Source organism: Cherax quadricarinatus, chromosome 53 (genome assembly GCF_038502225.1).
Source record: "Cherax quadricarinatus isolate ZL_2023a chromosome 53, ASM3850222v1, whole genome shotgun sequence".
Lineage (NCBI taxonomy): Eukaryota > Metazoa > Arthropoda > Malacostraca > Decapoda > Parastacidae > Cherax > Cherax quadricarinatus.
Genome location: NC_091344.1, coordinates 17,516,549 through 17,660,727, shown reverse-complemented (window position 1 = coordinate 17,660,727; position 144,179 = coordinate 17,516,549). Strand labels below are relative to the sequence as shown.

The 144,179-nt window shown below is 40.8% G+C and overlaps 1 protein-coding gene and 1 long non-coding RNA gene across 3 annotated transcripts; both read right to left on the bottom strand.

The window, feature by feature from the left end:
- Window positions 1-39,842: 39,842 nt before the first annotated feature.
- On the bottom strand, window positions 39,843-102,980 carry LOC128692187 (uncharacterized). 2 transcript variants are annotated; one of them, XM_070096366.1, is made up of 2 exons: window positions 102,451-102,965; window positions 39,843-47,895 (listed from the first exon to the last, which is right to left on the bottom strand). In XM_070096366.1, exon 2 carries the CDS (start codon window positions 47,893-47,895, stop codon window positions 45,508-45,510), a length of 2,388 nt encoding a protein of 795 aa, XP_069952467.1. In that variant the 5' UTR covers window positions 102,451-102,965; the 3' UTR covers window positions 39,843-45,507. The 2 variants fall into 2 exon arrangements, with proteins under 2 accessions (XP_069952467.1, XP_053637236.2); XM_053781261.2 differs by lacking the exon at window positions 39,843-47,895 and adding an exon at window positions 74,973-78,543 and having other exon boundaries at window positions 102,451-102,980.
- Window positions 102,981-117,526: 14,546 nt separating this feature from the next.
- Window positions 117,527-118,654, bottom strand: LOC138854261 (uncharacterized). The gene is made up of 2 exons (XR_011393464.1): window positions 117,891-118,654; window positions 117,527-117,741 (listed from the first exon to the last, which is right to left on the bottom strand). It is a non-coding gene; the product is annotated as an uncharacterized lncRNA (long non-coding RNA).
- Window positions 118,655-144,179: the final 25,525 nt, after the last annotated feature.

The following is a 144,179-nucleotide window of genomic DNA, read 5'->3' as shown; positions in this document are numbered from 1 at the left end:
AAATAAGGATATCAAAAAGACTGAACTAAACATAGTACAGTACCAGTGAAATGTCCTATATCAGTTTTGTGCTACATACATGCTCTATAAATAATTATTATAATTGTCTTTGGTCATACACTATCCGGGAGTGGCAAATGTAAAAATGTCAAAAAACAGCAATTATTCGTGTTTTACTCAGTAATACATAACACAAAAGTAATTATGTAATGCTAATCCAAATTATAACAACAATTTACCTCTTCAAGGGGTGCCCCTTGGCGTGGTGAATTATTATTATTATAATCAAGGGGGAAGCGCTAAACCCGGAGGATTATACAGCGCCTGGGGGGGGGGATGTGGAAGGCATTCAGGCTTAATTCGGGGAACTGGAGCACAGATCCAATTCCCTAAATCAAGAGCCCCTCACCAACATCAATGGCGTGGTGAAGAGGCTCTTGGTCTGAGGAATTAGCCCTGTCGGTCTTCTTCCTCAGACCGAACCTAATTACCCCCCATTCTCCCCTCCCCTATCCCATCCTCCCCTTTTTCCATTCCTCCTCCTCCTCCCCACCCCTCCCTTTTGCCCTTCCTCTTTTTGGCCTTTGGGATTTCTCCCACAGGCGCGCTAGTTCCTAGATAGGGGAAAGGACACCGGGGTCCATTCCATTCCGTTGAGGTTCTTGGCGGTGGCGTAGTTTGCCGTGGAATCTGCATTGCCTGGGGATGTCCCGATCCCTCTCCGGTATCCCGGAGTAGCTTTGGGTGTCTTTCGGGCGACGGGTGTATCTCTGGAAGCCACCTTTTGGATTCCGGGGGTGGTGGCCGAAGGAGGTATGCTTTGTGGCAGATATCCGGCCGCCCTCTCTTTTGTCCACCGAGGTAGCTCGGCAGATGTGAGGTTGCTATCCCGGATTGCTGGTTTACTGGCATGAAGGGTAGGGTATGGCACGGGTTCCATGCTGCATCTGCGCTACTAGCGGTGCTGAGGTCCTCTTGGGCGCGGAGGGAGATTTCCGGCCCTTTCATTCCTCCTGGGAACTATTCCTACCCGCTCCCCCCTTTTTTTATTCTTGTTTTTATTTTTATTTTATTTTCTTCTTTCTTTTTTTCTTAAAAACAAAAAGCAAAGGAGTAACCTAACCATGGAGAACCCAATCCATGCACCCATTACCCCCGGGCCCCTTCTTGATACCGCACCCCATTCTGACCCTGCCTTGTGTTTAGACCACTCTTCGGACACTCCTGATGCCCCTGTACCTCTTGCTGGTGCTGTTTCCTCACCCGCTTCAGGTACCGGGGCTTCGACTGACTCCTTCGATTTGTCTGAACTCCGCTCTCCTTTGACTATGCTTCTGGCTTCTCCCTCTACGGTACGGCAATTTTCGAATCGCCCGCCCATTTCACGCCGGACCAACTCCAGTCCTACACCTAAACGCCAACGTCAATCTCCTGATGATGCTCCTTCGTTACCTTCCCATTCTACTCGGAAAAGACCGACACGTCAAGCACTCCCTCTCCACGCTCAGTTTCGGACCACACAATGGACTAAATTCTTTACTTTAAGACCGACTTCTTCTTCTGCCTACCTTTCTGACCATAGTATTGGCAAAGCGCTCCTGTGTCATGTTGGTGGAGATATTTCATTTCATGCTCTCAAGAGCGGTACGCGCATCGTCACTGTCCAGAATGCTACCCAAGCTCATGATCTTTCTCTCCTTTCGAATATCGATACTACTCCTATCACTATTGAAAAACGTCTTTCTCTCAATTCTTGTAGTGGTACTGTCATTCTGCCCCATACCATAGTCCAACAGAATTTCCAGTCATGTGGCAATGACATTTTTGAACAGCTGGAACTCCAGGATCTCCCAATCCTCAAAGTAGACACTTATGTCCTTCCTGCCCAGGGGCGGAGACGTTACCCTTGCCGTTTAACTTTTGACAGCCGAGAACTCCCATCCTCTGTATATGTCGCGGGACATCGGTTACAAGTTCGAAAGGTGATACCTACACCGCAACAATGTAGAAATTACTGGAGTTTTGGTCACCCAGCAAAATATTGCAGATCTATGGCCGAATGCCCAGTCTGTGGTGCCGACGACCATTCTAATACATCTTGCAGTCAACCTCCATCTTGCCTTAATTGTAATGAAGCTCACCCTTCGTACTCCTGCCGTTGCCAGGTCTACTTAAATGAACGTGAAATCCGTTGCCTCAAAGAGGCAGAAGGTCTCCCTTATGCTATGGCAGTTACTCATCTCCGCCTCCAAGGGAGACTACCCCGTGTTTCTTATTCTCGTGTTTCCAAACATCCCCCCACTTCTGGGGTCCCATCTTCTGCAGCCTCCTCTGTTGTTACCCCTCCCATAGCCACTCTGGCATCTAATCCTTTTGCTGTCCTTGGCTCTGACGTCCCGACTACAACTCAGTCTGTTCTCACATTGTAATAAAGTTGGTAGAATTACCGACAATATGTAAAGTAAAAGGACACAAGTGCAACTAATGTGACATTTATTGTGGCAACGTTTCGCTCTCCAGGAGCTTGATAAAGCTCCTGGAGAGCGAAACGTTGCCACAATAAATGTCACATTAGTTGCACTTGTGTCCTTTTACTGTTCTCACATCTTCGCGTCCTTCCTCACAAACCCCAGTATCGACAAGACCTCGTACGACACCTAATACCAATCGCCCCTCTACTTCTCATTAGTCCAAAAAATCCACATTGCTCAAATCTTCTTTGCCCCTTCCTTCCCTTCTTCCACCTCCACACTTTACTTTTCCAGTCTCTGTACCTAGTTCTTCCCCTCTCTGGCTCTATTACAAGTGTGGAGATTCACCCTCCTCCTCGTACTATGCCTTCCACCCCCGTCCCCTCCCAAGTTTCTCCCTCTTCTGCCACCTCCCAGGTTTCTGCCTCTTCTGTCCCCCCCACACTTCATCTCCAGTCCCTTACACTCTTCCCTCAACCTCAACTTTGGTACAGTCCATTACTGTCCCAATCTTTACTCACCCTCCTCCTCCTATCTCCAATATGGTCTCCCATACATCTTTGAATTCAGAAACACTTGAAGCCATTTCAGAATATATTGCAGAGACTAAACCTTCAATGGACACTGATTCACTTCCTGTTCCTTCTCTTCCCTCTCCTCCATCTTCACAACCCCATTCTTCGCAATGCTCCGTTCCTTCGCTACTTGAACGTCTTCCGATGCCACCACACGTTGACTTTTCTAACCCCTCTAGTCCATAGGTGCCTTTACCTAGAGATTCCTGGTATTTTCTTCATCGCCAATCATGGCCTATTTATAGTGGAATATCCGCGGCCTCAGGGGTAATCGGGGTGAGCTTCAGATGTTGCTTTCCAGGTTTTCCCCTGTTGGTGCTTGCTTACAAGAACCAAAATTACACTCGGCTGTCTTCCAACCTATCTCAGGCTATAATTCATTGTATTCTTCGGATCCTTTCTCAGATGGGACCTTTAATGAAAGTGCCCTTCTTCTACGCAATGATATTCCGTACTGTCAACTATTTGTCCATACCTCGCTGCATTACTCTGCAGCCCGTATCCACTTGAATAAGTGGTTTACAATATGTTCTTTATATCTCTCTCCTTCTCGAGCATTTTCTATCCCAGACTTTGCCTTTCTTGTTTCATCCTTACCACCACCACTTCTGTTACTTGGTGATTTTAATGCCCACCATTTCCTCTGGGGGGGGGGTCTCATTGTGACTCACGTGGCATCCAGTTGGAGGCTTTTCTCGCCTCTCACCCCCTCCATGTTTTAAATACGGGTACTCCCACCCATTTTGATCCTCGTACTCATACTCTCTCTTGCATCGATCTATCAGTCTGCTCTTCCTCCACTGCACTAGACTTCACCTGGTCTGTTCTACCGGACTTACATGACAGCGATCATTTTCTGATCATTCTTACTTCTCCTTCCTATTCACCACCTTTCCGTAGCCCTCGCTGGCAATTTGATCGGGCAAATTGGGATCTTTACTCACACCTCACTGCTTTTAGTGAGATTCCTTCTTCATCCTCCATTGATGAGCTCCTACACCTCTTCTCGACGTCAGTTTATACCGCAGCTTCTCATTCTATACCCCAAACCTCAGGCATGCATTCTCAGAAGTGCGTGCCTTGGTGGTCTCCTGCTTGTGCTCGTGCAGTATGTTTGAAACGTGCTGCATGGGGCAGGTACCGGTACAATAGAACCGCTGAGAGACTTCTTGATTTTAAGCAGAAGCGTGCGATCACTCGCCGTGTCATCTGTGAAGCTAAACACACTTGTTGGCGAGACTATGTTTCCACCATCACCTCTGCTTCTTCTATGAGCGCAGTCTGGAAAAAAGTGAGGAAATTGAGTGGTAAATACTCTCCTGACCCGGCTCCTGTTCTACGGGTCGCTGGTGTTGATGTAGCAAACCCTCTCGACGTTGCCATTGAACTTGGCACACATCTGGTCCGTATTTCCCGAGGGCTCCATCTATGCCCCTCGTTTCTTTCCTCAAAGTCTGCCAGAGAGTTAGTACCCTTGGACTTTTCTTCTCTCAGAGAAGAACATTATAATGTGCCTTTTACACTTCAAGAACTGGAGGCAACGCTCTCAGCTTGCCGATCATCGGCAGCTGGACCTGACGACATTCATATTCGTATGTTACAACATTTACATCGGTCAGCCCTTGTAGTCCTCTTACACCTCTTCAATCTTATTTGGGCACAAGTTCTTCCCCAGCTGTGGAAATCTGCCATTGTTCTCCCTTTCCGCAAACCGGGTACTACAGGACATGATGCCTCCCACTATCGTCCCATCGCTCGTACTAGTGCAGTTTGCAAAGTGATGGAACGTCTCGTAAATCGGCGTTTAATGTGGTATTTAGAGACACACAACAGTCTCTCCGCTAGTCAATATGGCTTTCATAAGGGTCGTTCTACCATAGACCCCTTACTACGCTTGGATACGTATGTTCATAATGCCTTTGTGAATAATCACTCAGTTATTGCCATATTTTTTGACCTTGAGAAGGCATATGACACAACTTGGAGGTATAATATTTTGGCCCAGGCCCACTCCTTAGGCCTCCGAGGCAATCTACCATCCTTCCTTAAGAACATTTTAACTGACAGACATTTCCGTGTTCGAGTCAATAATGTTCTTTCCCTGGACTTCGTCCAAGCTGAAGGTGTCCCTCAGGGATGTGTTCTAAGCACAACACTTTTTCTCCTTGCTATAAATGATTTGGCCTCTGTTCTTCCACCCAATATTTGGTCATCACTCTATGTTGATGACTTCGCTATTGCTTGTGCAGGCGCTGACTGTCATCTTACTGCAGTTTCTCTCCAGCATGCGGTCGACCGTGTTTCCACTTGGGCCACTACGCATGGGTTTAAATTTTCAAGTACCAAAACTCACTAAATTACTTTCACTAGACGCTCTGTTATCTCCGATCATCCTTTGTATCTCTATGGCTCCCGTATCCCCGAACGTGATACAGTCAGGTTTCTAGGCCTTCTCTTTGACCGTAGGTTATCCTGGAAACCTCACATTACCTCTCTGAAGGCAACTTGTCACAGCCGGCTAAACCTTCTTAAAACCCTTGCTCATCTTTCCTGGGGAGCTGATCGTCGAACTCTGCTTCGCCTACATTCAGCCCTCGTTTTATCGAAACTCGATTATGGTGACCAGATTTATTCCGCGGCCTCTCCTGCTACTCTCTCTAGCGCCTTGGTGCTTTTCGCTCTTCCCCTGTTGAGAGCCTCTATACAGAAGCGAATGTTCCATCCTTGTCTGATCGCCGTGATGCCCATTGCCTTCGCTACTATGTACGCTCTCACGATCTACACAATCCTTCCATTTATAGAATGGTCACCAATATTAGTAGACATTCTTTATTCGTTCGCCGCCCCTGTTTGCTCCATCCCTTTTCTCTTCGCCTACATTCACTCTTGTCTTCCCTTCAGTTACCACCTTTATATGTTCATGTAGCATCTCACTTTTCCCTACCCCCCTGGGAAGTTCCAGCTGTTCGGGTCTGTTCTTTCTCACTCCCTTGCTCGAAAGCTCAACTGCCTACGGTGGCTTCCCGCTCTCTTTTTCTTGATCACTTCCACTCCCATTCTCATGCCACCGCTGTGTACACAGATGGCTCTAAGTCTTCAGACGGCGTCGGATTTGCAGCAGTGTTTCCGGACAGCGCTGTGCGGGGGCATTTACTATCTTCAGCTAGCATTTTTACTGCTGAACTGTATGCCATTCTTGCAGCACTTATTCGTATCGCATCTATGCCTGTGTCATCATTTGTAGTAGTCTCAGACTCCCTTAGTGCTCTACAGGCTATACGAAAATTTGATACATCTCATCCCCTAGTTCTCCGTATCCAACTTTGGCTACGCCGTATCTCGACCAAACATAAAGGTATTGTTTTTTGTTGGGTCCCTGGTCATGTCGACGTACAGGGCAATGAACAGGCAGACACTGCTGCGCGGTCAGCAGTACATGACCTACCAGTTTCCTATCGAGGTGTTCCATTTCTGGACTATTTTGCTGCAATAGCTACCCACCTTCGCACCCGTTGGCAACAACGTTGGTCAACTCTGCTCGGTAACAAACTTCATTCTATTAAACCGAGCATAGGTTACTGGCCGTCTTCTTGTCATCAGTGCCGAGGTTGGGAGACCACTCTCTCCCGCCTTCGCATTGGCCACACTCGTCTTACTCATGGGTATCTCATGGAGAGGCACCCTGTTCCTCTCTGTGAGCAGTGTCAAGTTCCAGTATCGATTAGTCACATTCTGTTAGACTGCCCTCTCTATCAACGAGCACGCAGAATTTACCTCCAACGTCGTCTTCGTTCTACTACTCTCTCTTTACCTTCCCTTCTTGCTGATGGACCCTCCTTTAATCCTGACTCTCTCATTGACTTCTTGACAATGACTGATTTACTCCACAAATTCTGATGATACTTTTCGCACTCCCCTCAGCCCTTTCTAGTTCAGTCTCTTGCTGCCCTTTACCCTTTCACCATCCACTACCCAGCTGTTATCCGTAACCTATTACTCATCCATCTCCCTTTTGCCACCTGATGCCCTCGCTTCCTTCCTGCCCTGCAGTGCTGTATAGTCCTTGTGGCTTAGCGCTTCTTTTTTTGATTATAATAATAATAACAATTTAGGTAAAATAGAATAAAAATAGTCATGACTCTCATAAGGGTCACACACAAAACAGGGAATAAGAGGAGTGAGGGAAATCAGGTTTGATATAAGAAACGGAAGGATACCTGCAATCCTTTGATCAAGATTCCTTCAGCATCAAGGCCACCCCTGTATTACAAGGGTCTATATTGTACTGTCTTTCCCCAACATCCAATTTTTAACAAAATGGTTCAGTAGTGATAACCACTGTGAGGGAGGCTGGACAGGAGTTATCAACAAGTATGAAGAACAAAAAGGCACAATATTGTGACTGGAATACACAACCCACACATAGGAGAAAGAAGCTTATGACAACATTTCAGTTTGATTTGGACCACTGACTAGTCAAGTATAAACATGATATTTTTTACAAAACTTATTAAATTTCAAGATAAACATAATACAGTGGTACCTCGAGTTATGAACTTAATTTGTTTCAGAAGGCTGTTCGAGTGCCGATATCAAACGAATTTGTTCCCGTGAGGAATAATGTAAATTAGTTTAATCCGTTTCATACCCCCAAAAATACACTTGCAAAAATACTTACATAATTGTTAGAGTTGGGAGCTGTTCGAAACTTGAACAATTATGCGAGTGTATTTTTGTAAGCGCTTTTGTAAGTGTATTTTTGGGGGTCTGAAACAGACTAATCTAATTTACATTATTCCTTATGGGAACAAATTCGTTTGGTATCGGCACTCGAACAGCCTTCTGGAACGAATCTAGTTCATAACTCGAGGTATGCCACTGTACCACTATATCTTTTATTTTCAACTATTCAAAAGTCTCCCAAATAAGAGAAAAGATGTGAAATTTACCAATTGTTAGATGATATTCATGGAAAATGCTAAAGCCCCTCAGGGCCACAGTAGTGTTATAAATACCATATTGCAGAGAAACTGAAGTCACAAATGAAGCAAGGAAGAAATTAGTCTTAAAGATGGGACCATTAGAGAGGACTTTTTTTGATAGGTCTGGTTTATTCAGTAATTCAGTTTATCTTTAGAGTAGCCAGTATGTTGCAGTCCAAACTATCTGCAGCAAATCCTGATTAACAGAGAAGTCTCTCCACTATTAAGGTTGAAAAATTGGGTAATGGGCTCTTATTAGAACAGGTTGCTCAAATCTTGCCACATGTACAAGTGAATTGTATGATATTTTTGAAAGACATTTAGATTATTAAATAACTTTAAATACAGTTCAGCATAGTATTAGTATCATATATTCCTGGCTACAACTCAAAGAGCATAATTTGATCATCAAAAAGCTGACTTTTGACTCCTGCCTGTAGGTCATGCCTGAAATCAATGGGAAGCCATCACTGAAATTTACCAATATTCTAAAATAATTGAATTTTAAGCTTTAGTAATTAAATCTCCAAATACTTGTCATTTTATAATAAAACAACCAAAACAAAATTCCACATGTATGTTATGTAATGTAGCAAGTAAAATGTGACTGCTCCTTTGAGGAAGTCTTCTGACTTTACAAAAAAAACATTTTTGCATGCCAAACATACATGTATGCGAGAAGTGTGTATTGGTCTGTGTACAGTACTTTATATGCTGTGTCTGACAAGTTTCACATGAATGGTATATAATATCAACAAGATAAGAATTAAGACACGTGCAACATGTCTTAAGTACTGCATATGCTCAATGACAGCTTGTTATTACAAAATGCTACATGTATTTAGAGCACCTTGAAATGAGGTGAACAGTGTAATGTTGCTTTAAAATTTATGTAATGAACAATTGTTATGGACAAGTACTTAGCCCTTGTGGCTTAGCGCTTCTTTTTGATTATAATAATAATATGGACAAGTACTGTATGTATGTGTATAAACCATTCTGTCGGTTTTCCATCAAATTTCGTTCTTTTGGTGTTGTTACACTTGGGAAAAGGTTCTCTATCATTTCATGATAATTTTTTTTTTTCAGAAATTTTGTGACACCAGGAGACACCTCAGGATTTGGGGTTGCGATAGTCAAGGGGTTAATAAACCTGTTTCATTTATATTAACCCTTTCAGGGTCCGTCCCGTAGATCTACGGCTTCACGTTGTGTCCAAACCGTAGATCTACACCAAAATTCTAGCACCGTCAAATTTAGCGCGAAAGCGCTCATAGGCCTACATGCAAGAGAACGGGTCTGCGTGGTGGGTGTACGCCATAAACAAAAAATCTAGGCGCCCGCATAGCATTGTGGGAATGCCAGCTCAGTTACCCTTGTTCACCATGCCTCGTCGCAAGTCAGCTCTCACTCCACAGAAAATTGGGACTCTCCTCTTCATATCTGATAGTTCTGACACTGATGGAAGTGGAAATGAAGACAAATTCTATGGCTTTGATAAGTTAGTGACCGAAAGGAATGACCATGATATCGATAATAGTGCAGAAAACCCTGACGATCCTCAACCTTCTGCCTCTGGTGTGGGCACTCGTGACTCACAGTCGGCTGTACCTCAACGCAAGAGAAAATTAATATTTTCACGTGGCCAGGCCTCTGACTTAAGTAATGATGATGATAGTGACGTGGATTGTGATTTTACTGTGCTTGACGATCATTCGAGTAGTGATAGTGAGGAATCATATTCACCAGTGAAGCGTCGGTATGTATGCCACCGCATGCGCTCGGGTAGTGTACCCTATGCTGTGCCCAGGGGACGGAGTACATCCCGTGGCCCTACACCAGGTTTAGATAGTGATAGTGAGGATGATGTGGCTACACTTGGCATGGATAGACCACAGGCATCAGTAGATGGTGGTAGTGGTGATGGTAGTGGCACCGCCATGCGTGACTCACCAGCCCAGGCTGGGACCCACGCTGCTGACTCCTCAGTTCAAGGACAAAGCGGAGCGTCAGCCACCAGCCCACCACAACCACCCACACAACCAGCCTATGATGTCCAGTATCCACCAGCAAACCGTATCTGGGATTGGCAGCAAAATCCCAATTTTGTTCCCAAGCCCCACCACTTTGATGACTCTCAAAGTGGAATTCTACCCACTTGTCCCCTTGGAACCACAGCCAATAAACTGGAATTCTTTGAATTGTTCTTTGGCCAGCCATTGATGGAAACTATTGTCAGGGAAAGTAATAAGTATTTTGAGTACACCATGGCAAATACGATCATATCACCACAGTCAAGACTACACCGGTGGAAAGAGATGACTGTTGCAGAAATGTATTTGCTTTTTGCAACAATAATACTTATGCCTCATGTCTATAAGCATAATATAAAAGCATACTGGTCCACAGATCGGCTAATTTCTACCCAGGTCTTCAGTGAAATCATCCCAGTGAACAGGTTTATCTTACTGTTACGTATGTTGCACTTCTCTGACAAAACCAGGCCTGACAGAAGTGACAGGTTATAGAAGATTAGAAATGTTTTTATGTATCTCAAACAAAAGTTCAGCATATACTTTTATCCATTCAAGAATCTTGTAATTGATGAGTCTTTGATTTTGTTCAAAGGTAGACGCTTCGGTATAAAACTGTTTGTACTCTGTGACTGTGACAGTGGCCTGGTGTTGGATATTGTTGTATACACGGGAAGTAAAACATTGAAAGATACCAAGATGTTATTGGGTATCTCAGGTGACGTAGTGAGAAACGTGATGGCACCTTATCTTGGTAAGGGGCATACATTATATACCGATAACTGGTACACAAGCCCATTACTCAGTGATTTCATGCGAGTGAACAAGACAGATGTGTGTGGCACAGTGCGTTCTAATCGTAAACATATGCCCAGGCTCAACGCAGGTGCTCGTGGTGATGACGTGCAGGTGTTTACTGCCAATGACATCATGGCATTACGGTGGCATGACAAACGAGATGTCACATTGTTGACAACCATTCACCGTAATGAAATGCAAGACAGTGGCAAAGTTGATCGAGTGACTAATGAACGTATTCGAAAACCAGTGACAGTGATTGATTATACACAAAACATGCGCTTGGTTGACAAATGTGACATGCAGATTGGTTTTGTTGATTGTGTTCGTAAGAGTTAAAAGTGGTACATGAAACTTTTCTTCCATCTCATGGACATTTCAATGCTCAATGCATATAATATGTACCAAATAGAGACTGGCAACAGACCACCGTATGGTGAATTTTGTTTGTCTGTTGTCAGACAACTCATAATGAAGTACCAGGTAATAACACCTGCTATACAACAAGGTCCTCGAATTCCTCAGGATATACCCAAGCGTTTGAGGAGGGAAGGTGATCATTTCATAATACAGCTTCCTTCAACTCAGAAGAAATTTGCTCAGAAGAGATGCATCGTCTGTGCACAAACAAAACAACGGCAACAAAGACGCAAAGACACTCGGTTTGTGTGTGAGGAATGTAAGGTGCCTCTGTGTATGGTGCCTTGTTTCAAGGAGTTCCACAAGCTCCAGCAGTTCTAAAACCATGTCCAGTGATTGTAAATATGTAAATATATGATAGAACATTAGTATTATACAAGATTTGTGCATGTTTATTGTAATAAACAACAGTTGTAAACAATAATATGATAATAACTTTAGTGCGGTTATTGTGTTCAATACAGTGAGTTTATATATATACATTATATACAGTATTGGTCTCTCAGGCCCCAAATGTTAGTAGGAAAAGAAAAGAAAAAACTACAAAAACCGCTAAATAAAGAAATGCACGTATGTGGAATTCGTCGATGTTGCCGCCACCACATCATTTTGGACAAACTTCTTGACACTGTATCTCGGTAAGTACTGATCAGAAAAAACAAATTTTGTCTTATTACCTTCACAAAAATATGCTCTTTAACCCTTTCAGGGTCCAAGGCCAAAATCTGAAGTGGTGCCCCAGTGTCCAAGAATTTTCAAAAAAAAAAAATTGTTTTTTTTTCTTATGAAATGGTAGATAATCTTTTTGTGAATGTAATAAAACAAAAAGTACGAAATTTGATGGAAAATTGACGAAATTATGCTCTCGTGAATTTTGATGTGTCAGCGATATTTACGAATCTGCGATTTTGCCGACTTTGACTCCCATTTTAGGCCAATTAAAATATTCCAGTCGACCGAATTCTCGGCTATTTCACTAGTATTACTTCTATTCTATCGATTGAGCACAAGAAATCGCCAAGTCAACTGTTTCAACTACAAAATAAAGTGACCGGAAATTGGTAATTTGGCCAATTTAACACAAAGTTCAAAATATTCCAATTTCAAAATAGGGTCCAGAATAAACAATGTAGGTATTCCTGGCACTAAACTAACATTTCCTCTGTTCATTAGCTATGTTTTGAGGCTTTACAAATAAATTCCATTTTGATTTTTTATTCACATAATGAATTTTTATTCACACCAAAAAATAGAAGATTTACTGTTATGCAATATTGTAATAATTGTATAAATATCATCACCACATTTGTGAATGTATATTAGACCCACCAGCTGGCGTGTATTAGACGTGTGAGGTCGTTTGTTTACTCTTGAACATCGGCAAAAATTTAACATTTCCGCCACTTTGAGCTCAATTTCAAGCCATTTCCAGTGCTAACACCAATCAAAATTATCTCTATTTCTGTAATATGTCTTCCGTTCTATCAAATGAGACCAAGAAATCACAAATACAACTATAAAAAACATACGAAAAAACACTGCAAAGTCGCTGTTTTAATCGAAAATCATGGTCTCAGTTTTTTTTCTCTCATTATACACAGTGTGCTGCAGGATTTGTTTTATGTGGTGCACACATACCACATAGATGTATTCTCTCATATCTAGGCCCAAATTTACCACTCACAGTTTATCAGAGTGAGCTGAGCTCATGACGTAGATCTACGGTTTGGACCCTGAACGTAAAACCATAGTTCTACGGGACGGACCCTGAAAAGGTTAATTCTGTAAGAAAAAAATAATTTTTTTTTTTTCAAAATTTCTTGGGACACTGGGGCACCACTTCAGATTTTGGCCTTGGACCCTGAAGGGGTTAATGTTCAAGTTTCCAGCAGTCCATGATGGGTCAGAGGTGTATTGTTGAATTATGTGATTGAGGTCACATAATTCAATACAGTGGACCCTCGACCAGCGATGGCATCGATTAACGATAAATCTGACTAGCGATACATTTTATCGCAAAAATTTTGCCTCGATTAGCGCTAAAAAACTCGACCAACACTATTCCTTCCGTCTGAAACGCGTCCACTTCTGGCCAGTGTTTACAAGCCAGCCAGCCACCGCGGTCGCTTCCAAGCACACAATCAGAACATTTCATATTATCACAGCCTTTTTAGTGATTGCACCTGCATAATAAGTCACCATGGGCCCCAAGAAAGCTTCTAGTGCCAACCCTACAGCAAAAAGGGTGAGAATTACTATGGATATGAAGAAAGAGATCATTGCTAAGTATGAAAGTGGAGTGCATGTCTCCGAGCTGGCCAGGCTGTACACAAAACCCCAGTCAACCATCGCTACTATTGTGGCCAAGAAATCAGCAATCAAGGAAGCTGTTCTTGCCAAAGATGCAACTATGTTTTCGAAACTGAGATCGCAAGTGATAGATGTTGAGAGACTGTTATTGGTATGGATAAATGAAAAACAGATAGCAGGAGATAGCATCTCTCAAGCGATCATATGTGAAAAGGCTAGGAAGTTGCATGACGATTTAATTAGAAAAATGCCAGCAACTAGTGGTGATGTGAGTGAATTTAAGGCCAGAAAAGGTTGGTTTGAGAGATTTAAGAATTGTAGTGGCATACATAGTGTGATAAGGCATGGTGAGGCTGCCAGTTTGGACCAAAAAGCAGCTGAAAAATATGTGCAGAAATTCAAGGAGTACATAGACAGTGAAGGACTGAAACCTGAACAAGTGTTTAATGGTGACACTGACAATGTTGTGAAACACTTTAGGAATGTCATAAAGGAACAGGAGGTACAGGCCTCTATGGGCAGATATGTTGTGCGACAGAGGTCCAGTGACTCTCAAGCTGGTCCTAGTGGCATTAAAAGAAGAAGGGAAGTAACCCCGAAAAAGGACTTGCCACCTCAAGTCCTAATGGAAGGGGATTCCCCTTCTAAACACTAAGACCATCAACACACTCCCCTCTTCCCATCCCATCAATCATCACCAGATCTTCAATAAAGGTAAGTGTCATGTAACTGTGCATGTCTTCTTCAGTTTGTGTGTATTAAAATTAATATTTCATGTGTTAAAATTTTTTTTTTCAATACTTTTGGGTGTCTTGCACGGATTAATTTGATTTCCATTATTTCTTATGGGGAAAATTACCTTGACTAACGATGAGCTCTCAGGAACGGATTAATAGCGTTAGTCGAGGGTCCACTGTAATTGGCAAGCCCTAGGAACCAAGGGTGCCATAAAATCCTTATTGTACATGTCTACATCAAGGGCATAATCTCAGGAACTCGACCTATCAACAAAGGGGTACCTCAGGGCAGTGTTCTAGTCTCTGTGTTTCTTCACATTCATCAGTGACCTTCCCAATGCATCTCAATTACTTAAACCTGTTCTGTTTGTAGATGACACAATTTTTGTCATCTCCCATTCAAATCTGAATTCTCAATAACACTGTTAATGAGGAACTCATAGACATCTACTTGGATGACTACAACAAACTCGCTCTTAATCCCTTAACTGTCCAAACATAGATCTATGTTCTTACCGCTAGCGCTCCAAACGTAGATCGTTTTATTTTTCCTGCCTCTAAATTTGGCACAATTGGCCTAAGATGCCTGGTCAACATAGAATGGGTCTTAACCCTCGGTGTGTGCTGTATTAAAAAATCTGGGATCATTTAGTACCTTGTGGGTGACTGATGGGATGGGAGGAGGGGAGTGTGTGGAAGTTATTGTTTAGAAGGGGAATTCCCTTCCATTAGGACTTGAGGTATCAAGTCCTTTTTCAGGGTTACTTCCCTTCTTCTTTTAATGCCACTAGGGCCAGCTTGAGTCACTGGACCTCTGTCACACAACAAATCTGTCCATAGAGCTCTGTACCTCCCTTTCCTTTAAGACTTTACTAAAATGGGCCATAACACTGTCATTGTAATAGTCACCAGCACGACTTGCAGTAGCTGTGTGAGGGTGATTTTCATCCGCAAAGGTTTGCAGTTCAACCCACTTTGCACACATTTCCTTAATCTTTGAAGTAGGCAACTTCCTCAATTTCTCTCTCCCCTCATCTGAAGCAGTTTCCTCAGGTCTGGCCTCTTGCTGTTGAAGATGATCTTGCAGCTCTTCAGTGGTTAGTTCTTCATTGTCCTCCTCCACCAACTTTTCCACATCCTCCCCACTAACCTCCAAACCCAAGGACTTCTCCAGTGCCACAATGGATTCCTCAACTGGCATACGCTTCTCAGGGTTAGCCTCAAACCCTTCAAAATCCCTCTCTTCTACACATTCTGCCCACAGTTTCTTCCAAGCAGAGTTCAAGGTCCTCTTAGTCACTCCCTCCCAAGCCTTACCTATAAGGTTTACACAACTGAGGATGCTAAAGTGATCTTTCCAAAACTCTCTTAGTCAATTGAGTGTCTGAGGTCACTTCAAAGCACTTTTGAAACAGCTTTTGTGTAGAGTTTTTTTGAAGTTTGAAATGACCTGCTGGTCCATGGGCTGCAGGAGAGGAGTGGTATTAGGAGGCAAAAACTTGACCTTAATGAAGCTCATGTCCCTAGAAAGTCGCTCTGCCAAGTCTGAAGGATGACCAGGAGCATTGTCTAATACCAGGAGGTACTTAAGGTCCAATTTTTTTTCCATTAGGTAATTCTTCACAGTGGGGGCAAATGCATGGTGTAACCAGTCATAGAAAAAGTCCCTAGTGACCCATGCCTTACTGTTTGCCCTCCACAGCACACACATATTAGCCTTGAGGATATTGTTTTGCCTGAATGCTCTGGGAGTTTGAGTGATACACCAATAAAGGCTTCACTTTGCAACCACCACTAGCATTAGCACACATCAGAAGTGTAAGCCTGTCTTTCATAGGCTTATGTCCTGGGAGTGCCTTTTCCTCCTGAGTAATGTAGGTCCTGCTTGGCATTTTCTTCTAAAACAGGCCTGTTTCGTCACAATTAAACACTTGTTCAGGTTGCAATTCTTCACTATGTACTCCTTGAATTCCTTCACATATTTTTCAGCCACTTTTTGGTCCAAACTGGCAGCCTCACCATGCCTTATCACACTATGTATGCCACTACGATTTTTAAATCTCTCAAACCAACCTTTGCTGGCCTTAAATTCACTCACATCACCATTAGTTGCAGGCATTTTTCTAATTAAATCGTCATGCAACTTCCTAGCCTTTTCACATATGATCGCTTGAGAGGTGCTATCTCTTATCTGTTTTTCGTTTATCCACACCAATAACAGTCTCTCAACATCTTTTATCACTTGCGATCTCTGTTTCGAAAACAAACTTGCACCTTTTGCAAGAACAGCTTCCTTGATTGCCATTTTGTTGGCCAAGATAGTAGCGATGGTTGATTGGGATTTGGTATACAACCTGGCCAGCTCTGAGACACGCACTCCACTTTCGTACTTAGCTATTGTCTCTTTCATTTCCATAGTAATTTTCATCCTTTTTACTACAGGGTTGACACTAGAAGCTTTCTTGGGGCCCATGGTGACTTATTTTGCAGCTACAAGCACTAAAAACACTGATAATATGAAATGTACCGAATGTATGCTTAGATGCGACCGCACTGGCTGGCTTGTAAACACTGGCATGCACGGGGCAGCTGAGGCCACGAGGGACACGTCCCAGACGAATCACGTGAGGCGAAGCAAAAGTTTTGCGTTCAAATGCTTCGTATGGCGGATTTAATGTAACGCGGCTGTATAGCCCTTGTGGCTTAGCGCTTCTTTTTTATTATAATAATAAAATTAATGTAACGCGATGCGTTCGTAAGGCAGTGGTCCACTGTACTGTGCTTGTAGATAGTAATCGTGTGTAAAAACCAGATGGTTCATGAGCAGCTCTGAGACAGATACAGATAGACAAGCAGACAGATTGACAGACATGTTTATGTGTAAGAGTGAAAACAAATAAAGCAAAGGCTCATCAAATGTCACCACTGTCATTAGCGGAGATAAGATTAGATAAGATGACGCTTATCATTGTCAGCAGTGAAGAGATAAGTGACACACACTGGCTTCAAGGGAAATTATTATTACTTATAATTATTATATACACCAGTGTATGCAAAACATTGCTGGGACCTAAAAATACTATGTATATTGACTAAAGTAGGTAAAAATGTTCACCTGTCACTGTGTCTCTGTCTATCTGAGCACTATTTCAGTACCTAATATTAACATCAGAACAAAGATTAACTATGAAATAAGAACTACTACAAATTGTCATTATCAGAACATAAAAGTTATATGTACAAATTAAAAAATGAGATAAAAAGGTATATCGGTAACACATCTGCAAGTGGCAGCGCTTCATATTGCTGTCAGATGAGTGACAAGTGCCGACTTTGTGGCCTTATATCTCTGTAAGTACTGACTTTTTTTTTTTTTTTTTACATTATGTAAAAAAAAGTCGTCTTCATTTAAAAAACAAACAAATTTTTTTATTTTTCAAAATATTCGGAGCGCTGGGTGAGAGAACGTAGATCTACGTTTGAACAGTTAAGGGGTTAATATTAACAAGACATTCTACATGTTTGGGAACACAGCTTTAACTGTCCAACTAAATATAATTATTAATGTTTCTCACATTGTATGACAAAATGGGGAAAAATTGTTAGGTTTTTATCCTGACAGCGACTCGAAATTTAACCCTTTGACTGTTTCAGGCCCCCCTCTGAAACTGTCATTCTATGTCGCCAAATATTCGAAAAAAAAAACAAAAATTATTTTTTCTTATGAAAATGTTAGGAATATTTTTAGTAGTGTTTTAAGCCTAAAAAAAAATTTTTGCCATCAGTACTTACCGAGATAGAGCCGCAAAGTTTGCAGAAAGTGATGTGCGTACGGCAACAGCGGCGACCGCCGCCCACCCGGTATTCTTTTATTTACTCTAATTCAAAGGTTTCTTGCATTTTTCAATATTTTTCTGTTCCAGGTAACTTATGTGGCCTGTGAGACCAATGTAAGGTGCATTGTTCAAATATACACTCATTGTTTACAGTGTAACATACGTAACAGTATCAGGAAACGATTGACACCTATGTCACTAAAACCTGGAGTTGAAATCAGGCGTTCTGTTGCCCAGTATGTGGTGACAGTGTGCTTATACACATGTGGCATAAGCATTATTGTGGCAAAAAACAGGTACATCTCTGCCACAGTTGTCTCCTTCCACTTGTGTAGCCGTGATTTTGGTGAGAGAATTGTATTTGCCATGGTATAATCACAGTATGTGTTTGTTTCCCTGACAATGATGTCCATCAGTGGTTCATCGAAGAATAACTCAAAGCAGTCCAGTTCACTGGCATTGTTCCCAAGTGGACAAGATGGCTTTATTCCACTTTGTGTTTCATCAAAGTCATGGGGACTGGGAACAAACTCGTCACCGTCCTGCCAATCCCAGATGCGGTCTGCTGGTGGGGTCTGGATATTGTACCGTGGTTGTGGTTGTGCAGGTGGTGGTGGTGCAGGTTGTGGGAGTGTGGGGTAGGGTGAGGCTGGTTGTTGTGCTGCGTCAGCAGCGTGGGTAGTAGCGTGGCCCGCTGATGGTGCCACATGGGCTGTGCCACCCTCACTATCACCACCACTGCCTCCTCCCTCACTGTCACCATTCATACCCATCGTTACAATATCATCATCTTCACTATCAGGTCGTGGTGTAGGGCCACGGGATGTGCTCCCAGAGTTTCTCCTTCCCCTTGGAACAACGTATGAAACACTACCAGACCGCATGCTACGTCGTACATACTGCCGCTTCACTGGGGAATATTCACTCTCACTGTCACTAGAACTGCTTTCAATGACCTTGAAATCACTATCACTATCACTGCTATCATCTGGGTGTTGTACACGACCAAATAGTTTCCTCTTTCGTCCTGGTACAGGCAAACGTGAACGTGAACAAGCTGGCACAGCACCAGAGGTGGAAGGTTGTGGGTCATCTGGGTTTTCATCACTAATTACGTTATCCTGGGCACTTTTTCCGGTAACACTCACTTCAAAACCCTTGAATTCACTGTCACTGACATTTTCATCGCTGTTAGAGCTATCACTTGGGAACAAAAGACCTCCAATCCGCCGAGGAGTGAGGAACTTCTTACCGAGAGGCATGGTGAAAATGGACTAACAACATGGCGTTCCCACAATGCACTGCTGGGTCCCAGATTTTTTTCACAGGGTGCACACCGACCACTGAGACCCATTCTCTCTCGTGTAGGCCTACCAGGCCTTTGGCACTTGATTTGAAGCCGCTAGAATTTGTGCGTATAAATACGTCAGAAACATTGGCTCGTAAGACGTATTTATACGTCGGAAACAGTCAAAAGGTTAATACTCACATCCAGCACAACAAAAGTCTCCGAAACAGTAGACATCCTTTCTAAGATATATTACTGTGCACTTCAAACAGCATTACATGTACTTACTTTGAACTCTAATCTATCCTCACCTCACATACATTATCTGTGTCTGTGTGATCTACCACATCAAATCAGCTAAAGCCAATACTTAACAAAAAGCGGACGTATGAACAATCAAACTAGTGCTAAACAAATGCCCCCACTCTTCAAAGTTTAAACATACTATGTATATATATATTTTTTTTCAATAAACTGGCCGTATCCCACCAAGGCAGGGTGGCCCAAAAAGAAAAACTAAAGTTTCTCTTTTTAAATTTAGTAATTTATACAGAAGGGTTTACTAGCCCCTTGCTCCCAGCATTTTAGTTGCCTCTTACAACATGCATGGCTTACTGAGGAAGAATTCTTTTCCAATTCCCCATGGAGATAAGAGGAAATAAACAACAGCAACTAGAAAGAAAATAGAAGAAAAAACAGAGGGATTTTACATGATGGCAGGATTGCTGGTGTCTTTTGTCTGTCTCATAAACAGGTAAGATTTCAGGTATGTCTTGCTACTTCTACTTACACTTAGGTCACACTACATATACAAGTACTAGCATATACAGTCAACCCTCAACTAACGCGGCGCTTTTTGCCGTAGAAAAAATGCTTTAACCAACGGCGAAAAACTTGTCAACACATTCTGGACAAACGTTGGTTGTGCCCGGAGCACGGCCTGAGCGGGCCCAGACACTCCAAGAGTCAGTGTGCCGTTGTTTACAAGCTGTTGTGGTCGGTCAGCGCTGTATAGCCCTTGTGGCTTAGCGCTTCCTTTTGATAATAATGTTGTGGTCGGTTTCCACGTGTGCCTCCCATATATTTTGGATTATTCCATTATTTTTAGTGCTTGTAACTGCTAAATAAGCCACCATGGGTCCCAAGAAAGCTTCTAGTTCCAACCCTTGTGGCTTAGCGCTTCCTTTTGATTATAATAATTCTAGTGCCAAGCCTGTGTTAAAAAGGGTGAGAATTACGATGGAAATGAAGGAAATCATTGAAAAATACGAGTGGAGTGCGTATGGCTGAGTTGGAAAGGCAATACAACAAATCACATTCAATCATCAGTACTATCTTGGCAAACAGACAGGCAATCAAGGAGGCTGTTGTGTGAAAGGTTCAAGTAAGTTTTCAAAACGGACCACAAATAGTTGAAGAGGTAGAGAGACTGTTATTGGTATGGATAAATGAAAAACAATTATCAGGTGATAGTGTTCCTCAGTCTATAATCTGTGAAAAGGCAAGGAAGCTGCATGATCATCTCATTAACCCTTTGACTGTTTCCGACGTATAAATACGTCTTACGAGCCAATGTTTCTGACGTATTTATACGCACAAATTCTAGCGGCTTCAAATCGAGCGCCAAAGGCCTGGTAGGCCTACACGGGAGAGAATGGGTCTCAGTGGTCGGTGTGCACCCTGTGAAAAAAATCTGGGACCCAGCGGTGCATTGTGGGAACACCATGTTGTCAGTCCATTTTCACCATGCCTCTCGGTAAGAAGTTCCTCACTCCTCGGCGGATTGGAGGTCTTTTGTTCCCAAGTGATAGCTCTAACAGCAATGAAAATGTCAGTGACAGTGAATTCAAGGGTTTTGAAGTGAGTGTTACCGAAAAAAGTGCCCAGGATAACGTAAATAGTGACGAAAACCCAGATGACCCACAACCTTCGACCTCTGGTGCTGTGCCGGCTTGTTCACGTTCACGTTTGCCTGTACCAGGACGAAAGAGGAAACTATTTGGTCGAGTACAACACCCTGATGATAGCAGTGATAGTGATAGTGATTTCAAGGTCACTGAAAGCAGTTCTAGTGACAGTGAGAGTGAATATTCCCCAGTGAAGCGCCAGTATGTACGACGTAGTATGCGGTCTGGTAGTGTTTCATATGTTGTTCCAAGGGGAAGGAGAAACTCTGGGAGCACATCCCGTGGCCCTACACCATGACCTGATAGTGAAGATGACGATATTGTAATGATGGGTATGAATGGTGACAGTGAGGGAGGAGGCAGTGGTGGTGATAGTGAGGGTGGCACGGCCCATGTGGCACCATCACCGGGCCACGCTACTACCCACGCGGCTGACTCAGCAGAACAACCAGCCTCACCCTACCCCACACTGCCACAACCTGCATCACCACAACCTGCACAGCCACCAGACCCCACCAGCAGACCGCATCTGGGATTGGCAGGACGGTGACGAGTTTGTTCCCAGTCCCCATGACTTTGATGAAACACAAAGTGGAATAAAGCCATCTTGTCCACTTGGGAACAATGCCAGTGAACTGGACTGCTTTGAGTTATTTTTCGATGAACCCCTGATGGACATCATTGTCAGGGAAACAAATACATACTGTGATTACACCATGGCAAATACAATTCTCTCACCAAAATCACGGCTACACAAGTGGAAGGAGACAACTGTGGCAGAGATGTACCTGTTTTTTGCCACAATAATGCTTATGCCACATGTGTATAAGCACACTGTCACTACATACTGGACAACAGATCGCCTGATTTCAACTCCAGGTTTTAGTGACATTATAGGTGTCAATCGTTTCCTGATACTGTTACGTATGTTACACTTTTCAGACAAAACCAGGCCTGACAGAAGCGACAGGTTATATAAGATAAGAAATGTGTTTATGTACCTGAAACAAAAGTGCTGCATGTATTTTTATCCCTTCAGGAAGCTTGTTATTGATGAGTCCTTGATTTTATTCAAAGGAAGACTCTCATTCAAGCAATATATACCAAGCAAGAGGAAACGCTTTGGTATAAAGCTATTTGTACTGTGTGATTGCAGAAGTGGTCTTGTTTTAGATATTATTGTGTACACTGGCAGTAATACTTTGAGAGATACCATGAAGTTATTGGGTATCTCTGGTGATGTGGTTCGAACAATGATGGAACCATATCTTGGTAAGGGGCATATGTTATTTACTGATAACTGGTACACAAGCCCCTTACTCAGTGATTTCTTGCGAGTGAACTTGACAGACGTGTGTGGCACAGTGCGTGGTAATCGCAAACATATGCCAAGGTTCGACACTGGCACTCGCAGAGGTGAGGTGCAAGCCTTTGCTGCCAATGACATCATGGCATTTCGGTGGCATGACAAACGTGATGTCACATTGTTGACATCAGTTCACACAAACGAAATGGTACCCAGTGGCAGGGACAACAGAGAGACCAATGAACCCATTCTAAAGCCTGCAGCTGTCATGGACTACAACCTCAATATGCGCTTAGTGGACAAATGTGACATGCAGATTGGGTTTGCAGACTGTGTACGCAAGAGTTATAAGTGGTATATCAAACTTGTTGATATCTCTATGCTAAATGCTTATAACATATACAAGTTGAAGACCAACAAAACACCAAAATATGGTGAATTTTGCCTGTCAGTAATCAGACAAATAATTGCAAAGTACCAAGGAGCAACTCCTGCAATAGACCAGCGCCCACAGACGTCATCTCGTATGAGGCCTGGTGATCACTACCCCATACAACTGCCTCCTACTACTGCCAAGAAAAATGCTCAGAAGAGGTGTTATGTATGTATGCATACCACAAAACGCCCACAAACACACAGAGACACTCGTTTTATGTGTGAGGAGTGTGAAGTGCCCCTCTGCATATACCCATGTTTCAAAGAGTTCCACAAGCTGCAGCAGTTCTAGGAACGTGGTTAGTGACTGTACATATGTATATATATTATGGAACAATAGTAATAAACATTGTTTTGTATTGTTTGTTTGCGTAAACAAAGTGTATACACAAACTAATAGTGATAAAGTTTGTTCTGTTATTGTGTTGTAAATAATGAGTGTATATTTGAACAATGCACCTTACATTGGTCTCACAGGCCACATAAGTTACCTGGAAAAGAAAAATATTGAAAAATGCAAGAAACCTTTGAATTAGAGTAAATAAAAGAATACCGGGTGGGCAGCAGTCGCCGCTGTTGCCGTACGCACGTCAATTTCTGCAAACTTTGCGGCTCTATATCTCGGTAAGTACTGATGGCAAAAATTTTTTTTAGGCTTAAAACACTAGTAAAAATATTCCTAACATTTTCATAAGAAAAAATAATTTTTTTTTTTCGAATATTTGGCGACATAGAATGACAGTTTCAGAGAGGGGCCTGAAACAGTCAAAGGGTTAAGGAATACAGACTGAAAACCTAAAACCTGAACAAGTGTTTGTGACAAAACCGGACTGTTTTGGAAAAAAATGCCAAACAGGACCTACATTACTCAGGAGGAAAAGGCACTCCCAGGACATAAGCCTATGAAAGATAGGCTGACATTAATGTTGTGTAGTAATGCTAGTGGTGATTTCAAAGTGAAGCCTTTATTGGTGTATCACTCTGAAACTCCCAGTGTGTTTAGGGAAAACAATATCAAGGGTAATTTGTGTGTGCTGTGGAGATCAAACAGTAAGGCATGGGTCACTAAGGTGTTTTTCTTGGACTGGTTTTATGGTGTGTTGGGCCCAACTGTGACAAAATACCTCCAGGAAAAGAAATTGCCACTCAAGTGCCTCCTGGTAATGGACAATGCTCCTGCTCATCCTCACAACTTGCAAGAGGAAATTGCAGGGGAGTTTGGTTTCGTTAAGGTGAAGTTTTTGCCTCCCAATACAACTCTCCTCCAGCCCATAGACCAGCAGGTCATTTCAAACTTCAAAAAACTCTACACAAAAGCAGTGTTTCAAAAGTGCTTTGAAGTGATCTCAGACACCGAATTGACCCTAAGAGAGTTTTGGAAACATCACTTCAATATCCTCAGTTGTGTAAACCTTTAGGTAAGGCTTGGGAGGGAGTGACTAAGAAGACCTTGAACTCTGCTTGGAGGAAACTGTGGGCAGAATGTGTAGAACAAGAGGGATGCTGAAGGGTTTGGGGCTAACCCTCAGGAGGCTATGCCAGTAGTGGAAGTTATTGTGTCATTGGGGAAGTCCTTGAGGTTGGAGGTTTGTGACAAGGATGTGGAAGAATTGGTGCAGAACGACGAGGAAGAACTAACCACTGCAGACCTGCAAGAGGTTCAGGAGCAACAGCAACAGACCACATCTCAGGAATGTTCTTCAGAGCAGGATGAAGAGAGACAGAGGAAGATGACTTCTTCAAGGATTAGGGAAATGTGTTCAGTGTTTACAGAGGTGCAAGCATTTATCGGCAACATGTACAATGACACTCTAAGGGCACGTGAGAAAAAGCTCTCTGGACATTATTATTATAATAAAAAACCGCTAACCCACAAGGGCTATACAGCTCTGCAGGGCAGGGAAGGAAGCGAGGGTATCGGGCAGCAGAAGGGGAGAGGGATGATTACTAGGTTACAGAAAACAGCAGGGCATGGGATAGTGCAGGGGTAGAGGGTAGCACGAGATTAAAGTAGAAAGGGCTGAGGGGAGCGCTAAAGGTATCATCAGAGTTTGTGGAGTAAGTCAGTTGTCAAAAAGTCAATGAAAGAGTCCGGATGAAAGGGGGGACCATCAGCAAGAAGGGAAGGTAAAGAGAGAGCAGCAGAGCGAAGACGACTTTGGAGGTAAGCTCTCTGGACAGCAATTTTGTGCGACATGGGTCCAGTGGCTCTCAAGCTGGTCCTAGTGGCATTAAAAAACCATGGAGGGAAATAGCCCCACCAAAGGACTTGGTACCTGAAGTCCTTCTGGAAGGGGATTCTCCTTCCAAGCAATACACAATTCTGAATTTTCCCTGCTGCTGGCACATCACTCATCAACAACTCCACAATAAAGGCAAGTGGCATTTAATTATTGTTTATTTTGCATGTCCTATTCCTTTCCATATAAGGAAATGTATATTTCATGTAATTTTTTTTTTTCCAGACTTTGGGGTGTCAGGAATGGATTAATTCTATTTCCATTATTTCTTATGGGGAAAATTAACTCGACCAACAGCAAGCCCTCTGGAATGGATTAATGCCGTTGGTTGAGGGTCCACTGTATATACAATGTATATATAATACTCAAATTATTGTGCCTTTTATAAATACTACAGCACAATCAATCAAAGCATAAACCCTGCTACAAAACTTTTCCTTGATTACTGCAACAGAACTCGTAGATACATTACAAGACACAAAAATTTCTTTGATATTCCCCAGGTTCAACTCAATCTTTGTAAAAACTTAATGCATGTAAAAGGCTCTAAAATATGGAAACAATGGATGTTAAAAGCCCTCAAATCTGGAACTCTCTGCCTTAAGATTCCAAAGGTTCTCTATGTGCCAACTGCTTCTAAGCTGTTAAAAATCACCTCTACCTAAATGTGATCTTGACAGCAATATACTATGATAAACAAAGCTTGAAACTGCTGTTTTCATCTCCCTGCTCTTGTTTCAACTTTCTTTCTACTCCCATACTCAGCATATTTTATATTACAATTTAAGTAACTAGTACCACTCACCCTGCTATACTAGACTATTATTTTCTTAGTGATTTTTTATAAATTAACCTGTAACTTTTATCTATTTTTAAGTTTCTAATAATAGTGTGTATTTAACCCTTGCAGGAAATAAAATGAAAAATAAATAAAAAATAAAACTGAGTAAATTTATAGTACTATAGTACAGTCTTAAGTTTTTCTCGAGATGCTATGCAATTTATGGGCCTTCAGATTATTGTATGTCCTGTGCATCTGTATTGACCAACATTTGTAATAACCACTACAAATGTTATAACATTGTTTTAAAAAAATTCCAACAAACTGTTTTACAAAAAAATTCAACTACATATATTATAATCATATACTATGTACATACTAAAGTCTTAATGCCAAAAACTGTCACCTTTAGCATTTTTGCAAACCAACTTGATTATTCATCCAGTAATTATAAGTTCATTTTAAAACTGCCCAAAATGCTCTGCATAACCAGGGTCTTTCTATAAAATGTCAGTAATGCCAACCATTCCTGAATCAATGGCAGATTGTACTTTTTAGAAATATAGTTTATCATTTATCATGCCACTCTTTCCTCCTTCAATCTACCCATAGTCCCAACTTTGTCACTGCAACCCATCTGAGCATGTGAACAAATGTCATCAGGTCTATTTGGTGTTAGCTGACAGTTGGATGACATCGCGAAAGTTTGCAGTGTGTGAAGAGGAACATTCTTGTATGGCTCCTCTTTGTCAGACTAAATCTAGTGTAGTGGACTTCCACTTGGGATTGGACTGTAGTATAAGAGAGGGGGGATAGCTGAAACCCTTGAAAAATACAGACAAGGTGGTACCCAACTGGTTTGGCAACTTCTACACTGTCTAAAACTTTACCCATAACAAGGAGAGGGGAAGGGGCCAGGGGTCTGCAGAGTACTTTTATAACGTACCCAAATGGAAATAAGTCATTTTGCCTGACTTCTTTGGGTTATCCATGGTAATTTACACTATGTATGATAATTGTACTTATGTGTACCTTTGCCTAAATAAACATACCCAAGATCTGGGGGATTGCAAGTGTGGCTCTAGAGAGAAAAGAGGTGAAGATTTGTAATAACTCACTCACAGATGAAGCAAAGGAAGGCCAAGAAAACTAATATGGCATTTATAAAGTGCCCAATTTGCATATTTAATTGCCACTGGGATCAATAAGGTTGGGTGTAAGACTGGGTAGTATGAGAATAGGAAAAATAATCTGTTAGAGACAAGAATCCACTCAAATTCAAGAGCTATGTAACAATAGCAGACAATAGAAATCAATACAGGAGAATATGAGTGTGAGGATCGGGACCGCGTTTGAATACTGGGATGAGAAGAGACTAGTGAAACCCTCCCCAAAACAAATGAAAATTAGAATTGCCCAATATAAGGAACGGTGTTGATAATGAGATCAGAGATTGCATTTTAAAGCCAAGTAGCATAAAGAAAATACACATTTGTCTAAACAGACATGGGTTTTAGTATAGCAAAGTGGGGAATGAAGAGAATTTTGAGAATGAGGAACAGCACTGAGCATGAGAAGTGCACTTCTGCTGTATGTTTCACTGGAAAACAGGACTGAATGACTGTTAAAGCACATAGCCAGAGATAGGAATTCTATTTTATGTGGCTTAGGTTCTTGTAAACAAATGCATACGGGGAAAACCGAGAGATCAACATTTAGAGCTCGCCCTGATTTCCCCTATATTCTGATATTCCAATGTAATATCACCATTATTAGTTAAAACAGCAGTATCAGAGCAGGTGACAGCTATGCATTAGGGTGGTTGGTAAAGTCAATAAGTGGTAGCGGTAGTAAATTAAGAACAGGGAAGCTTCATGTGTAGAGGGCTGTGTCTTTAGGTTTGAATAACAAACCTGTTTGTTCCTCACTGAAGCTGGGGTAAATGCTGATATGACCTCAATCATTTCTGTAATCACAAGAGTGAAAGGTAGTGCTGCAAGAGGTGGATGAAGAATATGAATTAGAGAGGGTAAAGACATTGACAGCTATTAATATAGAAGGCTGCAAAGTTAGTTGTCACCTGAGATGAAGGATCTGTGGAGGAACAGATGTGGGAATCAATGGCTGGGGTAAGCAGTTAGAAAAGTGTGTGTGATGTGACAATAATAGATTGGTATGGATTTTTTTGAGATGGACTTACTTTTTGGTGGATGAATTTGGTAGGGTGTGCAAAAGAAGAAAATTAAAGGTGAATACAGGAAAGAGTAAGGTTATGAGGATAACAAAAAGATTAGGTGATGAAAGGATTGAATATCAGATTGGAGGGAGAGAGTATGGAGGAGGTGAATGTATTCAGATATTTGGGAGTGGACGTGTCAGCGGATGGGTCTATGAAAGATGAGGTGAATCATAGAATTGATGAGGGGAAAAGAGTGAGTGGTGCACTTAGGAGTCTGTGGAGACAAAGAACTTTGTCCTTGGAGGCAAAGAGGGGAATGTATGAGAGTATAGTTTTACCAATGCTCTTATATGGGTGTGAGGCATGGGTGATGAATGTTGCAGCGAGGAGAAAGCTGGAGGCAGTGGAGATGTCATGTCTGAGGGCAATGTGTGGTGTGAATATAATGCAGAGAATTCGTAGTTTGGAAGTTAGGAGGAGGTGCGGGATTACCAAAACTGTTGTCCAGAGGGCTGAGGAAGGGTTGTTGAGGTGGTTCGGACATGTAGAGAGAATGGAGCGAAACAGAATGACTTCAAGAGTGTATCAGTCTGTAGTGGAAGGAAGGCGGGGTAGGGGTCGGCCTAGGAAAGGTTGGAGAGAGGGGGTAAAGGAGGTTTTGTGTGCGAGGGGCTTGGACTTCCAGCAGGCATGCGTGAGCGTGTTTGATAGGAGTGAATGGAGACAAATGGTTTTTAATACTTGACGTGCTGTTGGAGTGTGAGCAAAGTAACATTTATGAAGGGGTTCAGGGAAACCGGCAGGCCGGACTTGAGTCCTGGAGATGGGAAGTACAGTGCCTGCACTCTGAAGGAGGGGTGTTAATGTTGCAGTTTAAAAACTGTAGTGTAAAGCACCCTTCTGGCAAGACAGTGATGGAGTGAATGATGGTGAAAGTTTTTCTTTTTCGGGCCACCCTGCCCTGGTGGGAATCGGCCAGTGTGATAATGTGTGATAATTTTTTGAATGTCTCTGAGGTTATGGTGAAAGAGTTCAAGGAACAGCTGAAGAATGTGTGGGCTGAGAGGTAGTGAAGGCCTCAGAGGACAAAGAGACAGGAACATCAGAGGTAAGGACTTCACTGGGGTGACCATTTTAGAGGTTTCTACTATACTAGGTGTCTTTCCTTGAAAACAAAGTCAGGTCACTGCCATGTATAACAGACCCCTTCATATTTTTCTTTTAACAGTTCCCTGGAAACCACCTCTTACCCTACCTGGTACCTAGCACCAAAAGGGCACATCCAAAACTGACTTAGGCTGATAATAGTACTACAATCAAGTACCAATAATAGTATTATAATCAAGTACTAAACATAACCCTGTGTAGACTAAAACAATTAACTGTGCAACCACCTTTCAGTTAATAATGGTGGCAGGAGAGTCGAAAAGAATATCAGGAGTCTTACTTTCAGCTGCCAGCACATGACACGATTTGATATTAACCCTTTCGGGGTTTCAGCCGTACTAGTACGCATAAATTCCAGCGCCCTCAAATTTAGCAAGAGAAAGCTGGTAGGCTTACATATGAAAGAATGGGTCTATGTGGTCGGTGTGCGCAGCAAAAAAAAAAAAAAAAAAAAAACTTTGACCGCGTTTCTGGTTTAAAACCGACTTTGCACTGTATTTTCGTATGGTATATATGGTTGTATTCTAGTTTTCCTGGTCTTATTTTATAGAATGGAAGACATATTACAGAAATTGAGATGATTTTGATTGGTTTCACAATGAAAAGTACCTTGAAATTAAGCTCAAAGCAGCAGAAATGTTCAATTTTTACAAAAGTTCAAAAGTAAACAAATCATGCCACGCGTCCAATACACGTCAACTGGTGAATCTAATATTCTTTCACAAGTGCACTGGTATTATTTATACCATTTCTACACTAATACAGTAGTCTGCATAACAGTAAATCTTCTATTTTTTGTGAGAATAAAAATTCAAAGTGGAAAGCAAAAGAAATATAAGAGGGGCGTGGGGATGTGACTAATGAACAGAGGAAATGTTATTTTAGTGCCAGGAATGTCTTTCTTGTATTTTCTGGACCCTATTACATCGTTGAGACCACTAACTTCGCGAGAGCATAATTCCCTAAGTTTTCCATCAAATTTCATACTTTTGGTGTCATTATGATCGGGAAAAGATTCTCTATCTTTTCATAAGAAAAAAATTTTTTTTTTTTTAAATTTTGGCGACCCTGAGAACAAGTCTGAGAGGGCCTGGCGACCCTCAAAGGGTTAAGTGTCGATTGTCTCAGACATAATGCTTGACAATAATTAATGTAATATTTTCACTAATATTTAATTGTGCATGGGATATATGTATCGTATTGTAAACTAATGCCCGAGTTCTGCCAAGCTGTCTGTAGCTTTAGTCTTACAAAAATAAAAATGATAATGTTGTTTTTCTTGCTTTAGACTACAAATGCAACAGAAATATTATTTACCTTAAATTGTGGTTGCTGGTATATGTTAGTCATTGCGAAGAGAATGGAGATGCATGGTGTGGCCCTACTGGGCTGAGATGGATGGTTGAGGTACTGATACCAAAGCTGATGGTTGTATTAGTGTGCATAAATTCTGTAATGGATCTCTTGCTTCTTTTACCCTGCAGTACATAATACATTACTCCAGAAGCTTGGTACTGCCAGGTTGGAGTCAGAGTCCATTGATGCAACTAGTTTTTTCATCACTTTTCTTGTGTAGTTACACTTGAATGACCTAAAAACTCCACGATCCAGCGGTTGTATTAAAGATGATGTATTTGGAAGTAAAAATACAATTTTTACATGTGGGGTCACATCCAGCAAAGCTTCTGGATGAGTACGGGAATTATCAGGAATGAAAAGAGCCTTGAATGCAAGGTTCTTGCTGTGCAGGTAAAACTTGACTTCAGAAATAAAGTGATGCTTAAACCAGTCAATAAATATTTCCTCTGTCATCTATGCTGATTGGTTTGACCTTCAAATTACTGGTAAGGTGTTTTTATCTACACCTTTCAAAGCACATGGATTCTTAGAGCAGTAAATAACCATGGGCTTGCACATGAAATTGCCTAATGCATTACTGCAAAGAAGCAAGGTGAAGTGATCCTTTGCTGCCTTGAAGCCCAGTGCAGCCCTGCAGAGACAGTGATCTCGCCCACAGCTAGATGGCAGCCTGAGCTATGGAAATATCCAGCCGGCAATGCTCCACATTTTCTTCCCTCCTGCAACCATGTTAAGTTAATTTTACAGTGTTGTATAAAATTATGCCACAATATTTCAATAGTGTAATACAGTAACAAAATGTGCGAAATAAATGTGTAATATGAGGTCTATTGTACATACAGTGGACCCCCGCATAACGATCACCTCCGAATGCGACCAATTATGTAAGTGTATTTATGTAAGTGCGTTTGTACGTGTATGTTTGGGGGTCTGAAATGGACTAATCTACTTCACAATATTCCTTATGGGAACAAATTCGGTCAGTACTGGCACCTGAACATACTTCTGGAGTGAAAAAATATCGTTAACCGGGGGTCCACTGTACATCTAAATACTGTGTTTTAAAACTTTATGCAGAACATTTAAATGAAATGTTATGATGAAGACCTATCCATATACAGGAGGGCCCCATTTGTACAGCTCTTAGGTTCCTGACCCCCAACAATAAACAAAAATTGCCGGTGGGTGGAAAAAGAGCAGTTTCTCATTATTGAATGTATCTAAAATGCCTGATAACATATTAACACTATCATACAGGAGGGCCCCACTTATACGGCTGGTTAGGTTCCAGGCTACCGCCGTAAAGTGGAAACCGCCGTAAAGTGGAACACCCTTTTTTTCCACTTACAAATGCATACAAACACTAGATAACAAGTTTACACTAACATATATTAAGTTAGCAATAGAACCAGGCATCAAAAAACAATAAAAAAGTACAATACACACATAGTGCACTCATTACTTACCTTAAAATATTTATAGTCTTAATCTAGGGTGAGACAAGTAGTATTTATTGTAAGAAATCAAGTGTGGTATGTATGGTGTCAGCCAGGCTACCATACCAGGCCACCCCACCCACACATACTATTCTATGATATTTAAGCATCCCAGAGCGATAAAATGTATATACAGTTCACTCATTACCTACCTTAAAATATAGGGTGAGATGAGTAGTATTTATTGTAAAAAATCAAGTTTGGTATGTATGGTAGTCAGCCGGGCTACCATACCAGGCCAACCCACCTACACGTAATATTCTATTACATTTAAGCATCCCAGAGCGATAAAATGTATATACAGTTCACTCATTACTTACCTTAAAATATTTGTAGTCTTAATGTAGGGTCAGGAGTAAGTAAATGAGATAAAACGAATAAATGAGAGAGAGAAAGAATGAGTGCATGAGAGAGTACAGGCGCAGAGTTATGTAAACAAACCAGGCGAAGGTAAGTTTTGTAAACAAAGTGTACACGTCTGGTTTGTGTACAAGTTACATTGTGTACAGGTTGTCTCTACATTGATACGGTAGAATAAATAAAGAACACTCCCATTCTCATGTAACATCATTTTGAGAAGAAATGATGCTCTGAGTGAAGGCAATGGAAATAAGTCACTCTGACTTTTTTGGGTTATCCTAGGTTCTCTACACATGTGTTGTTATGTATGATAATCTATGTAACTGTATTTGTGTATACCTGAATAAACTTACTTACATACATACGAAAGGAATAATTTTCTACAGTTACCCCCAGTAACACATTTTCTCTTATGTTAGATTAGAGAAAATGTTATTCTTGGCATCACTTGTACAAGTTATCTGGCTACCACATCTCATATTTATGTTTATTTATTCTATTGTGGGGTGTATTTATCATCTTTTTATGTTATGTATCGTGTTTATTATATAATTTTGAAAAAAAATATAATGGATGGATTAATGAAAATGTGTATATTTACGTAATATACAACATTTAATGAGACTCGGTGATTATTATTATTATTATCATTTCTATATGGCGTCACTTGTGCAAGTCGTCTGCTACCACATCTCATATTTATGTTTATTTATTCTATTGTGGGGTGTATTTATCATCTTTTTATGTTATGTATCGTGTTTATTATATAATTTTGAAAAAATATCATAGATGGATTAATGAAAATGTGTATTTAACGTAATATACGACATTTAAATGAGACTCGATGATTATTATAATCATTACTAATATGACGTCTGGAGACATAAGAGACACTTACTGATTTTAATGTGTACCTGCATGCCAGCACAGTATGTAAGTTTATTTAAGTACAGGTATACATAAGTATAATTATCAGAGTATATATAAAATATGAAATAACTTTTAAAAACATTTGAAATTTTGGAGTTTCCAGACAAAATGGAGAGACTTAGTGCTTACTGAGCTCACGAAGAATGTAAACAAACAGGGTGGGGCGCGGTGACCGTATTAGAAAGTCAGCTGGGGGGAGCCGTATAGCGAGTTTTGGTCATAATTTGAAATGACCGTATTAGCGGAACGCCGCAAAGTGAAACGCCATAAAGCGGGGGCCCTCCTGTATACACGTATTAAGTGCTCAATACAGCTAGGCACAAAACAAAAGTAAAATAAATACACAGTGAACACAATACTTACCTTAAAATACACAGCCAGTTACCCTTCCTTTACAAAATTGTGTGAAAATGGTGGAAAAACGGTAAAAGTGTTGAACATAATGAACAAAAACTCAACCTGTCAGTATTGTACACCATTTTGATATTCACTCTGTCAGACACTGTAACACAATGGCATCTTGGTACAGAAAACACCTTGGACAAATTTTTCAAACGAGAATGGTTGAATCTGAGAGGGCATGACCTCTCGGTGATTACATTCTTTTTTCTACTACTCTACACCTCTCCTTCCGACAGTATAGTTTAAGTCTCCACACTGTCGCTTGAACTTCACATTGTTTCAGACTATGGAACAGAACTCTTCTCCAGGCTGAGGGATTGACAACCTCAAATCTGTCTTCAAGGGTGATGGGCTGATTACATCATCTTTACATCTCTACTGCTCCTGCCTTCTTTCTATACTCGACTGAATAAGCTTACTGTGTAGACAAAATGTGTCAGAATAATGATGACTAACTGTTGTCTGTGTGTCTTACTTACCATCAAGTGAAAGCCAATGAAAACATGGAACACTGAAAAGAGGGTGCTAAATAAGTGGGGCCCTCTTGTACTAGTGCCTCTAAGTACAGCACTGACCAAATTAATTCAAAGCATTAGAAATCTTCTGTATGAAGAAAGATTGAAGTCCCTTAAATTACATTCACTGTTACTTGATTTAAAGAGTTTTAACTGTACTTCATTAACACAGTTGCTATTTAATATTAGAGTCATATAAAATATATAATCTTACAGGTTCAGGCTAAATGCTACTACACCACTATGGTTTAATACTGTAATGTTACAATGAATTGTAAAGAATATTCATACAAGTATGCAAAATAAATTATGCAGGCTGTTTAACATTTGGAAATAGATCATTTACAATATACCAATAGACACCACATACCAAATTTAAAAAATTGAGTCTAGCATATATTGATACTGTCAATGACACTGATATTTCACATCAGATTTCCAATACACAGAGTCAAGAACACAGCATCATACATCTATTACAGTACATTGACAGAACTACAGTGATTTTGGTGGGCCAGTAATTCAATTAAAACTACCTTGATGTAAAGTTTAAAGTTTAATCAGTTTTGGGAGAAATGGCAGGACATTTTCCACCTATTTAAATTTAAATGACAAGTTGTGATGATTTATTTAAAGAAAATGTTTAGTGGACATGCCAGAAAGAAAACAAATTTTGATAAAAACTAAATCATTTGTATAGCTTGTATTCATATAGAGCACATACTGCCATAGTGGACTAGTGCAGTGTTGACTCCTTCCATATTAGTTGCCAGTGACTAAAGCATATAAACACTTACATACTCTGAATTTTGGGCTACAGTATAGATCATTGTATGTATATAATCAACATATTTTTGCCTGGGTCAAGTAGAGAATTTGTAACAAAACACTTCAACCATGAAGACCTCTCCCAAAAGTAGGTCTGCTATTTCTTTTCATCACAATAAATGCAGAGTGGCAGGCAAGTGCATTGTTTGCATGAATAATAATTCACAATAAATTAAATAAAAAATATATTAAGTAACCAACTTGAACACAGAGTGGAAGCATACATTTATCTTCTTTAAATCTTAAATATACAACACATGACCATTCCATAGAATGATTATCTCCAACATCAACATTCTATATCATAACAGACAACCAGAAGAATTTTGTATCTTTTTCTAAATTTAGTCAATTAGTTAATATGTCAAGAAAGTTGGTAACATATAAAACATACATGTTTACTACATGGGGTTAAATATCAAAAAAATATTGGTGCCGTCATCTGAAAGACAAAGAAAAAAATGGTCTTGACTGAATAACCCTTGATGCATAAACACAAATGTCTACAGTATTTTAGTGTCCCTATGGGTATGGTCATTAGGACAGAAATACAGTAATTTTAACCCTTTGACTGTCGCGGCCGTATATATACGTCTTACGAGGTACCGTGTTTGACGTATATATACTCATAAATTCTAGCGGCTTCAAATCAAGCAGGAGAAAGCTGGTAGGCCCACATGTGAGAGAATGGGTCTGTGTGGTCAGTGTGCACCATATAAAAAAAAAATCCTGGAGCACGCAGTGCATAATGAGAAAAAAAAAACTCCGACCATTTTTTTAATTAAAATGCCGACTTTGTGGTCTATTTTCGTATAGTATTTATGGTTGTATTCTCGTTTTCTTGGTCTCATTTGATAGAATGGAAAACATATTATAGAAATAGAGGTGATTTTGACTGATTTTACTATAAAAAGAACCTAGAAATGGAGCTCAAAGTACGGGAAATGTTTGATTTTTGCCAATGTTCAAAAGTAAACAAATGATGCCACTGTCCAATAAATGTCCAACTAGCCATTCTAATATGCAGTCATGAATGGGTTGATGTTATTTATACAATTATTACAGTATTGCAGTAGTCTGCATAATAGTAAGTCTTCTATTTTTTGTTTGAATAAAAATTCAAAATAGAAAGCAAGAGTAATATTAAGAGGGGCCTGGAGACATGACTGATGAGCAAAGAAAATGTTATTTTAGAGCCAAGAATGTCTGCATTGTTCATTCTGGACCTTATTTTGAAATTGTCATATTTTTTAGTTTTCGTGAAATTGGCCAAATTGCAAATTTCTGACCACATTATTAGGTAGTTGAAATCAGTAAATGGGCAGTTTCGTGTACTCAATCGATAGAAAAAATGGAGTTCAAAAGAAATAGCTATGAGTTTGGGCGACTGGAATAATGGAATTTGCTGAAAATAGGGCTCAAAGTGGGCGAAATCGCCGATTTGTAAACAGCGCCGAGGTCGCTAACTTCGCGAGAGCATAATTCCGTCAGTTTTCCATCAAATTTCGTTTTTTTTGGTGTCATTACAATCGGGAAAAGATTCTCTATCATTTCATAAGAAAAAATAATTTTTTTTTTTTTTAAATTTTGTGACACCAGGAGACACCTCAGGATTGGGGGTTGCGACAGTCAAAGGGTTAAACATCTCAGAACCTTGATGTAAAAAATTTGGTTAACTGTCTGCCCTTGCTGGAACAAATTCTTGATGAATGATTCCCACTGTGTCAAAAAAAAAAAAAAAAAAAATGCAATGAGCATGCTCTTGGCTAGTGTACTTTTTTTTTTTTTTTTTTTTTTTTCCTGGATGAGTTGGGGCTTTTCTTTTGTGAAGATTGATGCTTGGACTCTGGGTCATACCCTAGATCCAAGTTTCATCACCAATAATGATCTTAGAAAGTATAACTGGGTCCTCAACTCATTTTTTGAAGTCCTAACAAACATCCAAGTCAGTGAATCAACAAGCAGGGCACAAATTTTTCAGTTACTCACCTTATGTTAAAATTTTCAGTCAAAATACTTTGATATGACCCATAAAAAATTCCCACAGCACTTGCAATGCCCTGAATACTCCGAAAATGATCTTCGTGAACAGCCTTCCCCACTTTTTCAATGTTGCATCTGTTTTTGATGTTGAGAGACAACCACCAACAACTGTGACAAAATCCACATGCATAAGACATCCAGAGTCCTCCACAAGCACATGTAAACACACCAGCATGCCAGTAGAAGAGACAATCTTAACAACACTTGCATAATATACCATAATTTGTACAACCATGTGATAAATTGGACTGATGCACTACTAACTGCCAAGGAGGATGACACTCAAAAAGAACTTGTAAAGTGCTAGCAACAGTATTTGCAACAACTTCAACCAGAACAACAGATTCTACAATTTGGTTGAATCTCTTGCTGGAAAACTGGAAAGTTTGGGAATGAATGTGACCTAACATGCATCTCGCTTTCTCTTCACAACACTTCTACTCACTACTTAATAAACTGTCCCTTCCATACTAGGTTTATTTACTTGTGACTTGATAAAACCCCCAATGCACAGATGAATCATCAATAAAGATTACATGTAACTACACTGCCTCTTTACCATCATATCAGTATTTCATGCAATTACCTATCCATCATCAGGGGTTATATTCTTAACTAATATTCAGGCAAAGTATTATTGAAACTATTGTACTTAATGTTATAATACAGGTTGGCCATCACTAATCCAGCATCATCAGGACCTGTAGGGGGCCGGATTAGTGATTTTTCCAATTACAGTGGACCCTCAGCTAACGATATTAATCCGTTCCTGAAAGCTCATCATATGCTGAAATTATCATTAGCTGAATTAATTTTCCCCATAAGAAATAATGGAAATCAAATTAATCTAAGCAAGACACCCCAAAGTATGAAAAAAAAATTTTTTACCACATGAAATATTAATTTTAATACACACAAATCGACACTTACCTTTATTGAAGATCTGGTGATGATTGATGGGATGGGAGGAGGGGAGTGTGTGGAAGTTGTTAATGTTTAGAAGGGGAATCCCCTTCCATTAGGACTTGAGGTATCAAGTCCTTTTCTGGGGTTACTTCCCTTCTTCTTTTAATGCCACTAGGACCAGCTTGAGAGTCACTGGACCTCTGTCGCACAACATATCTGTCCATAGAGGCCTGTACCTCCCGTTCCTTTATGATTTGTCTAAAGTGGTTCACAACGCTGTCATTGTAATAGTCACCAGAACGGCTTGCAATAGCTGTGTGAGGGTGATTTTCATCCATAAAGGTTTGCACTTCAAGCCACTTTGCACACATTTCCTTAATCTCTTTCTTCACATCCATAGTAATTCTCACCCTTTTTTCTGCAGGGTTGGCACTAGAAGCTTTCTTGGGGCCCAAGAAGACTTATTTTGCAGGTACAATCACTAAAAACACTGTGACAATATGAAATGTTCCGATTGTATGCATGGATGCGACCGCACTGGCTGGCTTGTAAACACTGGCACCCACAGGACAGCTGAGGCGCGCTCAGGCCACACGTGGACACGTCTCGAACGAATCGTGTAGGGCGAGTATTTTAGCATTAGCCGAGGCAAAATTTTTGCGTTAAAATGTATCGTATGCTGGATTTAACGTTAGGTGATGCCATCGTTAGCTGAGGGTCCACTGTACAGAGTAGTTAGGTTAGAATACACTTAATCCAATGGCGATAATTATGCATCGGCGATTTCCACCACTTTACGCCCTATTTTTGGTATTCCTTCTATCTGTCAATTGAGTACAAGAAACCGCCCATTTATCTATTTCAACTACCCAATAGTGGTCAAAAATCGGTAATTTGGCCAATTTCACACAAATTTCAAGAGATGCCAATTTCAAAATAGGGTCCAGAATAAACAATGCAGACATTCCTAGCACTAAAATAACATTTTCTCTGTTCATCAGTCACATTATGCTTGCTTTAGTCATATTATGCTTGCTTTCCATTTTGAATTTTTATTAAAACAAAAAACTGAAGATTTACTGTTATGCAGACCACTGCAGTATTGTAATAATTGCACATTAGACCGGCCAGTTGGGCACGTATTGGACATTTTCTCTGTTCATTAGTCACGTCTCCAGGCCCCTCTTATATTATGGTAGCTTTCCATTTTAAATTTTTATTCATACAAAAAACAGAAGATTTACTGTTATGCAGACTTCTGCAGTATTGTAATAATTGTATAATGTCAACTCATTTGTGCTGCATATTAGACTGGCCAGTTGGACATGTATTGGACAGTGACGTCATTTATTTACTCTTGAACATTGGCAAAAATCGAACAATTCCAGTACTTTGAGCTCAATTTTAAGGTACTTTCTGGTGTGAAACCAATCAAAATTATATCTATTTCTGTAATATATCTTCCAGTCTATCAAATGAGACAAAAAAAAAAAAAAAAAAAAAAAAAAAAAAAAAAAAAAAAAAAGAGAATACAACCATACAAAAAGTCTGGGGCCATGAATGTTGATACATTGTTCCCTTATTGTGCCCACTGCACCCCTACTCCTTAATGGGTTTATTTTGCATTTCCTCCCATCTCTCTCACTTCAGTATGTTGTTATGGCAGTGTGCAGATTTGAGACCAGGCCCTAGAGTACTTTAAAGGTACAGTATATATTATCATGTATCTCTCTCTCCTCCACTCCAGTGAGTACACGTTCAAGACTTTAAGGTGTTCCCAGTAATTTAAGTGCTTTACTGGTTGTGTGTGTGCCGTAAACAATCTCTGTATTTGTTACAGCTCTGATATTTCTCCTGCTCTGAAAGGGGCCGTCAGTACTGAGCAATATTCCAAATGAGGGAGCACTAGCAATTTGAAGAGTGTCACCATTGGCATTACTTCCCTTGTTTTGAAAGTTTTCAATACCCATCCCATCATCCTCTTGACTGTCATGATCTTTGTCTTATGTTCCTTGAAAGAAGAGTCAGCTGACATAATTAGTCTTAAGTCTTTTACGTATTCCTTTCATTCTATTTGGTGATCCTCTTGAGTTTTGTATACAGTGAGCCTTTTTAATTCTTCATTCTTTCCCTACCTAAGCAGCTGGAACTTATCACCACTGAATATCATGTTGTTCTCCATTGCCCACTGGAAAACCCTGCTTATGTCTTCGTGTAATTTTTCAGTGTCTTCTACTGTAGTGACTGTCATGCTTATTTTAGTGTCATCTGTAAATGATACAAAATTGTGATGGGTGTTTTTATCTATATCTGCTATGAGGATGAGAAACAGCAGAGGTGCCAGGACAGTGCCTTGGGAAACTGAGCTTTTTACCTCACTGATGCTGGAATTGCTCTTTTTACTACTACTTTTTCTGTTCTGTGTGATAGGAACTCGAAAATCCATCTGCCTACCTTCCTTCCAGTGGTGGGCACAGCTAACCAAAAAGTTAGCTTAACTAACCTCTAATCCATTAACTAAAAAAATTAGCTCCAATAACGCTAAACCGCTAAATGACAGAAAAAATTAGCGGAAACTAACGCTAACTTTTTCACATGAATTCAGATTAAGTTTAGTTTTTTGGTCTTTTACTTTTAAGACTTTTAGAACAGACCTGGAGAGCTTCCTAATAAGATCTAGAATGCCAAGGTCATAAGGACAGTGTTGCAAATAGTACTCATCTTTAATACTGTACTCAAGCATAAGTACCAGCATTGTAAAGTAACGAAATAAAGCTACTTGAGTAACTTTTCTCGGTATTTACTTTTTAAAAAGTACTGAAATTACTCACTACTTTTACTTAAGTACTAAAGTCTGTTATTACTTTTACTTCACTACTAACTGACGTTACATCAGTAATTTTTGAAAAATAAACACCAAGAAAAGTTACTTAAGTGCAGTACCCAGGTACTTTTACTTCGTTACTTTACAACACTGGGAAAGGTTCTGGATTTCTAAACTGTCATAACTTGCAATATCCACAAAAATTAAGAAAATTTCAAAAAAGCTATAGTAGTTTAATAAGCGCTTATAACTCATAAATGCCTTATAAGATATTCCTCCAGCTGTTTACGGCTGACCAAAATCCTGCCCAGGGTTGGGTGGGACATTGACATCTTGCTGGGGTTCAGCGTCTTGATCAGGCTGACAAAGGTGTGGGATTCCACTACACGCAGCGGTAGCATATTGCAGATGAACAGGCCACAATCTCTGTGTCTACCACAGGCTGACGGACACTAGTGCCAGCAGCTGCTGCAGACTCCTCAACAACCCCTCAGGTGGAACAGAAATGTCTCCCTTGTTCATAACAATAAGTGACAATGCGCCCCGGTGATCACTGACACTGTAAGACTATAACAATGCTGCTCAGATGCTACTGCTGCTGCAGCGACAAGTCACACTTACACGTAGTAAGCCAATAGTGTGCCTGACTGACTGTTGGAGAAATGCCCATAACAGACAGGAACAAACACGTGTGCCGTTGAAAAGGTACTGCCTTCTAACTACCAACATAGGAATTTTTTTTTAGCAGACTCAAATTTAGCGGAACTCTATTTAGCAGAAGCTAACTGGTCCGCTAACGGTTTTTCGAAGTTAGCGGAAACGCTAATCCGCTAAACAAAAAGTTAGTTCCACTAATTAGCGGTTAGCAGAACTGTGCCCACCACTGCTACCTTCCCCATAATTTTGTGCGCTATCATTTGTCAAACGTCTTTGCAAAATCTGTGCAGATCACATACGCATTTTGGTCGTTTTCCAACACCACCATAATTCTGTCATGGTGGTTCAGCAGCTTTAACAGGCATGATTATCCTGCTCTAAAGCCATGCTGGTTTGGGTTATGCCGGTTGTGCTGGTCCAAGAAATTTATAACCTGACATTTGCTTTTTCACTCTTTAAGCACCATCATCAATAAACATCCATCTGTGTGTAGATCAAACCAAGGTATTTTGGAAAGCTTGCAGCATGAGTAAATTTTTTATACACTACTCAAAACATTCAACAGATGGCAGAATATATTGGAAACATTCACAGACATATTAGGAATTTCAAGTTTTATGGCCCATAATAGGGATGGTTATACTTCAACACAGGGCTCTGTATTGCATGCCATGCATATTTTCCACTAACGTAGATACTACAGTGGACAGATGAACCAACTGGTTGTCACCATTCAAGGAAGGTCTGTAATCAGAGAAATGATTCACTAACTCATCATTGTGTAACTCTCAACCTATTCTGCATCAGGTGAACTTTTAATTAAAACAGTATTAAGCACCTCTCTTTAGTGGCAACTTTACACTATTCGCTGTTATGCAAAGTTAAGATGATCTGTCGCATTAATGAAAGTAGATTCTTGTACTATTTCACTAAGCAGAATCAGTGTTGAAACTCCCCATTATAATTACATTTGCACTTTCCTACATAATGAATTTTTAAAGTATTTCAGCTGTCACCCTAAATCTGCATTCAAGTATTATACTGATATTAACATAGAACACACACACTATAATAAATTATCTGGCACCAAATGAGATCACATCATAAAATAACCTACTGGAAAGTGTAAATAAAGTAGCTGATCACCGTCCATATTCTTACACATTTGGGGCACATAACTGCTATGGGTTTAGCACTTCATAAATGTGTAACTCATTCTCACATCACTGGTAATATCATGCAGATCTCACTGTTTCCAGGTGTTTTTAACCACCTCACTGTCAAAGGTATCACAGCCCTTTTTATAAATTTACTTATTTGTGGTTAAATATACATTTATATATCTGCATCACCTAACACAGAAAATAGCATCTGCAAGTTTACTGGACACATCAAGAATGTGGCATTGGAGACCTCATAAGAAAATTAATGCAGTTGAATAATGAAAGACTGAAATATAACTAATATGAACTACTCATCAGGGAAGTGCAACCCTACAAATTCAGCACTTCCTCTCCAATACAACAACCACTCCTCAGGATGTAAGTATTGGCAACATGTATCAATGCCAACAACTCTGCAACAAGTTTCAGCATGCATTAAAATTTTAGCAGACACACACTATAATATGTATATAAATTTCTTTAGTAGCGACAATTTAAAAGATAAAATTACAGATTTATACTGACTCTATAACTAACATACTGTACATAGGAATTAATCCATTATGGACTGGAGAAAAGCCAAGAAAATGAACGTTATTATATATAAAAATAATGCTCTGCTTAAATATCCAATTATTAAATATTTCATAAAAACTATCTCAAACTGAAAAGCTTAAAATTAAGTGAACAAGTTATTGCTTTCAGCATTAACGTACTTTACATACATTAGATATACAAATACATACATATGCATATACAAAGTACTGTATATAAAAAAACTACATAGCTGTAGTGTAATGAACATTAATGACAAATATATAGTCACACATTAGTGTTATTAATCACTTTTACACTCCTAAAACTTAAATCAATTTATCGTATATGTTTTCACATTGTAACAAACTACGTATAACCTGAAAATTAATTTTAACAATAAAGTGATTGTAAGGTGTAAACTGTGTAGCTCTGCCTTTAGTGGTAAGTTACCTTTCAATTATATAGTACGTACTTACAAGACTTCATTGTATAGCACTTTCATAACAACAATACTCTTGCAATCATTTGCCGCATTGTGTACAAGCCTTATTTAATTTTAAACTTTCCAAAGATAATAACAGTATGATTTCTGCTCAAATATATTGAACTTAAGACTGACGATTTGAGTATCATGTAATACAGCATTCTTAACACTGTAAGTACCATACCTAGTTACAATGAATATTATATACTTTGTGTGCCTTCTTACAATGATTTCTCTCTTATTCAAAGAAGTGATTGGGGAAAGGGGTACCCAAATTACAGAAATTCTATGTAATAGAAGAATGAAAATTCTCTTAGTTGGAAAACAAATTCAAATTAAAGATACAGTACTGTATGGTACTGGATTTTTCCAACTGAAATTAGTAATTTTTACAATCATTAAGAAAATTCAGAATCTCAGATTATTATTCAAAGCTCAAAGTCTGTGAATATCCATCCTTCATATTTGTAGATGAATGGTTCAGAGAACCGACATGTTGATAAATTAGACACATGTGCAACTCTTGGGTATCTTTATTGAGGAAACGTTTCGCCACACAGTGGCTTCATCAGTCCATACAAAGGAGAATCTTGAACAGGAATTCTTCGCTTGCCTAATTCTTGGGCACGACCTACTTCAACATTGAACAAATGTTACATGACCTACGACTGCTGCACCTCTCCTGCCAACGGTTTATAAGCTCCTCAGCACGTATGCCGTATTCTATTCAAGATTGATGGACTGACCACATCGACTCAAGGTTGAGGGACTGATTACCTCATTCTCCTCCTGTTCTTCAAGATTCTCCTTTGTATGGACTGATGAAGCCACTGTGGGGCGAAACGTTTCCTCAATAAATATACCCAAGAGTTGCACATGTGTCTAATTTATCAACATGTCAGTTCTCTGAACCATTCATCTACAAACCTGTCAGACACTGCAACTTCTTGGGATCTTAATACTTGGGAATTCTTCGCTTGCCTAATTCTTGGGCACGACCTACTTCAACATTGAACAAATGTTACACGACCTACGACTGCTGCACCTCTCCTGCCAACGGTTTATAAGCTCCTCAGCACGTATGCCGTATTCTATTCAAGATTGATGGACTGACCACATCGACTCAAGGTTGAGGGACTGATTACCTCATTCTCCTCCTGTTCTTCAAGATTCTCCTTTGTATGGACTGATGAAGCCACTGTGTGGCGAAACGTTTCCTCAATAAAGATACCCAAGAGTTGCACATGTGTCTAATTTATCGTCCTTCATATATATTTAGAAAAAATATTTAATAATTTTCTTAATAAAATTGCCGTTTTTAGGGATACATACTCCAAATAATTGGGGGGGGGGGGGAATTTTCTAAACTGGAAATAAAGGATTTTTGCTATTTGTAAATTTACACGTTGCAGAGACTTTCAAACTTAAATCAAATGTAATTGTGAAACTGGGAGAATTTTAAACAGAGAGAAATTAATGTACGGTACTTCATTATGAGATTCAACAAAAAATTAAGATACCATATCTATTCTTGATATTTACACATTTAAAGCTTCTGTTTTCTTTGATATTGATGTAAGAGAATGAACCGAGAGACAAAAAGTATCTTCACCCATCAATGGTGAGTATGGTGGTGGTGGCACAGCACAATGGGTATGTTGCGATGATGCTGTATAGAGAGAGCCCGTTGATGACCACATCTTAATACCCGAATCATTATCATTTTCACACTTATATTTTAAATCGTACTTAGGTGGATCTTTTTCACATTTATTCTTAGTTCGTGTTTCAGTTTTAATATAATTGAGAGGTATATCAACAAAATCATTATTATCACTGTTAACCGCTGTATTTTCATCTCTAGGAGACTGATCAACAAATGGCTTTTCAATGAAGTAGATAGCTTTTTGATCGTCGCTTAACAGAATAGGAGCCCTAGGTCTCTGGAACTCCACTGTACACATAGTGTTGGGGAGGTTTTCATTAGGTAGTAGTGCTGGATTCATTGGCTTTGTGAAAAAAGCCCTTGGCTTTGCCATCTCATGGCTTAAATACACTTTACTCCTATTTCTGTGTCGGCGAAATACCCAAAGTAAAGTTGATACAATTCCAAGCATTACAACAATACTGCAACAAACTGATAATGCAATTACAACTGAAGGATTCAACTGAATGCCATCCCTAGTTGCATCTGTTAATGGCATCTCATATATTAATGACTCTTCTGTCTTGTTTTTACTATCCTTTGTTAGAATCTGAGTGCCATTTCCAAAATCAGTCACATTATAAGTAAGGATAGGAATTCCTACTGAAAGAGTATTACTGGTACCATCAAATGCCTCACCCTTACTGGTCATTTCTGGAGTCTGCTTGCTTTCCTTTCCCGAATATCTACTGTCTATGTAATCTGGAGACGCTGTTGTATATTCAGCATTTATTTCCACCCGTAACTCTACATCTGAGGCAAATGTATCGTTATTCACCAAATTATTTGCTTTCTGATACTGTTCTGTTGACCTCATTTCAGGATCTTGTTCAGTTGAATCTGTCACACCAACGCCACTGTTAGGTCCTGTATCATGGATATTTTCCAAAAACTTTCTTATTATTTCAGACTTTTGAGGACTACCTAAGTCTGTAGGCTGTGTCAAGTTATGTTGCTGGCTATGTAAGTGTCTATTATCAGGGTCAACCCAAGTAGTAACAGTTGCACTTCGTGTAGCTGTAGAGTATGATGACCCTTCATAATTTGTTGCTTTAGCTATCTGACTTGGGTCAAACACTATGTGTGCATCCACTTTTAGTCCCTCTCTAGTTGTCATAATTTTATGGTCAAAGTTCCCAAGATCATCTAAAGGATTACTTGTAGCATCCAATACTATCTCTGTAACTGGAGATGCCTCAAGTAAAAAGTTTTGCTCTTCTGAGTCTGTACTGTTTCTTAGATCTGTGTCAAAAGGTGTTGAAGAATGAGCTACTGAAAAGTCATACAACTCTCTGTCTGAAACAATGTCAATGTTACTATCTGAAGATCTTGGAGGCTGAGTCACTGACCAATTATATTCTTCGGTGTTCATGTCAGTGCTATCTCCAGATGATGTCAGGGTCGTCAATGACCCATCATATTCTTCGGTGTTAGGGAGTATATCAATACTATCGCCAGATAATGATGAAACTGTCACTGACAAATCATATTCCTCACCACTAGATAAAACATCAGAGCCATCACCAGATGATTTTGAAGGAGTCGCTAGCCAATCATCTTTTTCATTCTTTGTGAAAATGTGTGCGCTAAACTGATGTACATCTTTCTGAGACCATGTTGTTGGTTCCGTATTATCAGTAATCTCTGCTGAAGATGGAATATTTGTTGTGAATATATCCGTATTGTAGTGCATGTCTTGTGTTTCATTTTCTTCAAGACTTATATCAGTATTGATACTTACTCTTGTTCTATTAACACCACCAGATTTATAAATTTTATTTACTGTCTTGTATTTACTTATTGTATCTGCAGGATCTTCTTCTGTAATTCCAATATTTTTACTTGTTAAATTATTCGAAAGTTTTATTAATTCAATAATACCAAAGTGATTAGTAAAGTCCACTGAATTTTCATTAGGGTTTGCAGTCTTAATATAACTGTCATTACTGTAGTTATTAGATACTTCTAATTCCCCTGTGATACCAGTAATTTCTTCAGCAGTGAGTTCTGAGGTAGAATAAGTTAAATCTGTAGGCAGGGTGGAATCATTCTCCATATATATTTTTTCAGCACTCCTTATACTGGGACTTATGAAAGCATCATTAAATACTGGGGCCTCTGTATTGACTTCAGAATTCTTGTAAGTTGCAACACTAGAAGGTCCTTGATTTTCCTTTAGTATGGCTTCATCCAAAGTCAGTTGGAGTGGAGGTGTCACCATCTAAAAGGACAAAATATGTTTGTTAAACAAGTTTCTGGTTTAAAAGTTCTGCCTATTCTTTAAAATTCTGCTCTCATTCTTAATAAACATGATTCTAGGTTTCCATATTTTAATGTTAACAAAGATTTAAGAATATATAACACTACAGTAATTGCCCAATTAGGATGAGAAATTCTGATGGCATACAGTATATTTATATGGACTACAGATATAGGGCTCATTTAATCTTTCCTAATCTAACCTTAATGACCAAAATTGCAGATTTTTTTTTTTAACATACCAGTGTCTCCCACTAAGGCCATTAATGTGACCCATGAAAGAAGAAAACTACAAGTTTTCTTCTTTTTAAATATAGTAATTCATACAGAAGAGGGTTACTAGCCCCTTGCTCATGGCATTTTAGTTGCCTTTTATGGTATGCATGGCTTATGGAGGAAAGATTCTTTTCCACCTCCCCATGGAAAAGAAAATATGTATACATATACAGTGATACCCCGAGTTTCGAACTGCTCCCAACTTGAACATTTATGTGAGTGTATTTGTGTAAGTGCATTTGTAAGTGTATTTTTGAGGGTCTGAAATGGATTAATCTAATTTACATTATTCCTTATGAGAACAAATTTGTTCGGTATTGGCACTCGAACAGCATTCTGGAAAAAATAAATTCGAAACTCTGGGTACCACTATACTATTATTATTTAAAATACGTACATACTACATTAAGGGAGAAGAGAAACTAATACATAAATACCAGAACTACAGTGGACCCCCGGTTATCGGCCGGTTCAGTTATCGGCTAACTCGGTTATCGGCCGGTTTTTCGGCGCCCGGTTATCAGCCGTTAATTCGGTCATCGACCATTTGGGAGGCATCCATCCGCTGGCTGGGACCGCTTGCGAGTCAGTTTGGCTTTGTCTCTGGGTGAGTGAGGAAGGTTCTGCTCATTCATCCAAACATTTTGCTATAATCCATTATTTTTTGTGGTTACTAATCGAGTACAACTGCAAAATAAGCAACCATGGGTCCAAAGAAACACATTACATAGTACAGTGGATCCCCCGCCTTACGATATTAATCCATTCCTGAGAGCTCATCGTAAGCCGAATTAATTTTCCCCATAAGAAATAATGGAAATCAAATTAATCCGTTCCTGACACCCCAAAGTATGAAAAAAAAAAATTTTACCACATGAAATATTAATTTTAATACACACAAACTGAAGAAGATATGCACAATTACTACTCTACTAAGAATAGAATACATGACACTTACCTTTATTGAAGATTTGGTGATGATTGATGGGATGGGAGGAGGGGAGTGTGTGGAAGTTATTGTTTAGAAGGGGAATCCCCTTCCATTAGGACTTGAGGTAGCAAGTCCTAATGGACTTGGACCAGCTTCAGAGTCACTGGACCTCTGTCGCACAACAAATCTGTCCATAGAGCTCTGTACCTCCCGTTCCTTTAAGACTTTCCTAAAATGGGCCATAACATTGTCATTGTACAGGTTGCCAACACGGCTTGCAGTAGCTGTGTCAGGGTGATTTTCATCCATAAAGGTTTGCAGTTCAACCCACTTTGCACACATTTCCTTAATCTCTTTTTTCAATTCCATACTAATTCTCGCCCTTTTTACCACAGGGATGGCACTAAAAGCTTTTTTGGGGTTCATGGTGACTTATTTTGCAGTTACAAGCACTAAAAACACTGGGATACTGTGAAATGTACCGAATGCATGCATAGATGCTACTGCACTGGCTGGCTTGTAAACACTGGCGCTGAGGCCACACGTGGGACACGTCCCGGACGAATCACGTAAGGCAAGTTTTTTATCATGAGACGAGGCAAAATTTTTGCGTTCAAATGCTTCATATGGCGGATTTAACGTAATGAGATGCGTTCGTAAGGCGGGGGTCCACCGTACAGTGGACCCCCGGTTCCCGATATTAATCCGTTCCTGAGAGCTCATCGTAAACCAAAAATATCGGAAAGCGAATCAATTTTCCCCATAAGAAATAATGGAAATCAAATTAATCCGTGCAAGACACCCAAAAGTATGAAAAAAAAAAACTTTTACCACATGAAATATTAAGTTTAATGCAATAGAATAATTACAATAACAACAATAACAATGGATTAATAACAATAGAATATAATTGACACTTACCTTTAATGAAGATCTGGTGATGATTGATGGGATGGGAGGAGGAGTGTGTGTTGAACCTATTGGATAGAAGGGAAGTCCCCCTCCAGTAGCGCTGGAGGTATCAAGTCTTTTTCCGGGGTTTATTTATTTATTTATTTATTTAATTTATTTATTTATTTATTTAATAATTTGAGCATACATACAGAGGTACAAAAAAATACAGGTAAGAGCAGCATGCCAAAGCCGCTTGTATGCATAGAATTACGGGCTGGCTTAAAATTAACTTAAGATTAACTAAGCAATGATGTAATCAGTGATAAAACATTATTGTAAACAGATAACAATAAAGCACAAATGAGTATCACAAAGACAGGTCATATGGTTGCATGCATTGCTGTACATTCAGTCGAATGGAGTATTCTGTTTGTGGCATGCAAAGAGTACGTAACCTTTATTCGGCGCATGTACACACCCTCATTTACAGGCTATCTCCCCCAACCAGCGAACCAGGTTGCTAAGAGTTGATGATGGGGCCCCGTCGTTCAACTAGTGACCAGGTTCTAGCCAATAAGAAGATGGTTTTGGCAATCGCAGAGGTTATGTGGGTACCACTCTCCTGTCTGCCCTTGTCATTCCCATTCTAGAGCTGGTTGAAGCACGGTCTGGTATCTTGTGGCTTCTATTTCTGCCTTGCTTACCGTGGAGTGCACTATACTTATCACTGTACATAGTGTACATATTGCTGTTCTAAATTGGTGAAGGATAATACAAGTCTAAACTTTTTCTGCTGTGTTTATTTTGCTCCCATTACACCCGGGATAACAGGCCATTTGGAATCCTGGGTTGTAATATGGGTAGCCTGTCCGAGAGCTGGAGCTGGACTTAGAGAAACGGTTGAGCTTAGGGTGAAGCTCATAGCAGGAACATTATGCAGCTTGCTGTCTGGCATTGCATTCGCTTTGCCTACGCTTTACAAATTTTGCGTGTCAGTTACTGTTATGGTCAGCCTTGCTATTGTGTGATCGTTCAACAGCTCGCTACTAGCTTGTTCGGTGTGCTTGCTTCGCTACGGTCAATCTTCTAGAACAGTGTAGCTGTCTGGCATTGCTTTACAAATTTTGCGTGTCAGTTGTTACTAGCCTGTTCGGTGTGGAGAATTTTGCAGTCAGCTTTGCTTGTATGCGTATTCTGCAATCGTACTGTGCATAGCTAAGCGTGTTCTGCAATTTAACATGTTACGTTGGGGTATTCTGCAATCGTACTGTGCACAGCAAATAACTTATGCCACCTAGACGAGTCAGACGTCTGGTGTCGGCATATACTTTGCATAACCTACCTAAATTGTCCCTACAGCGTTGTTGGCAAATTGCTCGTTCCATTGGCATTAAATACAAACGCACTCTCACAGCTGCGCAACTGCGTTCACTGATTGCTGACAAACTTATAGAAGAAGAGATGGCACATCAGACTCCTCCCTCTACGGGAGCTAGAGCAAAAACTACTATGTTCTCGCAGGAGGAAGATGATACACCTACGCAGCAAAATGGTCAGTATAGTGCAGCTGGGTTGTCTCAAGGTGAATCAGCATCGTTGGCAATTGAGCTGGCAAAAATCAATCTTGAGCAAACTAAGGAACAGAGAGCATTCGCAAGGGAAGAATTTGATAGGGAAAGAGAAAGGAGGCAGTTTTTGCATTCTGTAAATGATTTTAGTTTACAAAAAGCAGTACAGTTTGTTCCCCGCTTCAATGAGGCCAAACCAGAACAATTTTTCGAAAGCTTCGATAATCAGGCTCGAGCCTTGAGGTGGCCGGAACAGCATTGGGCATCGTTGGTTCATACAGCATTGTTTGGTAAGGCACAGGAATTTACGTCAGTATTAAATGACGCTGAATTTTCTGATTATCAAGTAGTGAAGACCACAGTGTTGGGAGCATATACATGTATCCCAGCCAAATACCGTAAGCTTTTTAAACTAAGGAGGCGGCAGCTTGGTCAATCCCTAGTGGACTTTGTGAGACGGCAAACCAAAGCTTTTACCAGCTGGTATAAAGCAAGTGGTGTCTCTACCTTTGAGGAGCTGGTACAGCTTATTCTGACTGATAACCTGCTGGAGTCTGTGGGACCAGAGGTTCGAGTCTTTCTGCAGGATCGTGACTTAACCACTGCATTGGAGGCAGCCAGGTTGGCTGATACCTTCGAAACTAACCGCTCCTTGTCCGAGCGGTCCCGTCTCTCTTTTCAACAGCCTGGCATGAGCAGAGATCGTCAACCTTGGAGAATGAAGTGCCAGCCGGAGGGAGAACGTCTACGTCAGCCAACTAAGTCACCTGGTGAGCCACGCTTCTCAACTTATGGTCCACCTGCGGAGAGGCAAACTACTCATGGTGCATCTCGACAACAGTATCCAGAGTGACACCAGCCAGAACGACACCATTTGCAACGTCAGCAGGGAGTAAAGGGCAAGCCTGTCGTCTGCTTCCTGTGTAATAAAGTAGGTCACATCCGTCCCAACTGCCCCCATAAACCCCAACCCATTGGGAAAATCTCTAATATCCCTAGTAACATGTCCCCTAGAGAAGTAGAAAAAGGTATGGCCCCTTATTATTGCAAGAGTCTTATTTCCCTTCAGGAAAACTCAGAAACAACTGAAGTAAAGACCTTTAGAGATACTGGAGCATATTGCTCACTTGTAAGAGAAGGAATATTACCCCTTTCAGAGAACACTTCCTTGAATTCCTCTGTTTTATTGGAAGCATTTAGAGGAGCTATATATTCTGTCCCTTTGCATAAAATTTATGTACAGTGCAAATATTACACTGGGTACTTGACTGTAGGTGTCTCAAAAGGATTCCCCATGAAAGATGCCATGTTATTACTGGGTAATAACATTACTACTGTTAGTGCGTGTCCTGAACCTATAATGAGTAATTCTTCTCCGGTGTTGGCCATAACTCGGGCAACATCCCAAGGGTTGTCTGGAGAGAATGTTGACCTATCCTTGGACGACTCCGATCTTGGAATAGCCACGTTGTTTTATGAGGCACACCAGCCGGAGCCTCGTAAATCAAGTGAACAGGCCCCGATCAAGCCTTCCTATTCCCAGGTTGCAGGATTGCCAGATGTCTCTGTTTCCATGCCCAAGGGACTGTCCTTCTGGGAGGAATAACGAAAGGACCCTTCTTCAAAATTCACTTTTCAGGCAGCCATGGGTAAATCCTCTTTGGATCATCCGGTCAAGTATGAAGTCAAAAACGATTATTTGATCTGCACTGAGACTGGTAAGGAGATAGAGGGCCGGCAATTGTTTAACAGGTTAGTGGTTCCAACAAAGTATAGACCTCAAATATTAAATATAGCTCATAATACTTCATTAGGAGGTCACTTAGGAATTACAAAAACCTTGTATAGAATCACAAAAGAATTTTATTGGCCAAAACTAAAGAAAGATGTGAAGAATCATATTAGGTGTTGCCGAGAATGTCAGCAAGTAGGGAAACCTGGACATTCCATTAAACCTGCACCTCTCCAACCTATACCTGCTGATGGAGAACCTTTTGCAGATTTAATTATAGATTGTGTAGGTCCACTACCTAGGTCAAAGTCTGGAAATCAATATTTATTTACAATTATGGATAAAGTAACCAAATATCCTGAGCAATTCCCATGCGTAGTATTAATACTAAAGCTATTCTCAAAGCTTTAACCAAATTCATTTCTTGTTTTGGCATTCCTAAAACTATTCAAAGTGATCAAGGTACTAACTTTACTGCCAAAGCATTTAGGGAAGTATTAACTAGGCTTGAGGCGTGAGGAAGAGTCAGTTGTGAGTGTGGGGGAAGTTCGTGAGGCAGTAGGTAAAATGAAAGGGGGTAAGGCAGCCGGGATTGATGGGATAAAGATAGAAATGTTAAAAGCAGGTGGGGATATAGTTTTGGAGTGGTTGGTGCAATTATTTAATAAATGTATGGAAGAGGGTAAGGTACCTAGGGATTGGCAGAGAGCATGCATAGTTCCTTTGTATAAAGGCAAAGGGGATAAAAGAGAGTGCAAAAATTATAGGGGGATAAGTCTGTTAAGTATACCTGGTAAAGCGTATGGTAGAGTTATTATTGAAAGAATTAAGAGTAAGACGGAGAATAGGATAGCAGATGAACAAGGAGGCTTTAGGAAAGGTAGAGGGTGTGTGGACCAGGTGTTTACAGTGAAACATATAAGTGAACAGTATTTAGATAAGGCTAAAGAGGTCTTTGTGGCATTTATGGATTTGGAAAAGGCGTATGACAGGGTGGATAGGGGGGCAATGTGGCAGATGTTGCAGGTGTATGGTGTAGGAGGTAGATTACTGAAAGCAGTGAAGAGTTTTTACGAGGATAGTGAGGCTCAAGTTAGAGTATGTAGGAAAGAGGGAAATTATTTCCCAGTAAAAGTAGGCCTTAGACAAGGATGTGTGATGTCACCGTGGTTGTTTAATATATTTATAGATGGGGTTGTAAGAGAAGTAAATGCGAGGGTCTTGGCAAGAGGCGTGGAGTTAAAAGATAAAGAATCACACATAAAGTGGGAGTTGTCACAGTTGCTCTTTGCTGATGACACTGTGCTCTTGGGAGATTCTGAAGAGAAGTTGCAGAGATTGGTGGATGAATTTGGTAGGGTGTGCAAAAGAAGAAAATTGAAAGTGAATACAGGAAAGAGTAAGGTTATGAGGATAACAAAAAGATTAGGTGATGAAAGATTGGATATCAGATTTTAGGGAGAGAGTATGGAGGAGGTGAATGTATTCAGATATTTGGGAGTGGACGTGTCAGCGGATGGGTCTATGAAAGATGAGGTGAATCATAGAATTGATGAGGGGAAAAGGGTGAGTGGTGCACTTAGGAGTCTGTGGAGACAAAGAACTTTGTCCTTGGAGGCAAAGAGGGGAATGTATGAGAGTATAGTTTTACCAACGCTCTTATATGGGTGTGAAGCATGGGTGATGAATGTTGCAGCGAGGAGAAGGCTGGAAGCAGTGGAGATGTCATGTCTGAGAGCAATGTGTGGTGTGAATATAATGCAGAGAATTCGTAGTTTGGAAGTTAGGAGGAGGTGCGGGATTACCAAAACTGTTGTCCAGAGGGCTGAGGAAGGGTTGTTGAGGTGGTTCGGACATGTGGAGAGAATGGAGCGAAACAGAATAACTTCAAGAGTGTATCAGTCTGTAGTGGAAGGAAGGCGGGGTAGGGGTCGGCCTAGGAAAGGTTGGAGGGAGGGGGTAAAGGAGGTTTTGTGTGCGAGGGGCTTGGACTTCCAGCAGGCATGCGTGAGCGTGTTTGATAGGAGTGAATGGAGACAAATGGTTTTTAATACTTGACGTGCTGTTGGAGTGTGAGCAAAGTAACATTTATGAAGGGGTTCAGGGAATCCGGCAGGCCGGACTTGAGTCCTGGAGATGGGAAGTACAGTGCCTGCACTCTGAAGGAGGGGTGTTAATGTTGCAGTTTAAAAACTGTAGTGTAAAGCACCCTTCTGGCAAGACAGTGATGGAGTGAATGATGGTGAAAGTTTTTCTTTCTTGGCCCACCCTGCCTTGGTGGGAATCGGCCAGTGTGATAATAATAATAATTAACTAGGCTAGGGATAATCCACAACTTATCCACTGCCTATCATCCTCAGTCCCAAGGCGCCTTGGAAAGATTCCATCAGACGTTAAAAACCATGAAGAGAACTTTTTGCATGTACTTTCCTACAGACTGGGATGAATCACTACCTTTGTTGCTGTTCTCAGTACGAGAGACGGTGCAAGAGTCTACAGGGTATAGTTCGTTTGAGCTGATCTTTGGGCACAATGTACGAGGTCCTCTTCGGGTGCTCAAAGAAGGATGGATGGGAGAAGACGTTAGCTCAACACTCTACAACCCGTCTTCAAGGTTGCAGGTGGCACGTCAGTTAGCCAAGGCTAACCTAAAGACAGCTCAAAGTAAGATGAAACAGAGGTATGACAGAAGTGCACAATTCCGCTCCTTCCATCCAGGACACAAGGTGTTGGTGCAGGAACCTATACCTGGCCACACCTTGAAAGCTAGATTTACGGGACCTATGCAGATTGTAAGTAGATTATCTGATGTAAATTATGTGGTAGCTCCCATTGATAAGACCTCAAAAACTAAAACTTACCACATTAATCAATTAAAATATTTCCATACACCAGATAAAGTCCCAGTAATGACTCTGTCCTCTACCTCTGAGGACGACTCTGATTCTTTGCACTCTATCTCTTTTTATTTATTTATTTATTTATTTCCAATTTGTGCACACATACAGAGGTACAAAAAAAATACAGATAAGAGCAGTATGCCAAAGCCACTTATACTATGCATAGCATTACGGGCTGGCTTAAAATTAACTTAAGATTAACTAAGCAATGATTATTATTATTATTATAATCAAAAAGAAGCGCTAAGCCACAAGGACTATACAGCGCTGCTACTAAGCAATGATGAAATCAGTGATAAAACATTAATGTAAACAGATAACTATAAAGCACAAGTGAGTATTACAAAGACAGGTCATATGGTTGCATTCAGTTAGGTAGTGATTCTGTTAGGTAGTGTATTTAAAAAATAATAGTTAGATTGGGTTTTAGATTTAACATTTATGTGATATAATTGTGAGAAACATTTAAGATATACAATTTATAATGTTCAGTTATTCAGTATTTATTTGGTTTTGGGTGAGTAAGTAATCTTTGAGAAGAGACTTGAATTTATAAACAGGTTGTGTTTCTTTTATATTTACAGGTAATGAATTCCAGATTTTAGGGCCTTTTATGTGCATTGAGTTTTTGCATAGTGTGAGATGGACACGAGGAACATCAAAGAGTGATCTGTGCCTTGTGTTATGGTCATGTGTTCTGTTGAGGTTGGCAAGGAGATGTTTGAGGGGAGGGTTAATATCAGAGTTAAGTGTTCTATGTATGTAATAGGTGCAGTAATAAGTATGGATGTTTTGTATGGTGAGTAGGTTTAGTGTATTGAATATTGGTGGAGTGTGCTGCCTGTAGTGAGAATTTGTTATCATTCTAACTGCAGCCTTTTGTTGGGTAATTAGTGGTCTGAGATGGTTAATTGTTGTTGAGCCCCATGCACAAATTCCATAGGTGAGATAGGGGTAAATAAGAGAGTGATATAGGGCCAGGAGGGCTGACTGTGGAACATAGTACCGTATCTTCGATAGTATGCCTACAGTCTTGGAAATTTTCTTAGAAATTTGATGTATATGTGTATGAAATTTGAGTCTATTATCAAGGTGGATTCCTAAGAATTTTCCCTCTGTTAGTTTTGTGATAGGTGATCCATTTATCATTATGTTAAGAGGGACATCTGTAGCTCTGTTACCAAACTGAATGAAGTAGGTTTTGTCAATGTTTAGTGTAAGTTTGTTAGTCCTCATCCAGGTAGATATTTTCTGTAATTCGGTATTTACAGTATTGGCTAGCGTGACTGGGCTCGGGTGAGAGAAGACGTATGTAGTGTCATCTGCAAATAGTGTGGGTTTGAGTAATTGCGAAGCATTTGGAAGGTCATTTATGTATAGGAGAAAGAGAAGAGGGCCAAGGACACTTCCCTGTGGGACACCAACTGTAATTGGTTGTGCAGAAGAGTTTGCCCCATTTGCGTACACATATTGGCTTCTGTTGCTGAGGTAAGACTTGAGGTAGTTGAGGGAGTGCCCTCTTATACCATAGTGTGACAATTTTACGTGGAGCAAGTCATGGTCAACTGTATCAAAAGCTTTACGTAAGTCAATGAAGATCCCCAGTGGGACTTCTTTTTTCTCTATTGCAGTGTATATATGTTCTAGCATGTGTATAATAGCATCATTAGTATTTTTATTAGGCCTGAATCCAAATTGGCAGGGGTTGAGTATGTTTTGGGAGATAAGGTAGGAGTAGATTCGTTTATGAATTAATTTTTCGAAGATTTTTGAGAGAGGGTGTAAGTTGGATATTGGCCTATAGTTATTCAACTCTGTTTGGTCTCCTCCTTTGTGGATCGGGGTGACCCTTGCTATTTTGAGTACTGTAGGGAAGGTGGAGGATTCAATGGATTTGTTAAAGAGTGTTGCAATGATTGGTGATAGCACTTGTGACACTTTTTTGTATATAAGGGGTGGTAAGGTATTTAAATCTCCTGCCTTGTTTTTTAGTGCGTTGATAATAAGGGAGACTTCGTATGGGTTAGTCGGAGCTAGGAACAGTGTGTTCGGGTAGTTGCCGGTGAGGTAGTCATTTGGTGGGGTATCTGAGCTTGGGATTTTATTGGCAAGGTTTTGTCCTATAGTGGAGAAGAAATCATTGAGTCTGTTTGCTGTTTCTGTTGGTGGGAGTTGGGGTTCATCTGTTTTTGCTAATTTTATTTCGCTATTTCGTGATATCTTTTTTGTTCCCAGAATTTCTGATAGGGTTTTCCAGGTCTTTTTTATATCACCTCGTAAGTTGGATAATCTGTTCTCATAATATAATTTTTTTGCCCTTCTTATCAGGCTGGTTAGGATTGACGAGTAACGTTTTGTTTGGTCTCTGGTTATGTGACCCATTCTGTACTGTTTTTCATATTGGTGTTTTGTATTTATGGATTTGAGAATGCTGGGTGTTAGCCAGGGACTGTTCAGTCTCTTTGCTGTCATCTGTTTAGTTTTTTTAGGGCAGTGCTTGTTATAGAGGTATTGTTTTTTTTTTAGAAAATTATTAATACATTCGTCAATATCTGTATAGGTTTCTAGCTCAGTGTGCCAATCAATGTTTGCTATTGCTGTTGTGAAGTTATTAATGGCTGCCTCATTATGAAGTCTGAAGGTGACTTTAGTAGTGTCTTGGGGTAGTTTACCAAGAGTTGTTATGAGGAAAGTAGGGTAGTGGTCTGTGGTATTATCTGTAATTATGCCTGATTTTAAAGGGGATATGGTGTTGGTCCAGATGTGGTCAAGTAAGGAAACACTAGTCTCTGTAACTCTTGTAGGTTTTGTTACTGTTGGTAGTAACATACAGTTACTCATTGTGTTTGTGAATTCAGTAACGTGTGGGTCCTGGTCTTGCAGGAGATTTATATTGAAGTCACCTGAGAGTAGTAAGTGATCTTTGTTCATGCGTGCATCAGTTATCATACTTCCTAGATTTTTACTAAATTGGCTAATGTTTGACTGTGGAACTCTGTAGATGTTTATCAATGTGAGAGGTTTTTGTAGGTACTTTGATTTGAATTTAGCTATTATATATTCCCCATGTTCATCCCTTGTGCAAGTATTAGTGATACATTCTAGTTGGTCTGAGTAGTATATGGCTGTGCCACCCCCTTGTTGATCTGGCCTACAGTTGTGTATGGCTGTGTAACCAGGAATGGCATAGACATCTGTACTATCAGGCTTTAGCCAGGTTTCAGTTAGTGTAATGATGGACATATTGGCATGTAAGGAATTTAGTAATGCTATGAGGTCATCGTAATGCTTGCTTAAAGATCTGATATTGTAGTTAAATATAGTTATGTTGTTGTTGGCACTGAGAAGTGCCTTTGATTGTTCTGCAGTGTAGTAATTACAGTTACTGTTTGATTCATTTAAGTCATTAAATAAGAGGTTGGTATCAGGATCAATGCTTGTAATCATAAGATTTGTAGTGAATCTATAGTTTGAATTAAGTATAAAACAAAGTAAATAGTCTTAAGCTAAAAAATAGCACCTGGATTATTTAACAAATGTAAAATAATGAGCTAAGGGACTAATACAAATAAAGTGATGATCAAATAGTGGAGCTTGGGAATATGATAGTAGATAGTACTATAAAGGTAATTTTTTAAAGTTAGAATTATAGTATAAAATTATAATATAAAAGGGACTAATATAGGTTGTGGTGACGATAAAGTGGTAATCAAAAAAATGAGCTTTGGAATATAATGGCAAAATTGTGAACTTATTCTACTTATTCTGTCCTCCTCAAGGATCCTAGCCCTTTAATGGAGGGACTATCTGAAACGCAAGCGACAAATTTAACTGAGCTTCTACAGTCATATCCTAATATTTTTTCGGATGTGCCAAAAAAAGTACCTTAGGTTATGATGTAGATGTGGGAAACTCTAAACCAATTAAACTCTCCCCCTACAGAGCTAATCCTGAAAAGCAAAGGTTACTTCAGCAGGAAGTAAAATTTTTGTTAAAGCATGGTTTAGTGGAGGAGTCATCTAGTCCATGGGCTTCACCGTGCATCCTTGTGAAGAAGGCTGATGGAGGGTTTCGTATGTGTACAGACTACCGTAAGGTGAATGAGGTCACAATTACAGATGCTTTCCTCGTCTGGATGACGTAATTGACTTTGTGGGTAAGGCTACTTTTGTGTTCAAGTTAGATCTCCTTAAAGGTTACTATCAGGTACGTTTGACGGATAAGGCGAAGGAAATCTCTGCCTTCGTAATTCCAGGAGGTCATTATCAATACACAGTTACCCCCTTCGGAATGAAAAATTCCCCCTCTTCATTCCAGAAACTTATCCATCAGGCTATTAAAGGACTTGAAGGCACGGCAGCATACCTAGATGATATTATTGTGGTGTCTGATATTTGGGATCAACACCTACTTAGACTTAAGGCTCTTTTTGAGACCTTTAAGAGTTCCCATTTAACAGTAATTTATCTAAATCTTCCTTTGGCCAGGCCACTGTCACTTTTCTAGGCCATGAAGTAGGTAGTGGTAAAGTTGCACCTAAACTTGCTAAGGTTCTTGCTATTAAAGATTATCCAGTTCCTCATGATAGGAAATCTCTTCAACATTTCCTAGGCATGATAGGATTTTACAGAAGGTTCTGTAAGAATTTCTCAGATATTGTAGCCCCTCTTACCTCTCTTACCAGTCACAAAGTTCTTTTGTCAAACTTCTTTTGACAAAGCAAAATGAATATTGTGTACTGCACCCATTCTCTTGTCTCCAGACTTCTCCAAACCTTTTTCATTACAGGTTGATGCTTGTGAGTCTGGGGTTCGGGCAGTACTATTACAAAACGAGAATGAGGAGTTGCAGCCTGTAGCATACTTTTCAGCCAAGTTCCAGCCACATCAGAGGGCTTACTCTACCATTGAAAAAGAGCCCTCGCGCTGGTACTGGCTTTGGAGCATTTCGATGTTTATGTGGGCCAGACATCGCAGGTGGTCACAGTCTACAGTGATCACAATCCTCTAGTATATCTCCAAGCCATGAAGAACCACAACACAAGGCTCATGCGCTGGACACTAAGACTGCAACCATACTCACTCATTATTATTATTATAATCAAAAAGAAGCGCTAAGCCACAAGGGCTATACAGCGCTGCAGGGTAGGGAAGGAAGCAAGGGAATTGGATGGCAGAAGGGAGGGGGGATGATCAGCAGGTTACAGAAAACAGCGGGGCAGGGGATAGTACGGGGGTAGAGGGTAGCAAGAGATACAAGTAGAAAGGGCTGAACGTATCAAAATTTGTGGAGTAAGTCAGTCGTTGTCAAAAAGTCAATGAGAGAGTCCGGATGAAAGGTGGGTCCATCAGCGAGAAGGGAAGGTAAAGAGAGAGCAGCGGGGCGAAGACGACGACAGAGGTAAATTCTGCGTGCTCGTTGATAAAGTGGGCAGTCCAACAGAATGTGGCTGACTGATAATGGAGCTTGGCAATTCTCACAGAGAGGAGCAAGACGCCTCTCCATGAGATATCCATGAGTAAGACGAGTATGGCCAATGCGAAGACGGGAGAGAGTAGTCTCCCAACCTCGACACTGGTGATAAGAAGACGGCCAGTAACCTATACTCGGTTTAATAGACTGAAGTTTGTTGCCGAGCATAGTAGACCAACGTTGTTGCCAACGGGTGTGAAGGTGGGAAGATATTACAGCAAAATAGTCCGTACATGGAATACCTCTATAAGAAACTGGTAGGTCATGTACTGCTGACCGCGCAGCAGTGTCTGCCTGTTCATTGCCCTGTACGTCAACATGACCAGGGACCCAACAAAAAACAATATCTTTATGCTTAGTAAAGATGCGGCGTAGCCAAAGTTGGATACGGAGGACTAAGGGGTGAGGTGTATCAAATTTTTGTATAGCCTGTAAAGCACTAAGGGAGTCTGAGACAACCACAAATGATGACACAGGCATAGATGCTATACGGATAAGTGCTGTAAGGATGGCATATAATTCAGCAGTAAAAATACTAGCTGAAGATAGTAAATGCCCTTGTACGACGCTGTCCGGAAACACTGCTGCGAATCCTACGCCGTCAGAAGACTTAGAGCCATCTGTGTACACAGCAATGGCATGAGAATGAGAGTGAAAGTGGTCAAGAAAAAGAGAGCGGGAAGCGACCGTAGACAGTTGGGCTTTCGAGCAAGGGAGGGAGAAAGAACAGACTCGAACAGCTGGAACTTCCCAGGGGGGTAGGGAAAAGTGTGATGCTACATGTACATAGAAAGGTGGTAGTTGAAGAGAAGACAAGAGCGAATGAAGGCGAAGAGAGAAGGGACGGAGTAAGCAGGGGCGGCGAACAAATAAAGAATGTCTACTAATATCAGTGACCATTCTATAAATGGAAGGATTGCGGAGATCATGAGAGCGTACATAGTAGCGCAGGCAATGGGCATCACGGCGATCGGATAAGGATGGAACGTTCGCTTCTGCATAGAGGCTTTCGACAGGGGAAGAGCGAAAAGCACCAAGGCATAAACGTAATCCTTGGTGATGAATGGGGTTAAGGCTAGAGAGAGTAGCAGGAGATGCCGCTGAATAGATCTGGTCACCATAATCAAGTTTCGATAAAATAAGGGTGGAATGTAGGTGAAGGAGGGTTCGACGATCAGCTCCCCACGAAAGATGAGCAAGGGTTTTAAGAAGGTTCAGCCGGCTGTGACAAGTTGCCTTCAGAGAGGTAATGTGAGGTTTCCAGGATAACCTACGATCAAAGAGGAGGCCCAGAAACTTGACTGTATCACGTTCAGGGATACGTGAGCCATAGAGGTACAAAGGATGATCAGAGATGACAGAGCGTCTAGTGAAAGTGATTTGGTGGGTTTTAGTGCTGGAAAATTTAAACCCATGTGTGGTGGCCCAATTGGAAACACGGTCGACTGCATGCTGGAGAGAAACTGTAAGGAGGTGACAGTCAGCGCCTGCACAGGCAATAGCGAAGTCATCAACATAGAGTGATGACCAAATATTTGATGGAAGACTAGAGGCCAAATCATTAATAGCAAGGAGAAAAAGTGTTGTGCTCAGAACACATCCCTGGGGGACACCTTCAGCTTGGATAAAGTCCGGGGAGAGCACATTATTAACCCGAACACGGAAATGCCTGTCAGTTAAAAAGTTCTTAAGGAAGGATGGTAGATTGCCTCGAAGGCCTAAGGAGTGGGCTTGGGCTAAAATATTATACCTCCAAGTTGTGTCATATGCCTTCTCAAGATCAAAAAATATGGCAATAACTGAGTGGTTATTCGCAAAGGCATTACGAACATACGTATCCAAGCGCAGTAAGGGGTCTATGGTAGAACGTCCCTTACGAAAGCCATATTGACGAGTGGAGAGACTGTTGTGTGTCTCTAAATACCACACTAAACGTCTATTTACTAGACGTTCCATTACTTTGCAAACTGCACTGGTAAGAGCAATGGGACGATAGTGGGAGGTTTCATGTCCCGTAGTGCCTGGTTTGCGGAAAGGGAGAACAATGGCGGATTTCCACAGCTGTGGAAGAACTCCTTGTGACCAAATAAGATTGTAAAGGCGTAATAGGACTGCAAGGGCTGACTGATGTAAATGTTGTAGCATACGAATATGAATGTCGTCGGGCCCAGCTGCCGATGATCGACAAGCTGAGAGTGTTGCCTCCAGTTCTTGAAGTGTAAAAGGCACATTATACTGTTCTTCTCTGAGAGAAGAAAAGTCCAAGGGTGCTAACTCTCTGGCAGACTTTGAGGAAAGAAATGAGGGGCATAGATGGAGTCCCTGAGAAATACGGACCAGATGATTGCCAATTTCATTGGCAACATCTAGTGGGTTTGCTATATCAACACCGGCAACCCGCAGAACAGGAGCCGGGTCAGGAGAATATTTACCACTCAGTTTTCGTACTTTTTTCCAGACTGCACTCATAGAGGAAGCAGAGGTGATGGTGGAGACATAATCTCGCCAGCAAGTGCGTTTAGCGTCACGGATGACACGGCGAGCGATCGCACGCTTCTGTTTAAAATCAAGGAGTCGCTCTGTGGTTCTATTGTACCGGTACCTGCCCCATGCAGCGCGTTTCAAACGTACTGCACGAGCACAAGCAGGAGACCACCAAGGCACGCATTTCTGAGAATGCCTGCTCGAAGTTTGGGGTATAGAATGAGAAGCTGCGGTGAAAACGGAGGATGAGAAGAGGTGTAAAAGCTCATCGATGGAGGACGAAGAAGGAACCTCTTTAAAAACAGTCAGGTGTGAGTAAAGGTTCCAATTTGCCCGATTAAATTGCCAGCGTGGGGTGCGAAGAGGTGGCGAATATGAAGGGGAAGTAAGAATGATTGGGAAATGATCACTGTCATGTAAGTCCGGGAGAACAGACCAAGTAAAGTCTAATGCGGCGGAGGAAGAGCAAACTGAGAGATCGATGCAAGAGAGAGTATGAGTCCGAGGATCAAAATGGGTGTGAGTACCTGTATTTAAAACATGGAGGGGGTGGGTGGCAAGAAAAGCCTCTAACTGAATTCCACGGGAATCACAGTGAGACCCTCCCCAGAGGAAATGGTGGGCATTAAAATCACCAAGTAACAGAATTGGTGGCGGTAATGACGAAACAAGGAAGGCAAAATCCGGAATAGATAATGCCCGAGAAGGAGAGAGATATAAAGAACAGAGCGTATACCACCTATGTAAGTGGATACGGGCTGCTGTGTAATGCAGCGAAGTATGAACAAATAGCTGATGGTACGGAATATCAGTGCGGAGAAGAAGGGCACTTTCATTAAAGGTCCCATCAGGAAAAGGATCTGAAGAATACAATAAATTATAGCCTGAGATGTGAGAAATAACAGCAGAGTGTAATTTTGGTTCCTGTAAGCAAACACCAACAGGGGCAAACTGGGAGAGTAACATCTGAAGCTCACCCCGATTACCCCTGAGGCCACGTATATTCCACTGTAAAAAGGCCATGAATGGCAATGATAAAGATACTTGAAATCCGCAGGTAAGGGTTCCTACGGACTAGGAGGGTTAGAAAAGTCCACATGCGGAGGCAGTGGAAAATGTTCAAGCAGCGAAGGAACGGTGCGCTGTGAAGAAAGGAGTTGCGCAGATGGAGCAGAGGAGAGAGAAAGAGCGGAAGGTGGATCAGTGTCCATTGATGGTTTGGTCTCTGCAATATATTCAGAGATTGCTTCAAGTGTTTCAGAATTCAGAGATGTTGTATGGGAGACAATATTGGGAATGGTAGGGGGAGGATGAGTAAAGATTGGAACTGTATTGGACTGTACCAAGGTAGGGGGGGGCGAAAGGGTGGAGGGAACTGGAGAAGCGTGGCAGGGGACAGAAGAGACAGGAACCTGGGAGGTAGCAGAAGAGGAAGAAACTTGGGAGGGAACAGGGGAGGAAGGTACATTACGAGGAGGAGGGTGAACCTCTGCACTTGTAACTGAGCCAGTGAGAGGGGAAGAACTAGGGACAGAGACAGGGAGGGTAAAATGAGGAGGTGGAAGATGGGTAGGAGGTGTTACCGGACCTTTTTTTGACTTTTGAGAAGTAGAGGGACGATTGGGAAGAGGTGTCGTACGAGGTCTCGTCGATACTGAGGCTTGTAAGAGAGAACTCGAAGAAGCGAGATTAGACTGAGGCGTTGAAGTAGGGACGTCTGAGCCGAGGACAGCAAAAGGATTAGATACAGGAGTGATTATGGGAGAGGTAACCACAGAGGTGGGTGTAGAAGATGGGATACCAGAAGTGGGGGGACGTTTTGAAACACGGGAATAAGAAACACGTGGGAGTCTCCCTTGGAGGCGGAGATGAGAAACTGCCATGGCATAAGGGAGACCTTCTGTCTCTTTGAGGTAACGGATTTCCCGCTCGTTTAAATAGACCTGACAACGGCGAGAGTACGAAGGGTGAGCCTCATGACAGTTAAGGCAAGAGGGAGATCGATTGCAAGACGTATTAGAATGGTCATCGGCACCACAGACTGGGCATTCGGCGATAGATCTGCAATATTTCGCTGGATGGCCAAATCGCCAGCAATTTCTACACTGTTGTGGTGTAGGGATCACCTTTCGAACTTGTAACCGATGTCCTGCTATATAAACTGAGGATGGGAGTTCTCGGCTGTCAAAAGTTAAACGAGCCACATTGCTAGGGTATCGTCTCCGCCCACGGGCAGGAAGAACGTAAGTGTCTACCTTGAGGATTGGGAGATCTTGGAGTTCCAGCTGTTCTAGAATGTCGGTGCCACATGTCTGGAAATTTTGTTGAACTATGGTATGGGGCAGAATAACGGTACCACTACAAGAATTGAGGGAATGATGTTTTTCAAGGGTGACAGGAACAGTATCTATATGGGAAAGACGAGAGAGCTCACGAGCCTGGGTAGCATTCTGTACGGTAATGATGCGCGTACCGCTCTTAAGAGCATGAAAAGAAATATCTTTACCAACATGGCGTAGGAGTGCCTTGCCAATACTATGGTCAGAAAGATAGGCAGTAGAGGAAGTTGGTCGTAAAGTGAAGAATTTAGTCCACTGTTCAGTCTGAAACTGAGCGTGGAAAGGTAGTGAAGGACGTGTCGATCTTTTCTGAGAAGAACGAGAAGGTGAAGGTGGAGAAGTATCATCAGCAGGTAATTGTCGTTGACGTTTAGGCGTGGGACCAGAGTTGGTCCGACGTGGAACGGGTCGGCGATTTGAAAATTGCCGCACCGTAGAGGGAGAGGCCGGAAGCATAGTCAGAGGAGAGCGAAGGTCTGGTAAATCGAAGGAGTCAGTCGAGGCCTCAGTACCTGAAGCAGGTGAGGAAACAGCACCGGCAATAGGTACAGAGGCATGAGGAATGTCTGAAGAGTGGTCCAAAGACGAGGCGGGGTCAGAACGGGGTGCGGTATCAAGAAGGGGCCCGGGGGTACCAGGTTCATGGACTAGGGCTGCCATGGTTAGGTTACTTCTTTCTTTTTGTTTTTAAGAAAAAAAAAGAAAGAAGAAAAGAAAATAAAAATAAAAAAAAAGAAAAAAAAAGGGGGGACCGGGGAGGGATAGTTCCTAGGAGGAATGAAAGGGCCAGAAATCTCCCTCCGCGCCCAAGAGGACTCGACACCGCTAGTAGCGCAGATGCAGCATGGAACCCGTGCCATACCCTACCCTTCATGCCAGTAAACCAGCAATCTGGGATAGCAACCTCACATCTGCCGAGCTACCTCGGTGGACAAAAGAGAGGGCGGCCGGATATCCGCCACAAAGCATACCTCCTTCAGCCACCACCCCCGGAATCCGAAAGGTGGCTTCCAGAGATACACCCGTCGCCCAAAAGACACCCAAAGCTACTCCGGGATACCGGAGAGGGATCGGGACATCCCTAGGCAATCCAGATTCCACGGCAAACTACGCCACCGCCAAGAAACCTCAACGGAATGGGATCGACCCCGGTGTCCTTTCCTCTACCTAGGAACTAGCGTGCCTGTGGGAGAAATCCCAAAGGACAAAAAGAGGAAGGGCAAAAGGGAGGAGTGGGGAGGAGGAGGAGGAAAGGAAAAAGGGGAGGATGGGGAGGATGGGATAGGGGAGGGGAGATTGGGGGGTAATTAGGTTCGGTCTGAGGAAGAAGACCGATAGGTCTAATTCCTCAGACCAAGAGCCTCTTCACCACGCCAAGGAGCCCCCCTTGAAGAGGCATACTCACTCAGAAATAAATATATTGCCGGCAAAGAAAATGTGTTGGCAGACTCTTTATCTAGAGTCTAATATTTTTATTTATTTAGGTTAGGATGTTATATTATTTGTGGTAACCCCTTTTCACGCTCTTTTTTTTTATCCCCTGGTGTGGGTTTTTTTTTTTTAGTGAGAGGATGCGGGCTACCGTCCGCCTGTATCTTGGACCTATGCTAGCCTGACTGACTGCTGTCTCACTCTGAGTTTAGGGTTTGGCTTTTTGTCACGAGAAAAGCTGAGCTCTATCTAAGAGTTGGATGGTGGAGAGGAAAGGCGGTCCCATTATTTTGTGCCATGGCGGCACAGTTACCACTGGGAGGTGGCAGCCTAATCCTGAGCCTTCTCGGGGTGGGGGTGTGGCATGCAAAGAGTATGTAACCTTTATTCGGCGCATGTACACACCCTCATTTACAGGCTATCTCCAACCAGCGAACCAGGTTGCTAAGAGTTGATGATGGGACCCCGTCGTTCAACTAGTGACCAGGTTCTAGCCAATAAGAAGATGGTTTTGGCAATCGCAGAGGTTATGTGGGTACCACTCTCCTGTCTGCCCTTGTCATTCCCATTCTAGAGCTGGTTGAAGCACGGTCTGGTATCTTGTGGCTTCTATTTCTGCCTTGCTTACCGTGGAGTGCACTATACTTATCACTGTACATAGTGTACATATTGCTGTTCTAAACTGGTGATGGATAATATAAGTCTAAACTTTTTCTGCTGTGTTTATTTTGCTCCCATTACACCCGGGATAACAGGCCATTTGGAATCCTGGGTTGTAATACTGTTAGGTAGTGTATTTAAAAAATAACAAAGTTAGATTGGGTTTTAGGTTTAACCTTTGGCTAATCTTTTCAACATATCACTACAAACTGGCATGGTGCCAGATAAGTGGAAAATGGCAAATGTGATACCTATTTTCAAAACAGGTGACAGGTCCTTAGCTTCGAACTATAGACCAATAAGCCTAACCTCCATAGTGGGAAAATTTATGGAATCAATAATTGCCGAGGCAGTTCGTAGCCACCTTGAAAAGCATAAATTAATCAACGAATCTCAGCATGGTTTTACAAAGGGGCGTTCCTGCCTTACGAATTTATTAACTTTTTTCACTAAGGTATTTGAGGAGGTAGATCATGGTAATGAATATGATATTGTGTATATGGACTTCAGTAAGGCTTTTGACAGGGTCCCACATCAGAGACTATTGAGGAAAATTAAAGCACATGGAATAGGAGGAGAAATTTTTTCCTGGATAGAGGCATGGTTGACAAATAGGCAGCAGAGAGTTTGCATAAATGGGGAGAAATCAGAGTGGGGAAGTGTCACGAGCGGTGTTCCACAGGGGTCAGTGTTGGGCCCCCTGCTGTTCACAATCTACATAAACGACATAGATGAGGGCATAAAGAGCGACATCGGCAAGTTTGCCGATGACACCAAAATAGGCCGTCGAATTCATTCTGACGAGGACATTCGAGCACTCCAGGAAGATTTGAATAGACTGATGCAGTGGTCGGAGAAGTGGCAGATGCAGTTTAATATAGACAAATGCAAAGTTCTAAATGTTGGACAGGACAATAATCATGCCACATATAAACTAAATAATGTAGATCTTAATATTACGGATTGCGAAAAAGATTTAGGAGTTCTGGTTAGCAGTAATCTGAAACCAAGACAACAGTGCATAAGTGTTCGCAATAAAGCTAATAGAATCCTTGGCTTCATATCAAGAAGCATAAATAATAGGAGTCCTCAGGTTGTTCTTCAACTCTATACATCCTTGGTTAGGCCTCATTTAGATTATGCTGCACAGTTTTGGTCACCTTATTACAGAATGGATATAAATTCTCTGGAAAATGTACAAAGGAGGATGACAAAGTTGATCCCATGTATCAGAAACCTTCCCTATGAGGATAGACTAAGGGCCCTGAATCTGCACTCTCTAGAAAGACGTAGAATTAGGGGGGATATGATTGAGGTGTATAAATGGAAGACAGGAATAAATAAAGGGGATGTAAATAGTGTGCTGAAAATATCTAGCCTAGACAGGACTCGCAGCAATGGTTTTAAGTTGGAAAAATTCAGATTCAGGAAGGATATAGGAAAGTACTGGTTTGGTAATAGAGTTGTGGATGAGTGGAACAAACTCCCAAGTACCGTTATAGAGGCCAGAACGTTGTGTAGCTTTAAAAATAGGTTGGATAAATACATGAGTGGATGTGGGTGGGTGTGAGTTAGACCTGATAGCTTGTGCTACCAGGTCGGTTGCCGTGTTCCTCCCTTAAGTCAATGTGACCTGACCTGACTAGGTTGGGTGCATTGGCTTAAGCCGGTAGGAGACTTGGACCTGCCTCGCATGGGCCAGTAGGCCTTCTGCAGTGTTCCTTCGTTCTTATGTTCTTATGTTCTTATTTATGTGATATAATTGTGAGAAACATTTAAGATATACAATTTATAAGGTTCAGTTATTCAGTATTTATTTGGTTTTGGGTGAGTAAGTGATCTTTGAGAAGAGACTTGAATTTATAAACAGGTAGTGTTTCTTTTATATTTACAGGTAATGAATTCCAGATTTTAGGGCCTATTATGTGCATTGAGTTTTTGCATAGCATGAGATGGACACGAGGAACATCAAAGAGTGATCTGTGCCTTGTGTTATGGTCATGTGTTCTGTTGAGGTTGGCAAGGAGATGTTTGAGGGGAGGGTTAACATCAGAGTTAAGTGTTCTATGTATGTAATAGGTGCAGTAATAAGTATGGATGTTTTGTACGGTGAGTAGGTTTAGTGTTTTGAATATTGGTGGAGTGTGCTGCCTGTAGTGGGAATTTATCATCATTCTGACTGCAGCCTTTTGTTGGGTAATAAGTGGTCTGAGATGGTTAATTGTTGTTGAGCCCCATGCACAAATTCCATAGGTGAGATAGGGGTAAATAAGAGAGTGATATAGGGCCAGGAGGGCTGACTGTTGAACATAGTACCGTATCTTCGATAGTATGCCTACGGTCTTAGAAACTTTCTTAGAAATTTGTTGTATATGTGTATGAAATTTGAATCTATTATCAAAGTGGATTCCTAAGAATTTTCCCTCTGTTAGCTTTGTGATAGGTGATCCGTTTATCATTATGTTAAGAGGGACATCTGTAGCTCTGTTACCAAACTAAATGAAGTAGGTTTTGTCAATGTTTAGTGTAAGTTTGTTAGTCCTCATCCAGGTAGATATTTTCTGTAATTCGGTATTTACAGTACGTATTGGCTAGCGTGACTGGGCTCGGATGAGAGAAGACGTTGTAGTGTCATCTGCAAATAGTGTGGGTTTGAGTAATTGCGAAGCATTTGGTAGGTCATTTATGTATAGGAGAGAGAGAAGAGGGCCAAGGACACTTCCCTGTGGGACACCAACTGTAATTGGTTGTGCGGAAGAGTTTGCCCCATTTGCGTACACATATTGGCTTCTGTTGCTGAGGTATGACTTGAGGTAGTTGAGGGAGTGCCCTCTTATACCAAAGTGTGACAATTTTATGTGGAGCAAGTCATGGTCAACTGTATCAAAAGCTTTAAGTAAGTCAATGAAGATCCCCAGTGGGACTTTTTTCTCTATTGCAGTGTATATATGTTCTAGCATGTGTATAATAGCATCATTAGTATTTTTATTAGGCCTGAATCCAAATTGGCAGGGGTTGAGTATGTTTTGGGAGATGAGGTAGGAGTAGATTCGTTTATGAATTAATTTTTCGAAGATTTTTGAGAGAGGGTGTAAGTTGGATATTGTCCTATAGTTATTCAACTCTGTTTGGTCTCCTCCTTTATGGATCGGGGTGACCCTTGCTATTTTGAGAACTGTAGGGAAGGTGGAGGATTCAATGGATTTGTTAAAGAGTGTTGCAATGATTGGTGATAGAATTATTGCTGCAATTGAAATTTATGCTAGAAGCAAGCAAAAATTCTGCTATTTTGAAAATACATATTTTAACTCAAAAAATGAGGTTTTTACCAGAAATGCTTGAAAATTGTTTGAATCATCAAAATATGATTTTTAATGATTTTTCAACTTTAACATTGTGACACTTTTTTGTATATAAAGGGTGGTAAGGTATTTAAATCTCCTGCCTTGTTTTTTTAGTGCGTTGATAATAAGGGAGACTTCGTATGGGTTAGTCGGAGCTAGGAACAGTGTGTTCGGGTAGTTGCCAGTGAGGTAGTCATTTGGTGGGGTATCTGAGCTTGGGATTTTATTGGCAAGGTTTTGTCCTATAGTGGAGAAGAAATCATTGAGTCTGTTTGCTGTTTCTGTTGGTGGGAGTTGGGGTTCATCTGATTTTGCTAATTTTATTTCGCTATTTCGTGATATCTTTTTTGTTCCCAGAATTTCTGATAGGGTTTTCCAGGTCTTTTTTATATCACCTCGTAAGTTGGATAATCTGTTCTCATAATACAATTTTTTTGCCCTTCTTATCAGGCTGGTTAGGATTGACGAGTAACGTTTTGTTTGGTCTCTGGTTATGTGACCCATTCTGTACTGTTTTTCATATCGGTGTTTTGTATTTATGGATTTGAGAATGCTGGGTGTTAGCCAGGGACTGTTCAGTCTCTTAGCTGTCATCTGTTTATTTTTTTTAGGGCAATGCTTGTTATCGAGGTATTGGGTCTTTTTTAGAAAATTATTAATACATTCGTCAATATCTGTATAGATTTCTAGCTCAGTGTGCCAGTCAATGTTTGTTACTGCTGTTGTGAAGTTATTAATGGCTGCCTCATTGTGAAGTCTGAAGGTGACTTTAGTAGTGTCTTGGGGTAATTTACCAAGAGTTGTTATGAGGAAAGTAGGGTAGTGGTCTGTGGTATTATCTGTAATTATGCCTGATTTTAAAGGGGATATGGTGTTGGTCCAGATGTGGTCAAGTAGGGAAACACTAGTCTCTGTAACTCTTGTAGGTTTTGTTACTGTTGGTAGCAACATGCACTCATTGTGTTTGTGAATTCAGTAACTAAATAACAAAAAGGCACAATACCGTGACTGGAACAATACACAAATAACCCGCACATAAAAGAGAGAAGCTTACGACGACGTTTCGGTCCAACCTGGACCATTGACAAAGTCAATGGGTCCTGGTCTTGCAGGAGATTTATATTGAAGTCACCTGAGAGTAGTAAGTGATCTTTGTTCATGTGTGCATCAGTTATCATACTTCCTAGGTTTTGACTAAATTGGCTAATGTTTGACTGTGGAACTCTGTAGATGTTTATCAATGTGAGAGGTTTTTGTAGGTATTTGGATTTGAATTTAGCTATTATATATTCCCCATGTTCATCCCTTGTGCAAGTATTAGTGATACATTCTAGTTGGTCTGAGTAGTATATAGCTGTGCCACCCCCTTGTTGGTCTGGCCTACAGTTGTGTATGGCTCTGTAACCAGGAATGGCACAGACATCTGTAGTATCAGGCTTTAGCCAGGTTTCAGTTAGTGTAATGATGGACATATTGGCATGCAAGGAATTTAGTAATGCTATGAGGTCATCGTAATGCTTGCTTAAAGATCTGATATTGTAGTTAAAAACAGTTATGTTGTTGTTGGCTCTGAGGAGTGCCTTTGATTGTTCTGCTGTGTAGTAATTACAGTAACTGTTTGATTCATTTAAGTCATTAAATAAGAGGTTGGTATCAGGATCAATGCTTGTAATCATAAGATTTGTAGTGAATCTATAGTTAGAGTTAAGTATAAAACAAAGTAAATAGTCTAAAGCTAAAAAATAGCACCTGAATTATTTAACAAATGTAGAAATAATGAGCTAAGGTAGTTTTTTTTTTTTTAAAGCTAAAATAAAGGAGACAATATAAAAGGGACTAAAATAATTTGTGGTGAACAAATAAAGTGATGATCAAATAATGGAGCTTGGGAATATGATAGTAGGTAGTACTTTCAAGGTAATTCTTTAAAGTTAGAATTAGGGAAAACAATATAAAAGGGACTAATATAAGTTGTGGTGAACAATAAAGTGGTAATCAAATAAATGAGCTTTGGAATATAATGGCAAAATTGTGAACTTATTACACTTTAGCACCTGAGAATAGCACCTTGATTATTTTAACAATTGTGAATATATGAACTAGGGTAGTTATATAAAGCTAAAATAAAGGAGAAAATATATAAGGGACTAAAATTAAGTAATGGTAAACAAAGTTAAATGGACAGATAGTCACTATGAAATAATATTGGTTTAGGAGTAAGATCTGATTTGTAATATTAAACAAGTTGAACAGTTTATTGCACAATAAAGAGTAAAAAATATGAGGTAGTTGGTACTAGCTAGCAAAAGATAGTTTTGGTACTTGCAAAGAAGTAATTAGAATATACACTAATTGCACACACAATAAAAAGTGACTAAAGAACAAGTAGTGGTAAACAAAATTAAATGGACAGGTAAGAACAATGAATAATATTAATTTGGAGTAAGATTTGACTTGTAACAAAGTTATGAGCAATTAATAGCAGTAAGAAAGAAGTATAAAGTATTGGAGGTAGTTGGCATTAACTAGTGATGAAAAATAAAAAAATAATAATGCACAATATAATAGTAATGTACACTATATGCACCACACGTATATATGTATTAAGGGCACTTATCTAATCTGTCAGTGGAACGCCTTCCATCTGAACAAATGAAACTAATGGAAAAATAAATAAATAAAGAAATGACTAGGAAAAATAAGAATAATGATTTTTGAGGATTTTACTTAAAATTTAAATATAATAAAAAAAAATGGCCTTCAGTTCTTGTAGTTGGGCAGGAGTAGGTATGGCCCTGGATAGATCTTCTGATATTATTGATGTAGGTTATCCAGGGCGGATGGTGATAATCCGATGTTTTGGAATCTCCTACCACTTGGATGGAGCACCACAAGTAGAATAGGTAAGGGCCAGTAGTAGTCCAATAATGTTAAGTCTCATTAACAAATGTCTTGCTCCTTTATCTGGCGTCTATCCTGGATGACCACGCCAGGAACAGAGCTGGTAATAAGAAAAAATAAACTGGTTACCCATGGTCATGATAATATAACATTTAAGAATGGAAAAGAATGATAAATGCCAAAATCATTACTGGTAACCAGCAAACAAAAGAAAGGAACAAACAGTAATACTCCTGGTAGATGACCCTACCTGATTAGGAGAAGAGTGGAGGTGAAGTGACTCTCCAAACTTCAACCCACACCAGGTAAGGTCAATATTACCAGGAGTAGAAACTTTAACAAATCGGACACCAGGAACTAGTTTCGCCCCAGCCCACCAGAGGGGGGGGTGCACGCGACGTAACTAATGGTTCCTCGTTGCCCGAACAACCTTAATCCCACTTACACCTACTTTTCCCTCACAATACCCCCTTCCAAAACTTATGGACGGAGTCAATAAGTCAACGAACAGAGGGAAAAGAACTATGTACAACCTCGGCTCAGCCAATCTGAGAAGTGGTTTTCAGAGCCAGAAATATGAACGACTTTAGACTTATAGGGCTGAATAGCCAGAGCCCCTTTCAAGTGTCTGCTAATGCATAACATTCTTTATCCACAGTGGAATATCTTTCTTCTTTGGGCAGCTGGACGCCTAGTCAAAGATAAAATATATTTACGACCTGATGAACGAGGAGTGATAGGGTCAACTATATCTACTGCAATCCTTGCAAAAGGTACTGAGAAAATTGGCATCTTTACCATAGGAACTCTCCTAGTTCTACCCTTCTGCGTGGAAAGTTGGCATACGTGACATGATCTGCAGTACTTATAGATGTCAGAGGACATGCTAGGCCAGAAATATAGGTCCTTGATTTTATTATAGGTCTTCCTATGTGAAAAATGGCCAGAGACTGGTAAGTCATGAGAAATCTTTAAAATGGTTTCACGGCAATCCTGCGGAATGACTAACAGGCTTCGACCAATGTCATTGGGTTTGTCCGCAGACACTATAGTCTTGTACAAAAGATCGTGTTTGAACTCAAACTTGTAAGAAAATTTCTTTCTCTGTGTCACCTTGCTATTTAAAGCTAACTTCCGAGATTCCTCTAAGGAAGGACAAGTCTTTTGAAGACCCTCTAAATCTATATGAGACAGCTCAATTGGCTTTCCTTTGGAAAGAACTAATGGGTGGATAGGTTTTACCTTAGACTGAGCTCTGGTAAGGACGTTAATTGTGTCTAGTTGTTGAAAAGATTGTGCCGCACGTAATTTTCCACTGGTGTCTGCGTTGTCCAGTTTAAGTGACTGACTTACTAAAGGTGTTACTGGAGTTTTGTAACCATCAGCCCTCTGATTTAAGTTATCGAACTGAATCTCATCTGGAACTATCTGTGAAGAAACAGAGATATTAGGTTCCAACCCTTCCTTGGAAACTCCAAATTCCAAACAGTCCTTTTCAGATGGGAAAGTAGCCCCTTGTATGTTCCCAACCAAAACAGAACACGAGGTTATTGGGGCAACTACGGCATCTACCCATCCTGAGAACCATTTGCACCTAACGAAACATCCGACTGTTGGAAAAGAATCGCTTCTTCCTAAATAGTCAGTTAATTTAGTGGACTTATAACGTGAAGAATCTAGGTTAGGGAAAAGCTTACTTGAGATAACAATACAGGAACATCCAGTGTCTCTAAGAATGGTTGACACATTCATGCCATTGACTGTACCTTCACTAAAAGGTGCGTTTATGTTTGATTCGGTGAAACATTTACCGACATTTTCACCTTTTTTTCTAGGACAGTCGGGCCGTCTATGACCCCACTCATTACAGTTGAAACACTTTACTGTGAAGGCCGTGGAATTCTTAGGTACGGAGGGTTTGGATCCCTCAGATTGCTTAGGCACAACAGGCTTATATCTGCTACGCTCTTTAGGGTAGTTATTATGAGCGCACGCATATATATCAGCAGATTGTGCCATTTCCGCAGCCGTATGAACGTTTCGTTCTTTAATGAATATTTGTAAGTCAGAGTTTACAGAAGAAAGGAATTGATCTCTTACCATCAGGTCTCTTAAAGATTCGAAATCGTGGTCAACCTCAGCACTATCAATCCACGAATCAAATAATCTGAAAAGTGTTGTCAAGAATTGCATATAATTTTGATTAGGAGTTATTTTAATGTGTCTAAACTCAGACCTGTAATGATGAGTAGTTTTTTTGAAAGCCTGAAGTATAGCTTTCTTCAGCAGGCTATAACTAGAAATAACATCAGAGGGTAGAGTGGAATAGACGTTTAATGCTGAACCTGACAGTAGTAAGCCAAGCCTAGTAGCCCAAGAATCTGATGGCCAGTCACAGAGAGTAGCAGTACTCTCGAATCGAGTAATATATGCCGCTATGTCATCTTGTTCTGAGAAAGGTGGTATTTGTGGCATCCTAATATTAGGTTCTTGGGAAGGGTATTCTAGTACCCCTTCATCTATTTTCTGCTTAGATAGTTCTATCTTCTTGGCTTCTAATTCCAACCTTGATTGTTCTAACTCCCTCTGCTTAGCCTGTTCTTCAATTTCCTTCATTCTGAAGGCTAACTCTCTTGCCTGAACTCTATCTTCTCTAGCTATCCTTTCCTGTTCGATTTTCTCTTCCCGAGCTAGTCTTCTCTCTTCAAAAGCTAGTCTTTCCTGTTCTTTTTTTTCCTCTCGAGCTAGTCTTTCCTGTTCTTTTTTCTCTTCCCGAGCTAGTCTTTCCTGTTCCTTTTTCTCTTCAATAGACATTTTAGCAGTAATGTAATTATCAAGGCTTTGTCCAGTAAATCCCATTTCCTTTCCAGCTTTCAACCAGAAATCTAAAGAATCCATCTTGTATAAAGAAATATTACGCACCCAACTTCAACAATCTTAATTAAAACTAACAGGAACGTCTGTTACAAAAGAGGGACACAGTCCGCACACTTTAAACTTCCCAAAGTAGAAAATGAAATAACTATTTCTCCCTGGAAGAATACACTTGTGGGCCCAATAGCCTTCACTAAGCAAAATACACACGGTTCACACAGGAGGGGTTATTATCAAAGTTCCCAAGGTCCAACAAATAGGTAAACTTCTAAACCGAACCTTAGAATCAAACAACGGTAAGTCAATCAGACTACCAGTAATGACTTGACACCTGAACTAACTCACCCTTTTCTATCTTAAATGTTATACTCACAACCAGTTGAACCATCAGGACGATGTTACTTCAAGTCGGATCCTGGCAAGGTCGCCATTGTCAGTGGAACGCCTTCCATCTGAACAAATGAAACTAATGGAAAAATAAATAAAGAAATGACTAGGAAAAATAAGAATAATGAATTTTGAGGATTTTACTTAAAATTTAAATATAATAAAAAAAAATGGCCTTCAGTTCTTGTAGTTGGGCAGGAGTAGGTATGGCCCTGGATAGATCTTCTGATATTATTGATGTAGGTTATCCAGGGCGGATGGTGATAATCCGATGTTTTGGAATCTCCTACCACTTGGATGGAGCATCACAAGTAGAATAGGTAAGGGCCAGTAGTAGTCCAATAATGTAAGTCTCATTAACATATGTCTTGCTCCTTTATCTGACGTCTATCCTGGATGACCACGCCAGGAACAGAGCTGATTAGGAGAAGAGTGGAGGTGAAGTGACTCTCCAAACTTCAACCCACACCAGGTAAGGTCAATATTACCAGGAGTAGAAACTTTAACAAATCGGACACCAGGAACTAGCTTCGCCCCAGCCCGCCAGAGGGAGGGGTGCACGCGACGTAACTAATGGTTCCTGGTTGCCCGAACAACCTTAACCCCACTTACACCTACTTTTCCCTCACATAATCTGTTACAGAAATGTCCGCTTTTCTAAGGAAGGTAGAGAAATCATGTTCATTTGAGATGGTATATTGTTGTCCTGTTGATGTTTTCCTTACTAGTATTTTCCCATCTCGCGTGAAACACTGATGTATTTTGTTTTCCTGTTTAAGTTTTCTCAGCCTGAACAGAAGGTTTTGACATTTTCTTGTTAGACACTCATTTATGTACACTCCATTTTTCATTGTAATTGCTGATTTAATTAGGTCCTTTCTTTTATCGTATGAATGAAGTCGGATCATTATACTGTGTTTACTTCCTGGTTTTCCTAGCAAACGTGTTTCTTTGACTTCATTGTTTTGTACAATGACTTGTACATGGTTCTGTATTATCCTGATAGCAGTTTCTTTGCACTGTGCTTGGGTTATGTCACTAGGAATGTGTGGACTGTTTATTATAACTGCATCAGACAACTTATCTTGTTCAGTTTTGTCGTCTTGGAAATTAAGGTATTCATTTAGTCGAGTGTGCATGTTCTGATTCCAGTCCTTGATTGCTTCTTCAACCTTCATATTTATTGTTGTTATTTGTTCAGTGTGACTGGCTATAGCTGCTTTCAGAGTATTTTCTGTGTCAACACTTCCCGATGTAATCTTCTCTTCAAGGTTTTGGATCTTGTTCTCGAGGTTGGTTATCTTGGATTCTCGTCGCTCGAGTGTTGCTTTGATATCTTTGATTTCGTTTTCTAGAGCAACGATGTAGTCCTTGATATTGTCAGGAATAATCATACCTGAGTTATCATGGGTGAATCCTTTGAAGGGAGTGGAGTTGGAGGGGGAGTCAGCCATGTTTGTTGTTGTTCCCTGGGTGGCGGTGGTGAAGGGAATTGATGATACACCGGCGTCCTGCTGGATAGACAAGTTGAGTTCTAGGGTCCTTGCTGTTATTCTTTTATTACTGATGTTGTTTCTTCTGCGATATCCTTTCATAGTATCACTGAAGTAGATACTGTGTAGCAATGGAGGAGAAGGCTTGTTTTCTCAGAGCTTGGGTTAAGTGGTTGTCTGGCAGCGGAGGCAGTGTTTGGGTTAGCAGGGCTGTCTTCCTTAGATCTTCTAATTTTGTCAAGATTTGGGTTACATTCTTAGTATTCTTGGGTCATTTTGTGGTCTACGTGGGTTCATGTAGTTGTACTTTCACTTAGGCCATCACAAGTTTTGATGAGCGATGTTTTTTTGAGGAAGAAGAGCTGGTAGGATGCCGCTGCTGGAGGGACTGTCACTAGGACCAGCTTGAGAGTCACTGGACTTCTGTCGCACAACATATCTGTCCATAGAGACCTGTACCTCTATGGTACACAACAGTGTCATTGTACAGGTTGCCAACACGGCTTGCAGTAGCTGTCTGAGGGTGATTTTCTTCAAAAAAGCTTTTCACTTCAAGCCACTTTGCACACATTTCCCTAATCTTTGAAGTAGGCAACTGCTTCACTTTCTCTATCCCCTCCTCCGAAGCAGTTTCCTCAGGTCTGGCCTCTTGCTGTTGAAGATGATCTAGCAGTTCATCAGTGGTTAGTTCGTCATTGTCCTCCTCCACCAACTCTTCCACATCCTCCCCACTAACCTCCAACCCCAAGGACTTCCCCAATGCCACTTTCGTACTTTGCAATTACCTCTTTCTTCATTTTAGTAGTCAGTAGCATCCTTGGTCTGGAAGGGTTGGCACTAGAAGCTTTCTTGGGGCCCATGGTGACTTATTTTGCAGAAACAAGCACCAAAAACAGTGATAATATGCAATGTACCGAATGTATCCTTTGATGCGCGCACACTGGCTGGCTTGTAAACACTGGTACACACGGGGGAGTTCAGGCCACAATTGGACACGTATCGTACGAATCGTATCGCATACCGGGTTTTGTATCGGGAAGCGAGGCAAATTTTTTTCGATCAAATGCATCGGCAACCAAATTTATCGGATACCGGTAACATCAGGAACCGGGGGTCCACTGTATATGAAAACATGCAATGTTTATATGTGATGTATTTTTAATAATAACTGGTACATTAACCCTTTGACTGTCGAAGGGCCAAATCCTGAAGTTGCTTCTGGTGTCGCAAAATATTCGAAAAAAAAAAAATTATTTTTTCTTATGAAAATGTTAAGATTATTTTTCTGATTGTTTTAGTCCCCAAAAAAAAATTTTCCCATCAGTACTTACCGAGATATAGAGTCCTGAAGTTTGCTGAAATTGATCTGCTGGCGGCAACAGCGGCGACTGCTGCTCACCCGGTAAACTTTTATTTACTTGTATTCGATGGTTTCTTGTTTTTTTCACTATTTTATTTTTTCACATAACTTTTGTGGCCTGTGAGACCAAATTATTGTGCAATGTTCAAATATACACTCGTTGAATGTAACACAATTATAGCAAAAACACTCGTATCATTATAATGTTGCTAAAACTTGTTTACACAAACAAACAATGTAAATAAATGTTTATTACGATTGCTTTATAATATATATACATATGTACAATCACTGGACACTTTATTAGAAGTGCTGCAGCTTGTGGAATTCTTTGAAACATGGGTATAAGCACAATGGTGTCTTACACTCCTCACACATAAAACGAGTGTCTCTGCGTTTTTGTTGGCGTTTTGTGGTATGTCCACAGACAAAACACCTCTTCTGAGCATTTTTCTTGGCAGTAGTAGCAGGCAGTGGTATGGGGTAGTGATCACCAGGCCTCAGACGAGAGGACATGTGTTGATAATTTCGTGGGCGCTGGTCTATTGCAGGTGTTGTTTCTTGGTACTTGAATATTATTTGTCTGATGACTGACAAACAAAATTCACCATATTTGGGTTTGTTCTTGGTCTTCAACTTATACATATTATAAGCATTCAGCATGGAAATGTCAAGAAGATGGAAAAACAGTTTTATGTACCACTTATAACTCTTGCGAACACAGTCAGCAAACCCAATCTGCATGTCACATTTGTCCACTAAGCGCATATTGAGGTTGTAATCCATCACAGCTGCAGGTTTTACAATAGGTTCTTTGGTCTCTCTATTCTGCTTGCCAGTCTCTACCATTTCGTGTCGGTGAACTGATGTCAGCAGTGTGACATCACGTTTGTCATGCCACCGAAATGCCATGATGTCATTGGCAGCAAACACCTGCACTTCACCTCTACGACTGCCAGCTTCGAACCTAGGCATATGTTTACGACTTCTACGCACTGTGCCACACACATCTGTCATGTTCACTCGCAAGAAATCACTGAGTATAGGGCTTGTGTACCAGTTGTCAGTATATAAAATATGCCCCTTACCAAGATATGGCTCCATCATTGTTCTAACCACATCACCAGAGATACCCAGTAACTTCCTGGTATCTTCCATTGTTTTACCGCCAGTGTACACAATTATATCCAAAACCAGACCAGTTTTGCAATCACACAGAACAAATAACTTTATACCAAAGCGTTTCCTCTTGCTTGGTATATACTGCTTGAATGAGAGTCTTCCTTTGAACAAAATCAAAGACTCGTCAATAACAAGCTTCCTGAAGGGATAAAAATACATACAGCACTTTTGTTTCAGGTACATAAACACACGTCTGATCTTATATAACCTGTCGCTTCTGTCAGGCCTGGTTTTGTCTGAAAAGTGTAACATACGTAACAGTAACACAAATCTATTCACTGGTATAATGTCACTGAAAGCAGGGGTTGAAATCAGGCGGTCTGTCGCCCAGTATGTGCTGACACTATGCTTATACACATGTGGCATAAGCATTATTGTGGCAAAGAACAGATACATCTCTGCCACAGTTGTGTCCTTCCACTGGTGTAGGCGTGATCTTGGTGAAAGCATAGTGTTCGCCATGGTGTACTCATAGTATGTATTGCTTTCCCTGACAATAATGTCCATCAGGGGTTCATCGAAGAACAACTGAAAGCATTCCAGTTCAGTGGGATTGTTCCCAAGTGTACATGATGGCCGTATTCCACTTTGTCCTTCATCAAAGTCATGGGGATTGGGAACAAACTCGTCATCTTGATGCCAATCCCAGATGCGGTCAGCTGGTGCGTTCTGGATATTGTAATGTCGTTGTGGTTGTGCAGGTTGTGGTTGTGAGAGTGTGGGGTCGGCCGAAGCAGGTTGTAGTTGTGCAGAGTCAGCAGCGCGGGCACTAGCGTGGCCCGCTGCTGGTGTCACATGACTCATGGCACCGTCACTATCACCACCACCGCCTGCTGCCTCACTCACATCATTTATACCCATCGTAACAATATCGTCATCTTCACTATCAGGACGTGGTGTAGGGCCACGGGATGTGCTACGAGATGTACTCCTTCCTCTTGGAAGAGCATATGGCACACTACCAGACCGCATGCGACGTCGTACATACTGCCGTTTCACTGGGGAATATTCACCCTCACTGTCACAACTAGAAGTGCTTTCAATAACCTTGAAATCACTATCACTATCACTTGCACTGCTCACATCTGAGTCTTGTACACGGGCAAATAGTTTCCTCTTTCGTCCTGGTACAGGTGAATATGAACGAGCCGGCCTAGCACCAGAGGTGGATGGTTGTGGGTCATCTGGGTTTTCATCACTAATTATGTTATCCTGGGTAATTTTCTCGGTCACACCCGCTTCAAAACCATGGAATTCACTTTCACTGACACTATCATCACTGTTTGAGCTATCACTTGGGAACAAAAGACCTCCAATCCGCCGAGGAGTGAGGAACTTCTTACCGCGAGGCATGGTGAAAATGGACTACCAAGATGGCGTTCCCACAATGCACCGCTGAGTCCCAGATTTTTTTCACAGGGTGCACACCGACCACTGAGACCCATTCTCTCTCGTGTAGGCCTACCAGCCCTCTCCCGCTCGATTTGAAGCCGCTAGAATTTATGCGTATAGATACGTCAAACACGGTATCTCCCATGACGTACATATACGACCGCGACAGTCAAAGGGTTAAATGTCTTAATCCATTAATGTCTTAATCCATTAATGTCTTAATCATTAATCCATCTATTATATCTTCAAAATTATGTAAGAAACATGCTACATAGCATATAAACATGCAATGTTTATTACGTGCGATGTATATTTAATAATCACTCTTTGGTACATTAAATGTCTTATTTTACGTTAATATAGACATTTTCATTAATCCATCTATGATATTTTCTTCAAAATTTTATAAGAAACCCATTACATATCATGTAGCATATAAACATGCAATGTTTATATGTGATAGAGTGGAGAGTGGGGGAGTAAACATTACGTTTTCTCTGATGTAGCATTAGAGAAAACTGTGAATCTGGCGACTGGTGCAGTAACCGCCCTTCATATACATTTGTTTACAATTCTTGGCATGAATTATTCATTACTTCTCCCTTTGTTTATGATGGCATCTGAAAGTAGTTGTTAGAAACGATTAAACTCAGTGAACATGGTAATAATATGGCTGTGTAGTGTAATAATATGGCTATGTATTGTAATATAGCTGTGTAGTGTAGCCCAGGGGGGGGGCTACATACGTGTACTGTACCTACATCTACTGCTACCTACACTGACTTCCTACAAATAAATACTACTCACCTCTTGCCCTACATTAAGACTACAAATATTTTAAGGTTAGTAATGAATGTACTGCAGCAGTAAATGACAGATTAACCCTTTCAGGGTCCGTCCCGTAGATCTACGGCTTTATGTTCAGGGTCCAGACCGTAGATCTATGCCATGAGCTCAACTCACTCTGATAAACTGTGAGTGGTAAATTTGGGCCTAGATATGAGAGAATACATCTATGTGGTATGTGTGCACCACATAAAACAAATCCTGCAGCACACTGTGTATAATGAGAGAAAAAACTGAGACCGTGATTTTCGATTAAAACAGCAACTTTGCAGTGTTTTTTCGTATGATTTTTATAGTTGTATTTGTGATTTCTTGGTCTCATTTGATAGAATGGAAGACATATTACAGAAATAGAGATGATTTTGACTGGTTTTAGCACTGGAAACGGCTTGAAACTGAGCTCAAAGTAGCAGAAATATTAAATTTTTGCCGAAGTTCAAGAGCAAACAAACTACCTCACACGTCTAATACACGCCAGCTGGTGGGTCTAATATACATTCACAAATGTGGTGATGATATTTATACAATTATTACAATATTGCATAACAGTAAATCTTCTATTTTTTGGTGTGAATAAAAATTCATTACGTGAATAAAAAATCAAAATGGAATTTATTTGTAAAGCCTCAAAACATAACTAATGAACAGAGGAAATGTTAGTTTAGTGCCAGGAATACCTACATTGTTTATTCTGGACCCTATTTTGAAATTGGAATATTTTGAACTTTGTGTTAAATTGGCCAAATTACCAATTTCCGATCAATTTATTTTGTAGTTGAAACAGTTGACTTGGCGATTTCTTGTGCTCAATCGATAGAATAGAAGTAACACTAGTGAAATAGCTAAGAATTTGGTCAACTGGAATAATGTAATTGGCCTAAAATGGGAGTCAAAGTCGGCAAAATCGCCAATTCGTAAATATCGCTGACACATCAAAATTCGCGAGAGCATAATTTCGTCAATTTTCCATCAAATTTTGTACTTTTTGTTTTATTACCTTCACAAAAAGATTCTCTACCATTTCATAAGAAAAAATAACATTTTTTTTTTGGAAAATTCTTGGACACTGGGGCACCACTTCAGATTTTGGCCTTGGACCCTGAAAGGGTTAAAGAGGTGTGTGCAGTGTAAACTAGGGTGCAAGCTTTTGTAGAGAAACACCACCCTGACCAAGCTGAAACAAGCCATATCTGCAACATGTTCAGTGACAAAACCCTGTTACACTTCAGGAAAATCTTAAGAGAGATGCCAGAAACAGACCTCTATGGACAGATTTGTTGTGAGGCAGGGGTCCAGTGACTCAAGCTGGTCCTAGTAGCATTAAAAGACAAAGAAGGGAAGTAACCCCAGAGAAGGCTTTGCTACCTAAAGTCTTTATGGAGGGGGATTCCCCTTCCAAACACTAACTCCTCCCTCTTTCCTCTTCCCTATCTTCCAGAAGCCAGCATTAGCCTTCAATAAAGGTATGTAAAACTTACATAATTGTTAAAAAAATTATTTTTTTGTGAATATTTTTGTCTGGAATGGATTAATTGTATTTCCATTAATTCTTTTGGGAAATATTAATTCAGTTTTCGGCCATTTCAGTAATTGGCTGACCTTCTTGAATGGATTATGGCCGATAACCGAGGGTCCACTGTATTAAACTTCTTACATCTACACAGTAAACCCTTGACTTTAACGGACTTCAGAAATACAGTGGACCCTCGCCTAACGATATTAATCCGTTCCTGAGAGCTCAACATTAGGCAAAACTATCGTTAGCCGAATTAATTTTCCCCATAAGAAATAATGGAAATCAAATTAATCCGTTCCTGATACCATAAAGTTGGAAAAAAATTTTACCACATGAAATATTAATTTTAACCTTCTGACTGTCACGGCCGTATATACGTATATGTTTACGAGGTACCGTGTTTGACGTATATATACTCAAATTCTAGCGGCTTCAAATCAGGCAGGAGAAAGCTGGTAGGCCCACATGTGAGAGAATGGGTCTGTGTGGTTAGTGTGCACCATATAAAAAAAATCCTGGAGCACGCAGTGCATAATGAGAAAAAAAAAACTCCGACCACTTTTTTTAATTAAAATGCCGACTTTGTGGTCTATTTTCGTATAGTATTTATGGTTGTATTCTCATTTTCTTGGTCTCATTTGATAGAATAGAAAACATATTATAGAAATAGAGGTGATTTTGATTAATTTTACTATAAAAAAAACCTGGAAATGGAGCACAAAGTACGGGAAATGTTTGATTTTTGCCGATGTTCAAAAGTAAACAAATGATGTCATTGTCCAATAAATGTCCAAATAGCCATTCTAATATGCAGTCATGAATGGGTTGATGTAATTTTTACAATTATTACAGTATTGCAGTAGTCTGCATAACAGTAAATCTTCTATTTTTTGTTTGAATAAAATTTCAAAATAGAAAGCAAGAGTAATATCAGAGGGGCCTGGATACATGACTGATGAACAAAGAAAATGTTATTTTAGAGCCAGGAATGTCTGCATTGTTCATTCTGGTCCTTATTTTGAAATTGTCATATTTTTTAATTTTCGTGAAATTGGCCAAATTGCAAATTTCTGACCACGTTATTGGGTAGTTGAAATTGGTAAATGGGCAGTTTCTTGTACTCAATCGATGGAAAAAATGGAGTTCTGAAGAAATAGCTATGAGTTTGGTTGACTGGAATAATGGAATTAGCCAAAAATAGGGCTCAAAGTGGGGGAAATTGCCGATTTGTAAATATCGCCAAGGTCGCTAACTTCGCGAGAACGTAATTCCTTCAGTTTTCCATCAAATTTCGTTTTTTTGGTGTCTTGACAATCGGGAAAAGATTCTCTATCATTTCATAAGAAAATTTTTTTTTTTTTTTTAAATTTTGTGACACCAGGAGACACCTCAGGATTGGGGGTTGCGACAGTCAAAGGGTTAATACACAAACTGAAGAAGACATGTACAATTACATGACACTTACCTTTATTGAAGATCTGGTGATGATTGATGGGATGGGAGGAGGGGAGTGTGGATGGTGTTAATGTTTAGAAGGGGAATCCCCTTCCATTAGGACTTGAGATGTCAAGTCCTTTTCTGGGGTTACTCCCCTTCTTCTTTTAATGCCACTAGGACCAGCTTGAGAGTCACTGGACCTCTGTCGCACAACATATCTGTCCACAGAGGCCTGTACCTCCCGTTCCTTTATGACATTCCTAAAGTGTTTCACAACATTGTCAGTGTAATAGTCACCAGCACGGCTTGCAATAGCTGTGCGAGGGTGATTTTCATCAAAAAAGGTTTGCACTTTAACCCTTTGACTGTCGCGGCCGTATATATACGTCTTATGAGGTACCGTGTTTGACGTACAGTGGAACCTCAAATATCGAACTTTCTTCGGTCCAGAAGGCTGTTCGAGTGCCACTACCGAACGAATTTATTCCCATCAGGAATAATGTAAATTAGATTAGACCATTTAAGTCCCTCAAAAATACACGTATAAAGGCACTTACAAAAATACACTTACATAATTGGTTGAGTTGGGAGCAGTTCGATTTTTGAGGTTCCACTGTATATATACTCATAAATTCTAGCGGCTTCAAATCAAGAAGGAGAAAGCTGGTAGGCCCACATGTGAGAGAATGGGTCTGTGTGGTCAGTGTGCACCACATAAAAAAAATCCTGGAGCACGCAGTGCATAATGAGAAAAAAAAAACTCCGACCGTTTTTTTTAATTAAAATGCCGACTTTGTGGCCTATTTTCGTATAGTATTTATGGTTGTATTCTCGTTTTCTTGGTCTCATTTGATAGAATGGAAAACATATTATAGAAAAAGAGATGATTTTGATTGATCTTACTATAAAAAAAACTTGGAAATGGAGCTCAAAGTAGGGGAAATGTTTGATTTTTGCCGATGTTCAAAAGTAAACTAATGACATCATTGTCCAATAAATGTCCAACTAGCCATTCTAATATGCACTCATGAATGGGTTGATGTTATTTATACAATTATTACAGTATTGGAGTAGTCTGCATAATAGTAAATTTTCTATTTTTTGTTTGAATAAAAATTCAAAATAGAAAGCAAGAGTAATATCAGAGGAGCCTGGAGACATGACTGATGAACAAAGAAAATGTTATTTCAGAGCCAGGAATGTCTGCATTGTTCATTCTGGACCTTATTTTGAAATTGTCATATTTTTAAATTTTCGTGAAATTGGCCAAATTGCAAATTTCTGACCACGTTATTGGGTAGTTAAAATTGGTAAATGGGCAGTTTCTTGAACTCAATTGATAGAAAAAATGGAGTTCTAGAGAAATAGCTATGAGTTTGGTCGACTGAAACAAACGAATTAGCCGAAAATAGGGCTCAAAGTGGGCGAAATCGCCGATTTGTAAATATCGCCAAGGTCGCTAACTTCGCGAGAGCGTAATTCCGTCAGTTTTCCATCAAATTTCGTTTTTTTGGTGTCATTACAATCGGGAAAAGATTCTCTATCATTTCATGAGAAAAAATAATTTTTTTTTGTTTTTGGAATTTTGCGACACCAGGAGACACCTCAGGATTGGGAGTTGCGACAGTCAAGGGGTTAAGCCACATTGCACACATTTCCTTAATCTTTGAAGTAGGCAACTTCCTCAATTTCTCTATCCCCTCCTCAGGAGCAGTTTCCTCAGGTCTGGCCTCTTGCTATTGAAGATGATCTTGCAGCTCATCAGTGGTTAGTTCATCATTGTCCTCCTCTACCAACTCTTCCACATCTTCCCCACTAACCTCCAACCCCAAGGACTTCCCCAATGCCACAACTGATTCCACAACTGGCAGAGGCTTCTCAGGGTTAGCCTCAAATCCTTCAAAATCCCTTTTGTCTACACATTCTGGCCACAGTTTCTTCCAAGCAGAGTTCAAGGTCCTCTTAGTCACTTCCTCCCAAGCCTTACCTATAATGTTTACACAATTGAGGATGCTAAAGTGATCTCTCCAAAACTCTCTTAGAGTCAATCGAGTTTCTGTGGTCACTACAAAGCACCTTTCAAACATAGCTTTTGTGTAGAGTTTTTGGAAGTTTGCAATGACCTGCTGGTCCATGGGCTGCAGGAGAGGAGTGGTATTAGGAGGCAAAAACTTGACCTTAATGAAGCTCATGTCCCCAGAAAGTCGCTCTGCCACGTCTGAAGGATGACCAGGAACATTGTCTAATACCAGAGGCACTTAAGGTCCAATTTATTTTCCAGGAGGTAATTTTTCACAGTGGGGGCAAATGCATGGTGTAACCAGTCATAGAAAAGGTCTCTAGTGACTCATGCCTTACTGTTTGCCCTCCACATCACACACAAATTAGCCTTGAGGACACTGTTTTTCCTGAACACTCTGGGAGTTTCAGAGTGATACACCAATAAAGACTTCACTTTGCAATCACCACTAGCATTAGCACACATCAACAGAGTGAGCATGTCTTTCATAGGCTTATGTCCTGGGAGTGCCTTTTCCTCCTGAGTAATGTAGGTCCTGCTTGGCATTTTCTTCCAAAACAGGCCTGTTTCGTCACAATTAAACACTTGTTCAGGTTTCAATTCTTCATCGTCTATGTACTCCTTGAATTCCTTCACATATTTTTCAGCTGCCTTTTGGTCCGAACTGGCAGCCTCACCATGCCTTACCACACTATGTATGCCACTACGATTCTTAAATCTCTCAAACCAACCTTTGCTGGCCTTAAATTCACTCACATCACCACTAGTTGCTGGCATTTTTCTAATTAAATCGTCATGCAACTTCCTAGCCTTTTCACATATGATCACTTGAGAGATGCTATCTCCTGCTATCTGTTTTTCATTTATCCACACCAATAACAGTCTCTCCACATCTTCCATCACTTGCGATCTCTGTTTCGAAAACGAAGTTGCACCTTTGGCAAGAACAGCTTCCTTGATTGCCATTTTCTTGGCCACAATAGTAGCGATGGTTGATTGGGGTTTTGCACACAACCTGGCCAGCTCGGAGACACGCACTCCACTTTCATACTTAAAAATGATCTCTTTCTTCATATCCATAGTAATTCTCACTTTTTTTGCTGTAGGGTTGGCACTATAAGCTTTCTTGGGGCCCAAGGTGACTTATTTTGCAGGTGCAATCACTAAAAACGCTGTGGTAATATGAAATGTTCCGATTGTATGTTTGGATGCGACCGCAGTGGCTGGCTTGTAAACACTGGCACCCACGGGACAAGTGAGGCACGCTCAGGCCGCAAGTGGACGTGTCTCAAATGTAACGAATCGCATTGGGCGAGTTTTTTAGCGCTAGCCGAGGCAAAATTTTTGTGTTAAAATGTATCACTAGCCGGATTTAATGTTATGCAATGCGTTCGTTAGGCGAGGGTCCACTGTACTGGGCAAAATCCATTGGGTCAAATGATTTTGACACAAGAGACAAAGCCTGGTTGACCAGGCAAGCACCACACTAGTGTGACTCGAAACTCATCAAAGGTATATTACACAGCATGAATGATAAAGTGTTTTGTCCAAAATCCTACCTGTCATGGGTGGTGATACTGTTTCTGAAAATAATTATTATTAATGTATTATTAATTAATGATTAATAATAATAATAATTAAAAATATGTGGTGACAATTTCACTTACTATGTTGCCACAAAAGATAAGTTTTATATAGGTTAATTACAAATAGTTTTACAGAAAGTTTTATAAATGTATACAGTGGTTGGAATATGCATACAATTTTTAAAGACATACAGTATTTTGGTGGTAAATTATATTTAACCTAAGATAACCCAGCAAATTCAAACAGCTTATCAAACTTACCTTATTAGTAACTACGTCAGTTACCTCTCTTTAATAACTGTGAATATAATAACTCTCTGGCACATTAAGAAAATAAAAAGCCATAATAATGCATAAATGTGCCACCAAGCTATAAGGCGTATGACTAATGAAAGCAGAAACTCCATGCAAATGGTCCTAAATAATGCAGCCACCTACCTGGGAATTCTAAAAATTGTACTGTTTAGGCCATATTAAATGCAGCTTAGTGATAAGAGCATTCAGCTCACAACTGATAGGACCCAAGCTCAGTCCAAGCAGTGAGACATGGCTAAGTCACCTAGCACCTACTGCCCTTGTTTGCCTAAAAGTTTATTAAGGTACACATTAGTTACAGTTATGTGTAAATTGCCTTGGATAACTCCAAAAAGTCAGCCCAAAAGATTTATTTCCAATGGGGTTCCTGTAATATCTTATTATTTAAAGCTTAACTATAAGACAGATAAAGCAGAAATCAATCATGACAATAACCTTAAAAATTAAAACAATTAAGTAACTCAACTGAGTGACAATCCTTAAGAGTAAGATGAAGTACAATAGGAATAAAGTGAATCAAGTTATGCACAAGAACGTGAAATAGAGAAAAATGACTTACAACGATATGTATACGAATGTAAATACTGTATATACCTAGGAGCCAGTTGTTGTGGCCTACTTACTAATCCTAGAAGACCTAAACATCTCAAGAGAAATAAGCCACACAGCTCAGTTAGCAATGCACTCTCCTTGCACACTAAGTGTCTGTGCTTCAATCCCCGGCATGGATATTAACACTGAGCATGTTTCCTTACACCCAGTTGCCTAACACTTACCTAGCAGTAAGTGTTAGGCAACTGGGTGTTAGTCAACTGTTGTAGGTTGCATCCTGGGAGAAAGGTTGAAGGACCAGAAAGGAAATAAGACAGACAGTCCTCAATGATGCACTGACTTTCTTGGGTTATCCTGGGTGGCTAACCCTCCAGGTTAAAAATCCGAACAATTCTTATCACAAGACAAAGATGTGTTCCCCACAGCCACAGAGGAGGAGTACCACAATCACCATCCAGGAGGGGTATCCCATAGCCCTCTTAGAAGACCTGCCCCATAATCACCCAAAATGGGTACCCCATAGCCACTCAGGAGGGCACCCTACAGCCACTCTGAAGCGTATCCTATAGCCAATCAGGAAGGGTATCCTATAGCCACTCAGGAAGGGTATACCATAACCAACCTGGGCATCCTATAGCCACCCAGGAGGGTATCCTATAGCCACCCAAGGGTATCTTATAGCCACCCAGGAGGGTATCTTATAGCCACCCAGGAGGGTATCTTATAGCCACCCAGGAGGGTATCTTATAGCCACCCAGGAGGGTATCTTATAGCCACCCAGGAGGGTATCTTATAGCCACCCAGGAGGGTATCTTATAGCCACCCAGGAGGGTATCTTATAGCCACCCAGGAGGGTATCTTATAGCCACCCAGGAGGGTATCTTATAGCCACCCAGGAGGGTATCTTATAGCCACCCAGGAGGGTATCTTATAGCCACCCAGGAGGGTATCTTATAGCCACCCAGGAGGGTATCTTATAGCCACCCAGGAGGGTATCTTATAGCCACCCAGGAGGGTATCTTATAGCCACCCAGGAGGGTATCTTATAGCCACCCAGGAGGGTATCTTATAGCCACCCAGGAGGGTATCTTATAGCCACCCAGGAGGGTATCTTATAGCCACCCAGGAGGGTATCTTATAGCCACCCAGGAGGGTATCTTATAGCCACCCAGGAGGGTATCTTATAGCCACCCAGGAGGGTATCTTATAGCCACCCAGGAGGGTATCTTATAGCCACCCAGGAGGGTATCTTACAGCCACCCTGGAGAGTATCTTATAGCCACCCAGAAGGATATTCTATAGCTTACTGCTCAAAAATCGAAGAGTACAAGAATAACCCTAGAAAGCTCTGGCAACAACTGAAACAGTTGGGGTATAGCCATAAACCCGTAGATAGATCTAACATAGTACTAAATATTGATAACAAGGTATGCCACAAAATAACTAAAGTGGTAAATTGTTTGAATTCCTACTACACATCTGTCGCATCAACACTAGCAAGTAAACTATCGGCTGCATCAAATACCTTTAACACAGACTCTGATAAGTTTAAAACATACTATACCAATAAAGGGGTAACCCTCAACAGTTGTCAACTAGTAAGTGTATAACAATAAAAAATTTATTTTAGCATGATATGTGTTTGAACAAAGGAGTGTAACAATTTTGTGAACATTCCTAAAGCCCCTTTATATGCAGAGCATTTCGGACAAGTTTAAGACTAACTTAACAGTGCCATAATTTTACATATAGGCATTAGGTAAGTTACAGTGAATAGAAGAAAACTGATATTCAACTAGTTCACGCTATACAGCTTTAGTAAGTTCGGCAGAGAATAATTACAGTTTTGATATAGTTAATAAAAAATACAGTACAGGTGTCCCTCAACATTCGCGAGGGTTAGGGGATCAAGAGCCTCGCGAATGTTGAAAAACCGTGAATGTTTGGTGCCCCAATATATTGTAGGGAAATATAATACAATACTGCTTAACTTGTTGAACCATGAACAATCATAAAATACATGAAAACGTCGTAAGTTGTACTAAATATATACATGTTATGCTTTTATAACATGTATGTTATTAAATACCACAGACTCCACCACTTCCTCAACCAATGCGAGTCCCTACTACCCTCCCTCCGACCCCCGCAACTGGCAACCAGCCCTCCCACCACTCAGTGTGGTGAGTGTTTTGTTTGTTCATTATTTGCTATTAAACTACAGTATAAATAATGTAAACACATTCATGACTGCATATTGGAATGGCTATTTGAACAGGTATTGGACGGTGACATCATGTGTTTACTCTTGAACACAGCAAAGAATCAAACATTTCTGCTACTGCTAATAACAACAATAGTAATAATAATAATAATAATAATAATAATAATAATAATAATAATAATAATAATAATAATAATAATAATAATAATAATAATAATAATAATAATAATACGATATAATTGAAGAAGGAAATTGTACAAAAATACGAGGGAGTGGTTGACACATCGTCAGTGTGGCTTTGTTTATGCTGGAGTGAACATTAGTCTCCCTGCTCTTCCAAACATTTCACAATAATTCAGCGGTTGAGGCAGTGGTAGAGGCAGTGGTAGAGGCAGTGATAGAGGCAGTGATAGAGGCAGTGATAGAGGCAGTGATAGAGGCAGTGATAGAGGCAGTGGTATTTACTAACATATACGTATGTTATAAATAATAATAGTACATGTTAATATTAATAACATTTATAATAATAATAATAAATGTTATTCATAATGTACTATTATTATTTATAACATATATGTTAGTAAATATCAATGCCTCTATCACTGCCTCTATCGCTGCCTCTATCGCTGCCTCTACCACTGCCTCTACCACTGCCTCTATCACTGCCTCTACCACTGCCTCTACCACTGCCTCTACCACTGCCTCTACCACTGCCTCTACCACTGCCTCTACCACTGCCTCTACCACTGCCTCTACCACTGCCTCTATCACTGCCTCTATCACTGCCTCTATCACTGCCTCTACCACTGCCTCTACCACTGCCTCTATCACTGCCTCTATCACTGCCTCTATCACCTCTACCACTGCCTCAACCACTCCAGTCACACTCAATCTACAAGCACCAAACAATGAATTATTGTGAAATGTTTGGAAGAGCAGGGAGACTAATGTTCACTCCAGCATAAACAAAGCCACACTGACGATGTGTCAACCACTCCCTCGTATTTTTGTACAATTTCCTTCTTCAATTATATCGTATTATTATTATTATTATTATTATTATTATTATTATTATTACTATTGTTATTATTAGCAGTAGCAGAAATGTTTGATTCTTTGCTGTGTTCTTTGCTGTGTTCAAGAGTAAACACATGATGTCACCGTCCAATACCTGTCCAAATAGCCATTCCAATATGCAGTCATGAATGTGTTTACATTATTTATACTGTAGTTTAATAGCAAATAATGAACAAACAAAACACTCACCACACTGAGTGGTGGGAGGGCTGGCTGCCAGTTGCAGGGGTCGGAGGGAGGGTAGTAGGGACTCGCAGGTGGCGGGAAACTTGAATATGATTTGGCGGCTGGGAATTTGGTGGCTGGGAATTTGGCGGTTGGGAATTCGCGAATGTGTGAAGCCCGCGAAAGCTGAAAACGTGAATGTTGAGGGAGACCTGTATTGCAATTTAGCACAATTTAAAACAATGAAGTTGAAAAAATTTTAAGTTTGAAGTTTTGATTAAATAGTTGAGCAATCATCAAGCACAATTTACAATATTAACCCTTTCAGGGTCCGTCCCGTAGATCTACGGCTGGTCGGTGAGTGTCCAAACCGTAGATCTACGCCAAAATTCTAGCGCCGTCAAATTTAGCGCGAAAGCGCTCATAGGCCTACATATGAGAGAATGGGTCTGCGCGGTGGGTGTGCGCCATAAACAAAAAATCTAGGCGCCTGCATAGCATTGTGGGAACGCCGGCTCAGTCACCCTTGTTCACCATGTCTCGTCGCAAGTCAGCTCTCACTCCCCGGAAAATTGGGACTCTCCTCTTCCTGTCTGATAGTTCTGACACTGATGGAAGTGGAAATGAAGACGAATTCTACGGCTTTGATGAGTTAGTGACCGAAAATAATGACCAGGATATCGATAATAGTGCAGAAAACCCCGACGATCCTCGACCTTCTACCTCTGGTGTGGGCACTCGTGACTCACGGTCGGTTGTTCCTAAACGTAAGAGAAAACTAATATTTTCCCGTGGTCTGGCCTCTGACTTCAGTAATGACGATGATTCTGACGTGGATTGTGATTTTATTGCGCTCGACGATCATTCGAGTAGTGATAGTGAGGAAACATATTCACCAGTGAAGCGTCGGTATGTGCGCCGCCGCATGCGCTCGGGTAGTGTACCCTATGCTATGCCCAGGGGACGGAGTACATCCCGTAGTACATCCCGGAGTACATCCCGTGGCCCTACACCCGTTTTAGGTAGTGATAGTGAGGATGATGTGGCTACACTTGGCATGGATGGGCCACAGACATCAGTGGATGGTGTTAGTGGGGCTGGTGGTGGTAGTGGCACCGCCATGCGTGACTCGCTGTGCCACGCGGGAACCCACGCTGCTGACTCGTCAGTTCAAGGACAAAGCGGAGCGTCACCCACCAGCCCGCCACAACCACCCGTACAACCAGCCTATGATGTCCAGTATCCACCAGCAAACCGTATCTGGGATTGGCAGCAAAATCCCAATTTTGTTCCCAGCCCTCACCACTTTGATGACTCGCAAAGTGGAATTCTACCTACCTGTCCCCTTGGAACCACGGCCAATGAACTGGAATTCTTTGAATTATTCTTTGACCAGCCATTGATGGAAACTATTGTCAGGGAAAGTAATAAGTATTTTCAGTACACCATGGCAAATACGATCTTATCACCACAGTCAAGACTACACAGGTGGAAAGAGACGACTGTTGCAGAAATGTATTTGCTTTTTGCAACAATAATGCTTATGCCTCACGTCTATAAGCATAATATAAAAGCATACTGGTCCACAGATCGGCTAATTTGTACCCCATCCTTCAGTGAAATAATACCAGTGAACAGGTTTATCTTACTCTTACGTATGTTGCACTTCTCTGACAAAACCAGGCCTGACAGAAGTGACAGGTTATACAAGATTAGAAATGTTTTCATGTATCTCAAACAAAAGTTCAGGATATACTTTTATCCATTCAAGAATCTTGTAATTGACGAGTCTTTGATTTTGTTCAAAGGTAGACTGTCATTCAAGCAGTATATACCGAGCAAGAGGAACCGCTTTGGTATAAAATTGTTTGTACTCTGTGATTGTGACAGTGGCCTGGTGTTGGATATTGTTGTATACACGGGTAGTAAAACATTGAAAGATACCAAGATGTTATTGGGTATATCAGGTGACGTAGTGAGAAACATGATGGCACCTTATCTTGGTAAGGGCCATACATTATATACCGATAACTGGTACACAAGCCCATTACTCAGTGATTTCATGCGAGTGAACAAGACAGATGTGTGTGGCACAGTGCGTTCTAATCGTAAACATATGCCCAGGCTCAACGCAGGTGTTCGTGGTGATGACGTGCAGGTGTTTACTGCCAATGACATCATGGCATTACGGTGGCATGACAAACGAGATGTCACATTGTTGACAACCATTCACCGTAATGAAATGCAAGACAGTGGCAAAGTTGATCGAGTGACTAATGAACGTATTCGAAAACCAGTGACAGTGATTGATTATACACAAAACATGCGCTTGGTTGACAAGTGTGACATGCAGATTGGTTTTGTTGACTGTGTTCGTAAGAGTTACAAGTGGTACATGAAACTTTTCTTCCATCTCATGGACATTTCAATGCTGAATGCATATAATATGTACCAAATAAAGACTGGTAACAGACCACCGTATGGTGAATTTTGTTTGTCTGTTGTCAGACAACTCATAATGAAGTACCAGGTAACAACACCTGCAATACAACATGGTCCTCGAATTCATCACAATATACCCAAGCGTTTGAGAAGAGAAGGTGATCATTTCATAATACAGCTTCCTTCAACTCAAAAGAAATTTGCTCAGAAGAGATGCATTGTCTGTGCACAAACAAAACGACGGCAACAAAGACGCAAAGACACTCGGTTTATGTGTGAGGAATGTAAGGTGCCTCTGTGCATGGTGCCTTGTTTCAAGGAGTTCCACAAGCTCCAGCAGTTCTAAAACCATGTCCAGTGATTGTAAATATGTAAATATATGATAGAACATTAGTATTATACAATATTTGTGCATGTTTATTGTAATAAACAACAGTGGTAAACAATAATATGATAATAACTTTAGTGCGGTTATTGTGTTCAATACAGTGAGTTTATATATATAAATTATATACAGTATTGGTCTCTCAGGCCCCAAATGTTAGTAGGAATAGAAAAAAATTGGAAAAGAAAAGAAAAAACAACTAAAACAACAAAATAATATAATACGCGTATGTGGAATTCGTCGATGTTGCCGCCACCACATCATTTTCTACAAACTTCTTGGCACTGTATCTCGGTAAGTACTGATCAGATTCTAATTTTTTTTGTTTTATTACCTTCACAAAAATATGCTCTTTAATTCTGTAAGAAAAAATAATTTTTTTTTTTTTCAAAATTTCTTGGACACTGGTGCGTGACTTCAGATTTTGGCCTTGGACCCTGAAAGGGTTAAGTATGTACATGCAGAAAAGGGATTATGAAATTCAAGGGTCCACTATATTACAATTTAGCACAATTTAAAACAATGCAATTGAAACAATCATAAGTTTGAAGTAATGAGTAAATAGTTGAGCAACCATCAAGCATAATATACAATAATGAAATTGAAACAATTATAAGTGTGAGGTAATGAGTAAATAGTTGAGTAAATGATGAAATAGCTGAACAGTCAAATTATTTAGGAGTTTTTTGAATAACTTGAGTAACTGGTAGGTGTTAAGTAAAGTGTTTTTTGGTTAATTTTGGGTAATGAGGTGATTTCTAAGTAGGGCCTTAAATTAATTTGCAGGCAGGGGCCCTTGAGTGTTCTGGCAATGTATTCCAGATCCTTGGGCCCTTTATGCACACAGCATTTTCGCATAGGGAGAGATGGACACAAGGGATATTGAAGAGTGATTTGTGCCTTGTATTATGCCTGTATGTTCTGTTGTAGTTATTAAGGAGGAGTCTGAGAGGAGGGTTAATATGAGTATGATGTTCTGTGTGTATAGTAGGCACAATACTAAGCATGGATGTTTTGTATATTAAGCAAGTTAGGGCTCTTAAAAAGCAGTGGAGTGTGCTGTTTTGTGAGGAGTTGGTAATCAATTGCACTGCAGCTTGTTGGGCTATTCAAGGTTTAAGGTGATTTAATGTGGATGACCCCCATGCACAAATACCATAGGTGAGGTAAGGGTAAATGAGAGAGTGGTAAAGAGCAAGAAGAGCCATTTGGGGTACATAGTACTGTATCCTTGAAACAATCTTTGAAAGGATGCCTTCCTGCAAAAAAGAATTAAGCAGGTTAAACCCAACTAAGAGCAAAGTCCCAGATAAAATCCCATCTAAGTTCCTAAAAGATGGTGCCTCTGAATTGCCAGTCTCCACCGCTCACATAATAAATTTGTCCATCACCACTAATGCCATACCGAAGGGGTTCGAGGAGACCTAAGTTACTCCTATCTTCAAGAAAAATAGTTGGTCTGTTGTCAGCAACTATAGGCCTGTTAGTATACTCAGTGTAATATCCAAAATTCTAGAGAGGGCAGTGTACTGTCTGTGAGGGAAAAGTGGGTTGTAAGTGGGGTTAGGGTTGTTCAGGCAACCAGGAACCATTAGCGAGTTACATCGTGCATCCCCCTCTGGTGGGCTCGGGCGAAACTCTAGTTCCTGGTGTCTGATTTGTTTCAATTTCTACTCCTGGTAGTATTGACCTTACCTGGTGTGGGTTGAAGTTTGGAGAGTCACTTCACCTCCACTTTTTTCCTGATCAGGTAAGGTGGTCTACCAGGAGTATTACTGTTCACTGCTTTCTTTTGTTTGCTGGTTACCAGTAATGATTTTGGCATTTACCACTCTTTTTCATTCTTAAATGTTATATTATCATAACCATTGGTAACCAGTTTATTTTTTCTCATTACCAGCTCTGTTCCTGGCGTGGTCATCCAGGGTAGACGCCAGATAAAGGAGCAAGACACTTGTTAATTGGACTTATTAACATTATTCGACTACTACCGGCCCTTATTTATTCTACTTATGGTGCTCCAACTAAGTAGTAGAGGAGATTCCAAAACATCGGACTGTTACCATCCGCCCAGGATAACCTACATCTTTAACATCAGAGATCTGTCCAGGGTCTTACCTACTCCTGCCCAACTACAGCACCAGAACCAAAGGTCATTTTTATTATATTTAAATTTTAAGTAAAATCCTCAAAAGTCATTATTCTTGTTTTTCCTAGTCGTTTCTTTATTTATTTTTCCATTAGTTTTTTGTTCAGATGGAAGGCGTTCCACTGACACTGTCAAGTAGTCAAGTATCTTAATGACAACAACATTATTCATAGTTACCAATCAGGCTTTAGGAGATCTTACTCAATTGATACCACCCTAATTAATCTGATGGATTACATGAGAATTGAAATGTCAATAGGGAGCCTCATAGGAATGGTAACCTTAGACTTGCAAAAGGCCTTCGATACTGTCAACCACAATATATCATGTAAGAAACTTCAAGCTATCAGCATAAGTTCCGTAGACTGGTTTAAGTCCTATCTTAACAACAGGAAACAAACTATCTAAATCAACAAAACAGAATCAGAACCCCTGTTGATAGAATGTGGAGTTCCCCAAGGTAGTATTCTGGGTCCTTTATTATTCCTGTGTTATGTAAACGACATGCCCATCAATGTTAAGTGCAAACTCCTACTGTATGAGGATGACAGTACTCTGTTAGTGTGAGGTAAACACCCAAAAGATATACATAGCTAATGTCCTTACACTGGAACTAGAGTCCTGCAGCAAATGGTTAGCAGACAACAAACTATCGTTACACCTCGGGGAAAGTGGAAGCCATACTCTTTGGCACGAAACAAACTGAAAAGGGTAAATAATTTTAATGTCTGGTGTAATGGGGACCCCATCACTTCAGTTTCCTCAGTAAAATGTCTGGGAATCCCCTTTGACCCATGCATGTCAGGAGAACTGATAGGAAACAGTGTAGTAAAGAAAGTGAATGCCAGACTGAAGTTCCTCTACAGACAAGCACAGTGTCTACCTACTGAGGCTCACAGGACCCTATGTCTAGCCCTTATACAATGTAATATGGACTATGCTTGCTCTTCATGGTACTCTGCCTTGACAAAAAAACTGAGACTACTAATCACCCAGAACAAAATGATAAGATTCATCTTGGACCTGGGTCCAAGAGAACATATAGGCCAGGATGAATTACAACAATTGGATATGCTGAATGTTGAAGACAGAGTAAAACAGCTGAAGTTAAATCAAGTTTATAAAATTGTTCAGTGTCCAGAATATCTTGTTACTAATTTTGTCAAGGCTGGAAGCCAAAGCAATCACAGTACTAGGGGAAGAGAGCACAACTGTGTAGTACCCAGTCAGTGGCCAGGCTTCAAACACCTTTTATTGTACAGAAATAAAACCAGTCATAGCATGAACCAGTTCAAGAAGAGAGCCGAAAGGTGCCTAATGAATGTAGCAACAGAAAGGGAGAATTTTTTTTTTTAGCTAACACAAGTAATAAATAACTCATTTTACTTTATTCCTAGTATATCTCCTTTACAGTATAATAATAAAATATTATCTCCTTTACAGTATAATAATAAGGTATTAAAAGGACTCCAATGGATATGTCACTTTGTCTGATTTTTTGGGTTATCCTAGGGTCTCTACACATATGCTGCTATGTATGATAACTTATGTAACTGTATATGTGTATACCTGAATAACTAACTTACTTAAACTCAGGAGGGACAAACTTTGATCAAGAGATACTCTGATACTGCAAGTGATACTGACCATTCTGAGTATCTATCCTGAGCAATAGCCAATAATAATCATCCTTAGTTGCAATTTTTTAACGTTTCTAGCTTTAAAATGAGTATCAATATCCACCTAATTATAAATGTTCATTGATATATTTTACATTTATATCATGTCAGCCCAAAATTTTGAGACATGTACTAGCAAAGCACTGTCAAGTTTCACAGCATTTCTACTCAATTTGTGTGTAGTATAAGTACTTGAGAAACTGCTCATGTCAAATTTAGTCCTAATTTCCATGACTGTCCAGCAGAACATTTGATACGGTCAGTAAGTTTATTTAGGCACAGGTACACACAAGTACAATTATCATGCATAGTGTAAATTACCTAGGATAACCCAAGCAAGTCAAGTTGACTTATTTCCACTAGGGTCATGTCAAATATAGTCCTCACTTCCATGATACAGTAAAGTAGAACATATACTACGGTTAGTGACATCCTGCTCATGTCAAATTTAGTGCCCTAACTTCCATGACACTGTCAAGAAGAGTATATATTACGGTCACCCACCTTGACACTCTCTGATGAACCTGAAGGAAGTGAAGAACAAAGTTGAGATACATCAGACCGTGGCGTCCTGCGATATTTGAAAAAAATGAGGTTGTGGTGTAGGTGTTGGAGTAGCAGCTTGTATCAAGTGTAACGTCTCTGCCACACACACACACCTGCCCCGGCCAACCCTCCTCCACCACCCAACACATCCTCCGAATACCTTCACAAATTCCTACGCACCAAACCTCCCTCACCTATAACAATACCATCAATTTGTATAGGCTATGTCAACTTAAGTGTGCTTGGCATTACTATCCTCATGTAAGTTGGTATATTTCATTGGATGTAGAAGGAGTATTTTACTGTGAAGTAGAGTTTGTGTGAAGCATCTTGCCCGAACGTTAAGGAAGTGTGAGCGGAAGTAGAAGCTGTACTCCATCCTGCTGTATTATAACTCTCTAACTGTACAGTCTCAGTCATACTCTAAGTCATTGTCTCATCAAGAAAGAAATTCATATACATCTAATTTCAAATTGCTCTAAATGCTTTATTATTTCTCAGCTTTACATGCAACTAAATCTGCGCATTCACTATCTTATTTTCAGCGTAATATTTTTTTAATTACATTTAATAATGTTTTTGATTTTATCCTGCTTCTTTTTAAATATTATATTATGGTTATATGCAGTGCAATTATCAGTGTTCTGCACGGGATATTCAGCAAAAACTTGAAACCCCCTTAAAAATCCCAATGGAAATAAGTCACTCTGTCTGACTTTTTTGGGTTATCCTAGGTTCTCTACACACATGCTGCTATGTATGATAATTCTATGTAACTGTATTTGTGTATACCTGAATAAACTTACTTACTTACTTAGTTTAATATGTTTATTATGCACCCCATACCCATCCTGTGGGCGGTAGTCAAAAGATTACAGAGGTACATAATTGGTCCAGGGACTGGACTCCAAACTTTTGATAGCTGAGCAAGTTACAGAGGTAATGAACTCACAATTTACAAAGGTAATGAACTCACAATTTACAAAGGTAATGAACTCCAGGTAGGTCTGGTCACAATCATGACAAGTTACAAAGGTATTTACAGATTACAGAGGTACGTAATGGGTCCAGGGACTGGGCCCCCAAAGTTTTGATAGCTGAACTAGGTACAAAGGTTGTTAGGTAAGACACATATGCAACAGTTAGGTATCTTTATTATGAAACGTTTCGCCTACACAGTAGGCTTCTTCAGTCAAGTACAGAAAAGTTGATAGAAGCAGAAGATACTTGAAGACGATGTAATCAGTCCATCACCCTTAAAGTTTTGAGGTGGTCAGTCCCTCAGTCTGGAGAAGAGCATTGTTCCATAGTATGAAACAATATGGAGATGAAGTGACAGGATGGAGCTTATTATAGCGCCAAGAGGTGAGACGTAGGCCACTAGGAGAGGTAAGAACTCAGATGCTGAGAGGTCAGGTCCCTCTCAAATCCAGCCGCTCTCACTAGTGGAAGTTGTCGAAGTTGATTGCAGGTCTGTACCAAGATACCCTTGTGTTGCAGTGTCTGACAGATTGAACATTAAAATGGTATAAAATACCGACAGGTTGTTAGGTAAGACACATATGCAACAGTTAGGTATCTTTATTATGAAACGTTTCGCCTACACAGTAGGCTTCTTCAGTCAAGTACAGAAAAGTTGATAGAAGCAGAAGATACTTGAAGACGATGTAATCAGTCCATCACCCTTAAAGTTTTGAGGTGGTCAGTCCCTCAGTCTGGAGAAGAGCATTGTTCCATAGTATGAAACAATATGGAGATGAAGTGACAGGATGGAGCTTTTTGTAGCGCCAAGAGGTGAGACGTAGGCCACTAGGAGAGGTAAGAACTCAGATGCTGAGAGGTCAGGTCCCTCTCAAATCCAGCCGCTCTCACTAGTGGAAGTTGTCGAAGTTGATTGCAGGTCTGTACCAAGATACCCTTGTGTTGCAGTGTCTGACAGACCTGCAATCAACTTTAAGGGTGATGGACTGATTACATCGTCTTCAAGTATCTTCTGCTTCTATCAACTTTTCTGTACTTGACTGAAGAAGCCTACTGTGTAGGCGAAACGTTTCATAATAAAGATACCTAACTGTTGCATATGTGTCTTACCTAACAACCTGTCGGTATTTTATACCATTTTAATGTTCAATCTGTCAGACACTGCAACATAAGGGTATCTTGGTACAGACCTGCAATCAACTTCGACAACTTCCACTAGTGAGAGCGGTTGGATTTGAGAGGGACCTGACCTCTCAGCATCTGAGTTCTTACCTCTCCTAGTGGCCTACGTCTCACCTCTTGGCGCTATAAAAAGCTCCATCCTGTCACTTCATCTCCATATTGTTTCATACTATGGAACAATGCTCTTCTCCAGACTGAGGGACTGACCACCTCAAAACTTTAAGGGTGATGGACTGATTACATCGTCTTCAAGTATCTTCTGCTTCTATCAACTTTTCTGTACTTGACTGAAGAAGCCTACTGTGTAGGCGAAACGTTTCATAATAAAGATACCTAACTGTTGCATATGTGTCTTACCTAACAACCTGTCGGTATTTTATACCATTTTAATGTAGGTACAAAGGTAATGAGCTCACAAGTTACAAAGGTAGTGAATTCTGTAAGAATGGTTACTTACGTTTATACATGGCTACAATCATGAACAAATTATAGAGTAATGAGCAATTCACACTTCCACACCCGGTCACAACTGTAATGAGTTATTGGTGCAAATATTGATTGTTGAGTCACACAAACACACACACACACACACACACACACACTTTAGTTTAATATCTTTATTATGCACCCTATACCCATCCTGTAGGCGGTAGTCAAAAGATTACAAAGGTACATAATGGGTCCAGTGACTGGACCCCAAAGTTATGATAGCTGAACTAGTTACAAAGGTAATGAACTCCAGGTAGATCTGGTCACAATCATGGCAAGTTACAGAGGTAATGAATCAGCCTCACTCCTATGCATGGTTACAGTCATGAACAAATTACAAAGTAATGAACCACTGATATGTCCACACCTGGTCACAATTGTAATGAGTTATAAATACAAATATTAAGTGGATCATACACCCACACTAGCGCGCGCGCACACACACATACACACACCAGGGCGCACGCATGGACATGTGCACACAACAGGCCTAGTGTCTAATCGACATGTGCCTAGGACAAAATGGTAACTAACGAGCGTACAAATATATGCATACACACAAGGACGCACACCCACACACACACACACACACCCACACCCACACACACACACCCACACCCACACACCAACACCCACACACACACCCACACATCCACCCCAGTGCAACCAAACACTCTAAATCAAAACACCCATGCCACATCCAATTACAAACTCCACCCCCACAGCAACAACCCATAGTTCCTTACCAGGTCTCCCACTTCCCCAACCCCAATATACCTCCCAGACCACAGTCTTAGAAAAGAAGTTGAAGGTGTGGTATACAAATGCAGATGGAATAACAAACAAGTATGAGGAGTGGCACGAAAGAATCAAAGAGACATCCCCAGACATAATAGCACTCACAGAAACAAAACTCACCAGAATAATAACAGATTCAATCTGAGAGGCCTGGTCTCAGACCGGGCCGCGGGGGCGTTGACCCCCGGAACTCTCTCCAGGTAAACTCCAGGTTTCCATCCGGATATCAAATGCTCAGGAAAGACAGAGGGAGGAGAGGGGGAGGAGGAGTTGCACTGCTCATTAAAAACCAGTGGGGTTTTGAGAAAATGGAAGGAATGGATGGCACGGGCGAAAGGGACTACTTAGTAGGAACAATCCAGTCTGAGGGACATAAGGTGATAATTGCAGTAATGTACAACCCACCACAGAACTGCAGGAGGCCAAGAGAAGAATACGATGAGAGCAACAGAGCAATGATCGACACACTAGCCGAGGTGGCCAGGAGAGCACACATGGGGGGAGCAAAGTTACTAGTTATGGGTGATTTCAATCACAAGGAGATTGACTGGGAAAACCTGGAGCCCCATGGGGGTCCCGAAACATGGAGAGCCAAGATGATGGATGTGGTACTGGAAAACCTCATGCATCAACATGTTAGAGACACTACCAGAGAGAGAGGAGAGGATGAACCAGCAAGGTTGGACCTTGTATTCACCATGAGTAGTTCGAACATCGAGGGTATCATGTATGAAAGGCCCCTGGGAGCTAGTGATCATGTGGTTCTGTGCTTCGACTACATAGTTGAGCTCCAAGTGGAGAGAGTAGCAGGAATAGGCTGGGAAAAACCAAACTACAAAAGGGGGAACTACTCAGGCATGAGGAACTTCCTTCAAGACATTCAGTGGGAGAGGGAACTGACAGGAAAACCAGTACAAGAAATGATGGACTATGTAGCAACAAAATGCAAGGAGGCAGAGGAGAGGTTTGTTCCCAAGGGAAACAGAAATAATGGGAAGAACATAACGAGTCCTTGGTTCACCCAAAGGTGTAGGGAGGCAAAAACTAGGTGTACTAGAGAATGGAAAAGGTACAGAAGACAGAGAACTCAGGAAAATAAAGAAATCAGCCGAAGAGCCAGAAATGAATATGCACAGATAAGAAGGGAGGCTCAGAGACAATATGAAAATGACATAGCATCAAAAGTAAAGACTGACCCGAAGCTGTTGTACAGCCACATCAGGAGGAAAACAACAGTCAAGGACCAGGTAATCAGACTGAGGAAGGGTGATGGGGAATTCACAAGAAACGACCGAGAGGTTTGTCAGGAGCTCAACACAAGATTTAAAGAGGTATTTACAGTGGAAACCAGTAGGACTCCAAGAAATCAGAACAGGGGGGCACACCAGCAAGTGCTGGATGAGGTACATATAACCAAGGAGGAGGTGAAGAAGCTGCTATGCGAACTTGACACCTCAAAGGCGGTGGGACCAGACAACATCTCTCCATGGGTCCTTAAAGAGGGAGCAGAGATATTGTGTGAGCCATTAACAAAGATCTTCAACACATCATTTGAAACTGGGCAACTCCCTGAGGTATGGAAAATGGCAAATGTAGTCCCAATTTTTAAAAAGGGAGACAGACATGAGGCACTAAACTACAGACCTGTATCACTAACGTGTATAGTATGCAAGGTCATGGAGAAGATCATCAGGAGGAGAGTGGTGGGGCACCTGGAAAGAAACAAGTGTATAATTGACAACCAGCACGGTTTCAGGGAAGGAAAATCCTGTGTCACAAACCTACTAGAGTTTTATGACAAGGTGACGGAAGTAAGACAAGAGAGAGAGGGGTGGATCGACTGCATGTTTTTGGACTGCAAGAAGGCCTTCGACACAGTTCCTCACAAGAGGTTACTGCAAAAGCTAGAGGACCGGGCACACATAACAGGAAAGGCACTGCAATGGATCAGAGAATATCTGACAGGGAGGCAACAACGAGTCATGGTACGCGACGAGGTGTCAGAGTGGGCGCCTGTGACAAGCGGGGTTCCACAGGGGTCAGTCCTAGGACCTGTGCTGTTCTTGGTATATGTGAACGACATAACGGAAGGGATAGACTCAGAAGTGTCTTTGTTTGCAGATGATGTGAAGTTAATGAGAAGAATCAAATCGGACGAGGATCAGGCAGGACTACAAAGAGACCTGGACAGGCTACAAGCCTGGTCCAGCAACTGGCTCCTTGAATTTAACCCTGCCAAATGCAAAGTCATGAAGATTGGGGAAGGGCAAAGAAGACCGCAGACACAATATAGTTTAGATGGCCAAAGACTGCAAACCTCACTCAAGGAAAAAGATCTGGGGGTGAGTATAACACCGAGCATATCTCCTGAGGCGCACATCAATCAGATTGCTGCAGCATACGGGCGCCTGGCAAACCTACGGATAGCGTTCCGATACCTCAGTAAGGATTCGTTTAAGACTCTGTATACCATCTACGTCAGGCCCATACTGGAGTATGCAGCACCAGTTTGGAATCCACACCTAGTCAAGCACGTCAAGAAATTAGAGAAAGTGCAAAGGTTTGCAACAAGACTAGTCCCAGAGCTACGGGGATTGTCCTATGAAGAAAGGTTGAGGGAAATCGGCCTGACGACACTGGAGGACAGGAGGGTCAGGGGAGACATGATAACGACATATAAAATACTGCGCGGAATGGACGAGGTGGACAAAGACGGGATGTTCCAGAGATGGGACACAGACACAAGAGGTCACAATTGGAAGTTGAAGACTCAGATGAATCAAAGGGATGTTAGGAAGTATTTCTTCAGTCATAGAGTAGTCAGGCCTTGGAATAGCCTAGAAAGTGATGTAGTGGAGGCAGGAACCATACATAGTTTTAAGGCGAGGTATGATAGAGCTCATGGGGCAGGGAGAGAGAGGACCTAGTAGCAATCAGCGAAGAGGCGGGGCCAGGAGCTGTGACTCGACCCCTGCAACCACAAATAGGTGAGTACAAATAGGTGAGTACAAATAGGTGAGTACACACACACACACACACACACACACACACACACATGGTAATGCATTATTTACAGCTAGCAAAGTCAGGGTAATTTCTCCAGAATGGTCTGCAATATACCACTGTGGATAAAATACTTTGCCATTTCTTGAACATTTCTGAGTGAGTTGTTTCTAAATTCATTAATTTGATCACACTCCAGTGACTGGAACCGACCTCCGCATGAACCAGCTACATGATCTATATCAAGTTAGACAACAGAGACATTTCCCTGCTCCATGGGATATTACCCCATTCCAAACTACCATTCCTCCATTTTCCCCCAAAACTCTTCTTAAATCACAACCAAAGCTTCGTCTTGAAGCCAAACATGATGCCTTAAGCTGTATTAATAACTTAGTCACACAACACTCTTTCACAAATTATTTACGTCGATGGTTCTGTTCACCAGTCCACTGGTGCAGCTGGTAGTGCTGCTGTTGTCACACAGAGTGATGGCTCTCATAAAGAAATTGGAGCACGCATCAATAACTGGGCCTCTACCCTTCAAACAGAACTGTTTACCATACTCCTTGCACTCAAATGTGTCCATGTATCTAAGGTTGACACTTTAATTGTAACTGATTCTCTGTCATCCATAAATGCTCTCAACTCATTAAGTATAAATTGTGGCATGCTTGTGTCAGAAGCCAGACATAGGTATGGTAAGATTGTGGACAGTGGAGTCAGAGTGCACAAGCTGTGGATTCCATCTCACATTGGTCTTCAGATGCATGATAGAACTGATAAATTGGCTAAGCTGTATGCTTTCAAAGAGGGGGTAGATTACAATCTTGGGTTGTCAGTTAGCAGTTTGAGAACAATAATACGAAAAGAACTTCAAATGAACTTTATTGACTTAAGACTTAGGGAGATTGACACAAGTCAGTCCATCTGTCATCATTCCATCATGCAGGAGGAGCCACATGTCTATGGTGCATCCAACAAGATAAGCAGACTCTTGGATGTAACTTCCGCCCGGCTCCGGCTGGGTTACAAGTATCTATGGCAGGTTAAATCACCACCACCAGATGTAGACCAAACGAAATGTAAACTTTGCCAGATGGACTATTGTCACACCTTGCGTCAAATCCTAGTAATCTTAGGTAATTTACACTATGTATGAAAATTGTACTTATGTGTACTTGTGCCTAAATAAACTTACTCTGAAAGTACTTTTTTAACAGAGAATATTCTCTATATGAAATGTTAATTACTTTGCACAAGTCAAATCCTTTGTTGACTATCATGATGAATATCAAAATGGTATAGAATACCGACAGGTTACATTGTCTTCACATATCTACTGCTCCTGCCTGTTTTCTGTACTCAACTGAAGAAGCCTACTGTGTAGGCGAAACGTTTCGGAATAAAGATGCCTATGTGTCTTACCTACTATCATGGTCAGCATATAATAAATTTTCCCAGTGATGCACTAAATATACTTAGGGTAATGCAACACGATTGCATGAGGATAATTTTCATATCACCTCGATCCACTAAAATCAACAAGAGGAACTGAAACTTGCTATGATACGAGAGAATTGTAGAGCCTAACATTATTTTTTGTTAAGTTTATGAATCTCCAACGTTAATGAGAGATAAGCCGAAGTCTTTCGTAATGCAGGTAGTATAGGCAACACACCAGCATAGTCTATGACTGTATGGTAAATGGCTTAATAAAAAGATTGCCAACATCATTAAATTAAACATCCTCATCAAATATGTAACTCAAGATATTCTCTCCCACCTGAACTGATGTTATATATAAATATAATGCACAAAAGTTACCAAGGTTCGACTCAGGAGTCTATGGTCTTGCTGAAAGCAGTGGACACACTAGTTAATTTTGTGGACAGATTAAAATTCAAATTCAAATTCAAAGTTTATTCTCTATAAGGATTACAATGCTGAGTTTACAGAAATTTGGTTATTGTTTGGTTTACATGTAGTAAAAGTGTGATTACAGAGTGTATCACTAGAACGCTTAGCATGGCTAGGCATTTCGGGCATACTTAGTTTTATTCTTAATTGTAAAATATGATGATCATAATATATTCGGATCTTTATTAGATAAGACCTGCCACTGGCTCCCAATGCAAGATCAGTGATGCACAAGTGAGAGCATCAGTAAGCCCCATTACAGAATCACAGTAGGTCCAATTGTTGTGGTATAGCAGCTAGCTACACCACAGTTGGGTGTTTTCATTACGGTGTTCTTTGTGGTGTTGGTCTTCTCAACGGTTTAGCGCTTTCTTTGGTTATAATAAATAATGGTCTTCTCAACTCAGCAAGTTCGTATCTTCAAGACCAATGCCGTCTTGGGGCAGAAGTCTGAGCTCCTTGATGTGTCTAGGTTTGATCTCTTGCCTAGATGTGGACATCCTGGGACAGACTGAGCACTGATTTTTAACAAAACTGAATACATTACTTGTGCTGCTACTCCATATGACAATTTCACAGTGGGAATAAACGCTAATTATGTTTCCCTGACATTCATTCACGTAGGACGGGCTTCATACAGGGTGTTGAACTCTTGTCAGCCGAGCTGAGGCACTTCAGTAGGGCAATGAGGATATAGTTTAATATCCCAGCAAAGGTTCATCAGCTGGACCCCTCAAAGAAGGTTCTTTGATGCTGGTGAGGGGCTCTTGATCTAAGGAATTGGATTTGTGCTTCAGTTCCCTGAATTAAGCCTGAATACCTTCCACATCCCCCCACAGGCGCTGCATAATCCTACGGGTTTAGTGCTCCCCCTTGATTATAATAATAATCATCAGCTGGAGTTGCTATCACTTGGGAATTATCATACACCGGAGAAATGGAAATTTTATGAAGCTGCCTCCATCATCCCAGAGAGAGGGCAAGAGTTTATACACGAGAGACAAAGGAGAGGGGAAAGGAAGAGAATCTAGATGCAATACTATACCTAATTGTATACAGGAAAGAAAGAGTGGAGAGAAATTTGGATGGTAATATATCTAACTACATTAGTTAATAACAATGGTCATTATAAAGTTGCTAGCGCTGCTACTGATCTCTGTTTTCTCGTCTACCAGAGCTGATATCCTTCAGTAAGACGGTTTTTACAATGGAGAGGAGGATGCCAAGTTGCATCTCCCACCTCCAACCTGGCATTAGCAGATCTAGCTTCAGTATCAGTGGCAATACCCTAGACCGATGATATACGAAAACTGTTACCCTACGTTTTCAATTGAGCCACAGAACACCCTAGTGTTTTTTATTTTGTTGTACTAAATATTTTTGAAAAAATACAAGTTTATATAAAAAAATTCTACAGGTAGCAAATATTTGCTACCTGTAGAAAATTTTGATAATTTTCCTGTAATTTGTGTGTAAGAATTCATTGGGATAATATTGTTTATAAGTCACATGGGAACCTATATTCTCTAATTTATTTATGGTAGTCAGTTATTTAAGTAAAATGTAAAAGTTATGGTGTTGAAAAAGTTAATATTCTGATAATGAAAATGTATTACACACCTGGAAATATCACCGAATTTGAATAAATGTATGTATAAAAGATAAACGTTTAGTGGTGAAGGATTGAGAAAAATGGCGGAACGTAAATTTTAGCTTACGAGTGTTGCAGAATTAATCGGGGGATCATAGAGGCCAATAGAAAGAGAATTGGCAAAAATTGGGGACCCATAAATAAGTGAATATAACGTGTATCTGGAAGGGTCCAGATATATAGTGAAACTGTCATAATGAAGATAATACTGGACGCAGTGATGAGACATATTGACCATCGCGTGTACTGCAGCAATTTATATTCGCTTCCCAATGTGTATCAAAACACACAACAGGTAAGGTAGCTAGTTATTGACTAATATTAGTTGCCTGCCAATAGGGGGGCATTAGGATATATCAGCGAAATCATAATTTGTTAAGATACATTCATCATTTAATCCTCGAGGGATTAGTACCAAACTTGCACACACAAATCACTCCCTATAACAGCAAAAGACTCGGCAAACGATGCAGTATTCCCCTAATGAAAAGCAGGGGTGCCACTAGCACGATAAGAGACCACAATAAGTCCGGGGCCCAAGACTTCAACTGCCCCCCCCCCCTCAAGGAAGGTTCCTTGATGTTGGTGAGGGGCTCTTGATTTAGGGAATTGGATCTGTGCTCCAGTTCCCCGAATTAAGCCTGAATGCCTTCCACATCCCCCCACCCAGGCGCTGTATAATCCTCCGGGTTTAGCGCTTCCCCTTGATTATAATAATAATGTTCAACTGCCTCCCAGCATACATAAGGGGGATTTCCATACACCCCTGGCTGTCTTCAAGAAAGCGCTGAACAGACACCTAAATTCAGTACTTGACCAGCCGGGCTGTGGTTCGTACGTCGGGTTGCGTGCGGCCAACAGTAACAGCCTGGTTGATCAGGCCCTGATCCGCCATGAGGCCTGGTCACAGACCGGACCGCGGGGGCGTTGATCCCCGTAACCCTCTCCAGGTATACTCCCGGGAACCACTGTAATGTAAAGTTATTAATACACCAGAAATTGCTAAGTCACATAATCTCTTTTTAGAATTATACAGTCCACAAACTCATTTCCCAGGGTTACTGGCTTAAATTTTCTAGTTAATATTCAGGAACTATATGTTCTTAATTTAAAGTCCCGAAGTGTGAGTTGGGGGGCTGAGACGGTGAGCTATGACCATAGTGGGTTTAGCGCTTTTTTATTATGATAATAAGTAGTAGGTTAGCCGGTTCTGCCCCGGGTCGGATTTTTTCCAGGTGGTGAACCGGCGATATAATGAGACGTTGGGCATTGAAGGAGGGGCAGTGTTATGATCCATTGTCACTGAAGTCCCAAATGTCTCCGAGGTTTATCTATATAAGCATTATCTGTTTTAGATGTGCCAGAGTTTTCCCCAGTTTTGTGGGTGAAAGGTTAATTCAAGGTTGTACTTGTAAAAATTCACCTACATAATTTCTCACACTACCAGTGTACAGACATTAGCATCAAGTTTTTTCTTTTACACTGAGTACCTGGCATAATTGAAATATTAGATAGGAGCTTGGAGAGAAAATGGAAAGACCAAGAAAAATGCTCTCCTGTGTTCCCTGGACCCATTACGTACCTCTGTAATCTGTATATACCTTTGTAACTTTGTCATGATTGTGACCAGACCTACCTGGAGTTCATTACCTTTGTAAATTGTGAGTTCATTACCTTTGTAAATTGTGAGTTCATTACCTTTCTAATTGTGAGTTCATTACCTCTTAACTTGCTCAGCTATCAAAACTTTGGAGTCCAGTCCCTGGACCCATTATGTACCTTTGTAATCTTTTGACTACCGCCCACAGGGTGGGTATGGGGTGCATAATAAACATATTAAACTCAAACTCTGTGTTGTCAACATGTTGTAAATGCAAACAAGATTCAGGCTTCTAATTTGAATTACAGCGGCGACGAGGTGAACAGAAAAATGGCCAGCTTTGAACTTTCTTTAATGAGTGTGAAAACAGGGTGAGGCCAAACTCCAGTGTGAACCACCCTGATCAAGTTTCCTGTAACAAATAAAGAGTGGATGAAGCATACCCGCTCTACCAACAGGGAGGTGCTTATAGTATTGCTTAATTTAACTGCAGGTTAATTAAGACCTGTTGAAATCTTATGGATGTCCTGTGACCTGAAGGCCTCCATCTCAGGGCTTGTTACCTGGGTTTTCTACAGGGCAAGAGGAGCTGTAGATGTAACACTTTCTAGAGGTAGAGGCTACCGGAGTTGGGCTGTTAAAATAACTGTCATATGTAGTCCATATAACTGCCCAGAATATTTGTAGTGCTCCGAAACCCACCAGTAAAGAGGCTATGTATACAACTATGGTGTGATTTATGAAAAAAAAGTTCTCGAGTATTTAAATTATTTTTTAAAGAGAATACTGAGTACTGATTGCATGCATTTAAATCTTCTTAAAGGACACTCCAGTGTAACTCACAATATCACTACACTGAGAATTCATCCTGCCCAATTCTATCAATTTTTAGATGAAGTATGTAGAATATCACTTTTAATTAAAGATGATAATTTACGATTTTTCGGATAATTTCCTGCATACCAGTAAAAAATAAAACATTTCGACCAAAAATCTAATATTTTACAGTCAGAATTCTAAATCACATTGATTTTATTGTACAGCGGATCCTAAAACTATAGTGATACATCAGTATTTAAGTTTCAAGCCACAGAGAAGAGATATTTTCAAGGGATTTCACGGAAAAAAATATATCACAATTATGAAAATATAATCACCCAATTGGCACCATCACACTCCATTGACAATCAGTACCTTCTAAGTAGCATACACCAACAATGAAAGTTTGAACCCTACCACGGGACATGTTCTCAAGATGTCACACAGAAATTGCTTCAGAATCTGAATAGATAAAATTGGAAAACTGGAACCAACGTAGCTCCATTAACAATCCCAACTTTCCTCCTAATAAGATACACCAACAGTGAAAGTCTGAAGCCGATTAGAAGAGGCGTTCTCAAATTATTGCGCATAAATCTTAAAGAATCTCAGAGGAAGAGGGGAAGAAACTAAATGTGTTTCAGTGGCTTCGTCATCCGAGGAAGGTATTCTGGAACCCCGCAAGCCCAGCCCAGTAACAGTGCACACAAAGGAACTGTGAAGCGCCGTTATATAAATTTTAAGGCAGTAAAATTTTAAAATACGTATGCATGTGCTTTTAGTATGTATGCTTTTGCATGCATATCTCTGTATATACTTTTCTTATGTATGCGAGTGTGTATAAGTGTGTTCATATGTGTGTACTCGCCTGTGTGTGGCTGCAGGGGTCGAGTCTCAGCTACTGGCTTGTGTACATATGTACAAATGTATATTTATGCATGCATAGACACACACACATATATGTGTACAATACGTCGTGCCGAAAAGGTAAAACTTGCTATTTTGGCTTAAATAGCAAAGCTCTTTTTGTCTAATAAGGCAAGCGAAAATTTGTGTATACAATAATTTCACAAAAATCATTCTGAACCTAACGAAAATCAATATACGTGTTTCATTGTGTTTGTTTATTATTAAATTATTGTAAACTTATCTAAAATATATTTAGTTGTATTAGGCTAAATTAAATTGCACTTATTATAATAAGGTTAGCTAAGTTTTCTAAGGTTCTTTTGGTACAATATTATTAATTTTTACATTACCGTAAATGAAAAAAATACATCTTTAAACGTATAAGAGAAAATTTTTAGAAACGACTAATTTTAAATGAGTTCTTGCTAATTGACCAGTTTTACCTATTCGGTACGAGATTATATATATATATATAATATATATATATATATATATATATTTATCACACTGGCCGATTCCCACCAAGGCAGGGTGGCCCGAAAAAGAAAAACTTTCACCATCATTCACTCCATCACTGTCTTGCCAGAAGGGTGCTTTACACTACAGTTTTTAAACTGCAACATTAACACCCCTCCTTCAGAGTGCAGGCACTGTACTTCCCATCTCCAGGACTCAAGTCCGGCCTGCCGGTTTCCCTGAACCCCTTCATAAATGTTACTTTGCTCACACTCCAACAGCACGTCAAGTATTAAAAACCATTTGTCTCCATTCACTCCTATCAAACACGCTCATGCATACCTGGTGGAAGTCCAAGCCCCTCGCACACAAAACCTCCTTTACCCCCTCTCTCCAACCTTTCCTAGGCCGACCCCTACCCCGCCTTCCTTCCACTACAGACTGATACACTCTTGAAGTCATTCTGTTTCGCTCCATTCTCTGTACATGTCCGAACCACCTCAACAACCCTTCCTCAGCCCTCTGGACAACAGTTTTGGTAATCCCGCACCTCCTCCTAACTTCCAAACTACGAATTCTCTGCATTATATTCACACCACACATTGCCCTCAGACATGACATCTCCACTGCCTCCAGCCTTCTCCTCGCTGCAACATTCATCACCCATGCTTCACACCCATATAAGAGCGTTGGTAAAACTATACTCTCATACATTCCCCTCTTTGCCTCCAAGGACAAAGTTCTTTGTCTCCATAGACTCCTAAGTGCACCACTCACTTTTTTCCCCTCATCAATTCTATGATTCACCTCATCTTTCATAGACCCATCCGCTGACACGTCCACTCCCAAATATCTGAATACATTCACCTCCATACTCTCTCCCTCCAATCTGATATTCAATCTTTCATCACCTAATCTTTTTGTTATCCTCATAACCTTACTCTTTCCTGTATTCACCTTTAATTTTCTTCTTTTGCACACCCTACCAAATTCATCCACCAATCTCTGCAACTTCTCTTCAGAATCTCCCAAGAGCACAGTGTCATCAGCAAAGAGCAGCTGTGACAACTGTCAGTGGAACGCCTTCCAACTGAACAAAAGAAACTAATGGAAAAATAAATAAAGAAATGATTTAAGGAAAAACAAGATAAAATGATTTTTGAGAATTTTACTTAAAATTTAAATATAATAAAAATATGGCCTTCAATTCAGGTAGTTGGGTAGGAGTAGGTATGGCCCTAGATAGTTCCTCTGATGTTATTTATGTAGGTTATCCTGGGCAGATGGTAATCCGATGTTCTGGAATCTCCTACCACTTGGATGGAGCACAAGTAGTATAGGTAAGGGCCGGTAGTTGTAGAATAATGTTAATAAGTATTATTAACACACGTCTTGCCCCTTTATCTGGCGTCTATCCTGGAAGACCACGCCAGGAACAGAGCTGACAAAGAGAAAATAAAACTGGTTACCCATAGTCATGATAATATAACATCTAAGAAAGAAAAAGAATGATAAAGGCCAAAATCATTACTGGTAACCAGCAAACACTAGAAAAGAACAAACAGTAATACTCCTGGTAGATCACCCTACCTGATTAGGAGAAGAGTGGAGGCGAAGTGACTCTCCAAACTTCCATCCACACCAGGTAAGGTCAATATTACCAGGAGTAGAAACTTTAACAAATCGGACACCAGGAACTAGTTTTGCCCCAGCCCGCCAGAGAGGGGGGGGTGTGTGCGCGCGCAACGTAACTCTCTAATGGTTCCTGGTTGCCCGAACAACCTTAACCCCACTTACACCTACTTTTCCCTCACAACAACTCCCACTTTGTGTGTGATTCTTTATCTTTTAACTCCACGCCTCTTGTCAAGACCCTCCCATTTACTTCTCTTACAACCCCATCTATAAATATATTAAACAACCACGGTGACATCACACATCCTTGTCTAAGGCCTACTTTTACTGGGAAATAATTTCCCTCTTTCCTACATACTCTAACTTGAGCCTCACTATCCTCGTAAAAACTCTTCACTGCTTTCAGTAACCTACCTCCTACACCATACACTTGCAACATCTGCCACATTGCCCCCCTATCCACCCTGTCATACGCCTTTTCCAAATCCATAAATGCCACAAAGACCTCTTTAGCCTTATCTAAATACCGTTCACTTATATGTTTCACTGTAAACACCTGGTCCACACACCCCCTACCTTTCCTAAAGCCTCCTTGTTCATCTGCTATCCTATTCTCCGTCTTACTCTTAATTCTTTCAATAATAACTCTACCATACACTTTACCAGGTATACTCAGCAGACTTATCCCCCTATAATTTTTGCACTCTCTTTTATCCCCTTTGCCATTCGCTGCCTGACCATGGTCGAGTGAGGTTGTGCGCTGCACCCCTCTGCTGTTCAGGCGAGCTACCTTGTATCAACATGGCGCTGAGTGTGAGGAGGCGCGTAAATACCATAGGTATTGAGCTGCTTCGTGGGGCGATTTCACCCTCTTCAGTGCAAGTCTTACTCCCAACAATCATTAGGGAGACCTATGGAATCCAGGACGATGAGGTGTATGGTGTAGCCCTGAATGGGGCTTATAGAATCTTCGTCAAACTGAATTCCACGTCCGTGTATGAGTCTTTGGTGACGAGGTTCCAAGACGTGAGTCTTGACGCTACTCCAGCTGTGAAGGTGCGTTTGATCGACGTATCTCGCCACTTTACGTGGGTTAAGATACGTAATGTCCCATTTGAGGCAGATGAGGCTGACATAAGGAGTGTTTTTGAGACATATGGAACCGTACATCTGGCACAAAAGGGCAAGTGGACGGCAGGTGCTTACATGGGACGTCCGGAGGGTACCTTTTCCCTGAAGATGACTCTGAGACATCCCATACCGTCTTACGTCGTGTTGGAGGACTTCAGGACGCAAGTTATGGTATCGTATGCCGGACAGAGACGTACGTGCAGAATATGTGGGGCGTACGACCATATGGCGGCAGAGTGCGTGAAGCTGAGGAGGGCGCCAGCGCAAACTGGTGAAGCACCAGTTACCAGCGTGATAGCTGTTGAGAGCCCAGTGCGCAAGCAAGGGCCTGGGCGCTTGTGGAGTGAAGAGGTGGAGGATTCCAAAGAGGAGAATGGCATGTGTGAGGTAAGCTGTGATGTAAAAGGATCTGTTACTACTCACAGGAAAAGTACAGAAGTGCAAGTGCAGGAGGAGGTGCAGGCTCTAGAGGAAGAGCTTCAGGAAGTGTTAAGGACATTGACACCGCCTGCAGTGGACGTTGTTCCTGAGCTGGTGAGAGACACGGCGGTGCCTGTAGAGGAATGTAAGGATAAAAAACATAGCAGGGTTGACGGGCCAACTAGTAAGAGAGAGTTGTCGCCGTGTGCTGTGGTACGGGGCGTGGTGGAGGTAGAGGTTCATCGTGAGGGAACCTCTGAAGATAACATGGAAGTGGAGGGCATCACGAGGAAGAGAGCGGCGGCGTCAGACTCAGATGATGTCCTGACGCCGGCGCAGAGGTCTGGGAGGAAGGAAGAGCAATGTCGAAGCAGTCACGATAAGAGGCATCGCAAAAAAGGGGGAGGGGTTGATGGTGTGAAGCCTTGTGCTGGCTCTGGGGCAGGAGGCCCTGGGATGAATGAAGAGAGGAGGAAGGGTTGGAAACTATAAAGAGGCCTTAGGTGTATGACTGTGAACGTAAATGGACTGTGTAATAGTGTGAAGAAGGAATGGTTTCGAATGTTTCTGTATAAATATAGGGTGGATGTAGTGTTCCTGCAAGAACACAATTTCAAGGAGGGAAGAGTGCTCGAGGTGGAGGGGTTTCAGGTCATGACTCTGCCATCTGCACGTCTGAAAGGTGGTGTGGGTATATTGATCAGGGAGGCAAGCCCGTTTGTGTTGCTAAGAAGTGAGGGGGGGGGAGGGGGAAGAGTATTGCGCGTGGATGGGTGGTGGATGGGACAGCGGGTATCCTTTGTATGTGTGTATGCACCAGCGGAAAATGATGTGAGGGTAAAAAGGGATTTTGTATGTGAAGAACTAGTTTTCTTCTTACGTGGTTTACCTGCAGTGGCCATCGTTGGTGGCGACTGGAACTGCGTTATTAGGAGGGCTGACGTGGAACCAAAAGGGGCGGGGCACGTGTCGGCGGCCTTGCGAGATCTTTTGAGGGATATTCAGTTGCGGGATGCGGTTGGAGGAGGGGCGTGGGAGGTAGAGCACACTTTTGTAAGACGGGGTTACGCTGCTAGGTTGGATAGGCTGTATATATCTCAAGGGGTTGGGTTGACATTTTTCCGTACAATAGAAGTAGCTTATTCGGATCATCGGGCGGTAGTAGCAGAGGTGGCGTGGGAGTCACTAGCAGGTATATCTAGGGGATATTGGAAATTAAATACAAGTGTGTTAGGTGATGAGGAGGGGATAGAGGGATTTGCGACGCTGTGGGAGGGGTTACGTGCAGAGATAAAAGGGGTAGAGGATGTGGTGATGTGGTGGGATGGTGTGGCTAAAGAACGGATTAAGCAATATTACGTAAAGGAAGGGAAACGTATCAATTCTTTAAAATATGGGCTTGCTAACTATTTGGAGGATAGATTACGGGGTTGTTATGCGAGGGGGGCGGTGGCGGGCACTTATCCAATGGATGAAATTATGGCAATTAAAGGGAGGCTGCGTGAGGTACAGGATGAGAGGTTCCAAGCGGTGAGGGTACAGGCGGGGGTGGAAGAGGTGTTATGGGGCGATAGACCTTCATCGTGCGTATTGCGTAGGCAGAAACAAAGACAGCAGGCAATGACTATTCCATGGTTGGAGGTTCATGAATCGATAGGAGGGTACAGGGAGGGGCAGGTCATACAAGCTACGGAAGGAATGGGGGCGTTTGCTGACAAGTGGTATGAGAAGTACTGGCAACGAGAAGGGGTAGAGGATGGGGTTTTAGAACAGGTGTGTGGGAGTGTGGTATGTCAGTTGCGTAACAGTGATAGGGAAGCACTGGGTAGGGAAATAACTGAGGGGGAAATATGGAGGGCTTTAAGTGGAATGCGAAAGGGCAAAGCACCGGGAATTGATGGACTCCCGGCAGAGTTTTATCAGCAGCATTGGGAATTATTGAGGCATTTTCTGGTTAGGTTATTAAATTGCATGAAGGAGAGAGGTGAGCTGGGTGAGAAGCAGGCAACGGCTGTCGTTGTATTGGTACCGAAGGGTAAGGGGCAGCATACGCTTCGGGATTATCGGGCGATCTCGTTGTTATGCGCAGATTATAAATTGTTTGCGAAGATTTTGGGAAATCGGGTCAAGTGTGTGGTAGGGCGGGTAGTATCAAAAACTCAGTTTGGTTTGCCAGGGAGGTCTATGGTGGAGGGGCATGGGTTACTTAGGGATTTCGTGGAGGCAAAAGGGGGGGGGAGGGAGGGAGGTTTGGTGGCGCTCGATTGGCAAGGGGCATACGATAGAGTGGATCGGAAAGCATTGAAAGCCATCCTCAGGGGTCAGGGGTTTGGGGAAGAAATAGTGGGCTGGGTTGAGGCGTTGTATGGAGGTGCAATGGCGAGGGTACAGATTAATGGTCGATTGGGTGGGAAGATTGTAATGGGTAGGGGACTTAGGCAGGGGTGTCCTATGTCACAAGTATTGTTTGCGTGCGTACAGGACCCCTTTTATAGATTGATGGAGCAGCGTATGGGTCACGTAGAGGGACCAGGGTGTGAGGTTGCGAGGGTTTGGCCAGTTTTAATTGGGTATGTGGATGATACAACTGTTCTGATCAGGGAGGGGATGTCAATGGACACATTAGACGGGGTAGTACAAATGTTCGCAGGGGCAACTGGTATGAGGGTAAATTCAGATAAATCGATGGTCATGGGGTTAGGAGCTTGGGCGGGTAGGGTTGATTGGGGTAGTGCAGTTGTGAGGAGGCAGGTGCATTCGTTAAAAATCTGCGGTCTTATTTATGCAGACGATCTACCTGTGGCACGCATGGAAAACTCGCTTAGGATGGTAGAAAGGATTCAGGGACGCTTGGGTGCATTGCGACCTTATCATTTGACCCTTGTGCAGCGTGCCATTGTTGTTAATATCTTACTGTATAGCAAAGTATGGCACGTGGCAGCCGTGTTCCCATTAACTGGGCCAGCAATAACGAACATACTTAGGAAGGTTTTTAAATTCTTGTGGGGTTCGAGCTGTGATTGGATTAAGAGGGATGTGGTAATGTTACCTGTAAGTAAGGGGGGGCTGGGATTGCTGGACTTAAAGCGGAGGGTCAAATGTGTCTTCATTAAAAGGGAGGTGATGAGGGAAAGTGTGGGTGGGGGGGGTTTGGCCAGGATCCATAACAGATTGCAACGGATGTATACAGGCGTTGAGTTGCATGAGTGTGAAACTGTGTTGAGGGCTCTGGCGTGGGATCGAGAGCCAGCAAAGGTTAAAATAGGTAGGTTGTGTAGATTGTTAGCCGGGAGGGTTGTAGCGCCTGTAGAGGGAATTTTCCCCATGTATGCATGGGGAAGTATATGGAATAGGTTGAGTAGGATGAGGTTGCAACCTCGTGTTCGGGATGTAATGTATCGTTTTCTGCATGGCATTTTACCGTCGGGTGTGGTTCTACGGGATAGACGAGTCGTTGACGGGGGGGAGTGTGGGATATGTGGTGGGGAGGAGTCGGCTTTTCATGTAGTATATTTTTGTGATGGACTGAGGAGTGTCAAGGGGTGGTTAAATAGGGTGATAAATAGGATAGGAGGTAAAGGAATTTCTGTATTGAGAGCATTAAGTCTCGACGTGGGGGGTTGGGAGGAAAGTGTAATCAGAGCTGTGGGGTACATTATGGCAGATTATATCTATATAGTGTGGGGATTGCGGGGCAAACAGGTTACTGAGGTGAAGAGGAGGGTGTTAGCGTTAACGTTCTATAAAACGGTATGTAGAAATAAGGAAATTTATGGGAGGAGGTGGGTGAAGGATTTTTCAGAGGGATATAGGCAACTTACGTTACAGGTTTTATTAGACTTGTAATAGACGAGGGAGGGGAGGGTATGATTGGAAAGTGTTGCTGGGGTAGGGAAGTCAGGGGTGAAAACAGGGTTGCCTCCCTGGTAATGGATAACAAAAGTTTTGCGAGAGTGTTGGATGAGTGATGCATGAGTGAATATATGTGGACCACGGGTGCGCACCTGTGGAGCTGGCCAGTTTTTGTGTGACTGGACTTTATACTTATTATACATATTGTGTGTGGTAATATTGATTTACGGTAATGACATTGTAATTTGGAGATTTGCTATAATAATTGCATGTATTTGCTCCAACTTGTTTTTCTAGGTGCCTTGCACTGCATAGTGTTGATGCTGTGATCATGCACGGTGTCCAGAGATATGATGTGATATGTTTGTATTAATGTCTGTGCATTATTGTTCGTCACTGGTGTTCTGCAATTCAGTTTTGTTTTGAGAGTAAAGAGGTTAATGCACGTCAGATAGTGTAATAAAGTTGGGCAACAGTGGTGTTATAGGTTTTTGTGGTTAGGTGCGTGCTAGGCACAGTCTTTATGTGTTACTTATGTCATGGTTATATTTTATGTTGTATTGTACTGTTGTCAATAGTACTATGTAATGTCCATATAAGCTGTATAGAGCTTGAATGTCATAGTTGAAGCTGTGTTATTGTTTTAACACTGGAATTGCATGTTTAAATGTGTAAAGGCTTACATGTGTTGGATTTTGAGACTAAGTTTATTCTTATGGTTTTGTAGTAATTTTGTATGTCTTTGTGACTTTTCTATATCACCATTGTTATGTAATACATATTGTTATGTAACTGAACCATTAGGACAATTACATAAATTAATGTTGGATCATTGCTGTGTGACTTTAGATTAGGCAACATTCATTGTTTATAGTATGTTAGGTTGTAAATAGTGGGGTGGTTGGATAACCACGGAGGGGGGGGGTAATATGTCTGTATAATATGTTCAGTGCAATGCATTGTATGGTCTGTAGTCGATTATTAAGTACCATTTCGAGGGATGTGTATATAAAAGTGTTGTTCATATCATGTAATTCTGTTGGGTAGCTCCAACAGGTTTGGGTTAAGTGATAGGATGAGGGAGCAGGGAGGGGGGGGTGTACCCACACGGAGTTGTAAGTGTGGTGTGTAATATTAGCTGTAGGGAGGATTGTGTTAATTATCGACTTAAATGAGTTTTACATATTATATTTTGTAATGTCATGGTTTAAATAAAATATAAAAAAAACCTTTCCTAAAGCCTCCTTGTTCATCTGCTATCCTATTCTCCGTCTTACTCTTAATTCTTTCAATAATAACTCTACCATACACTTTACCAGGTATACTCAGCAGACTTATCCCCCTATAATTTTTGCACTCTCTTTTATCCCCTTTGCCTTTATACAAAGGAACTATGCATGCTCTCTGCCAATCCCTAGGTACCTTACCCTCTTCCATACATTTATTAAATAATTGCACCAACCACTCCAAAACTATATCCCCACCTGCTTTTAACATTTCTATCTTTATCCCATCAATCCCGGCTGCCTTACCCCCTTTCATTTTACCTACTGCCTCACGAACTTCCCCCACACTCACAACTGGCTCTTCCTCACTCCTACAAGATGTTATTCCTCCTTGCCCTATACACGAAATCACAGCTTCCCTATCTTCATCAACATTTAACAATTCCTCAAAATATTCCCTCCATCTTCCCAATACCTCTAACTCTCCATTTAATAACTCTCCTCTCCTATTTTTAACTGACAAATCCATTTGTTCTCTAGGCTTCCTTAACTTGTTAATCTCACTCCAAAACTTTTTCTTATTTTCAACAAAATTTGTTGATAACATCTCACCCACTCTCTCATTTGCTCTCTTTTTACATTGCTTCATATATATATATTATATATATTATATATATATATATATATATATATATATATATATATATATATATATATATATATATATATATATATATATATATATATATATTGTGTGTGTGTGTGTGTGCGTCGTGCCGAATAGGCAGAACTTGCGATCTTGGCTTAAATAGCGACGCTCATCTTGCCATATAGGACAAGTGAAAATTTGTGTATGCAATAATTTCGCCAAAATTATTCTGAACCTAACGAAAAAAAATATGTTTCATTGGGTTTGTTGAATATTAAATTGTTGTAAACAAATCTAAAATATATTTATTTGGGTTAGGCTAAAATAAATTGCTCTTGTTATAATAAGGTTAGGTAAGTTTTCTAAGATTCTTTTGGTGCAAAATTATAAGTTTTTACATTAACATTAATGAAAAATATATATCTTGAAACGTATAAGAGAAAATTTCAGAAAGGAATTAATTTTAAATGAGTTCTTGCTAATTGACCAGTTTTACATATTCGGCACGACATATATATTTATACGTGTATATGGTTGTGTTTATATATTCATGTGCATATGCATGCATGTGTATGGATGGACATGTGAATGTATACTTGTCTGGATGGTATATGTGTATGTGTGTGCGCATGTATATGCTAGCGTAGGTACACGTGTGCATATGTATACATGTACATAAATGTATTCGTGTGCATGTGTGTGAGCACTAAGCGATACTTGACGGTGAGTTCCCGTAGAGTTATGCATCTAAAACAAAAAATCCTCGCTGAGTCATGCCTTCAGGTAAGAAATATAGCATCCTTGTTGAATTAGGCATAAAAATAAACATATGGACGTCTGCACGACAAATTGAATTGTTTGTCATCCTATTCCTAATGGCACTAAAGTTAACTTCTGACACTGTTCTTGACTATGATTATTACTAATTCTTTGTCATAATGAGGGCATTTGGTACGCATAATGACACTAACAGCACGATCATTGGAGAAGCCACGTATAAATACTCGAAAATCAGAAAAAGTGGAACGAATTTACAATTTTTATGGATTCCCTCACTCATTGAATTACTCCTTCATGGTAAAGTTGGTAAGTTTGCAAAAGAAATGTAAAATATAACCTTGGTATATCTGTGTCTAGCTTTAGTAATAATAGTAGGAGAGAAGTAAATAATGAAACAATGTCATTGGAATGCAGTTATAGAAGCTTAAGTAGCTGTATCACTCATTATTATAACGTGAACAGATTAACTAAATTGTAGTAGTCTGGCTTAAGCTTGGTTACAAGTACCTCTGACAGTTTGGTACGATGGTGTTCAAACTAAATTCAAAGTATGTGGTCAGTCTTATGGTCATGTCATTGTTTTGTCCACCTATTAAGAATATAGGGATAGTATAATAACCTATGTGATATGTCAAGGTATCTTATTAATGATAACAAAATATCGGACATTTTAAGCAGATATCCTTGATTTGCTTACAACAGGCAAGACAATTTTAGATATAAATTTGGATGTATGGCTGTTAATCCATTTGGGGCCTAGTTACTAGGTCCCAAACTGGCGTACATGTACACACTACTAAGAGTGTCTTATTAGTCTTGAGGACGCCATAATAATAATAATAATAATAATAATAATAATAATAATAATAATAATAATAATAATACCTAAAGTCGGTACCTGACCAGCCGGGCTGTGGCTCGTACGTTGGATTGCGTGCAGCCAGCAGTAACAGCCTGGTTGATCAGGCACTGATCCACCAGGAGGCCTGGTCACAGACCGGGCCGCGGGGGCGTTGACTCCAGGAACTCTCCAGGTAAACTAATAATCACTCTGAGGCGCATTAAATGTCGTATATTATGTTAAAATATAAACATTTTCATTAATCGAGTTATGATATTTTTTTTTTTTCAAAATTATGTAATAAACGCGCTACGTAACATATAAACATGATAAATACACCCCACAGTAGAATAATTTAACATAAATATGAGATATTACGTGTAGATGAACGGGTATCAACCATATTTTATATTAATATTTTAAGGTAAGTAATGAGTGTACTGTGTGTGTATTCTACTTTTTATTGTTTTAATGCCTAGTTCTGTTGCGAACTTAATATATGTAAGTGTAAACTTGTTAGCTGGCATTTATATGTATTTATAAGTTGAAAAAATGGCGTTCTGATCTCCAGCGATGTCTGCTTTCCTGCGGTAGCCTGGAACCTAACCTGCCATATAAATGGGTCCCTACTGTAGTTATTTTTTCAACAGTCTAATCAGAAAAGTTATTCTGTCGTTTATATCCCTAGTTTAGCATTATTGCAACTATTCAGTTAGGCATAAAATTTAAAATCTGGGCGTCGACACTGCAAACGGAATTGTCATAGAAATGACACTAAAGTTAACTATGACACTGAGCTTGACTCCTTGATTATTACTCATCCTATGTCATCACTGAAGGCACTTGATCCACATAATGAGTTTAACAACATGCTCATTGAAAAGCCGGGTATAGATACTCAAAATATCAGAGAAAAGAAAATTCATGTACAATTCTTATGGATTCTATCACACTGAATTACTCCTACATGATAAAGTTCATAAATTACCCTGAGTATACCTGGAGAGGGTTTCAGGGATCAATGCCCTCGTGGCCTGGTCTGTGACCAGGCCTCATGGTGGATCGAGGCCTGATCAACCAGGCTGTTACTGTTGGCCGCACGCAACCCGACGTACGAACCACAGCCCGGCTAGTTGGGTACTGACTTGAGGTGCCTGTCCAGTGCCTTCTTGAAGACAGTCAGGGGTCTGTTGGTAATCCCCCTTATGTATGCTGGGAGGCAGTTGAACAGTCTTGGGCCCCGGACACTTACTGTGTTGTCTCTTATCGTGCTAGTGACGCCCCTGCTTTTCATTGGGGAAATGTTGCATCATCTGCCGAGTCTTTTGCTTTCATAAGAAGTAATTTTCGTGTGCAAGTTTGGTACTAATCCCTCTAGGATTTTCCAAGTGTATATAATCATGTATCTCTCCTGCCTGCGTTCTATGGAATACAGATTGAGGAACTTCAGGCGTTCCCAGTAACAGGTGTTTTATCGCAGTTATATGTGCCGTGAAGGTTCTCTGTACATTTTGTAGGTCAGCAGTTTCACTTGCCTTGAAAGGTGTTGTTAGTGTGCACCAGTATTCCAGCCTAGATAGAACAAGCGACCTGAAGAGTGTCATCATGGGCTTTGCATCCCTAGTTTTGAAGGTTCTCAATATCCATCCTGTAATTTTTCTAGCAGATGCGATTGATGCAATGTTGTGGTCTTTGAAAGTGAGAGCCTCTGACATTATCACTCCCAGGTCTTTTAAATTAGTTTTTCACTCTATTGTGTGGTTGGAATTTGTTTTATATTCCGATATAGTTTTAATTTCCTCACGTTTTCCATATCGGAGTAATTGAAATTTCTCATCATTGAACTTCATAAGGTTTTCTGCGGCCCATTTAAAGATTTTGTTGATGTCCGCCTGGAGTCCTGCAGTGTCTTCAGTGGAGGACACTGTCATGCAAATTCGGGTGTCATCTGCAAAGGAAGACACGGTACTGTGGCTTACATCCCTGTCTATGGAAGATATGAGGATGAGGAACAGGATGGGAGCGAGTACTGTGCCTTGTGGAACAGAGCTTTTCACAGTAGCCGCCTCAGACTTTAGTCTGTTTACTACCACGACTCTTTGTGTTCTGTATGTTAGGAAATTATAGATCCGTCTACCAACTTTTCCTGTTATTCCTTTGTCACGTATTTTGTGTGCTATTACACCATGGTCACACTTGTCAAGGCTTTTGCAAAGTCTCTGTATACTACATCTGCGTTTTGTTTGTCTTCTGGATCGTCCAGGATCTTGTCATAGTGGTCCAGTAGTTGGGACAGGCAGGAGCGACCTGCTCTAAACCCATGTTGCCCTGGGTTGTGTAACTGATGGGTATCTAGATGAGTGGCGATCTTGCTTCTTAGAACCCTTCAAAGATTTTTATGATATGGGATGTTAGCGCTATCGATCTGTAGTTCCTTCCTATTGCTTTACTGCCCTCTTTTTGGAGTGGGGCTATGTCTGTTGTTTTTAGCAGCTGTGGGACGACCCCTGTGTCCATGATCCCTCTCCATAGGATGTTAAAAGCATATGATAGTGGTTTCTTGCAGTTCCATGAGTCTGGGCATATTATTTATCGCCTTTTCGAAGTCATTTGGAGTTAGGATAATATCAGATAGGTTTGAGTCTACCAAATTATGTCTGATAAAAATATAATCATTTAGGTCTTCGACTCTCAGTGTGGTTAGCGGCTCGCTCTAAAAAACCGAGTCTTATTGGGACTTGAGTAGCTCACTCATTTCCTTGCTGTCATCTGTGTAGGACCCATCTCGTCTAAGTACGGGTCCAATACTGGGTGTTGTTTTCGACTTAGATATGGTATAAGAAAAGAAATATTTTGGGTTTCCTTCAATTTCAGTTATGGCTTTTCGTTTTTCCCGCACTTCTTGACTCCTGTAAGTTTCCTTTAGCTTAAGTTCAATGTTTGCTGTTTCTCTGACCAGTGCTTCCCTTCGTATTACAGATATATTCGCCTCTTTTAGCCGCTCTGTTATTCTTTGCCTTCGCTTGTATAGGGAGCGCCTTTCTCTTTCTAGTTTACATCTTTTCCTTTTCCTTGACCATACCTCGAGTGCCACAGAGTTAATTTGTTCTAGACGTAGGTTTGGGTCCGTGTTGCTTAGGATATCTTCTCAGTTTATATCATTTAAGACCTGGTTAACTTGGTCCCACCTTTTGTTTTTGTTATTGAAGTTGAATATGGTGAAGGCTCCCTCGTGACTGATCACATTTTGTTGGTCTGGGGCTCCGCGCATACATGTCTGAACCTCTATTAGGTTGTGATCTAAGTATTGTTTTTGATATTATAATATTTCGTATCAGATCATTGTTAGCGAAGATGAGGTTCAGTGTATTCTCCAATCTTGTTGGCTCTATTATTTTCTGGTTTAAGGTGAATTTGGTGCAGAGATTTAAAAGCTCGTGTGTGTGCGAGTTTTCATCTGAACTTCCTCCTGGGGTTATCTTTGCTACAGCATTATTTGCTACGTTCCTCCATTTTAGGTGCCTTGGGTTGAAATCCCCCAAGAACAAGATGTTTGGAGCAGGAGCTGGAAGATTTTCCAGACAGTGATCTATTTTCAAAAGCTGTTCCTGAAATTGTTGGGAAGTTGCATCCGGAGGCTTGTATACAACCACAATGATAAGGTTTTGGTTCTTGATCGGTGGCCTGGTGGTTAAAGCTCCCGCTTCACACACGAAGGGCCCGGGTTCGATTCCCGGCGGGTGAAAACATTTCGACACGTTTCCTTACACCTGTTGTCCTGTTCACCTAGCAGCAAATAGGTACCTGGGTGTTAGTCGACTGGTGTGGGTCGCATCCTGGGGGACAAGATTAAGGACCCCAATGGAAATAAGTTAGACAGTCCTCGATGACGCACTGACTTTCTTGGGTTATCCTGGGTGGCTAACCCTCCGGGGATTAAAAATCCGAACGAAATCTTATCTTAAAAATCTTATCTTATCATTTGAGGCGTTTAGTAGTTCATTTTGTCGCATCTGTATAGGTTATAACCCGGGATCCATATTTCATTGTCAGAGTGATTGCGAAGATTGCGTTTGACTCTGTAAGCAGTGCACGGATGAAAGGTATTTTGTTGTTTCCTGAAGGAAAATGTAAAATATAACTTTGGTATATATGTGTCTAGTTTAGGATTAATGTGTGGAGAGAAGTAAATAATGAAAGAGAATGTCATAGGAATACAGTTAGAAGCCTGAGTAGATCCATCACTCACTATAACATAAACGTAGACAAATATTTATGGAGCAACCAGGTCAAGCTTAGGCTTGGTTACAAGTACTTCTGGCAATTTGGCAGACACACAGATGATCAACCTAAATGCAAAGTATGTAGTCAGTAGTCAGCCCATTGGTCACTATCTTGAACACTATGTGCTTCGTTTCTACTTTTTAAGGGATATAAACTTTAACGGTATATCATGGTATCTTGTTAATGAAAATAGGATACCATACATATTAAGGGAACATTCAAAATTTGCTTGCAACACATAAGACAAATCACAGATGTAAATCCAGATATTCTCCTGTTAACCCTTTTGGAGGTTATCTTTTACGTTTTTTTGTGTAACCATATGCTCCTACGCTACCATTCACAGAATGAATATGGAGTGCGCAGTAAACAATGCCACTTTGTCAGCAGACTATAAAAACAAAAAAATATCTCATCTGAAGTGGATAGAAGACAATCTCTTCGTCTTTTACTGCCATATTATGGTGGCATCTAACTCACAAGATGATTGCTGTGGAGCACCAACTTTATAACAGTGTTCTGAGGGGTTATGTTGTGGGGTTGATGAGTATTTCTTCGGAGTGCACAAGACAAATCACAATCCAGTGGAAAAATCGCAGTTAGGAAACAGCCCACTGGGAAGAGATACTTCATCTCTACAGAACATGACCTTAAAACATTCCTAAGTGAGGCTGGACTAACAGAATCAGAGTAAAGTGCAGATAATACCCATAGTCCACCGTTAGTGTTATATTGTCATAAATTTGTGCCCCCCTAAAATTCTAATACCCCACCTACTTTTGATTGTCATTGTTGTATTCAACGACCATTCTACCTCAGTCTTAATTGTGTTTAATATCTACAGAATCTATCTCCTTTTTACAACTTACCACATCACTGTTCTATCTTATTTTATTATAAACTAACCATAACTTGTCCTCAATAATTCTACCTCACTTTAAGAAATACTCAATTGCCCAATTTTATTCTAAAATCCCTCTTATTGCCCAATTTTGCTTTAAACTATATTGACCAAACTTATTGTAAACTTCTTTTATTGACCATTTTTATTCTATACTTTTTTAAACTAGTATTTCAACTAAAGCATTCGTCTCTCGACCACTGGGAAGAGAGGACGCTTCTTGAGTCTCCCTACACGCCACCTGGTGGTGACTGCTGGACTTAGACACCAACATGGCGGATCGTATCAACAGGAGAGTGAATACTGTCTGTATTGAATTAGTACGAGGAACGTTAAGCAGTGCGACGATGCATGTACTGTTATCGGCCATCATTAGAGACGTCTACGGGATATCGAACGATGAATTGTATGGTGTGGCCCTAAATGGAATGTCAAGGGTTTTTGTGAAGTTTACAAGAGCCGGCTTTTACTCCAGGATTGTGGATGAATTCCAGGAAAGGAGGATGAGTGTTAATTCAGCAGTAGAGGTGTGTCTACATGATGTTTCGAAATATTACACATGGGTAAAGGTGCGTAATGTACCATTTGAGGCAACGTCGTATGGCATTCAGGAAGCCTTCAGCGATTATGGAACTGTTCATACGGCTAATATGGGGGTGTGGAGGGACGGGCCGTTTGAAGGGCTGCCCGAGGGGTCCTGCACCCTGAAGATGTCATTGAGGCGGCCAATACCCTCGTATGTAACGCTGACAAACTATAGGACCCAGGTATTTGTCCATTATGCGGGGCAGAGGAAAACTTGCCGATTATGTGATTCTTATGAGCACATGGCGGCGCAGTGTCCTCGCAGGCAAGCCCCTAGGATGGCGTTATCGTGGATGGTGGATCAGCAACCGTGCACTGTGGATGTGGAGTTGGGGGTAGCAGATGGACAGAAGACGAATCTCTGGAGTGAGGAGGTGGACAAGGTGGAAGAGGTGATGGGGACGTGTGTTACCCTCCCGGAGGTGACAGGGGAGAGCCCCCCATCGCCTGAGGGAAGGGTGGACGTGGAGGAGTCTACCCAGGAGAGGATGTTGGAAGCAGTGCTGCAGGAGTTCTTGGATGAGCCGGTGGACGGGGAGGACGGACCCGAGAAGTTAAGTGAGGTGCAGCTGATGGATAAGCAGCAGGGACAGGTCGAGGATTCGAGGAATGACAGAGTGGACACGGAAGTGGTGGTGGAAGTCCATCAGGAGGACTCGCATGAGGTAGATATGTGTGTGAGTGAGAGCTCACGCAAACGGACGGCGGGTGCCTTGGACGTTGATGAGGTTTTAACACCTGGGCAGAGACCTGGGAAGAAGTCATGGGTAGATGTGGGGGAGAAGGCACCCAGGGGAGGGGGTGTGCCGGGGAAGCTCGGTGGGGGAGGGCAAGGGGGGGTTGGTGGACAGGTTAGGAAACATGATAAAAATGGTATGGGTACCATGAAAGGCGAATTGAGTAAGCCACAGCGGCATAGAGGTAAGCCGCCTTTTCTGGGAAGTTCAAGTGTGTCACAATAAATGTAAATGGTCTTAAATCTGAGGTCAAAAGGGTTTGGTTAGAATGGTTTTTACGAAGGTTTGATGTAGATGTATGTTTTTTGCAGGAGCATAACCATAGGTTAGGGTGTGAATTGCGTTTGCGGGGTTATAACCTATTTGTCAGTAATGCTTTGCAATTAAAAGGAGGGGTGGCAGTGGCTGTAAAGGAGACCAGCCCATTGCGTGTCATGGGTTGGGAGGAGGGGGGAGGGGGGAGGGTCGTGAGGGTAGATGGGCACTGGGGGGTGGGGAGAGTATGTTTCATTGGAGTTTATATGCCGGCATGCAACAATGTTAGAGTGAAAGTTGATTTTGTTCGTGATGTTTTGATGTATTATTTGCGGGGTCTACCTTCCATAACTGTTCTTGGGGGTGACTGGAACTGTGTGATTAGGTATGGGGATGTCTCACCGAGGGGGGCGGGATGTGTCTTGGGTGCGCTAAGGGATGTGTTAAGGGATGTAGGAGTTGTCGATGTGGTGGGGAGGGGGGAGTATGGGGTGGAGCACACGTTCAGGCGTGGAAATTATGAGGCGAGGTTAGATAGGATATATGTAATGAAGGGGATAGGTGTGGAGAGGGTGAGAGCTTTCGATGTCGGTTTTTCGGATCATAGGGCGGTGATAGCTGATCTGCGGGTGGATGGTATAGTACGTATATATGCTGGGTATTGGAAATTGAATGTGAGGCTACTGCAGGAGGGGGATGTTGGCTCTTCCTTTGAGGAATGGTGGACACATTTCTGGGATGGCAGGGATGGTGAGATGGATTTGCTTGACTGGTGGGAGGTGAGGGCTAAGATAGGAATTGCAGAGTTTTTCAGGGCACGTGGTAGGGAACAGGCACGGTGGCGGTATGGTTTGCAAAACTATCTGGAGGGACAACTGAATGCGTTTTACGACGGGGGGGGTAGGGAAGGTATGAGAGGGGATGTGGATGGTTTAAGGTGTAGGATTGCAGAGTTACATAATGACAGGTTTAACGCAATTAGAGTTAGAGCGGGGTTAAAGGAGGTGTTAAAGGGTGATCAACCGTCAGGTTACGTTCTGCGAAAATTTAGGGAAAGGCAAATGGTGACTACCATAGCGCACATAGTGGTCGCTGCAGGGGGGGGAGGTTATGTGGAGGGTCAAGGCCTTACTAACACGGACAGCATTAGTGTTTATGCAGATTATTGGTTTAGGGAGAAATGGAGGAGGAACAGAGGTGATGCAAGTGAGAAGGTATTTGGGGATATGCAGAGTAATATTGTATTAGGACAACAGGAACAAGAAATGCTGGAGGGGAGTATTAGTGAGGAGGAGGTGGAGGAGGCGGTTTACGGGATGAGTCAGGGTAAGACGCCGGGCATAGATGGAATACCGAATGATTTTTATAGAGTTTATTGGGAGTGTATTAGGCATGGTTTAGTGGAAGTCTTGAATTATATGTGGCGCAGTGGGAGGATGGGGAAAACACAGAAAACCGGGATCGTTGTGTTAGTGCCGAAAAAGAAGGAAGGGAAAGTACTGAGTGATTATAGAGCGATATCCTTAATGTGTGCTGATTATAAAATTTATGCTAAAATTCTGGGCAATAGACTGAAGAAGGTCCTAGGATCAGTGATACATGGGGGACAGTTTGGCATTCCGGGAAGAAGTATGAGGGACGGACATAGTCACATAAGGGATTTTATTGAGGACTGCACCGGAGGGGGAATACTTGGTTTAGATTGGGCTAATGCGTATGATTGTGTGAATAGGGATTTCTTAAAAGTTTGTTTGGAACAGTTGGGTTTGGGGGAGAAGGTGGTGAGATGGGTGCAAACCTTGTATGAGGGAGCAGTTATTAGGGTACAGATTAATGGTAAGTTGGGGGACCCAGTACTGATGGAGAGAGGTTTGAGGCAGGGCTGTCCACTCTCTCAGTTATTGTTTGCCTGTGTACAGAATCCATTTTATGGGCTGGTGGATGAGGTGATGAATGAACACGGGATTAGGGGGGGTGGGCGGGGGGGGATTGTGGGGTACGTAGATGATACTACTGTGCTGGTAAGGCATGAGGAAGATCTAAGGAAAGTTGGTGGAATCATTCAGATTTTTGGGGCCGCTACGGGTATGAGAGTTAATTTAATGAAGTCGAGACTATTAGAGGTGGGGGATTGGGTGGGAGGGAGCTTGGGGGAGGGGTTGGGATGGTCAGTAGTGGACAGAATTAAGGTTTGTGGAATATGGTACATGGCGGAAGTGCAGGAGAGTAGGAAGATAAATTCGGAATTAGTTACGAGCAGGGTTTTGGGTAGGCTAGGAGGCTTAAGGGCTAGGGACGTAACATTACAGCAGAGAGTTTTAGTGGTCAACTCTCTGGTGTACAGTAAGGTGTGGGGAGTGGCTGAGGTGTTCCCTTTAAGAGCAAAAGATATTGCAGAAATCCAGAGGAAGGTTCTAAGGTATGTGTGGGGGTTTGGGAGGGCATGGTTGAGCAAGGACGTGGTGATGACGGAGAGGAGACGTGGGGGTCTTGGCCTGATGTCATTGGGTCATAGAGTAATGGCTTTATATATTAAACAAAGATATATACGGACTGGGGGGAACAGAGGTGTCAGGGTAGGTAGGGTAATGGAGGATGCACGAAGATGGTGGTGTGGAAGGGATTTGAGGTATTGTGAGGACATGTTGAGGGTTTTATTACATGTTAAACAGGTGTCCACGTTAAAGGTCAAACGAATGGTGGGTGCTGTGGTGGGCAAGGGTGTTTTACAGGGGCTTGCTGTATATCCAACATATGACTGGATAGGCATATGGAGGAAGTTTGGCTTGCTTAGAATACCAGCAAGGGTACGAGAGTTAGTATATCGGTTTCTGATGGGAATATTGGCCTCTAGGGATGTGTTGTATAAAATGGGTCTTGTGAGAGAGGACTCATGCTTGCATTGTGGGGACATCGAAACGGCTTTTCATGCGGTATATTTTTGTCCCTCTTTGGAGGGGGTGAGGTTATGGATGGTGAGAGTTATCAGACTTTTGGGGGGGGGGCAATGGCCATTCCTAAGGGCCTTAATGTTGGATGTAACCGGGGTGCCGGGTGATGTGGGTAGAGCCTTAATGTATGTTATGACGGATTATTTACATGTATCTTGGGGGATGAGGGAGGTTAGGGGAGAGTTGAGGATAAAAGCGTTAGCAGCGAGATTTTATAGAACTATGTGTAGGAATAGGCAAGTCTATGGGGGGAGGTGGGTAGTTAGCTTCTCGGAGGGTTACCGGAATCTCACTGTGGGGGGCCTCCTCCTCATGAACCCAGAGGGCGGGCAAAGGGTTGGTCTCCTACCGGGGGATGCATGAGGGTGAGTTGGTTTAGGCTTCTTTGTAGTGTGGATGGTGGGAGGGTTATAAATAGAGTGGAAGGGAGATGAATGAGGATTTGGAATCTATGGTTATGTTCACTGCATACAGGATAACCTTAATTAAAACCATGATGACTAAACCTTGGAAAAAAAAAAAAAAAAAAAAAAAAAAAAAAAAAAAAAAAAATAAAAAAAAAAAAAAAAAAAAAAAAACAGCAATGATGTACTAGTGTTTCAAATAGGGAGATAAGGTTTTCATGTCCTGTAACTAGACAGTTTTGATACCTTATGTTAGGATTTTGTTAGTTGTATAGGTTGATACTTGCGTATATGATGTTATGTCTTACTTGAGGGTGTTTCCTGCCCAGTGTTTATTGGGGAGTTTCATTGTGATATGTACCAATGTAATGTTTATTGTCGGCTTTGGTTTGCCTAATGTTTAAATTAATGTTCTTATAATTTTAATTTTTGTATGTTAAATAATATTTATTGTGCACTTTGTGCAAGGGGTCTAATTGTACAGAGTTGTGGGGGATTTATGTGGACACAGACATAAAATTTTGAGTTTTTGGTTTTTGCTAATTTTTTTGTTCGGTGCTGGAGCTCTCTCGCTCTTTATTATGTTAAGAGTTTCCTGCTATTAGCGGGAAGTATTATGTGGTATGTCTTTGTAATTTTATTGTAGGGTTGGGTTAGCCTTTGTTTAATTATTGTAATGTATGATTTTATCCTTCGTATGCTGCATCATATCATCTGTGTACTTTGTGCAAGGAGGTTTTACTGTACTGTATAATAGGCATGATTTGTAGGTTTAGAATTTGTTGATGTTTTTTCTGAGCAGGTGTTATCCTGTTCGTTTCATTGTTCGGTGATGGTATATTCTTTAATACAATATGAATGTAACACTTGTGGTATGCTATGGGGTTGATGGTAGGTCATTGTATTTTCAAACGGTTAATAATTGTGTTCTTTTATTTATTTATATCTTGTACTGTGTCCTTTTAAATAAAAATATAAAAAAAAAAAAAAATTTCAACTAAAACTTTTGCATTATCCTGTCTACCATCTTACTAGCATATTATAACCAAGTCATTGCCATTTTTATTTTTATATTTTTTTTTATTATTCTTTTGCTACCTTAACTTGTGTATTTTATCCTGTCAATTTAAATCTAGTCATACTCTAATTCTTGTAAACAACTTATATAAGACCTTAGTGCAATTACAATTGAGTAATTCTTGTAAACAACTTATATAAGACCTTAGTGCAATTACAATTGAGAGTCTTGTGCCTTTTTTATATTATTAGATTAAACTCAGTTGTACTATAGCTCATTCTAGCTCAATACATAGTCAGTACCAAATTCACTATATTAGACCATAGTGCAATTACTAGTGAGAGACTGGTGCTATTTTTAATTTGTATTTTTATATTATTAGATTAAACCTAGTTGTACTGTAGCTCATTCTAGCTCAAAACATAGACTCCACAAAAGTCATTATATTAGACCTTAGTGCAATTACAAGTGAGAGTCTTGTTCTATTTTTTAATTTGTATTTTTATATTACTAGTTTATACCTAGTTGAACTTTAGTTCATTCCAGCACAACACATAGACAACATCAACTTCATTATGTGTATTAGTGACTATACTCTATATGACCAAAATACTCTAGCTATATACTTGTCCAAACTTCCCACCACTACAGATATCAGTACTAGAACTCAACACACAACTCAGGATATAAATAACCATAATTTAAACCTAGAAGATGATTGATCACGTTGACCCTGATCTAAACCTCCATAATCTGACACCCAATCAAAACCTATTGGAAAGTAACTGCCTTTATTACACAGCATCACAAGCCAGCACTATCCTAAACAATGCTAAAAGTCTATCAGTACTTAACTACAACATCAGATCCTTAAGCAAACACTATGATGACCTCCTGGCACTCCTTGTATCACTAAAGACACCCTTCTCCTGCATTATTCTTACTGAGACCTGGCTTAAGCAGGACACAATAGATATCTACCCTCTACCAGGATACACAGCAATTCACAACTGCAGACCAAACCAAATTGGGGGTGGTATTGCAATCTATTACTCTAACCAATTATCTTGTATTAGCACCACTTGCTTTAGTGATGAATATGGGGAATACATTTTTGCTAATTTTACTGTAAAAAAACCTTAAGACACCTATAACAATCGGTGCCATTTACCGGATACCTCACACAAACATCCCAAATTTCAGTGAGAAATTAAAGTCACTAATAACAAACAGACAAATGAATAAGCACAACCTTCTCTTAGCTGGAGACTTCAACATCAACCTTGGCATACTAGATGATCAGCCTGTAACTGATTTCATCAACAATATGAACAACACACTTCTCATACCAACAATAACTAAACCAACCAGGCTCACTGAGACAAGTGCAATCATAATAGACCACATATGGACCAATATACTAGCCCCCCGTAAATCAGGGATAATCACAATTAGCACTACAGACCACTACCCTACCTTCCTCCTGACAAACATTAGTAAACCACCACTTGAATACAACAAAGTCTCATTTAGACTCCATGACGAGGCCTCTATAAGGAAGTTCACAGCTGACCTAGAGACTGTTGACTGGCCTACAGAATTCTCCAAGGCCAATGGTATTGATGACTGGACAGACATTTTCCTTAACAAATTACTTAGACTATACAACATTGTCCTATAAAAACGAAACAGATCACAAACAAACGGCTTGGTTGCCCATGGCTAACCAGCACCATTCTGAAATCCATTGACAAGAAACACCAATATGAAAAGCAATATAGACAGGGCTTAATACACACACATATTCTTGAACACTATTCATCAGTTCTCACCAAAGTAATAAAGAAAGCCAAACAACTATACTACTCCAGTAGATTCACGGACACTAGAGGAGATATAAAAAAGATCTGGAAAACACTCTCTCAGATTCTAGGGATCCACAAACTGAAAAAAACAAGAATATTGTCCTAACTAAACCTAATGAAACACCACTACATCCCACTGACACAGCTAACAAGATAAACGACTTCTTCTCAACCATAGGATCTAATCTCGCCAATAAAATCCCACATACCAATGCCCATGCTGGGGACTACCTAGATGGGAATTTCCCAAATTCCTTCTATCTTGCACCAACTGAGCCCACGGAAGTCACCGAGATTATAAAGTCACTTAAAAATAACTCAGGGAATCTGTCTCATGTCCCACCATTGCTGTACAAGCGAGCGGCCCATGTCCTTTCGCATGCTATTTCATTACTTTTTAACAAGTCACTAGAAACTAGCACCTTCCCGAAACTACTCAAGATGGCAAGGGTTACACCAATACATAAAGGTGGTGACCCTACAGACTTAAACAACTATAGGCCAATATCAAACTTACCATTGCTATCCAAAATCTTTGAGAAACTCGTGCACAGGAGACTATATTCATTTATAATGGCACAAAACATACTCAACCCCTGCCAATTTGGATTCAGGAAAAATAAAAGTACTAATGATGCAATCATAAAAATCCTAGATCTGCTTTACAGAGCATTGGAAAATAAGGAATATCCACTAGGAATTTTTATTGACCTAAGAAAAGCTTTTGACACAGTAGACCACGACATCCTACTCCACAAACTTGACCATTACGGTATAAGAGGCCATGCGCTTGCTTATTTCAAATCTTACCTTGCTAATAGATATCAGTATGTCACCATTAAAGACACAGCATCAACAACACGGCCACTTGATACTGGAGTTCCGCAGGGAAGTGTCCTTGGTCCCCTGCTCTTCCTCATATACATCAATGATCTTCCAAACGTATCCCAACACCTGAAACCCATTCTCTTTGCTGACGGCACGACTTATGTCATCTCTCACCCTAATCTTGCCACCCTCAACACCATTGTTAACGAGGAGCTGATCAAAATATCGACTTGGATGACAGCCAATAAACTTATGCTTAACACTGACAAAACCTACTATATTATGTTTAGTAGCAGAGCAGGAGATACACAAATTAACATTAAGATCGACAACACTCTAATTACCAGACATAATGAGGGCAAATTCCTAGGCCTATACCTTGACAACAACCTGAATTTCAGCACCCATATCCAACACATAACCAAAAAAGTATCCAAAACGGTTGGGATCCTCTCCAAGATACGATACTACGTGCCGCAAAATGCCCTTCTCACACTATACCACTCACTTATTTATCCATACCTCACCTATGCTATTTGTGCTTGGGGATCAACTGCAGCAACACACCTAAAGCCAATAATAACCCAACAAAAAGCCGCAGTAAGAATAATCACTAAATCCCATCCCTGGCAACACACCCCCCACTCTTCATAGATCTAAACTTACTCCCTGTTCAGTACATCCACACTTACTACTGTGCAATCTACATCTACAGGATCTTAAACTCCAATATCAACCTTGACCAAAACGCTTTCTTGATAGTTGTGACAGAACCCACAGGCATAACACCAGACACAAACATCTCTACGACATTCCCCGTGTCCGACTAAACCTTTACAAAAATTCAATGTATGTCAAAGGCCCTAAAATCTGGAACACCCTACCTGAGAACTCTAGAACTGCAGACACATTCATCACCTTCAAAACTACCATTAGAAAACATCTTATCTCCCTGATCCACCCCGTCAACTAACTACACGAATACCACCTGGTGGTTCACACTTACACTCACTCACCCATTTGACCATAAACAGAAATATTAATCTCAATCTTAAAATAATGAATCCTGTGATACTCCAATACTGAAACTATGTACTGTGCCAAAACAAAAGCATTCACATTGCTAAACTCACAAACTAGTATTTAGTCACTTAGCCATAATACCAACTTACCTCATAATTTGTAATATTTTAAAATTAAGAATTAAACTAAGTCTCCCCGAAATGCCTAGCCATGCTAGGTGTTCTAGTGGTACACTCTGTAATCATTATTTTACTACATGTAAACCACACAATAACCAAATTCTGTAAACTCAGCATTGTAATCCTTATAGAGAATAAACTTTGAATTTGAATTTGAATTTGAATTTTCCGGCTGTGAACACAGTAATCAAAGCTTCTAGTGGTAGTATACAACCCCAAATTGTCTGGTGACCGTTAGGTGTACTGTGGTATTTTGAATTCTCAGAGAAGTGTTTGATTATTTTGGGCAATCATCCACTCAGTTAGATTCTTAGGCCATCAGCTGGTGCATGTCGTATTGTTTATTACTGAGTGTAGTAAATGATTGCTTCTGATGTGTTGACAATCCTTGTATAATTTGTGTGCATAGCGATAATTAATAGTCATTATTACTGGACGTTACCTTATAGCACAATCCGATACTACAAACCTGCAACAGAAGCACTGGAGTTAGTGTAATGCACAACCACCACTGCCACCAACCACCACTACTACTAACCACCAACCACCACTACTACTAACCACCAACCACCACTACTACTAACCACCAACCACCACTTCTGCAATTACCCTTTCTCTGCAAGTCTATCACAATTTGATTCTCTTACATAAAAAAAATTATTTCTAATGCTCTTGTATTATTATATTCACGGTTAAGCGCTTAACCCTGTGGGGTCATACAGCGTCTGAGGAATTAAAGGTAATTAAGTTGTATACAAGAAAGGTAGATTCAGTTCTTTAGATTAAGAACCCTTCAGCAACATCGAGTCACCTCGTTTCACTGTTGTCTACGTGTTGCAGACAATATCGTAGAAAATACACATATTGTAGAATAAGATCTTACTGGGATAACGTTTCGCTTTGTGCAGTGCTTTATCAAGACATGACAAAGCTGTACACAGAGCGGAACGATGTCCCAATTTGCTTTTTTTTTTTTTTTGAGCTAATTTTGTTTGGTTTAGTTAATAGCTGTATAAATCATTTCCTTCAGCTCTGGCTCTTAAGAACTATGCAAATATGGGACGACAGAGGTAAATTGTTATGCAAATTATGCACACTTTAAAGTGATTCAGCAATTTGTGAAGCTGAGGAACTTGGAGTAATATTGATGATATTGTGATAGAGGGATACCCTCGTGGCTCGGTTGGCAATCCCCTCAAGGAAGGTTCCTTGATGTTGGTGAGGGGCTCTTGATTTAGGGAATTGGATTTGTGCTCCAGTTCCCCGAATTAAGCCTGAATGCCTTCCACATCCCCCCCCCCAGGCGCTGTATAATCCTCTGGGTTTAGCGCTTCCCCCTTGATTATAATAATAATAATCGGTTGGCAATGCATTCGGCTCACATACCGAGTGTCCGTAGTTTGATCCCCAGCATGGGAGGAAACGTAGGGTATGTTCACCTAATAGTAAGTAGGTACCCGAGTGTTAGTCGACTGTTGTGGGGAAAATATTGTCAGGAAGGATATAGAAAACGAGCTTAATGAAAGTAGAACAGTACAGACAAGAACCAGCAGATCCATCATAATGAAATGTCAAATTAAATATATTTCTAGATAAAGTAACAAGATCAGTAGATAGTACGATGCTGTCACTGGTAAAGTAAGTTTAGGCTGTATCTCTAGCAGTACGGTTTGTACGAAGATGTCAATGACATAAAATGCAAAGTGTGGACAGGCCACACATTGGAGCATTATATAATGTCTTAAGTGTCCAAACATCCAACCTTACAGAGACACCTCCATGCAAGCCTTACAGGATATGACAAAACACCTCATTATTAATGATAAGATATCTGAAATCTTGAGGTTATATCCACATTTTGCACTGACTAGATGAATAATTATTTTTATAGAAGAGATGGCAACCAATTACGACCAATGTTTTTTAGTGGTAATAAGATTTTTAAAAAATCAGTGTATTGTGTACACTAACTATATGAAGTAATTGTAAAATATGAAGTAACTGATATTTCGTTCTATTGATGTAACAGTATTCAATGGGGTTTCACAAAGACCCATTGTAACCTCTGTAATCATGATTTTTGCGCCACAGCTCATACGATGAGCATGACATGCACATTAAACTAGCTGCTCAGGCGGCACAACTAAAAGATATGCCTTGGGTGGCATTCCAGGGCCATGGTGGTAGTATACCATAGATAGAACTGATAGAACTGGGCTTGGAAATGAACTGGGGTAGATTTAACAGCTCTTAACCTGTAAAGCTGATCTGCGTAAAAAGAGTACTGCTGGTGGTACAGTGGTAAAGTACTGCTG

What these genes read in the sequence shown, in the direction of transcription:
- LOC128692187 (XM_070096366.1), bottom strand. Translation starts at nt 47,895, where the DNA reads ATGGTGACACCTCCACTCCAACTGACTTTGGATGAAGCCATACTAAAG.